Below are 144,179 nucleotides of genomic sequence, written 5' to 3'. Positions count from 1 at the left end.
TTTTGACTTCCTTTTCAGTGAGAGGAAGGAGGACCGGATTAACCCTTCTAAGTTTTTGTTTAAAAGGTTTTTTATTTTCTTTTAAAGGTATTGTGTGTTGGATGACCGAAGTATCATAGGACTTGAGGTCCTCATAGCTCCATGCAAAGACATCTTGAAACTCTCTAAACAGCTCAATATATTTCAATCTTTGATTTGGAGGCAAGGTTTTGGATAGTTTTATCATTTTAGGGTCTTCTGCGGTTTCAATATTACAGTCCTCAATTTCTGCGTTCAAGGGCTACATTTTTTGCTTTCTTGGAATATCATTTGAATCAAATATATCCTCCAAAGGAGTCAGGCCTGTGGGCAAAAAGTTATCTTTTAAATCAATTACTTCAGACTCTTCCTCAACAATTTCATCAAGATCCATTTGTTTCAGCTCTTGTAAATTTTTACTGGTAAAGATTGTTTGATGCAAAATGTGATTTTCTATTTCAGCTGATATATTTTTCTCAATTTTGTCTATCTGCTATTCATCACAAAAGGTGCTTCTGTCTATGTTTGTGCTTGAAAATTCCTCTTTCAAAGTCAAGAAATTATTAATTTGTGTGTCATTTTCAAACACTTTCCAATTTTTTACATTATCTGGAACAACAGGTCCGTGTTTAATTTCAATAGTGAAGTGGTGGTTAGGCTCAAATGGCATCTTACAAGTGTTGGCAAATGTTGCCAAAGTATGAGCATGTAGATTGTGGTTTCTCAGAATTTTGGTTAGCTGAGATTAGGTGTTGAGTATTTCAATTGCTTCCCCTCTATAAACCCTTAGCCTGAGATCATTTGTAACAAAGTTTCCCTTCATCTGTTGGATAATCAAGTCTGAGTCCCCTAGAATTGAAATCTTAGTTGCCCCTAGACTTTTAATCAGTTTGAGACCTAGCAAAAGGGCCTCATATTCAGCCATATTGTTTGTACATCTAAAATTCAGCCTATATGCATGTCCTTCAGCATGATCATTTTGCATATTGTGTATCCAAATCCCTGCCCCTGCTCCTAATTTATTCACTGACCCATCAAACTCTAAGTACCATAAGATTTCTTGATTACCACTAGGATGAGGAGTTTTAGAAACTGTCTTAGTGGGCAGATTTGGATTTTGTGACTCATATGATTTGGCTTGTTTGTTTGTTGCATCAATTACTTCAACAATTTTTAGATCTTGAGCAGTGGATTCTTCATTAATGCTTCTTCCTTCTTCTGGTTCTAGAAGCTTATAAGCAATTTTGGGACGTATTTCAACATTGTATAAGATGAATGAATCCATATCTGAATGCATGGAATAAATGGGAAAGTTTTGGGGTTTTTCTTCACTGCTGACCACATATTTCATCAATGTTTCCCTGTACAATCTCTTTGGTTGGCCAAAGACTGAAATGGTGGCATATGACATGTCTAGCTGCAAAGATCCTTGGAGTTTTTCACCCCAAGATCTGGACAAAAGTATTCCATACATTGGTGGGATATCGACTACCACTACATCCATTAAAATAGTCTTGGCAGGGTATTGTAGCAGAGATACACACAAATCTTTGATTAGGCCTAGACACCTGACCTCACTAGAATCGAATGAGAATAAGTCTTTGTATGGCCTTGTGATGTCTAGGTCCAATCTTTCCATCACAGACTTAGGCATCAAATTATGGGAAGCTCCCGAATCAAACATTGCATTATGCAGTACTTTGTCATGAATGTTTAATCTTACATAGAATGGAGGGACTCCTCCATCTACTGCTTTACCATTTACCTCAAGACCAAAGATTAGTTCTGGTTGGTCATCTAAGACATTCACTTCATCTCTATTCTCTGATATTTTAAGTGACCTGCTGATTTTTTCCCTATAAACCTCATGTTTAGCCAATTCGGATAGTCGAATGGCTACTTTCAGTTTACCTATTTCTATTTCTAGGTTGAAAGGTTTTCCCACTTGAATTCTTGTATTCCAAGCAGCAAGGTTCTCCTTTTCTACTATGCTTTAAGTGGTTTTTTCTTCATCATGAGTGCTGTTATGAACTAAATCTGCTTTGAAATTGTTTTTAGGAGAGCTACTTACATTCTTTTTTGGAGGAAAGGAGGTGGATGGATGATCACTTGATGGTTGCAAGTCTGATATGTCCTCAACCGTGGGTTCTTTTCGATTGAGGTCTGTTTTAGCTGGAATTTCTGTCAGGGAACTTTTATCCTTTGCTTTCTTAGACTGCTTGGTATCTTTCATCTTGCTAGGTTCAGGCATATCTACCATTCTGCTTCTCAATTTGTATTGTTTATGAACCTCATAGATAGCTACATCATACCCCTCTCTGAAATCAAATGATTCTTCATATTTGGTTTGGAATTAGTTGAAATTATGAGCTTCTTGGTCATCTTGTGTTAAAAAGATTTGTTGTTCAATGTTTAGACCCATTAGGGTGAATTTAGTATCCTCCGTTGGCTCACTAGAGGTTGAAGCCTCAGCATAGTTTTCTTGAAATGGAGGTCTGATATTCTGATCAGGGCCAGCCTTCTCAGTGTTAGGAATTTGATTTTTCTAAAGTTTTGATTTCTAGTGGTGTTACTTGGTTGACCTTCCCAAGAGGATTTTTTTCAATGGTTTCCACTCTATCACCCAGTCTATCCATTCCTTTGATAATTGCATCTAGTTTTTGCTCGAATGCAGAAGTCTCTTCTTTGAAGGGAGTCCTTCTTTCAGCTCTAGCTTGGGCCCTTTTAGAGATCAGATTGGCCTCTACACTAATAGCTATGCTCTGCATGTCTTCTAGGCTTGGAGGGGCTCTTTCCCTTAGTTGATATGCCATATCAGGATTAAATCCATCAGGGAATTTGATCAGGGCTAAGTCAGGTGGAGGTCTGAGGTTTTGAGGAATAGCATTGTACACATTATTGAATCTAGCACAATAGTCTTGGACAGTTTCTTGTGGGCCTCTTTTCAAACTCTCATACTCTGATAGGATATGCAATGGGTCTTTCTTCTTTTCCCATCTATTCAAAAAGGTTTGGTATAGGGCATCCAGATCAGCAATTGTGTTCGCAGCAAGTGCCCTAAACCAGGTCCTTACATCACCAATTAAACTTTGAACAAAAATTTTCATTCTGACATCATTATCATCAATTTCATAGTTCTTGAAATAATCTATCATTTTCTTAGTGTGTTGTTGAGCTGTGTAAGAGACAGTACCATCAAAATATGTAATTTTGCTCTGATAATCTTGAGGCATAGCCCCTGGATTTGCAGGCAACTGCAGAGGGGCATATCGGTTTGCCATATTTACAGGTGTAAATGGGACAACTGCAAGCACAGGGATAACATATAAGATAAAAAAAGTGGATGGGGGAGTGGAAAAGGTGTTTTGAAGTGATGATGGTGAACTAGAAGAAGCTGTAGCAATAGTACAAAGGACTGCTACTTTTCCAGGAAGAAATTGGGTAAGGTTTTGCTGAAGTATATCAAGATTTAAATCAGCAGATTTGTCTAGACTTTCTTGTCCTCTAAGGTTATTAGAGATCAAGTTAGGATTTTCAAAAAATAGCTGGAGGATTGGGATCTAGATTTGATCTAGTGTAATGAGTTTTCTTCTTTGGAGCCAGCTTCTAAAACTGTTTTTGGTATTTTCTGGAGATATTTGAAGAATGATGCTTGTGACAATATCTTTCTAGGAAAATATAAATTGTAAGAGCCTTGAATTTTCCTGAAGATCTTTTGAAAACAAGAGGAAACTGATAAAATATCTTTGGGACAGCTATTTGAAGCCTAAAGCTATACTGGAGATTGACTGAAGCAGCTTTTATTTACTCCTGTAATTGCACAACAAAGACAATTTCAAAGGCTGCCTCGCTAACTTCAGGCTGCATCTGTAGCTTTAGAAAGTAGACAGCAGTAACAAACATAGTCGTTCAGGTCACCAGAGGAGTCACCAATGATTTTATCACTCAGGTCGTTCCCCAAAAGATCTGAGAAAAGGGAATACGGCCGAGGTAACCACTAACCAATATTTTAGCTGCAGATTCTAGCCAATCTGTAAGTAGAGAGGGCTCTCTCTTTATAGTTTAGCTTTGCTTTGCTATATGTTAGGCTAGTTATGAAGTACGGATAGTTGTTTGATGTTTGGATGGTGACATTCAATAAAACAGGGCTGCAAAGTATGAGAAGTTCAGACCATTGGGTTAATGGAGTCAAATGAAAATAAACTTTTGGGTATGGTTTCTTTGGCAAAAGGAGTAACTACATAGCAAGATAATTAGCCATAGAACAATTTTCAAGCTGGAATAAGATGAAATGGAGTCAGGGAATGAAAGGCAGTTAAGAATCTTTCATTATGCTAACAGAGGGAAAGTGTGTAAATATTACCAAGGAGTAGTTAAGAATTCCTTAATTATATTCAGGGTGTAAGAACCAGGGAGACAGGAGAAGTCAAGAATTCCTGCCTATGCTAGTCCTGAAGAAAACATAAAAATTGACAGGAATTGAACACAAAGTACAACAAAGTAAATTCTGGGCTATTCTTTTTTCCTGCAATTTAGAACATGATATATAGATGATATATAAAACACAGGAATAGTAAAACAAGAGTTAAAAAGACTTATTGATCCCTGAGGTAATACAAGAATTCTGTAACATATTCTTCTTCCATTAATTCCACAACCAACAAGTTCATCAGCAAAGCATTCCAACAATCTTATTCAGAAGAGTTCTCAAATCTACAGCACAGGTCCAGAATGATATTCACCAACCAACAACAATACATCTCTAAGGAAGGTATTTATACAAAAGAGTTACAAAATATCTCATAGAGAAAACATCAAGCAATAACTTTATCCATCTACTTCTTCAAAGGCAGTAAATGACATTGAAAATAGAGCGCAATGAATGTAGGAGTAACTCTACTGTACTGGCTTCCTTAGGTGGTCTAATACATTTGACTTTTTAAACTGAACAAGTCGGCTGGTAGCTGTCTCTTTAATTTGCGTTCTTATGTTGTTGTCCTGACCTTTTCATCTGCGCCTGATTTCGCTTTAATGCATTTTGGAGTGACTTCCTTCCTCTGTTGTTTCCATTTTTGTGATATGTGGCACGTACATTGAATTTGATTAAATGTAGATGATCAAAACAAAGAGAACCAAAACTAACTTGGTAAAACCTCTAACATGCCCTGCCACCATTGGTCTGTTGGCAACTGGTGTCTTTGTAGTTTTATTAATGTTTCATCAGCTTTAGTATACCTGTACTAATTCGGATGGAATTCAAAAAGATGTGTTATTTCATGCTCAATGTAGAACATATTTTCCAACTTGTCATATTAGCTTTGTCCAGAGGGAGGTACTGTGTCTTCGAAAGTGCTTGATGATGCTGTGATCTGATTGGTAACATAGGTATTCACCCTGTGTGCATATTGTTCATGTGTCAACAGTCTTTGATTGTTGGTTAACAAACTGGGAAGACCCTTCTACTGCAACACTGTAAACTTTGTTGTAAAAGCATTTATCTCTATCTGCATTTCTTGACACTTTCTCTCCAAATTTTGTATAAAATTCCTCATATTCAACACCGTCTTAACTGTCAAAATGGTGCATGTTCTATACCTGATATCTAGAGCTGCCAGTTCTTCTTTGGTGTGAGTGTTCAAAAAATTGATTAATCTATTGGCCTACTCGGGCATGTTTCCCAATAATGTTCTGGCCTTTTGAATCTCTATTTGGGCCATTTCTATCAGTTCAATTTTCTCATGGATTGTTTGAATTGATCTCCATTGATCAATGATGGACTGGCCAATTTTAGTCCACAAAATTTTCTTGATTTCTGATAGAGTTTTATGAAGAGTAAGATCTTTCTCTAAGGATTTTACCTTATTTTCCAAGGTTTTTACCTCTCTTGTTTTTTCAGCCACAATTATTTTGGATTTATCATAGCTTACCTCTAACTTGGCCAGTTTTTCTTTGGCTTCCTTCAATTCTGCCATTTGGAGTTCGAACTCTTTAATTTCCTTCATCATCTTTTCCATGCTCATGCTAGTATCTGGTACTGTTGTTGTTGCTGTTGTTGTTGATGTAGTGCTTGGTGTTGTTGATGCCAGATCAGTAGGAGGGACTGCTGTTGTGACTGTAGAAGGAGTAGTTGTAACAATTGCAGTTGTTTGAGATGGCTGAGAGGCCAACTCTCCCTGTTCTCCTTGTAGTGCTTCCTCCAATGCTTTCTCTATTTCCGCCAATCTCTCATTCGTCCTCATCAGTAAACCCACCACGCCCTCGTCTTCTTTCTGCTGTGCAACTTCTGTGATTTGTGGGTGCATTGTAATCGACAAAGTCAATTGCTTTTTGAGGGCTACAATATCTTCTTCTTTCTTTTTTATTAATGCATGGATACCTTTGGGATCCTTGGGATCATGTCCTAGCTCAATAATAATTTCCTCCAAGGATTTGATCCTGTTACCCTTGGCTAATGAGGAGGCCTTTTCCAACTCTAATTGGGCAGCGGTGTTATGTAATGAATTTTTCAATTTTGCAGCTAATAATGCGTTGTCTGCCAAGGTGGAGTACACCATTTCTCCTATTTGTTTATGTAATTCAATCTGGTCCATTGGGTGGATGTATTTTGAGAGAACTTCCAGATTGGTCCTGATATAATCAACAGCTGACTGTGGCTGCTGCATTGTGGGCCTGAAGTGATTAAGGGTCATTTTCCCTTCTTGAATATCATAGGCTGCCATTAGCCTTTGTTGATTTGTGGGGGGCATTCCCAGCAATTGATTATAAAGTTGGATCCTTACTGGCTCATTTCTAGTCTTCATTTCAGTAAATGATTTCTTGATATCTGAGCCCTACTTGCTCTGTTGTTTGCTTTGTGGCCTGGTGGATGTAACCTCCACACCATGCTGCCTCTCTAGCTCTTGTTGATATGAGCTAGTTGATGTTTCCAAAATTGGAGGAGTTTGATGTTCAGTTCCTCCTTCACCGCTCAAGCTGCCTGTTGTCTCTCACAAGAGTTCCTCTTTAGAGTAATGATTTAACCTTTGCCTCTTTTCCCCTTGTTGTTCTGTTGATCCACTTATAGGTGTGTCTTCCTGCCTCTCTCTTTTCTTGGCTCTTTCCTCATTGAGAGGAGTTTGTAACACAGGGATTTCAGGTACCTTTGTTTCTGTTGAAGGGCCTTGCCCCTTTGATGCATTTGGCTGGTCTACTATTGTTTTCTGCTATGAATGCAACACTTCTTTGCCTTTGGATGTTCCTACAGGTGGAGTACTCTCTTGGGCAGGCTGTTGTGAAGTTGTAGCAGATGATGTGCCTGCTCCAATGTGTTGAGGAAATTTGAAAGGGACCTGTCCAAAAGAGTCTAGGTCAAGTGTTTTTTCAATCTCTTTCATTTCTTTTTCCAATCTTTCTTCTTGAGTGATCTCTTCAACTAATGTGCCTTCTATCCATTCTTGTCGGTTGGCATATTGTTGAATTTCGGGGATTTTGTGGTGAACATATCCTGTAAGCTTGTTTTTGACTTTTCTATAACTTATGAAATGTTCAGGGTCATATGGTGACCAATGAAAGTTTGTTTCATCATAAGTTGATCGTTTGAAATCTTATCGGCCTCTTCCCAAGCTTCCTTTTTATTGAGGATAAAACGGCCCAATTGATTTCTTATCTTGAGCTGTGCCTTTTTCCTAGCTCCATAGAAATGAGTCAAATATGAAATAATAAATTGCCTAAAGTAATCCAGGGAAAATAGTCTCATAGGGACATACTTCGACAGCTTGTAGGGGGATAGTTCACAGCCATAAATTCTGATCACTGTGTGATTTTCGTAAAAATACTAGTCACCAATGTTGTATTCCTTTGAGAGATGCAAAATTTTCTGCATTTCAGCAGAGAGCCTGGCAGGAGGAGTTATCATCAACAAAGAAGTGGCTAGATATATGAACAGGTCAATGAAATAAAAATATGTATAAGGGGAGTTATGGACTTCATGGAATACTGAGGTCCAGAATATGACAGACCTCCTTTCTCCTTTGAGATCCAACTTTCTAAGAGGAATTTGGAAACTATCAGGTTGATAGTACAGCAACAAATGATATATGTAGGAAGTTTATTTGAACACTCTTTCTCTGTCCAAGTTCATGAATTTATCATGGATCTTATTAGCTATGAAGGTGGCATAATCATATTGGACAGCAGGGGGTTGTCCTAGAGTGAATATGGACATCAATACTAAAATAGTTTCATCAATATGCTCACTAGTTTTGAATCCCAAGATATATGAAATCATATCAGTAATGAATATACCAGCTTCATTGAACCAGACCTGATTAAAAGGAGGTGGATGTGTGGGATGGCTTTCTGGTCTCATGAATAATTGAGCTATTCTGGTTATCTCTGAACTGGGCAGTTTGGCAGCTTGGTCAAGCAAGAATTTCATGGTGAGAAGAGCCAGAGGGTGAGTTGGCTTAAATTGCAGCATCTCATTTATGGATTGTGGAGTAATATGGAAGAGGACAGTGCCAGATGGAGCCATAACTTCTCTTTGTGTGGGGTCATAATTTGCACAACACAAATGAATGAGATCAGGCAGCACATTTACTGAAGGAAGGTAGTAGATGGGCATGTTGGACTCCGAAATTCCAAAGACATCAGTATTGCTTCTGTAGCTATTCCTAATTTCACAAAAGGCTTGCAGGTGAGGCTTGTCACCTATCATATCCTTGATTTGAAAATCCCTGTCAGCAAGGGGCATCCACTCCAACTCTTTATGTGGTGCATTCATGGGGGCAACATTCAGGGCCACTGGAGCCTCCATTTTCAACAAATTTGATGACTTTTCACTTGTAGTTAGGGTGTTTGGAGCAATAATATGGTAAAATTATAGTTTATGGGCTTTTTTGTTGAAATTGCAGGTGGAAATAAGTTTAATTTCAGCTTGGTGGGCGAACTTGCAGAGGAGAACAGAATTCAGAGGATTTATTTGGAAAAAATGTGTAAAACAATGACTTATAATGCAGAGGTTTGTAGGCAGCAGCGCATTTTAACTTGAATTTTAGTTCTTCCGGCGATTTTTACAGAAAAACTTGGAAAAACAGGGTTTATGAGTGGATTTCGGTAAATACATGTTCTATGAACGCTTGGTGCGAAATGCAGGTAGAAGACTGAGCTGAGGGGCCCAGCTGTGGAGTGATTTTCGCTGGGTGGCGGACTGTGCAGCGAGAATGGCGCTTTGAATGTAAATAACCATCTAGAGCTTGTGCAGAAAAACAAAGAGAAATGGACAAAAAATGACGTTTAACGGCTTTTTGACAATAATTTTGATTTTGGCGGGTTTTTGGCGTGCTTTGGTCGAGTGACGTTAGCATGACGCCATTTTTGTCTAGTAGCGGGTCTACGGAAGGTGAATTGGCGCTGACGTGGCAGACACCACAGACGAAACAGTCACGAGGTGGCAGCTGATGTGGGCGCTGACGTGGACAATGACATGGGTGCTGACGTCAGCGGCGGGAAGGGAGAGTGGTTTATGGCTTTATCACACTGCTTTATGTACGACGATAGTTTTTGGCAGAACGGGCGCGATACAATATGGTGGCGACACGTGGAATTTGTAAGACGGTAAAACCACTATCTTCCCAGAACCTATCTTTCGGTCATCGGGGTGCTTGCGATATCGACGTGGATTGTCCGATGGGAAAGCCCTGATCGGACGGCTGACGGAGGGGTGAGTTGGCGGAGGTTTATGACACGGGGACCCACATTAATATTAACATTTTATATGTTTTGCGGGGTATAAAACTTTGGTTATCGGGGTTATTATATGGTTTATGTTGGCGGCCTTGGTTATTTGTTTAACCAAATGTTAAACAAATCCCGATGGAGCACGTGGAGGGTTGTTATTGGCCCAGGGTGGATCAATAGCTCCCAAAAAAAATTACAATATGGCCATAACTTTAGTCGCAGGGGGGTGATATTTATAATATTTTTGGGATTTTTTATGTATTTTTGCATAGTATGGGAAGGGAAATATACATAGGAGTTATATAAATAGAGTTAGGATGTTAATATGAGAGGTAGGTTTACACAAAGCACTAAGTTTGCAAAGTGACTTAGGCTTTAGGGAAACAAGAAAGGAATCCAAGTCATGAATTTGTAGAGATTTAGCATAAAGGAAAAAAAAAAGATTTTTACACAAGAAATGTGGCTTGTTTTGGTTAAGTAAACACAGAGTTCCACCTAGTAATTTTCATGAAATAAAGTGAACTAAGAACAATGAACAAATCTCAATGTCCTTGTGGGGAGGTTAGTAAATGATTTTTGGGGAAATGAGAAGGGAAATTAGTCATGCTCGAACTGTTTTGCAGCCACTTTGCCATGGTACCTATGATATCCATGAGATGAATCATCTTTAAAAGACAATATTATTCATGAACCTGCTTCTGCAACACCAAAATTACCTACCCATTCTGCTACACCTAACATTTTTTCTTCATTTTGTTTGGGTGCATTTGAACTAGCAAACCCTGATTCTCTTCTTTTCTTTTAGCTACCACCCTATCTAAGTCTGCCCTTATATCTTCCAGGGGCTCAGATTTCACTGTTGAGCACCCTTGCTTCTCTACCTAACTATTGATCTGCCAAGCTCAAACTGCTTGGACATTATTTACTCCCTATCTCTAAAACAAGAAATTTAAACATGGACTAGCCAAGATTGAGCTGTTGGGCCATCCATGAAGTGTGACAGAAGTCACTGATTGCTCATTCTGGACTTGCTTGCAAAAAATAGGACAGTAGTGGCATTTTGACTAGCACACTTTCCTAGTCTTTTCTTTGGGGTTCATTTTCTTTCTTTCTTGACCAATTCATTCTTTTGCCCTTTCATTATTGTTTTAGGGCATACCCTCTTTACATTTTTTAAAATTTTTTATTTTTAAAATATGGAACCTTTGCAACATGGAAAGGGTGATCATATTTGGCATTTCGAGAGTCAATCATGAAATATGACACCTATTGGTATGGGAACCTAACAGAAGGATTACTCAACATTTACTTTGTCAATCTATGTTTGAAGACTTAGGGACACTACACATTTTGTTCAAATATGGGAACCACAAAGACCCGCAAAGTTAGTAATAAATCTATCTTTCTTAAGAAATTTTCACACATCACAACAACAAGAGTTATAAAAAATAAGTTGTTAATGTTGGTTCCTCTTATGATGGTTGAAATAATGTCTGACTCAATTCCCAATGGAAAAAGGTACTGAAGACCTCATTGTGGTTCTACAAACACATAAAAATAGAAAACATAGGCTTGACCAAAAATCTCCTATTTATCTATGCATTTCTCTTTTCAAGCACTTCTAAAGGCAATGTTGACTAGTCTTAAGTTTCCCCAAGGTGATATCCCTATATAGACCCTGATCAGTGATTCATTTACAAGATAAAAAAAGATAAAGGTGCAAAAATAAAAGAAAAATATACTTCAAATCATAAAACATAAGTCGGATCCATATATTTTCATTTATAAAACAATGCACATAGATTACTTTTTACAAGGATGGAAGATAACATTAATCTTGTTTCAAAATAATATCTAAGACTTTTCCAATCCTAACACATATCAATGTTACACAAGATGCTTTAATTGAGGGTAAGCGTACAACTAATGTATGTGTGTGTGTGTCTATATATATAATGATAGACACTACACAAGGTGCTTTAATAGAGCGAAGTCCTCTATGTTAAAATACATAAGGCATAACTAAATGAAACATTATATAGTTGCATATGTAGTCCTCGCATGCATAAGATGGGTTGAACATGCATCAATCAATGATAAACTATCTTAGTATATATCTATGATCTATAACCATTCACAATGATTGCATGTTATTTTAAACCACTGAAAAATATATTTAAATCAAGAACAAATTCCCATATAAATATCCAAAGTGAGTTTTGAAGAAAAAATTTAGGTATACTTCGAACTCTCAACGTAACTGACGTTGAGAGCATAAAAAAAATCATATTAATTCTTATATACAATAAAAAAAATTAATCTATATGTATGTAACTGAGATGTTTACCAATAAACCACACAACTTGTCCTTTCATTGAGATAGAGCATGAGTCAAAATATTCAAGAGACACACAATAATATAACATGAAATTGCTCAAGAAAACAAGGGGGAACATGCTGAGTTGGTGGGCCCAAGCCAACCAACTATATTTCCTCCTTAAAGAAAACTAAATCACTACAAGGTCAACACAAGAAGATAAAATAATGGAGCATCAATAGTGATTTTATTAAGAAAAAAAACCCATAGTTTATATAATAAAAGGGCTTAATCATAGTTGTCACCACATGGGGTCATCTTGCAGCCATGATATAATGAAAAAAAATCTCCTTAAGAAACCCCCAATCTTGGTTTTTCCTCATGATTTTGTAGAAAACAAATCAGGGGTGAGTTGGAACTAATGGCCCCAAAATTGGTATGCCAAACCATGACTAATCTACACAAATTTGGCCTTGATACGATCTTAGATGAAGATCCAAACATATGGGGTTTATTTGGCATGAGATATTCTATCAATAACTTACTTTAGTGTGTTTTTGTAATTGATTTCTTGTTGAAAATGCAACAACAAAATCTAGTTTTGACTTTCCCTTCATCGAACTATATCAAAATTCGAATTTCAATTTCAACATAAAACTTTGAGGTATTTAATTGAGGTGACATGGATATTTTCACTCAGTTAACTAAGTAAATTTGAGTTCGACACACTTGAGTTCAGTACTACATGATTGATTGCTAATTTGTAGCAATCTATTTCAGTTAATTTGACTTATTGCTAATTTACCTAGTTCTCATTGTCAAAATAACTAGTAGAGGTCATGTTGTGGGTGTGTAACTTTTTCGACACTATGTGATCATCTATTCAACTAATCAATTAGCCCAAAAACAACTGTTACATGCAGACAATTTGAATCACCCAGTTGATATTGGAGTTGGAGGGCAGTGTACTGTCAGTTCTAAGCTAGTTCAAGTTGTACAAGTGGTGCATGGAGTTAAAGAATTTAACTATGGTAATTGCGCAATTCCTTGGTGAGAAATTCCTAAATAAAAGTGGAAATTTCCAAAGGGAACAACACAAGGTAGTAGGAGCTTGGAGGCTTGAAATTTTTTCTAAGTATTGGCCATGGTCAGTCAGTTAGGCAGAGGATAGAAGATACAAGTGTAGGTTGAGCTCAAGCTTGAGTAGAGAATATCATATTCATCCAAATTCTTTGATTAAATCAATATAGATAATAAGGGGTTTTGAGTAGTTTCTTTCCCCCAGATAAATCTGTGTATATGTGTTGAATCTTGTTGTGTGTTATTGATTTGTGTTCTTGATCATGAACTTACATCCATAAATCAGTATAGTGGATTCTAGTCTTGTGATTTAGAAAATTTCATGAGAAGTTTAGAATCTACACATTAATTTCTACATGGTATCAAATCTATATTCATAGTAGAGAAGAGAATTCAAATTTCTCAATGCAGGAGGTTTGAATTTGAAGATCAGTGTTAAATGTTTTCTCTAGGACTAGGAAGATGGATTTCAATGGACTCAGGGTTGAGTATGCTTTTTAACGAACCAAAAATTTTATAGCATGGAAGATCCACATCGAGGCACTATTGGATGATAATGGGCTACTAGAATTCATGAAGACATATGTAGCAAAACCCCCAGCATCAGATGCCCACGATCTTGCTTAGTGGAAGAAGGATGTGGTTAAAGCAAGGAGGATCATATTGGAGGGAGTTTGAGATCATGTTTCTCAAATATCAACGGGAAAGAGATGCTTTTTGTGATGTTGAAAACACTGATAGAGTTGTTTGAGAGCAATAGTGACAACAGGAAGCTGGCACTAAAGAACGAGCTTCGAAGTACTAAAATGAAATAGAATGAAACAATTCTGTACTACCTGAACAATTTTACATAACATTATCATGAACTTGGCAGGGTCAGTGTTATTTTCCCTCAAGAAGACATAATAGCTCTAGCCCTCTTGGGCCTTCCCAATAACTGGCATACTTATCAAGATTTAGTAAATGGTAGAGACAAACTACGAAGATGGGAGAGGTTATGTTTGATTTAATGCATGCAGAAATAAGGCAGAGCAATAGATACATGAATTCATCCAAGGGCGAGGATGAAGAGAATTGTGCCTTGGATGGAAAGGCAAAGGGAAAGGGGAGAAATCCCAATCAAAAGCATAACCTGGGCAAGGGGCAAAGAAGAAGTACTTGTCCAAAATCAAGTGCTTTAATTGTCATGAACTAGGGCACTATGCCACGAAATGTCCACATAAGAAGGAAAGCAAGAAGACTATAGGAGGAGCAGTGGGTGAAGCCTTGCATTCATAGTTCAAAATTATTTTTACACTCATTGCATGCATGAAAAGCATAGTGATGGGTAGTGTGTTGTATCTTGACAATGGTGCCTAATTCCATATGATGGGCAACAAGGAAATGTTCAGTTACTTGGAGGAGAAGGATCTCTAGATGCACATCGATATGGGAGATGATGGAAGGTATAGTGTGACCAACATTGGTACAATTAATTTTTAGAGGGAGTTTGACTCCCCTCTTAGGCTCAAGGATGTGATGTATGTATTGGGTCTAAAGAAGAATCTAGTTTCCATCGTGGTGTTGGAAGACCATGGCTATGATGTGATATTCAGCAAAAGGAAGGATTTCTTAAGACACATTTCCATGGGGCAAGTGAAGCAGCTTGGGGTTCGAGTGAAGAACCTCTAAAAATTAGATGTGGAGGACATTGCAACATTGAGCACCAAAACATAAAAGGTGTAGATCCAAGATGTCAATGAATTATGGCATAGAAGACTTTGCCATTTGCATCATGGCACTTTGAAGATCTTGTGGTAGATTTTTACAGGTGTACCCATAGGAGCACTAGAGCAGCGAAATACATGCAAAGGGTGTACGTTGGGTAGGTACACAAAAGCCACCTTCAATGATCAGGACTATTGACACCTAGTCAGAGGGATTGGGTGTACAACTGTAATTAATGCAAATAAATAATAGAGATGATAGAGAATCATTGGGAGATGAACTGAACAGTCACTCCCACTGGTATATAATAATGAATAACCTGAATGAATAACATGAGTTTTGATTTGAGGGGTTACCTCCTAGTCTGATACGGTATCAGAGCAGGCACCATTTTTTGGCTTCCTTTTTAATTTGTAACTCCTATTCTATTTTTCCTTTGTTTTGCATCTTTTGCATGCTAACATCTCTGTCAAAACCCTGTGAAATCTTATTCATTTTTGTTGCGTCGAATGGTGGATTGAAGCCGAAGGAGAGATTTCGTTCGTTTATCGTTTAATACATTCGTTGAAGGTGCTGTAATGACTTAGATTTCCTCTTACTCTGCGTATGATATATATACCCTTTCACATTGAAAAATCACACATCCTTTTTCATATCCACATATATCCTTTTCCACGGTCCCTTGAGCCTGATCTCAAGTATTATAAACCCATATATATAAATATTGTCGGGTCTGAATTTTAATTGCATATCACAAATCTGTTGCCCCGATAAAGACTGTTGCATGTCTGTGATGTGATCATGCCCTTCATTAAGACCACTCGGACACAGTTCTCGAGGTTTCATTTTAACTAGCTTGATCTCCACCGTTGATCTCAACCTCCAGAACTGACGGCTGAAATTGATTTCAGAGGGGACCACTTGCACGACAGTTACCTGCCTGAAAAGTGCCTTTTAATCCGATGATTTATAGCGATTTCAAGTGCATTAGATGCATGAGAGTTACCCACCTGAAATGAGCAGTTTTTCTCTCTCCTATAGTTGCTACATGTCCATCACTTAGTGGAATTGGGTGCTCCCCTCTTAATACCACTTACCATTTTTTATCCACCCAAAATCTCGCTTGTAACCTGAAATCCACCTTTAGTGGTGGTTATCACCCTAACTTGTTTTGCTTGCGATAACCATTGTTCGCTTACCATCGACCCTCCTCCCTTCATCTCCTTCACTCATCTCCTCCATTCATCTCCCCCGCTCATCTTCGCCACCTATCTTCGCCATTCATTTCTTAACACCATTCATCTCTTAAACATCAAACTCTAGTATATAGGTGAAAGAAGGTGATACCAGGTTGAACGTTGTTGGTATAACGCTATTGGTATAATGATATGCATTCAATCATATCTATTGTGGGAATAGTTCTCACTGGCAAGGAGAATTATCCTGAATGGTCACGGAAAATCCAACACACTCTCATTTTTAATGAGCTATGGAAAGGAGTGTGTATTGGAGAAGGAGACAAAGCACCAGTCTAGCCTACGTCAGACAAGGAGCTCGCCATTTAGGAAAATAAGAATAGAAAAGCCTATGCATTGATTGCCACATCTATAAGTGAAGAGGTGAGTCGACACATTTTTCCATTTTCAAATGCATTTGAAGCCTTACAAAAGTTGAAGGAACTCTATGACTCACACTCTACACTTGAATTTGTTCAACTCATGATTAAACTCTTCACCCTTGAATTACAAAATAATGATCCTCTTGCTCTTGCATATGAAGTAAAATCTATAATGAGTGATATCAACGTCACTAAGGTTGAATTGTATATTCCTCTGATTTCTTTTCTCAGCGCACTTAACCCTACTTACTCCAACTATCTTGAGCCATTGCAAGAAAATGGACATCTCAAAGATATTACCTTTGACTCTCTTGTAAAAAACATTGCTGAAAGAGAGAAAGCTTTTGGAAAGAAGACAACCCCTAAATCTTCTGAAGAGGTTGTGTGCCTTGCTCATAAAGAAAAGAATCTACCCAAGATTCTTCTAGATGAAGAGGTGGTCGAATAGGAAGAAGAAGATATTTCAAAGGCAGGGGGGCAAACACTCTTAGGGAGAAAAGATAGATTTTCACTGCATACACTGCAAAAGAAATGGATCACATGATGCCTCCACATGCAAGTTACCTTGGAACAAAATTGAGTAGCAAAGAAACCAACCCAAAGGTAAAAATAATGACACAAACAAAGGTAAAGCACCTAAATCCACTCATTATGTTGTGGCACAATGTAATATTGGAGTAAATGAAGACTTATTTAATGCTTCACTTGCTTCTTTGAAAAATGATTGGTTGCTCGATTCAGGAGCAAATTGCCACATGACTCATAGAAAATATTTTTTTGAAGAATTTACTAAAAATTTTTATGGAGTAGTATACTTTGCAGACCAATCAAAACTCAAGCCATCAGGGTTTGGTACAATCAGGCTTAAATTTCCTAGTCTTCCAAACTTTCCTTTGCATCATGTTCTATATCTCCCATAGCTAAGGAGAAACTTGATGTCCTTGTTCCACATCCACCAACAAGGTCACTCCATTCATATGTTTGATGGCAATCTTGAGGTGAGAAAAGCATCTGACCACTCGCTTGTCATGACGAGGATAGAAGAAGAAAGGCTTCTCAAGTTGCATGGTACCTCTGCTTGTGCACAACATTTCTCATATAATTGTCATTATGAAGAAGGTACACTTCCATCAAGTTTATTATGGCATCCTAGATCTGGACATTTGAACTATGGTAGCCTCCGCTTGTTGAGGAAAAATGGTGTTACTGGTTTGCCTACAATTCCTCAGAAGCTTGAGCAATGTGATGCTTGCATTCCAGGCATAGCAGGCAACCCTTTCATGATTCACACTCCATAGCACATAGAAAATTTGAACTCATTCATTAACATTTATGTGGTCCAATGCCTTTCTCTTCCACAAATGGAAATAAATATATGATGACATTTATTGATGACTACACCAGAATGTGTTGGGTTTATTTATTGAAGAACAAATCTGATGCTTTTCAAACATTCAAGAACTTTCATGCATGGATTGAAAATGGTGCACAATCTCATATTGGCTCTATTTGCACTGATAATGGAAAATAATACATTTCACATGAATTTGAAAACTATCTTCACCAACATGGGATCAAACATCTAACAATTGTACCTTATAATCCCCAACAGAATGGTGTAGTTGAAAGAATGAATAGGACAATCTTAAATATGGTACGCTCCATGCTATTCTTCAAAAATGTAAAAATTATGTTTTGGGATGATGCAGTTCTATGTGTTGTATATATAAAGAATAGATGTCCATCTAATGATATCAGAAACAAGACTCCCAATGAAATGTGGTATGGGCACATTCCTTCGGTAAAGCATCTCAGGGTCTTTGGTTCCACCTGTTATGCCTTAATACCAAAGGTACATAGAAACAAACTTGGTGCAAGAAGTCATAAGTGTATCTTCCTGGGGTATTCAAACACCTCCAAAGCATACCGTTTCTATGATGAAGTCAACAAAAAATTTGTTGTATCTAGAGATGTAATTTTTTCTTGAATCATCCAAAACTGACAATGTTGTTGAAAGGCAATTTGATTGCTTGGATAGATTCACAAATGAAAAATCATTTCAAGAATTTGATAATCATATTCCACATCTTGAAGGGGGGAATTCCTATACTAGATAAATTTGTGGAATCTTCTTCTGAAGCACATGAAACTCCAACAACAGATGATACTTTGAGTGATGTGATTGACAAAATTGGGAGACTCAATCTTGATTCAGTGCCAACTCAATCAACAGAGCAGCTTGGATCATCTGAGAAAGGTCCCCCGAAGTGGCTGACAAAACACTTGAAAGTGTTCATCTTGATGAGGTTGGAAAGCTAGGAACTAGAAATTCAAACCAGAAAAATGAAGGTAATGTAAATGACTTTCATTCACCTGTTGATATGGATGTTCCTTATGATTGTGAATTCAATTTGTTTACAGATTTTGAACCAACTTCCTTTAAATAAGCTGCTTCTCATGATGAATGGAGATAAGCAATACAAAAGGATTATGATTCCCTGATAAAGAATGGCACTTGGAAGCTGGTTGATCCTCCATTAGGAACTAAACCAATTGGTTGCATGTGGGTCTACAAGAACAAGTGTAAAGCTGATGGTTCACTTGACAAGCAAAAAGTCAAGCTTGTGGAAAAAGGTTTTGTACAGAAGGAAGGGGTTGATTATGAGGAAACTTTTGCCCCCACAACAAAATGGGATACCATCTAGACACTCTTTGCCCTAGTAGCTCAGAATGGTTGGAAAGTCCATCAAATGGATGTAAAAACTGCTTTCTTGAATGGAGATCTAAAATAAAATGTTTATATGTCCAGCCTGAAGGATTTGTTGTGAAAGGACATGAACATCAAGTATGCAAACTTGTGAAATCCTTGTATGCCCTCAAATAAGCACGATGAGCCTGGTATCAAAAACTGACTGAGCATCTTCTGAAACTCAATTTCAAACATTATGATCTTAATGATGTAATTTTTTTGGTCAAGAAATTTGGCCAAATAGTTGTATATCTTTTGGTATATGTAGGTGATCTTTTGATGACAGGGAAAAATGAAAGCTACATTGCATCCATGAAGAAGGAATTGAAGAAATGTTTTGAAATGACTATTTTGGGCTATGTTCATTACTATCTTGGTATTGAAGTAACTCAACATCCAAAGTCCATATTCCTTTCTCAAAAGAAGTACATTGAAGATCTATTGAATAGGTTTGGCATGACTGAATGCAATCCTCTGACTAATCCAATGGAACAAAACTTAAAGCTCACATCCATTGAAGGAAAAGAATTTGAGGATGCAAGAAAGCATAGACAACTTGTAGGAAGTGTCAACTACCTAACTACTACCAGACCAGACATTTCATTTGCTATTCGAATCCTCTCTAGATTTATGCAAAAGCCTTGTGAGGGACATTGGTCCTCTCCAAAAAGAGTTCTAATGTACTTGAACGGAACTCAATACTTAGGAATCGAAACTCAATACTTAGGAATCAAGTATATATAGGTGGGCGACTTCAACCTGATTGGATACTCTGATTCAGACTTCGATGGAGCCAAAGAAACTGGGGTATCTACTTCAGGTTATGCTATTAGTCTTGGATCAGGAGCTGTCTCCTAGAGATCATGCAAACAATTAGTTCCAACAAATTCCACAACAGAGGCAGAATATGTCGCAGCAGCTGACGCAACAAAAGAAATTGTGTGTCTCAGGAAAATTCTTGAAGATTTGCAGGTAAAATAAGTACAATCGACTCCACTCATGATTGATAATACCTCTGCAATAAAGTTGGCCAAGAACCCAAATTTCCATGATCGAACAAAGCACATCAATACTAAATATCATCTAATTCAACATCATGTTGAGGCCAAAACAATCCATCTTTGCCATTGTTCCACTAATGAGAAAATTGTAGACATCTTCACCAAAGCACTTGGAAGAGACAATCTTGAAAGATTCAGAACGATGTTGGGACTCACCAACATCCCTTTAGATTACGGGGGGCATGTTGGCACCTAATCAGAGGTATTGGGTTTACAACTGTAATTAATGTAAATAAATAATAGAGAAGATATAGAGTCATCGGGAGATGAACTGAACAATCACTCCCTCTTGTATATAATAATTATCAACTTGAATGAATAACATGAGTTTTGATTTGAGGAGTTACCTCCTGGTCTGACAAGGACAATAGGGTGCATGGAATCCTTCAAAGGATCCATTCTGATGTATGTGGACCTTTCTCGACATCCTCCACTACCAAGCACATATATTATGTTAATTTTATAGATGATTTCTCATGGAAGTGTTGGATCTACTTCATGCAGAAGAAAGACCAACATTCTCCAAATTTGTTAAGGTTAAAGCACTTTTTGAGAAAGAGACTGTTAGGAAAGTGAAGGCTCTCAATATCGATAATGGTAATGATATTATGTCAAATGAGTTTAAATTTTTTTGTGTAAAGGAAGGAATTTGACGGGAGTTGACAACACCTCATAACCCAAAACAAAATTAGGTGGTTGTAGGGAAGAACAAATGTATTTTTGGAGTAGTACAAGTGATGTTGCATGACCAAATCATACCTCTACACTTGTGGGCTGAAGCATGCAACACTGTGGTCTATTTCCAGAAAGATATTCCTCATAGGATTTTTGGCATGAGTAAACCGAAGGAAGCTTTTTCGAGGAAAAAACTAGTTGTGTCACAGTTCGGGATCTTTGGATCATCGATTTACTGTCATGCTCCCAAGGAAGAAAGGAAAAATCTAGAGCCTACAGTAGAGTTGGGAACATTTGTGGGGTACACTAATCTATCGAGTGCACTTGCCATCCCTTTGGATGATAGTGGTCAGACAAGATGTGAAGTTTGGTGAGAGGGAAATGAGGTCTTCCCTTGAGAGGTATATTCAGTTACATCCTAGTTACGAGCTTTTAGCTCCGAAGGAAGAACATCAAGAAGTTGGGTAGAAACCACAAGTAGAGGAGTAGAGAGTGGAGACATCCACTCAAGCATAAATATCGAGAGAATGAAGTGAACCAAGGATGCTGCCAAATTATTGGAGGATTATAGAGATAATGTGGGAAAACCCACATCACAATGTAGGGAGAGGGGGTCACCAAATTGGTACAGTGGCTACATGGCTTTGATGAGTGAGATGGTAGAGACAGAGCCATCCTCATTCGAGGAATCTGTAGGGAAACTAGTATAAGTTGATGCTATGTCAGAGGAATATGACTCCATTGCCAAAAATAATGTTTGCGAAGTGGTGGAAATATATATAAAAAAATCAGTGGTTGGTTCTAGATGGCTTTACAAGGTAAAGCATGCAGTATACGGGAGCATAGAGAAATAAAAGGCCATATTTGTGGCCAAAGGTTTCTCTCAAGTGGATGGAATTGACTATGAGGAGAAAGGAACTCATCCATCAGGTCAATTCTACCATTTTCATCACAAATGGGGTGGAAACTACACTAGATGGATGTGTAGAAAACATTCCTTAATGGGTTTATTGAGGAGTAGGTGTATACTGAGCAACCAAAGGGGTTTGAGACCTTTGACAGAGAGTCGCATGTGTAGAAACTCAATTGAACGTTGTATGGACTCAAGCAAGCACCCTGTGTTCGATATCTTAGGATCGATAGTTATATCACTAGTTTTGGATTCAAAAAAGTGAAGTTGATTAATCCTTTATCAGATTGTGGTGGAAGGTAAATGATTGATTATTATTTTATATGTCGATGACTTGTTCCTTACTAATGATGAGAATTTGATTAGATCTTGCAAGGAGGACCTTGCAAGAGAGTTCGAGATGAAGGACATGGGACTCATGCATTATTTCCTTGGTTTGGAAGTATGGAAAGTATATGGGGAACTGTTTGTATCTTAGGGAAAGTATTCCATTGAGCTACTGAAAAGGTTTTGCATGGTTAGTAGTAAACCCATTGAAACTCCTCTAGCAAGTAACTGGAGGAAAGAGGATGCCACTTCAGGTGAAGAAGTGAAGGCTTCCATTTACAGAGAGATTGTGGGTTCACTTATGTACATGGTGTGACCAAACATGTGTTATCCAGTTAACCAACTTAGTCAAGCCGTGGTTAAGCCAACTAAATTGTATTGGAAGGCAACAAAGCATGTGTTGAGATACCTTAGACACACTACTTAGTTTGATCTCTGGTACAAATGGATAGAGGGAGTGAAGATGAAAGGGTTCACAGATTCATATTGGGTGAGTTGTCCATTATACAAGAATATCACATCAAGAGGAATTTCTAGTGTTGGGTCAACAATGGTTTCTCGGTACTACAAGAAGCAGAGATTCATGGCCCTTAGTTCAACAAAAGAAAAGTACATGGCTCCAGGTCAAGCAACATGTGAGGCTATCTATATGAGAAAGATTATTGTTGGGTTATTTGGTTATAATATGGATCCTATAGTGATTTACTGACACAATAAGAGTTGTATCTAACTCTCCAAGAATCTATTATTTCATGATCAATCCACGCATATTGACATTTGGTATCACTATCTATGATATTGTGCTAATAGGTGGATCATGCGGTTATAGTACATTTCAATAGAGGAACAAGCTGTAGATATCTTGGAAAAGGCTTTTTCAAGAGGAAAATTTGATTTCCATAGAAGCATGGTTGAGGTATCTGATAATCCCTTTCTTTCTGAGATGGAGCGTTGAAAATGCAACAAGAAATATAGTTTTGACTTTTCCTTGGTCAAACTAGATTAAAATTTCAATTTCAATTTCAACAGAATACTTAGAGGAAGTTAACTGAGGTGACATGGTTCTTTTCACTCAGTTAACTTAGTAAATGTCAGTTGGAGACAATTTAGTTCAATCATAAATGATTGATTGCTAATTTGTATCAGTTTATTTCAATTAATTTGAGTTAGTGTAAGTTACCGAGTTCTCACTATAAGAAGAACTAGTGGAGGTCAAGTTGTGGGTTTGTAACTTTTTCCACGCTGAGTGATCATTAAGTTAACTGGTTCATCACCCAAATATAATTGTTGCATGCAAATGATTTTGAGTTACCTAGTTGAGATTGGAGTTCAAGGGTAGTGTACTATGAGTTTTAAAATCGTTCAAGTTGTATAGATGGTGCATATAGTCAAAGAATCGACCTATGGTAATTGCACAATTATTTGGTGAGAAATTCCTAAATAATAGGGGAAATTTCCCAAGGGAACAACGTAAGGAAATAAGAGTTTGGAGGATCGAAATTTTGGCTAAGTATTGGCCAGGGTCATTCACTCAGCTAGAAGATAGAAGCGATAGGTGTAGGTTCAGCTCACGCTTGAGCAACGCATATTGTATTCATCAAGATTCTTTAATTAACACAATATAAATAGTAAGGGGTTTTGATCAGTTCCTTTCCCCTTGATAAATATCTATGCGTTTGTGTTGAATCTTGAATCATATTAATGATTTATGCTCTCAATCCGGAATTTACTTCCATAGATCAGTAGAGTAGCTTCTACTCTTGTGATTTAGAAAATTTCATGACCAGTGTAGAATCTAAACATTAATTTCTACATTTCTGAACTTCGGGCATAGGTGGTCAATGGTGAAACTAAAAACATGTCCTTGAAATAACTGAGGATAACTCTGAAAATACACACTTTTTGGAATTAATTCCCATCAACAACACAATTGTGGATGCCCTAAACAAAACCCATGTTTTGGTTTTTCCAAATTCTTCTCCATTTGCCCAAAAATCACACCCAAAGTTGATGAATCAAATATGCATGGCACAAGCTATCCTAATTATTAATGATCTATTTGAGGCATATAGAATCAACTTGGAGTTGAAGTAAACATGGAAGGTTTTCATCCATTCTAGGAGAAAAAACCATGTACATAAATTTTCCATAGAGTTGTGTAGATATGCCAACCTTGGAGGTTAGTTACTCAACCTGCATATAAGTTATACAAACTAATTGGGAATAAAAATCATTAGTAAAGTTAAGAATATCCTTTTTAATATGTTAAAAATAACGGAATATGAGAATACTTTACTAATTAGGATTATTATTATCAATATTACACATTCCTGGGAAAAATAGGTAAGAAAGATAGTGAATGGATGATAACACAGAGAAAAATGACCAAGAATAAGTTCTTTAAGTGGCGAAAATAATGGATAATTCACAACCCAACTAGTATTATGAGTCCTGAAATGGGGAAGAATGAAGCGTTCAACCATCCAAATTTAATGTCACATTTTTCAACCAAGAACACACTACATTTCCATCACGAAACATAAACAAATCCCACCACATCCTTTCACAAGAAAATCCAAGTCATTAATTCATGAAGATGTTAAAAGATAAAAGTACATCTAAATCAACAGAGGACAATGGGAAAGTTCATCCCAGGAAAATTGAAATATCTATGCAGAATCATTAAAGTTTCTCATTTCACTGATGTCATCGAGTTTTAGTTATTCATGCAACTGTAATCATCCTTTTTGTTCTCATTTGATGTTCTCCATAGCATCTCCATATTTCAAATATAAAAAATACCATAATAAACATTATTAAGACATAATAAGAGAGAATATACAAATCTTGGAAGGGCAAGCTAAATGGTATAGGTGACGGTAAAGTTTGGGAGAACTGGGAAACAATTAACCATAATATCTTGATGATGGAAATTTTAGGAGACAATGAATAATTCCACCTATATTTTCCAAAATGAGACCAAAAATAAGATTCCTTCTACTTCCATTGGGATGCAAGGAGATACTTAATTCTTGAATCATTACACATTGAAGAAGGGAATCAACCCAAATGTGTTTTTAATGGTATTGAAAGAAACATTAATGGATAAATATTTTAGGACAAATGGTAACACTTCCTCATTGTTCCTTGAGACATCTCACTATGCAACATAAATCATAGAAATGAGTGTTCATTTACTGGAACAAGCAACATGTTTTGATATTCATATAAATTTAATTACATACACTTATATACTTGTACAAGTTGCTAAATCATGCAAAGTCTATTTAATAATTTAAATATTAAGTATTATGTATTAAGACTGCTCTAAGGTTATGTACATGCTAAACTTGAGCTCTCAATTGATAAATTCCAATTCATTTGTCTTTCGAAGGATCTCTATCAAGCATTAGGGATATTATTTTGAATGAGGAGAATTCACATTGGAACTAGTTTTTCAACCTAGCTTCAAGAATTCCTATATATGAAATTCATGGATTGGAATTTATGAAGATTTTGAAACTGAAAGGTGATTCTTAAGGGATTAAAATGAAGGTAAAGCACCTCACTATCTTCTCTCTACCATTCATTTCCCTCATGCTTCCTCGTTTCTTTTCCTTGATGAATAAGGAGTTCCTCATTCACCATAGTTACAAAGAAATATCAAGAAGGAAATGGACTAACCATAATGAGCCTTGCACCCCACTTATATATAATCATTCTTATCTTGGTGTATTACGCATTTATAGTTTTCCATTAAACTAATATTTTTCCCGCCATTTCTTTTAGTTGATGAAATTATTATAATTTTATTGTTATATAATTACATGCATTTTTATTTCTTGCTAATATGTTTCCTTGATAGTCATGTTCTTATAGAAAAATAATCACTATTTATTTTCAGCTTGCACCATAGTTATATTTTGTTTTATTCGCCATTAAACAAAATCCATGTTATAGAATGGTAACGTCACGATCGATTGGGTTGAAAGGATCCAGGATGGCGAGTGTTAGGGTTTGTCTGTGCAGAGAGCTGTCTGCGGCCGCAACCAGTCCAAAGGCTGTTGCAAGGGTCAACCCAGGGCTCGGAGCTACGGTGAGAGCCGCCCCATACGATGCTGAAAAGGTTTTACCTGTGAAATGGCGCAGTCAAACGCCCCAATACTTTCCAGATCTCCACGGCAATGGATCGATGGGTTTTTCTGCCTCAAGGGATCATGCGTTCCGCCATCATGACTTACAGCACTCAGAGGCCAGGACGCGCCAGACACAGATCGCAAGGAGCAATGGCAGGGGAGGTTTGCTTGCTGCAGATCTGCGCCCTCTATCAATACACTGGCCAAAATTTTGCAGATCTGGCCTAGATCTACTTGATCTAGCCAACTTTAGAGATCCCAGGTAGTAGATCTACGGTCCCAAGCATAGATCGAACAGAGGTTTCGCAGATCCAGTCACGCACAAAGAAAGGCGACTCAAATCGAGGTCGAATCTGAAAGATTGCTCGCAGTCAGAGCAGGTAAGAACAAATCGTTTTCAGATTTTCATTAAATCCCCTAAAGGGAAAACCCGATTAGTGTGGGTTCATGCAGGAGGCACCATCTTGTAGCTGAAACAGCAGATTTGGACAGAGCTAGGCTACCCAGTTCAGATCCAACATTTGGTCAGCGGTAGATGGTCCCTTCAGGACTCTAGAATGTTGGGAAGCTATGAGATCAGCCCAGGAACACACATTGTTTTAAATCTGAGGCTGAAAGGAGGGGCTCAGCCACAGGGACAGGCAAGCTCTTGAGGGGGAGACAAGGGGAAAGGAACAGCACCCCAACATCAACCTAAGGGAGGCACATCCTACAAAAACATATTAGAAGGCAACAGGAACTCAGGGCCCTCTCCAAATCACGGCGGATACAAACCCAGGCCATACATAGTAGACCAACCGGGGCATTCCCTAGCCCTGAACCTTGATTCCATAGGACTTGACGATTTCGTTAAGTCCTATGAAATGCAGGCCCTTATATGCCGTTTTAACAGTTTTTGGCCTAAGCCAATGGATCTATTCCATTGGATCTTTACCAACTGGACCATGGAATGTGATATACATCTATGCTCCAAGGGGTTTTTTATAGTCAGATTTACATCCAAGGAATTCAGAGATACAGTCATCAGCGCTGGGCCTTGGTTTTGGGGAACAGCGGGGCTGTTTATGACCCCATGGTTTTTCAGATTTCGATCCAAACAAAATGACTGTATCCACAGTGCCGGTGTGGGTTCGTCTTTACAACCTTCCTCTACACTTCTGGAGTGAAAAAGTACTGGAAGGTATTGGGAACAGCATAGGGAAATATATCAAAACATATCTGGAAAGGATTGACGAAAGGATCTACACTTTTGCACGCATATGTGTGGAAGTAGATCTAAGCAAAGGGCTGCCGGACAATATCAGGCTGATCTACAAACAACAAAACTGGTTGCAAGCACTAGACTATGAAAGCACGGCTTTCAGATGCAGGCTCTGTAGGCAGACAGGACACCTGCAAAGCACATGTCCAGAAGCCAAGAAAAAAAATAGTAAGAAGAAGCAGTAAGAGGATAGAAATTCTCCGCCCCAGACTCAGAGGACGAAGAATCAGAAGCAGAGGAGGAAGAGCCTCCTGTAGAGAAAGCAGAGCTTTATCAAGAAAAAGAGACTCAGAAGGGAACCACACCAGTCACAAAGGACTCACAGCATCACTCAAATCAGGCAGAGATGATGAGAGTGGATCAAAGTATGGGAGGCATCAAGCGGCATCACCTCTCAGATACCTCAGACTCAGACAAAGAAACAGGCCCACAGAATGCAGAAACACAGATAGTCATTGCTTCAATCGAGCCCCCTCAAGGAGAGTGGCGCAAGGTCGAAAAGAAAAAGGGAAGAAAAGCTTGAAGGAACTCAATTTTTTCTGCCCTTTTCTTTCTCTCTCCTCTCTTTCTCTATTCTTATTCTTTGTGCACGTTAGTCTTCTAACGTTGCGTGGGGTGTGAAAGCACTCGAGCCCATGTGGCAGCTTACGGAATGCTTCAATGCATCTGCTAGTGTAACTTTTCATTAATTTTTTAATAAAAGGTTACCGTTTTTTTTCCTTGGAAAAAAGAATGGTAATGTCACTTTAAGTTTTAGATCATTTAACCTTACTTATGAGTTTTCTTTTAGTTTTTTCCTAACCTTCTGTGAAAAGGAGCATCACTGACTAACCCATTGTTGGAAATAATACTGAGAGGGCGGGTGAATCAGTATTATCAAATCAATAATTTATTTTTCAAGATTGATTTGTATATGCTACTTTAGCTTAGTGAACTAGCATGTATACCTAAATATACTTCATGCAACCTGCGTATATGCAAAGATCTTTTGATTTACCCAAATTAACATGCATTGAACATTAACCAGTATATCAACAATTCATTAGACAGTGCAGTAAAAGCAGAATAAAGAATCATGCATAAGAAACACACATGAACACCAAGATATAAGGTGGAAATCCAATGTGGATGAAAACCACCTGTTGTTATTGTCTCCGTCTTCTCTTAATGATAAGAAAATTATGTTTACAATTTTTGTACTAGTGCAATCTTATATCACTACGCAGAATTCTACCTACAGAAAGCTACAATCTTCTCTCATTCTCCATCTTCTACCGGAAGAGAGCTACAAACCCCTAACTCTTATACTAGCTGATATGTTTACTAATACATAGGTGTTGGCCTATAGAAGGCTACAACCTTCTTTCTTCTTCCAAGGACCATGTTTCATAAATTTTCAGACTGGATCCATCAACGACATCTTTCAATCATCAAATATATCTGCATCAACCAATCTCCTTTTTAACTAACCACAACTCAATCAATTAATCACTTTGACAACCCATCAATCTGATCATCCAGAATGTTGTCACCAGAATACAGTAACCAGAACCCAAGCCAAAATCCAGAACACTGCAACAACAAACAAAAGCAACTAAAACATATTTTATAAGGTATACGCTACATCCTTGTGTTGAACCTGCGTGCATACGCACTTTCCTCAAAGAGAACCAACGTACAGATCTGCAAATCAAATTATTGATGTATACGCTGCTTTGATATGTAGAACTAGCGTGTATACGGTTCTTTTCTAAGGTGAACCTGTGTACAGATCTGTAAATGATTATTTAAACATTATAACTATTCCAGACTTCAGTCATACCCAGATCATCATTTTTACAAACTACAACATGTGCCAATTATTTAGATACATGATGAAACCAACTATAGATTATTCACATCAAGCATTAAGATCCTGATATATCATTAGATCTTACCCTTCATCAAATGCTAGGGTTCATCCTTGGTTCAGATCAAGCACAACACAATAACCTAGTAACTTGCATATTAGATCTTACACCTCATCAAATATTCAATACTTTCACACCTTGGCCTAATGATCATCTCCTCCTTTTGTAGTTTGTAGGCCTTTCTCAATACCATGGACCAAAACCACTTAGGACCAACACCCTGGACCAAATTCCTAGGGTTAATACCTTGGACCTGATACCTTGGATCAATACCATGGACCAAATACTTCAGACCAAAAACTTAGTTTTCCAAGGTATACACGGTTTTCCTTTTGTGAAAGTGCGTGTGTACATATATGCGACTTGTATATAGTGAACCTGCATGTATACGTGGCTTGGCCAATGGTGAACCTACGTATACCTCTCTTTCTTCATTCTGTGAATTCTGATCTATAACTTTGTGTTGTTAACCTACTGTACTATGATCTGTCATCTGAGAGAGTTGCCTTCTGAACTGATTTCTTGAAGCTGCCCTGCATTTAATCACATCTATAAATATTACTGTGATGCATTCTGTCACATCTGATATCTCTTCTGTAGATTCATCTAGCTACCATCTACAAGTGAGTTGTTCTACTACAAGTGGGTTGCCATCAAGTAAAACACATGCATCATAATGCCAACAATCTCCCCCTTTGGACTTGATGGCAACAACAACACCAAGTCACTCTCCCCCTTTGACATCAAGGGTAATGGGTGATGGTCCCCTTGAGTACATGCTAAATTCTCTAATGAGCTCCCATGATCGAGTCCATGCTCCCCTTGAGCACAAGCAAGGTCTAGAAAAGGAAAAAATTCTCTATACATACATCACCAATGACCTTCCTATCACCAAAAACTCATACATACATCCGTCTCCCAACCAAATGGGGATATACCAAATTTGACTCATCCACCCAACCAAGTGGGGATATACCAATTGTTTGCACATGATAAAAACAAGAAAATTACATGATCCATCCCATGCATAGTGGGGTTATAACTTAGGTATTTTCATGACCTTGACATTAAATGATATACATCACATATATAACAGAGACCAAATATCTGAAACAAAAACCATGATAGTCATCAACAACTATCACACAACATCCATAAGCATCTGTCAATAGCATCCAGGCCAGCAACCTGTATATGTCCATCAAAAGAATCACCTGAATCAATGCATTATTAGAAGCATATCTTCCCCACAAACCTGTGCCAGATGTTCACTATCAAATCTGATCATTGCATGTTCAGAAGAGTTATCAAGGCATCATCATCAATCAGATATACATCAAGTTATCATCAAATTATGAGAGCCAACATATTTCCACATGTCATCAACACATTGTAACCATCATTAAGTAGAGCAAATAATTCATTGAACCATATTAGACCCATTTCTCCTGAATCTAGCCCACCGCTTTTCCTCAAACCAACATATACATGACTGTACCCATAGAAACCAGTGTATGTACATGACTACACTTCATGAAACTCGCGTATACCAACCTTTCTCTGAAAAAATAGGATTTAACAGTAGGATGATGCAGTAACTACTCCCAGATTTTGTTTGAGATATTCAAATGTCTCTATGGGCAGTGGTTTAGTGAATATATCAACAACCTTTTCTTTGGAGGGAATATACTCCAATTTGACCTTTTGTTCAAGCCCTTGTTCACATAGAAAGTGATATTTGATGGGTATGTGCTTGGTCTTGGAGTGCATGACTAGATTCCTTGGAATACTGATGGAACTTGTATTATCACATAGAATGGAGATGGGTGGAGTACATGTGATCTCAATGTCTTCAAAGGTTTGCATCATCCAAGGTAGTTGTGTGCAGCAAGATGCAGCAGCCACGTATTCTTCTTGAGCTGTAGATAATGCAATTGAACTTTGTTTCTTGCTGAACCAAGACAATAACCTGGAACCCATATAGAATGCACCACCACTAGTGCTTTTTCTATCATCAACACTTCCTGCCCAATCTGCATCTGTATATGCCTGAAGTGTAAGATTTGGATCTCTAGGATACCATAAACCAAAGTTCTGTGTTCCTTGAAGATATTTGAAGATCGTTTTGAGTGCCTGAAGATGTGGTTTCTTTGGACTTGCTTGGAATCTTCCAACTATTCCCACAACATGCATGATGTCCGGTCGACTACCTATTAGATAAAGCAGACTGCCAATCATGGATCTGTAAGTTGGTTTATGTATTACTGTTGATTCATCATTTGATCTAAGACTACATCCTATTACCATTGGGGTACATACTGGTTTAGAATCTTCCATGTCATACTTTTTCAGGATCTGTTTGAGATACTTCGTTTGTGAGAGAAAAATACCATTCTTATTTTGTTGAACTTGTAGACCAAGAAAGTAGGTAAGCTAACCAAGCAAGGATATTTCAAATTCTTGCTGCATTACTAAAGCAAAATTCTGATTCATGGATTCTTCATTGTTACCAAAAATGATATCATCAACATAAACAACAATTATTAGTAATTTACCAGTGTCAATTTTTGTATATATATTGCTATCCGCTGACCCCTTTGAAAATCCCTGTTGGTGGAAATATTTGTCAACACGGTAATACTAGGCCCTTAGAGCCCGTTTTAGACCATAGAGAGCCTTCTGAGTTTGCATACAAGTTTTGCATCATTTCTAAGAATGAATCCTTCCGGTTGTTCAATATAGACTTCTTCTTCTATGTCCCCATTAAGAAAGGCAAATTTTACATCCATTCGATATACTTTGAATTTCTGAAAACTAGAAAGAGCTAGAAACATTCTTGTGGCTTCAAGTCTAGCAAAAGGTACAAAATTTTCTTCAAAACCTATACCTTCTTGTTGATCATATCCTTTGCAAACAAGTCTGGCCTTGTTTCTAATAACTTCTCCACTTCCGTTCAACTTGTTTTTGAATATCCATTTAGTTCCTATGATATTATTATCATGAGGTCTAGGAACTAATTCCCAAGTATTATTCTTTTCAATTTGCTCAAGTTCTTCATTCATAGCCTTGACCCAACATTCATCTCTGCATGCTTCATTTACATTTTCAGGTTCAGTGGAAGATAGTAATGCTAGATAGCTTGAGGCTTCGGCAATAGTTCTTCTTGTCTGCACACCTGCCCATTTTTCCCCTAAAATTTGAGTTTCTGGATGATTTTTGTGAACAATACGTGGACAGAGTCTTTTCTTCTATCGTTATCTCTTCCTCTAGGGCTTCATTGGTTTCTTCTTCAAATTCAGTGTGATTTGATGTGGGAAAATGATCCTCATCTTCTTCATTGCCATAATCTTTGGTTTTTATCTATTTTGGATTTCTGCATGCTTCATCTACTACAACATCAATACTTTCAATAATTTTCCCAAGTCTTTTATTATAAAATTTATATCCTTTACTTCGGGAATAGTAACCAAGAAGAATACCTTCATCTGCTCTGGGTTTAAACTTACCAAGTTTTTCATCAGTCCTTTTGATGTAACATTTGCTTCAAAAAAATTTGAAGTATTTTAAAGTAGGAGTCTTACCATACCAAATTTCATGTGGAGTTTGAGTGATTTTTACCCAAACATTTACTTGGTTGAGAATAGTGATGGTGGTGAATGCAACTTCACACTAGAAGGTTGCAGGAGTTCGAGATTCATCTAGCATAGCACGAGCCATTTTTTGAATAGTTCTGTTAATTATTTCTACCACTCCATTTTGCAGAGGAGTCCTTGCGGTGGAGAATTGCCTTTTTATTCCATGTTGTTCACAAAAGTCAAAGAAGTCATCTGAGGTAAATTCCCCTCCTCAGTTAGATCTGAGGCATTTGATTTTGTGATCTGATTCATTTTCAACCAAAGCTTTGAAGGCTTTCAACTTTTCAAATGCTTCATCTTTATGTTTTAGAAGACCTATCCAACACATTCTAGAAAAATCATCAATGAACAATATCAAGTATTCTTCTCCATGAGGTGACGTTTTCCTTGATGGTCCACATAAATCAGTATAAAAAGGTTCAAGAGGCTTACTAGCTAACCCTTCCTTTTCGATGAATTGAGATCTGGTTTGCTTACCAAATTAACATGATTTTCATATAGTATTTTCAGGAATGTTGATATCTGGAAGATCATGAACAACCTGGAATCTACATTCCTTTCTTATCTGAGAAAAGCCTAGATGTCCCAACCTTTTGTGCCATAGCTAGTTTTCATCATTTTTTCTTAGATAGAATTGTTGTTTTCCTCCCTTGAGTATGTATAAGTTGTTTGGAGTTCTTGTACCTTTAATCACGGTTTCTCCTATATCAAGCTCACGAACAACACATCCATTTGATCGAAATACCACTTAATTTCCTTGATCACACATTTGACTCAAACTCAATAGGTTATTCTTTAAGCCATCAACATACATAACATTACCAGCTTTAACTTTTTCTTTCAAGAAAACAGAGCCTTTACCTTTTATGGCAGCAGGAGTGTCATTTCCAAATGAGACACTCTTTTCCTTTTGTAAGGCATTATATCAGTGTAGTTTTTCTTTGTCACCTATCACGTGTTTTGAGCATCCACTGTTGATGTACCACTAGTTTTCTTGTCCTTATGTATACAATGTTATACCACATCTTTCTATTTTCAGTTCTTTCTTTCCTCATATTTTGGGATTTAATGTATTTTTTTTCGTTTTGTGATATTTTTTAAAATTTACTCCTGCATTCAAATTCTTCATGGCCAAAGTTGTTACAGATTAGGCATTCTATTTCATTTTCAATAAGAGAAAAGTTGTTATAGGAAGGTTTCTTGATCCCTGTCACATTCCTTTGATTTCGTGCTTCTCTAGTCATTATGGCTTTGTAAGCAACACATTGAGTAGCTTTGGGTCCAAAATTATGACATGAAAAGCATTGACCATCAAAGAAGTTCCTGCGATTATTAAATCTACTCACCTGGTGATTGTTGTTTCTATTGATATTCATCTTTGAAGCAAATTGAGTTCAATTTACTTGATGTTGGTTGTGACTTCTATTTATCCTTGAAGTAAATTGAGCTTCATTTACCTAGTGCTCTGCTTTATGCCTTTGTTGACGATTGTCAAACTGTTCACTGCTCTTTGCTACATCAAGATAGCTTGTAGTGGAGGTTGAAAACTTTTGTGCTTGAGATGCTTCTTTAGTATATCGAAGACTTGTCTTTATCAGAGGAGAACACTGCACTTTGATAATTTCATTTAAGGTTTCTGATCCTTCAGCAAATCTAAGATTGAGAGCTTTTGTTTTCTCAAGATTCATTCTTAGACCCACATTTTCAGATTCTAGTTTTTCATTGTGTTTTTCTTTTTCAGGAAGTTGGTATGTCAAGGTATCAATAATCATTTTCTTTTCTTAAAAACAAATTTTGATTTTAGAGATTTCTTCATAAAGGTCGTCTTCATCTAAAGCATCCAAAAAACATTATCTTCAAAAGCCATCAGAAGTCTATAGTCATTACTATTTTCATCTTCATCACTATTTAATAAACCATCACTATCTTCATGAGTATAGTAGCTCTTTTTACTTACACTTTGTTTTCTATTCCATTTTGAATATTTCTTCCCTTATCATATTTATCTTTATGAGGACATTTGGCAGCATAATGACCGACTCTACCACAGGCAAAACATTTGAAAGGTAGTCTACCTATGAATCTTACGGAACCCTGTTGAAGCTTATTGACAAAGTTTACTTCCTCTTCTTCTTTTGAAAGATGTCTTGATTCATTGAGTTCTTATTTTCCTTTTGCTAAAGCTTTAAATGCAGCTTCTCTCATATCTGATGGCCCTCCTTTTCTCATCTTAAAGGCAGGTAAGATTCTATGTAGCTGTGTCATAGTAATAGTCTGTAGATCCTGCTTTTCTTCTATGGCAGATACTTTTGATTCAAACTTAGAAAATAAGGATCTTAAAACTTTTTCAACTAAGCTAACTTCCTTTATTTGTTCACCTAGATTATTCATGCAAATAACGAACTCATCTATACGTAAGAAGGAACTAGCAATACTTTCATCATTGTGCATCTTGAGAGTTTCATATTGAATTATGAGAGTTTACAGTTTAGCACGTTTTACCTGAGACTCTCCTTCGTAGTTGAGAATGATTTTGTCCCATACTTCTTTGGAAGATTTGAGATGCATAAGTTTGATAAACTCTGATTGTGATAGACTTCCCAACAATGTATTGATAGCCTTTCCATTGGTTTCATATTGCTTTTTACCTGCCGTATCTGTAGGAATTGTTGATGGAAATGTATACCCTCCTTCCATGATTTCCGATACATCTTTTCCAAAATATCTAAGATAGGTTGTGGTTCCTACCTTACAATAAACAAAGTTTCTCCCATCAATGATTGGCGGTCTGATGGATCACCCGCTTTCTTGATTACTCATGATGATGGATCTTCCTTCAAACGTTCAATCTTCTTCTAAATGATGTGATCTGATACCAATTGTTGGAAATAATGATGAGAGGGGGGTGAATCAGTATTATTAGATCAATAATTTAATTTTCAAGACTAATTTGTATATGCTACTTCAACTTACTAAAGTAGTGTGTATACGCAAATGTACTTAATGCAACCCATGTATATGTAGAGATGTTTTGATTTACCTAAATTAACATGCATTGAACATTAACCAGTATATCAGGAATTCATTAGATAGTGCAGTAAAAGAAAGACAAAGCATCACACATAAGAAACACACATGAACACCAAGATATAAGGGGCAAACCCAATGTGGGTGAAAGCCACCTGCTATTGTCGTCTCTATCTTCTTTTAATAATAAGAAAATTATGTTTACAATTTTTGTATTGGTGCAGTCTTATACAAGTACACAAGCTTCTACCTATAGAAGGCTAGAACCTTCTATCGTTCTCCAACTTCCACTGGAATGGAGCTACAACCCCCTAGCTCTTATACTATATAATATGTTTACTAGTACGTAGGTGTCAGCCTATAGAAGGCTACAACATTATATTTTCTTCGAGGGACCAGGTTTCATAAATTTTCAGACTATGTCCATCAACAACATCTTTCGATCATAAAATATATCTGCATCAACCAATCTCCTTTTGAACTAACCACAACTGAATCAGTTAATCACTTTGACAACCCATCAATCTGATCATTCAAAATGCTATCACCAGAATACAGTAACTAGAACACAAGCCAGAACCCACAACACTGCAACAGTAAATGGAAGTAACTAAAATATATTTTATAAGGTATACGCTACTTCCTTGTGTTGAACCTACATGCATACATGCTTTCCTCAAAGAGAACCAATGTACAGCTCTCCAAATAAAATTTATGATGTATACACTACTTTGATATGTAGAACCAACGTGTATACACTTCTTTTCTAAGGTGAACCTGCGTATAGATCTGTAAGTGATGATTTAAACATTACAACTATTCCAGACTTCATTCATACCGAGATCATCATATTTGCAGACTACAGCATGCGCTAATTATTCAAATACATGATCAAACCAAGTAAAGATAATTCACTTCAAGCATTAAGATCTTGATATATCATTAGATCTTATCCTTCATAAAATGCTAAGGTTCATCCTTGGTTTAGATCAAGCACAGCACCGTAACCCAATAGCCTGCATATTAGATCTCACACTTCATCAGATATTCGATACATGCACACCTTGGCCTAATGATCTTCTCCTCCTTTTATAGTTTGTAGGCCTTTCTCAATACCATGGACCAAAACCACTTAGGACCAATACCTTGGACCAAATACTTCAGACCCAAAACTTAGTTTTCTAAGGTATACGTGCTTTTCCTTTTGTGAAAGTGTGTGTGTACATATATGTGACTTGTATACAATGAACCTACGTGTATATGCAGCTTGGCCAATGGTGAACCTGCATATACCTGTCTTTCTTCATTCTGTGAAGTCTAATTTGTAACTCTATGTTGTTAACCTGTTGTACTGTGATCTGTCATCTGAGAGAGTTTCCTTATAAACTGATTCCTTGAAGCTGTCCTGCATTTCATCACATCTATAAATACTACTACCATGCATTTTGTCACATCTGATATCTCTTCTGTAGATTCATCTAGTTACCATGTACAAGTGAGTTGTTCTGCTACAAGTGGGTTGCCATCAAGTACAACACATGCATCATAATGCCAACATCAATATCTTCCATTGAAAATGACCTTCAACCACTAGATTTCAATAAATTTACTTTTCCATTGTCCAACAACTTGTGCAACTATTCTCTTCTATTTTATGAAATTTCCATGGTAGAGTCTTCAAATCCCATGATATTTTCACTACTTTAATACTATAACAAGTGGAAAAATTCCTTTTATAATTGGTAAAGTTGTCATCATGTAAAACTTGTGTTAATATATCTCATTTAGCCCTTGCCAGTTGGCCTTGATTTAGTGTTTGGGTCTTGTGCTATGACTCATAGGGATTTAAATAGTAGACAATAATTTATATAAAATAATATTTTATTCTTTTAGTTTTTTTCTTAGTAATTAAATCACATAGTAGCGAGGAACATGAATCAATGTTTCCAAATATTTTCCATGTGTATCGCTTAGTTATTTATCATTGTATGTGATGCTTAACCTATAAAGTTTTCCATTTTACTATTTTCATCATTCACACAAATAAGTTGCTAAAATAATGCCTAAGTTTTAGTATGTTCTTTGGTTTTTTTTTCAAAGCAATCTTTTAAAATGAAGAAAAGGTAAGAGGGTGAAATACATTTAAACATTTTGTATGTGGTGTGATTTATCATTAACAAAAGCTTACACATTTTAGGAAATAATTAGATGGGGTACGATTGTAATATCCCTAGGGAGGATAATATGTGGTACTTATAGGTATACTTACGGGTATAAAGAATATAATGTGGCCATAATAAAAAAATAGACCTTTTATATAATTGTAACGAAATATTATAACAATGAATGGTATTTGGCATATACTATATAAGTACTCATGAGAAGAGTATTATTATGTTGGAGGTGGGTTAGATTGTGCTAAACTATTTAAAGCATGGTTTGTATAATAAATCCTTCCATTACGAGTAATTAATGGTGTCACCTTAACTAAAGGGTTATTCTTTATATATTCTTGGTATTGATCAAGGTGATTTTTTTTAATTGTTGCCGAAGGGTTTACCTCTAATGTTTTATAATTCATTACCTTTTTTATCTATCAATGCTTATTACAAATGGAATAAAATATATTTTGTGGTCATAAAGTGGGATAATTGTTTGAAATTTACTCAAAGAATTATTTTTTTTTGTAGATTTTCGATAGAAAATGATGTTGGTATCATTTAGAGGAACTTCTAAAACTTTCTATGAGTGATTTGAATAAACGGGTCTTTTATTTGAATTCCTCTTAAAAATACCCAATTTAAAAAATAAGCACTTCAAAAGTGATTTCACAAATTGGATATATCATTGATATAAAATCTATTTTTTTGTGATTTTCTATGATGAGCATCAATTTAAGGGATTTGGATATCATTAAACAGAGTTTCTAAGTTTCATTTAAGCCAATGCCTATTGCCGTAAAGAATTTGTAATATTTTGTAATTAGGGTCATAGTAGTGAACTTGTGAAAGATTAATTCCTACTTTTGATGTTTAATGAATAAAATAAGAAGGTTTGTATTTATATACAACAAATATATATGTCAATGTAACAATCGAAGTGAGAATAAAAGGGAGGCATCAAGATGAGTGTTTTTTTAGAGATTCACAAAAAGAGGTAATGAGATACCTATAGAGACCAATGAACTATCTGAATAATTAAGACATTGTTGTTATGCTCACCCATGCATTAAAAATACAAATACTATGACCTAATTAAAATAAGGGGTCTCTTAAGTTTAATTTCTTAGTATCGGTGGTTGTGATTGATGGAGGTTTTTATTAGGTATATAGGAAAATTAGTTATCAGTATCTATAGTAGGCCCAAGAACAATATAGGTTAAAAAGAGATGTGTTGAACACCCAAATTAAGCTAGATATCAAATAAAAAGATATTTAGTTGACAGGATGTGATATCCAAAAGTACGATGCAGGTCACAAATGTTAGTTTGTGCTACAATTGTTACTTAGGAAGCAAAGATAACATTCGAGTATAGTATTCCATAATATATTATGGTAGAAGACTATTTTATTGAAATGTATTCTATTATCAAGGTTGCTTTAATTTCCAATAAGGAGGTTGATTCTAACAGCTAGTAGTAGCATGGAAGTTTGAAAGAAAATGTTATTGGAGTTGAGGGTTTGCAATTTTGATATTCCTAGTTTAAATTTGTGATGGTATCCAAATAAATCATGGGATAGGGTATTAGTTATTGAAAAGTAGAGGGCGGTGCGTCTCTAGAAAAATCCCATGTAAGAAGAAATAATAGAGCCATAGTAAGGGATTTACGAAAATAATATTATGAAAATAATATGCCGAGTGCCAAGTGATTGGATTTCAATGGAATTAATGCCATCAGGAAAATATAGTTATTTTGAGAAGTAATACCAAAGAAGGAATATCCCATTCCTTATTTATCAATTTTATGTGAGCATTCATCTCTATTCAATTCCTCAGATTTGATCCTTCAATTCTTTCAGATGTTGACAATGGTTTGAGTGAAAATCATAGTTTGATGTCTTTATTGTATTCCTCTTATTAAGGAAAATTATGAAATATATCGTATGATAGGAAAATAGATAATTCCGTGTGAAGCTTATGAAAGTCATTGAAAAAAGACTCTTTAGATAGTGGTGGAATGACCTAGTGTATCACTTTTGGAAGTATAGATTCACATATAGGATATACATGAATATTCTCAATACAAACATGTGACACACTATCATTATAAATAAGTTCAATTGTGGGAAGAGGAATATCCTTCCAAACTAATTAAAATTCCATAACATTTCAAGGTAGATTTGATGGCATTGAAGTCAAATGTACAAGCCCAAAACTAGATAAATATGTCAATAAAAGAGGAAATCCTTATATGAAGATAAAAAGATTAGGTCATCCTATCTTTTGAAAGGAGAATAGTCATTTATGTTCTACAATGATTATAAGGTAATGTAAGAAATAAAATTTTTCTAGCTATTAGTTTCTTTTCCTCTTCAAAGAGGAGGCCTCTATGTAGAAGGAAATGCACTAGAGACATAGAATATTTTATATAAAAATATGGGAGGTATGCAGTGTTCCAAATTCTAACTCGTCATTTTTTCATAAAGAAATGAGCATGAAATTAGCAATATCTATTAATAGGCATATGGTAATGATGTTCGTTAAAATAAATATCATATTTTGGGGTGGGGTGAATTAGTGTAACAACCAATGATACCAAATTAAACAATTTTAGATCATAATCAAGAACATAACAGAGAATTAATATACAACATCACAACATCAACACATGTAAACAAAAGATGTATGGTTAAATCCTTGCAGGAGAAAACCATAAATATTTTTATTTTCTTCAATATTGGTTACATCAATTTTCAAGAACCAACCTATTGGAGGAACCGACCCCCAAAATATAATTGTAGGAAACAACCTAATCCTGAACCATCCTCCAAAAATAATTTTGTTTTCACCAATCCGAAAATAGATTTATAGGCACCAATCTATTGTAAGCAACAACCTAATTGAGTCATCAACCTCAAATATATATGCAGGCACTGATTTGTATTAGCCTCTAACCTAATCGATTCACCAACCTTGATGAACATGCCAACCTCCTTCTTCATACTATTGTGGACCACTTTTCACAATATTTCAAACTAGATCTTCTAGGCGTACAAAACAATTCCAAATATGATCATATCAATACAACTTCAATCATTTCCTCAAACATCAACAATAACTATTCCTCCATTTTTTGTAACACTCAACTTTCTCATATGACCCGAAACATTTTAAAGTAATGAAATAAATACAATATATTATCCTTCAAAACCTATTCTTATTACTTTTCATGTCCTTTATATAGATCACAAAATAATAGAATTCATTTCATCCTATTCAAAAATCAAATTTCGTCCAATCAACCCACAGAAACATTATAAAAAAATGTTCTACAAACTACCCATTTTTGGTTCGCTACCTACAAATTGCAGTTTCTTTTGTGATTTTTCTAAAAAATGCACTTCTTTGGCTACCTAAATGTTAAAAAATATTCACTTTAGAGGATACAAGTAAGTTTCAGCAAACTCAATCAAATTCAGACATGTAACATCTCTTGAATCAAACTAAGTCAACACCAATTCGGTTATTGTGTTACTAGTCCATGTGAAGCATCACAAATATATTTATTATTTAATGATAAGGAAATACCACATGGGAACAACTAAAAGGATAATACTTTAGGATTAATGATACATACCTCATATATCATAGATCATTCGAACACACGAGAAACATTCCTCCATATAACATAGATCGGGTCACCTTCAAGCCTCACCATATGATATAGAGCCGACATCTGAAAATATGACGTATAGAAAATGCCTCACCATATGCGTATAGAAATAAAATGTCTTGGAGTCTCACTACATATCATTGAGCCACTCCTTTGGGCTTTGACGTATATCAAAAAGCCAATTCTTTCAGGTCCTAATGCATAATGCTGATCCAATTCATTTAGGCTTCAATTTATAACACAGATAATTTTTCCTTTTGGCATAGATCCAATTCCTTCGAGTTTCATGACATAAGATTGAGTCAAAAACTTGGGCCTCAACATAACATAGAGATAATCACCTTTGGACCTTACTATATAGCATAGATGTAGTCATCTTCACTCCTCACTATATAGCACAAATTTAATCGTCTCTAGGTCTCAATATATATCACAGAGCTGATTGTCTTTAGGTTTCAACATAAAACATAGATTTGATCACCTTTGAGCCTCAACATGACATGGAGTCGAAAGCATTTCAGCCTCAAAGTAAAATGCAGAGATAATCACCTTTGGCCTTTGGGCCTCACCAGATCGAATCACCTTTAGGTACCAAAATAGTACAGAGCTAATTGTCTTCGATATTCACTATTATAAAAGACCTTTGGGCCTCAACAAACCCAACTTCCTCTAAGTATCACAGCATAAAACAAAGTCAATTAACTTCAGGCTTAAATTCACCACATAACCTTTGGCCTTCAATGTAAAATACAAAGCTAATAACCTATAACCTTGGAGCCTCATTGCACCAACTCGCCTTTGGATCTCACTGATAAAGACAAAACTCAATGTTGCACTACCAACAAGCACAAACATAACAATGAACGAACAACTTATAAAAAACCATTATCAAACCAATTGCATATATATTTATATGTGTGGTTCTCCTAGGATTGCTTAAAGGCAATGTGAATTTAGAACATGGCCCAATGCTCTTTTTTTTTATTTTCACATGTGTAGAAAATTCCATTTGACCTAGTCATAGGGAATCATGGTCAAATCTCTACTGATGTGAACATAACTTGACCAATGACATGTAGAACTCTAAGTGGTGCCATGTGTCACCCAAATTTCCTCTTAATCGCCAACAAGTATCACCTAATTAGTGTGCCACATGGCACCTTCTTTTTATACCATGTCATCATCATATTGCTACATCATGTACATCTATGTCATCGACGTGCTACCAATTTCTCAGTGCAGCATGTCACCCATTTCCACTCAGCCAATATTTCCCTTCGACATGTGCATCCACATCAAACTTCCACATCATGGGTCACTGATGTTGAGGGTGTCCACCTGTCATCTGTCTACACCTACCACATGTCATAAGTTGATTGGTCCATTGTGGTATAGGTCGAGTGACGTGGGGGGTCGTGAATTCCATTAATTCTTGCACAAGTTATCACTTTATCCATCGTTCATTAAATCTTCAATAGTCATACCTTGCCTAGGATTCATGAACATTAACCCTCTTAAATAGTGTAAAATTCCATGTGCCATATAGTATATATCATCCACAAAGTCTTATCTACAATTTGAAGATGCTCGACATTTAACAATTTTGGCACTTTTAATAATAAATTTGGTGTTTCTTCCCTTTTGTGTTTGTCACCTTCAAGCTCTCTTATCTTCTTATCTAATAGGATTTTCACCAAGTGTGGTATACCATTACAAATTTCTAAGAGAGGAGTATCCAAGCATGCCATTCATATCTTCATTTGGACATTGTAACTTTAAAAAAGAAAAATTCTTTAAGTCACTTTATGATCTTTCAAGGAATCGAACTAACATTATACCTAGAAATCTCCTTTGTCTTGTCTCCCCTTCAACATCAATGACATTAGTTGTCACCAATGAAAATAATACTTTCAACAAAGTGTAACATACAAGTTAGGAAGGACACATTTATTGTCCATGAAATGTACGAAAAATCTTAATTAGCATACAAACATCACTGGTTGATGAATGCATGACTGGTCCATAATGATATTAATTTATTTTAGTGCTCAAATTGAAGTTGTAAAGTGTCTTTTATTTATTTGTATGACTAATGACACAATTGGTATTGAAATCATCATATGAATTCAAAATATGTCATTGATTTAAAATTAATTACATTTCATTTACAAGAAGGTAAAATGTGTGCATGATCATGATGGGCATGCGTTATGTATTCATAACATGAATATTAGTGTTTGGACCCTAGCCTTTAACATGGGGTATTTATCCCACATATAAAGGTCTATTGGAAGGTGTTGTGTGTAACAACCCCGAAATAACAATGCATAATTAATTAGATTAACCAAGCGATTTATAGTCAACAGACACTTTATCAACTGGTTAACATTAAATTAAAAAAATATGAGTGAAGAGAGACAACTTACCTGTGGAATGATAGTTGAACACTAGTTGAATTCTGATACCTACAACAAAGTCTTGGGGATGACTCTCCACCCAACCGTAGGCTCAGTTGCACAAAATATTGCTACAATTGGTCACCCCCGTGCCCTCAATCAACGTACTACTGTCAGGGATCCTTTGTCTCGTAACACTATTCTCCCAAGAGAATGGATGATGGAATCATGGAATGATGGAATGCTAGAATGCCTCTCATCCTCCTCATCATCTATTAAATAGAGCAAACATTGGAAGGGGAACCACATGCACACACTCCATCTGTCCACATGCAACTTTATTGCTTTCTTGTTTTATTTCTTTTATTTTTACTTTTTGATAGCTTTACTAATTTTTACTACTTTCTTGTTTTATTTCTATTTATATTTATTTAGAGCTTTAGTATTGTTATTTATTTTATTATTATTATTTAATATTACTATTTCTTATTTATTGTCTATTATTTATTTTCTTGTATTTTTAATATTATATTTATTTTTTCCCCTGGAAAAATCGTAATCTTTCATTAACTCAGAAAAATTACATATTGTAGATGCATTTTGCATATGCTGTATGTTCTTCTGCCACATGTGGGTAGCTATTTATCTATTCTGTCTGTTCAAAAGCAAAAATTATCACGCAGGATGTTCTTTGTTATCAGTTATATATATATACATATTGCCACGCAGGGCTTCAGTTTTGTAATTTTTATCATCTATGTACAAAAAAGTTCCAAAAAAGTATCATTTTTAGATCTGTATCTCATGGGCTGCCTGCCCTGTGATAGTGTGCATCTATGTATGGGCGGTGGTAGTATTGGTATGCATTTGTTCCTCGCTGCTCCTATATCATCCACTCTCCTCTGGGAAGTGCCGTGGCCTCCTTGGATAGTTGGTCGACACTGTTGTTGTGTTTCCTGTAGATATGTTGACAAGTGATGTCAATAAATTGTGCCTTCAGTAAATTAATATCATCCAAAATGTTGCTAAGAGTGTGTGTGTGGCAAACAGTAATATTGTTGAACCAATCAATGAAAATCTTCGAATCTCTTTTAATATTATATTTATTATTATTATTATTGTTTTTGTTGTTGTTGTTGTTGTTGTTGTTGTTGTTATTATTATTATTTATTAATTTTATTTTTATTTTTTATTATTTATTATTAAGGGACATTACATTGTGGTGCAATGGGGCGGACTTTTATAGAGCCTAACAAGTAGGGGATTTTGGGGGATGCACCCCTGAAGTTAAACTTTTGGAAAATTTTCCCTCTAATATATTTTGTTTTCATAGTAAATCCAGATCATTCATTGGTAGGTCACAAATCTGATTGTGGAATATATCTTAGGTGTTTTCCCTAGAAGCTAACCCTATTTTAAAGAGGGAATTATATAGTGGCTACGTAATCGTTGAGAGATATAGAAAAATTAGTATAATTTTCCTAATTTTTCATTTATAGGGTAAAATATTTGTGCCAATTATATGTTATTTCTATTGATTTTTTTCTATTTTATATAGAAATAAGTTTATAGGAATTATATATCTAGGGTTAAAACCTAAAGTTGATACCATAGTAGTTTTGGCTTGAAAACATGCCTTTGTGCCTAATGGTTTTTGCTTAAGCCTATGGTAGACCTTGTTACAGTCAGGGATACAAGGAATCATTTTTTGTGGTGAAAGGAAATGTTAAGTGATGAAAAGATACAAATTGATAAATTTAATGGGAATAATGTTGAGCTATGGAAGATGAATACTAAGGATATGTTAGTAGACATATATCAGTGGATTACAGTGGATCGATGTACTAAACCAATGACATTGTTGATAGGATATTAGACCAAGATAGATCATAAGGAAAAAAACATGGTACAATTATGTATCCCATCTTTAGCATTATTGAATGTGTTATATATAAGACTTTTGGGATCCATAATGTAGAGAATAGTCTTTCAGATTAATCACATTATAAGGATTGGGTGGACGATTCGAACTAACTAATGTGGTTAATTCTTAGGACATATCTAACATTATCACCCTTCATGGAAAGGGAATGTCTAACAAGGCTCGTCAATTTGAATGGGCTCGACTACAAATTGCTAACATGTCCTAAGGATGAACCAAATTAGTTAGTTCGAAGAATCGACCCAATCCTTACAATGTGATTAATCTGAAATACTATTCTCTATATTGCTGAATTTTTTAGGAGATGTTGCAGTGAAGGAATCATGGGACAAGATGAGGACTTTGTCTCAGCCTATGTCCCTAGTGAAAAAAATGTTCCTATCGAGGTTGTTGTATAACCTGGGGATTAAGGATGGAGAAAAAATGCTATATCATTAGAATTCTTTCAATCCAGTGGTAAGTCAACTACAATTTGTTCATATTAAGATTTTAGTTGAAGATAAGTGCATCATTTTTTTGTGTTCTCTACCATATTCATGGGATAGTCTACTTGTTTCCATGGATAGTAATGCAACTAACTTGATTTTTGATGATATTGTCTCATCCTTCTTATTAGAGGAGATGAGAAGGAAACATATGGAAGGTAAAAATGGAGATGCCTTTTCTGTAAGGGGGAACGCCCAATAAAAGTAAGTCCTTAGGTGGGACACCTAAATCTACAAGGATATCTAAATCTTCAGGAAAATGTGTCAATGTATGTTGGAAATGTGGAAAAACGTTACATTACAAAAGAAATGTATATCTAAAAATACTAAAAAATGAAATGGATCTAATAATTCTCATTTTGCATAAGAAATGACCTCATTTTATGAAGGAGGGATATGTAATTAGATTCTTCAAGTACAATTGAAGATCATGAGGAATGGTTATCTGAATCAACTACATCCTTTCAACAAAACTCCCACAAGGAGTGCATTTATGAGTATGAAAGATATGATGGGGGCACTATTTTCTTAGGATATTAGCCAAAAACTAGAACCATAGAGGAACAAAGAATCAAATTTATGTTGATTGGTGGAAAGAGTAGAATACTCCTTATTGTTCTGCACATCACAAAAATGACAATAAATTTTATTTCTCTATGTAAGATGAGTCATGCAATTGTAGAAACAATGTTTGAAAAGGAAGCATGTAGCATGGTTCAAGGAAAAATTTGTATGGTTGATAGGAATCCAAAATGAAACTTTGTATATATTGTTTTAGAACAATGGTAGTGATGGGTGAAATAATTTTGTTGTTATTATGAGAGGAGAAAAAATAAGGAAAAACTCCTATATTATTTGGGGAAACTAATGTGTTGTGGAATCAAATATTGGGACATATCGAGAAGAAGATAATTTGAGTATTATATGGTAATGGTGTGGTAGAAGATATGTTAAAAAAATTTTCTGTATTTTGATTTATGTCACATTTTTTATATGGGAGGCATAATTGGGTGAGATTGCCCTCTTCTTCTAAAAGAACAGAGGAATACTACAACTAGTTCAGAGTGACGTTTTTGGATGTATGTTAGTTCCATCACTATATTATTTTGTGTAGTATTTCTCATTTATATATGACTTCCTAAGGAATTCATGGATATATGTATTTACAAAGAAATTTGAAACCTTTAACCAATTTAAAGAGTTTAAGGATCTAGTGGAAAATCATATAGAGAAGAAAATAAAGGTGTTGTGGAAAGGTAATGGTGGAGAATTCTATGGGAATGAATTTGAAGAGTTTTATAAGAACTGTGGAAAAGAAGAATACAATACTACTCCATACACACCACAACAGAATAAATTTATAGAAAAGATGAATGAGACATTGATGGAGAAATGGAGGAGCATGCTAAGTGGTGCCAGGATAGGACATGGATTTTGGACAGAGGCAGTGAATATTTGATGTTACCTAATACATAAATCACCCTCATTTGTTTTAAATGATAAGGTTTCACACAAGTCACGGATTGGTGATAAATCTTCTCTAACACATCCCAAGGCATTTGGTTGTGATGCATATGTACACGTTCCAAAGGAAGAAACAACTGATTTGGATAGTAAATTTTAAAGGTTCATACTTACCGATGTTTGAAAGGTTATTATTTCGGAACCCATAAACTAACAAAAGTGTTTATGGTCAATATGTGGTATTTAGAGAAGTCAAATATGTTTTCAAATAATAAGTCCTACCAAGGGAGAATGAACCGAGGAAGATATAGTCAAAATTAAATTTTCTTTGCAACGAAACCTAATTATAATTCGAAGACAAAGCATATTGATGTTTAGTATACATTTGTGAGAGATATTGATGAAGATAAGAAGGCATGAATGGTAAAGGTGGACACTTTGAAGAATATTATAAATTCATTGATGAAAAATGTGAGAACTAAGAATTTTTGTTCATATAAATAAAAACTGGGTATTATTTTCTTGGATTATGTATCATGTACTCTTCTAACCCCTTATATGCAAATAAAACAACAGGTTACAAAATATTTAGTATGTGTTATATTCTTTGCATCGTTTATTGTGTTTGGCCCTTAATTCCTAATGGACGTGATTTCCTCTTCATATAATTGTTGTCATTGGGGGTATGGGGGAAGGTGGGATGTGGGAAGTGACTCTTTTATGGAGGCCACATCCCCGGGGTCGGGAAATTTTTGGGGAAACACCCTCGAAGAAGTTTTTTTGGAAACATTTCCTTTTAAAATATTGTAATTCCATACTCATTTTGTATTTTTCATCATTAGTTCATAGGGATAATAGTAGAACTTATGTTAGATATTTTTTAGAGGAAACCCTTGTTTTAAGAGGGAGTTGTATATAAATTATATAATCATTGAGATATATAGGAAATTTTGTCATATTTTCCTGATTTTGGTTTGTCAGGTGAAATCTCTATGCAAATCATGTACATATGCTACTAAGTCATTTCTATTACATATTGAGGGTATGTTTGCAGAAATTATATGTGTAGGGTTAAAACCTACAAATTGTTAACACCTAACACTTTGAGCAGAGAGTTATGGTCAAGTCACTATATAACATTTTGAATTTAACTTAGAAAAATTATTTTTCTTTTGAAGATCGTGTCTAGTTTAAGTGCAGAGCATGTGTCGATGTAAGGGGTCAAATTTAAGATGAAATATGCCAAATTAAATTCACGGTCAGGTCTAGTTATAGTTTAAATGATCTTGGTTATATAATGGTTCCTTTGTAAGGTCATAGTTAAGAGTCTAAGAAAAAAAATGTCCAAGTGATGAAAAAACCATTCAAATTGTCAAGTTTAAAAGAAAATTCAAAAATATAATCCATACCAAAGCATGACATTGGTGTGCTAATTATATTTTGTAATCAATACCCATAGGTCATATTGTTGTACATTATACATAATCTAGGTTGAAAAATAATTTTTTTATTTATGTTATTTTAGGTGTATGACATATATTTTAGGCGTAGAGAATGAATTATTACAAGAAAAGCTGAAGAAAAAAGAATATGTAGACTACACGAAATGAAGAAGAAGATATAATAAAGTAAGGGAGAAGAATGAATCAAGAAAAAGTTAAAGAGGAAGAGAGAATAATAGAAAAGGTTAATGTAGTGAAAGAAATGGAAAAATAAAATGGGAGTAAAGAATGAAGAAATTAAATAAAAGCTATTAAAGGAAGAGAGTTTGAAGCAAAAAAAACAATAAGAACGAAGAAGAAATAAGATCGTAAGAATAAATAGTACCATAGGTTGATGCAGAAGTAATGAATCCATGAAAGATGACACCCCTAAGAATTGGTATTCATTAAATAGTGCTTTAATGGAAAGAAAATGGCTTCATTCATATGTTTGTATAATGGATATATTAGCCTAAACTAAAACTTTGAAGTCATAAATAACTATTTAAAATCTTGTTATGAGACTTGATGAGGCGAGTATGCCACCATGATCAAAATTTTGAATAGTTTCTCATAAACCAAAAACAACTTATTATGACAAAGAAACATTTCTAGTAAGTTGAAACTATTTATGTAATGTATGTTTCATGGTCAACCAAAAGTTGTTGATGGTCCTTAGTAAGCCATATCCACTTGTGAGCATAATAGTTGAAGGTAAGGTAAAGAAAATCTATATTATGGTTACAAGTAATACAAACAAACCACAAAGTGTGGATGAAATTAAGCCAAGAAAGAAGTTAAATGAAACATTATGATACAAGGAGAGTGAAAAAATTTGTGATTGAAGAAGTCTTGCTAATACATGAGTCAAATAATTTTGTGATTGATGTCAAAGTAATGGCAGACCCAAAGGAAAGAGCAAAATATAAAGAGGATCTTGATTTGGCTTTGGAATGGAGAAAGTGGGAGGAATCCTGAAATTTTGAATATAATGAGGAAATCTAAGGCATGAGCATCAAAATGAATAAATATCAAATTTGAAGAAAACTCAAATTTCAAAGAAACTTTAAATTTCGAGGAAGAAATCTCAAATTTTGTATAATTGGAATCCCCTCAAATGTAATGTTTTTTAAACTTATGCATTAGGTAATGAAAATAATTATCACTATCAATTGTTGTTTTGTCTATCAGACCCTTAGTGTATTAGATATTTTACAAATTCATGAGTTCATGGTTTCGTCAATATCCTGATATACATGTATCCCATAGCCATATATTTAGTTGCATGATAGAAGGGTGTAGTGCCTAAGGGCATAAATCCATTGAAATATCACCATATCAATGTATTAGCCAAAAGGGTAGAGGTTCAAAAAATTATTGATTTCTAATACCAATATATCCCCTAGTCAAAGTTCCCATCACATGGCTACTAGGGCATAGAACATGAGGGCTAAGAGCCCTTGACATATTGACATATATTCGTTATAGTAAAAGGTTACGGTTTGAGGATTTTCCTAATATTCTAATATATTTTTTATCGATCACGCTACTAGTCATGTAAGAGACTAACTTGAACTCCAGGGGCTTAGAGTCCTTGACATATTAGCACACAAAGGTTTTAGTACCATTCATACATAGAAATAAGTGGATACCTTATGAATGTTATATAATATTTTATTACCTAAGAATATTATATAATATGCCAATATTTGGTAACGTTCTTAATATGCACCAAAAGGAAAAGAAACAACACAATAAATAATCAAACAATATGATTAGCAGAGAGTATGAAAACGAAGAAGAAGAATAATAAGAATAGAAATAAAAAAATAAGAGAAGGATAAAGAATTTCCATATCCAAATACTCTATCAAGTTATGTTTAAAAGTGTTATCAATAAATCAAAATATTTGAAAATAATATTCAAGTTTTCATATCAAAAGGAAATTGAAAAGAAAACTAAAGGATGCATACTTTTCCTTGTTATCTAAAATAAAGGAAAAAATATTGCGCAAGGCACTCAAGATGAGAAATTACTCAAATTTATGGAGGAAGATCTAAGTCAAATTGAGAAAAATGAGGCATGGAAACTTGTACCTACAAAAAATATAAGAATGTAATTGGCACAAACTGCATGTTTAGGAACAAATTGAATGACAATGGCCAGGTAGTGAGGGTTAACGCCATATTGGTTTGCAAAGGGTATGATCAAGTCGAAGGGTTTAAAAATCATGAATTGTTTTCTTTATTTTCCATACATGAAACAATCACAATGTCCTTGGAATTTTCATGCTTTAGAAATATCAAAGTCTAGCAAATGGATGTCAGGTTAATAAACATCAATGGAGACATAGAAGAAGACGGTGTATGTTGAGAAACTATAATGAATTAAGTGAATACTATGAATGAAAACTGAAAAAATCTCTTTATGGACTAGACAAAGGTCACAAGGATTAATATGCAAGACTTGAAATTTTTTTAAAACAACAAGGATTCAAAAGAGTAGTGGAAAATGAAAAATATTACATTAAAATATATGATGAGAACTTGTTGACCATTGTTATCTATGTGGATGATATCATATTTGGAAGTGATTTTGATATGATGAGTCAAAGGTTTTGTAATGGAAATAAAGGAAGATTTTTAAATATCCATGCTCTGATAATTTTCATTCTTTTTAGGATTGAAGGTTGTTCGATTAGGTAAAGTTATATTCATCTCTTAAGCCCAATAGTTGAAAGAAATGTTGAAGAGGATTAAATAGAAAATTGTAAATCCATTAGGTCTCCCATGGTCATAGGATGCAAATTAAAGAACGATGAAAAATCTCTAAATGTAAATTAAAATTTGTGTAGGTCAATGAATGAAACTTATTATATTTGACAACATCAAGGATTGATATCATCCAAGTTGTGGGATTATTTGCAAGGATTTAGTTTTGACCAAGGAAGAGTCCTGTCAAGTTATACAATGTATTTTTAGGTATTTGAAGGGGACTATGGACATAGGATTATTCCACTCAAGAAGGAAATATTTCACCTTATCAACATAAAATGTTGAAGATTTGGTAGGAATTATTCATGACAATAAAAGAACTAGTGCAAGAGAATTCTTCTTGGGAAATGTTTTGGTATCATGGTTGAACATGAAATGGACTTGAATATTTATATCAAAAACTAAGGAAGGATATATTACGATAGCCACATGTTGCACTTAAGTTCTCTGTATGAAACAAACTTTAAAGGATGTTGATGGGTGCTAAAATTGAGATCCTTTCAACACACATCCAATAAAGTTTTGCACATCATTTTCTTATTCCCATATCATTCTAATATATTTTTCATGTATAATGATGCATTTTTTATAAATTTATGATTATCCCCTTGAAATATATTTTTAATAATTATTGTTATACATTTTCCGGATATTATTACACTTTTTTCCTAATAATGATATGAGAGAATAAGTCAGCGCATGTACATTCCAACCGTAGATGTGGAAAATCTTGTAACATCTACTACAACTCTCCATGGGACATAGGTTTTTCAAATCCTAAGCTACAAATCTCTATTTTTTTGTAGTTTGTGTTACTCATGTTGAAACGAGGTCATTCTAATCATTGTTGCAATTCCTTGCTACAATGACTCTCAAATCCTTGTTGTCGCAACTCTTAATTCCTTGTTATTCTAAATCTCGCCTCTTCAATGCTACAACTATTGGATTCCTTGAATCTCATCATTGTTGTGACTCACACCACATGGTTTTTGTTACAACGCACTTAAGACCATTGTTGCAACTGTGAGGAAGTGTGTTGTATTTTCGCACTAGATATAATAGTGGATCAATAAACCAAAAAATTGTCATCCCTGGATCATCTTGTCCATGAAAAAATGAATATTATCATGCATGAAAATTACAAAGGTGAATAGGAACTTTGAAAGGAAAGAATGAATTAGCTGCCATTTGTGATACGATTGATAACGTCAACATGTGCTTGATTTTGTCTCTCATTTGGAAAGTTCATGTAACAATATGGAAAAAACTAATACTAATGGATATCCGCCAAATGATTTGATTAATTTAGATATAGAACATCATGTATAAAAACACATTCTCTCCTTGAGGTGGGTACATAGAAAGATAGATAGTTCATTGATCAAAATCAAAACCAACTTCTTTATTGTAACTTTAGTTTCCTAAAATATAAAATTTCTTTTCATTCAAGTTAAATGAATGTTGTGCTAAGTATGTTGGAAACATGACTATGTAGAGACGGGGGGTGAATTAGTATAGTGCGTTGATGATGACCAATCTACAAATTTTACTTTACTTTTCAATCATTATCTGAAATATTAAAGGAGAAGTAGTATATCACATGAATACCAGATTTAATGTGTAACTAACATTAAATAACAACATAAGAAACAAACATAAGAGAAGCACATGTAAAAAATATATATAAGTGGAAACCTATAAAGGGAAAAACCTTGAACTTTGTTGTTGTTATGTAAAGCAATCACCCACTCCCTTTGAACATTAGCTTTTACAGGAACCCATCAATCGAAGGCTACAACCTCTATTCTACTTTGTAAGCTACGACTTGCTAGAAGCACACACTCTCACTCACATCAATTTTATGCAGCCTTCTACCTACAGGAGGTTTCTAGCTCGATTTGTTTCTATAAGATACAACTTGTGGGGAAGCTACTACTTCCTCTTCTATAGGTTCCAACATGCTCTTTTTTAGGTTACTAAGTAGAACGGGACAACAATCTCCTGATACGTAAGAGATTTAATATGTTGTCTTACATGGTACTTAATTTTGAATACTTCCATTTCTTTATCTATTGGAACCAATAATGCTTGGTTTGAATTGATGTCAACCTTGTAGCATTTGTTTGGTTAGTTGTAGGTGTTGGATAATGTTGCAGGGGGTTTGAATGCTGTTATTTAATGTGATGATGCAATGTTGGCAGTGAAAATAAAACCATGTGAAATTAACAAAGGTTTTTCCCATGGTATTTAGTGTGAGAGCTTAAATGATTAATTAATTTTTATTTTATTTTCTATGGTCATCATGGGGTATGGAATGTAATTAATGTGTCATTTTATTCTAATTGGTGTGAAAAAAATTATAGCATGAATATGATATATCTGTGATACAGTTTAGCTTCACTACTATATATGATGAAGTCAAAATATATGCGTTTGAGAGATCAATTCACAGGATAATGTAGCTGTGGAGTATATAGTTGATGGTTGCATAAGGGTTTTATACTATCAATGGTTATGATGGATAATTATTGAGTTGGTCGTGTGAGCTTTTGTACTATTGATTGTGTTGATTATGAAAGACCCAATATGAAAATGTATGAAAGGGTGAAGTTTTGAGAAGGTTTAGCAAGTGGTGGCTTGTTAGATAGGGAGTTAGGGCTTCCTTGTTGGTTGTGGCTAGCAACAATATTTATCGATGTTGGGGCAATCGTCAAGGTGGGGACTACTATATATGGATTTCGAGCTTCCTAGATGGTTGTGGCCAACAAATATATGTAAAACAAATTACTTGAAGATTAATTAAAGAAAAGAAACATATTAGAAGTATGTTGGCTTTCGACTTCTTGAGAGTTTCCACCTAAAATCATGGTGTTCTTGTGTATTTTTCTTAATGTTGTGTTTTTGAAGTTGCATGCATGATTAAATTTGTTATTCTTTCATTATGCTACTAGTTGTTTAAGTGCTAATTGATTCACAAAAAAATGGGTATATTGTTTAAATAATTATTATACGGATTCAACCGATATTAGTATAACTAGGTTTCCAACATGTGGTATCAAATGAGGCACCCTCGTTGCAACATAATCACTGGAAGGTGGATTTTGGAACATGTTATCAAAGTGATACACTGCTTAAACCCACAAATTTTCAAGAATTGAGAGATAAGGTAAAATCAGAAATATACGCTCGTCGATCTGAGGTTTTGAAAATGCTGATAAATGATTATGGTAATAAACCCTTCTTCAAATCAAGACTAGTAATAGGATGCATAGGCCAGGTGTGAAATGTATGATAATCTTCACAATCTAGATACTGGGAAATTCATGGATTTGAAGACTCCAAAGGAGATATGGGATAGGCTACATTCACCGCATGGAGAAGAAACCAATAAAAATGGTGGAGAAAACGAGAGTTTAGATGAAGATCAAGCTAAACTTACCTCATCTTTGGCCTAAATAGAAAAACTTAGTTTATAAAACAGATATATGAAAAATATTCTTCAAATACTTAAAGGTAGAGAGGATAATTTCAAGACAAGAGTTTCTATTATAAAAAACAATATTGGACACTGAAACGAGAGTTGAAGAAGCAACGGGGGAGAAATATAAAGAGAAGGAAAAATAATGCGAAGAATTAGAGGCCCGAGAAATTAATGCAAGAAGCAATATATAAAATAACAGATCTAGTTTGTAGGTACCTACAATCCAATTAAAAAACCATGGTCAACAACGAAAGAAAATAACTCCAAAGGGTTCATCAAGGCACTTCCCTCCTAAATATTGAAAATATCAAAGGAAAAATGTGTTCAGGTACAAAATTTCTTTACATGGTTTTTGTTATCCTTCCAAGGCCTTTTCCCATAAAGCCATTGATCGTATCCTTTTCGTAAAAGGAAGTTCGAGTACATTGTTTGGGAATAATATGTATTTCCCTCTATTTATAGGTCATATAAAATGTTATAAATGTGACAACTATGGACATAAATCATGATCTTGTAGGTATAGATCTCATCATATGTTTAATTAACAAAGAAAAAAACCCAATTTTTGAAGGATAAGGCGAAAAAGAAGAAATATCATTACATGGACACTTTAACTACAGTGTCAAAACAACCAGCCAAGGAAATGTAAAATAATTTGGAGAAGAAAAGATGATATGGATAAAGGTGAAAATATCAAATATCAAACCATTAAACTTTTGGGAGAGAAGCCACAACAAGTGGCCTTAGAGAAAAAGTCACACCAGCATGATGTTAGGGGGAGCATGTAGCAAAAAGTGTGAAATCTCATGGGGAGCTCCTTAAGGAAAAGAAAGGTTTCCTCATCTACTTCGCTATAAATAATTGTATTGTTTATGATATATTTTCTGATCATCTTCTTGGGAGGTGTTCTGATTTATTTACGAATGAAAGTAGTTTGTTCTTAGGTGATTCAATTTTACACTTTAAGTGAGCCCTTGATCTCTATTTGAAATTTATTTTCTAACTATGCCCATAAGTATATAAAGCCTGATATGTTCCAATTCAGAGCGCAAATTTGTTTTAAGATTATTTTAAACATAAAAATATATTTTCCCTAATCGATTTCAAAGAAATCATAATTTGGAAGTCTGATTCATAAGTTTTTATGCAAGCATGTGACTTGGAATCCATTTGAATTCCTCATTAATGACCTCCTAGATGAGATAAATTGCATATAAAGTAATAATAATAATAATAAATAAAAATAATTTAGACATTACATGCACTCCCTCTTAAAGTGTTGATTCTCGTTGTTATGCAAAATTTACGATTGCAGACAAAGGTGGACTCCCTAGACCTAGTGGATTGGTCTAGAACAACAAGAGAAAAGAATATAATTTTTTCCATAGAGAATTTAGAGAATGGGAAATATGCCTACGTAGAATATGTAGTAAGAATTTCCTTCCTCCTGACTTGTAAGCTCCAATTGTAGCTCCAAGTGCTATAATTAGAACTTGACACATGGCTAAAACAAGCAAAGGATCTAGAACAACCAACTAGCATAGTCTAGCATCTCTATTCAATGAATCCATAAGTAATTCAGATATATGAATGTAAACATAAGACAACACATACAAGAAAACAATATATTCTTTGTATTAATAGAAATAGGAGAAAATTTACAACCATAAATAATAGTGGATCGTGTAGATGTCTATCGAAGTTGACATGTCCTTCCTTGTCACAAAGAACATCTCAATATAAACCCTAATGCATGAAGATGATGACTCCTTTAGGTTAAAAAAAGAAAAATGTGGATACAATCAATTTCCAAAAGCCAACCCTGATGCTACGAGTTAATGTAAATTTATAGGAGATGGATGGTAGTTTAGGATTTACCATAATGAGCTTGATATCCACTTATGATGGTAAGGTGACCCTAAGCAGTAAGAGGTGATGTCTCCAAGGTAGGATCAGATATTATTCGAGCTTCATATCCATGTTAAATTGTTAGAAAAACCCTTAGAAGCTATTAGCAGAAGAAGCTTTAAAAGTACTTTTAATTTTCTTGAATTTCTAAAATCAGTGCACATGCATAAGGGAAAAACTAGCATTGACTAGTGTTGGTGTAGAAGGGAGGAACTAGCACTGAATATGGGTAGATGAAGAGGTAGGACTCACTAGGGCTAAAAACATTGATTTCAAGCTATTAATCCTAGAAACACAAACTTTTTGAAAAAATCATGCTTAGGGATTTGTGAAGGGATGATGACAACATGTTCATGGATGTTGATTGATTTGTTTGCAGGCCTATTGACCAGATGTGACAAAATGGCATATAACATATTTCCCCCTAAAGTACAAAGTCTGTAATGGAACTTGATGACTAAAGAACTTTACCTTGTAACAAGCCTAGATCAAGAACAATTGGTGGAGACCATTATCTGTTATAATACATTTTCATCATGATATTTTTGCAGAGGGAGACATATCCATGCTTAACCCATAAGGTAACATTACAGGTAAATTGATCAAGAAGTCTCATCCATTGATGATATAGAGTGGACCCACGATTAGATGACTATATGTATGATAATGTCCATCATACTATATAATCTTGTATTGATCATGATATTGTAGTCTGAATGGATGAAACTAGATCTAGCTTCTTTTATCTCATCCACTCGATCATCTGATGTATGAGTCTAACCATGTTAATCAATGAGATGAAGTCGAAAATGGTAGAAAATTCTAATTATAAAAAATGATGTAAACCATTAATAGACATGAGAGAAATTGCCAATGATGTTAATGGATCTTAAGGAACCATGGTACAATATGTATGGTTTGAATGAATGAGTTGAAAGTCGAACACCACACAGAATATTTCAGTTGAAGGACATTAATGAAAACATGTCGGTGACAGTGAGCAAGCTTGTCATTGATCTATGCAAGCCCTAGGGTAATGAAGGGAGTTCCTAAGTCAAATTACTGGATAATGAGCTCATGCACACAGAAAGAGAACTATCGAAGGAGGGCCTTGATGTCACCCCTATCAATGACACGAAATAGGTATCAAGGTTTGAGATAGAATGATGTTGATACTGAACGTGTTTAGGAATGGAAGACATGAATGAACGCCTAGGATAATTGTAACAAAGATCAACTAAATGACTTATCTTGAAAATATCGATGACACTAGATGGAGCTGGAAGCATTGACCTAAGATCAAATATAGAGGCTTTGATATGGTATGATGAATGAAAAAGATGAGAAAGTTTCCCAATCCAAAAACTACAAAGATGAAGTGGAAGAGTTTCATGTTCGAGAGTGACTCGCTACTATTAATAGGTAGAGTACCATGTTTTCCTAGTTTCCACAACCATTTTTTAACAAGCTTGAGGAGGATAACATATGCTTGATATGTAAGTTCATCATTTATAGGAATCTGTCTAAATATTTTTAATGAACACTAAGGAGTGATTCATCCTTGTCATGTTTGATGAATCCATAATTGTTTGATGTTCTTACGAATCTAGAGAAGCTAAACTCAACATATTTTTCGTATTTAGAGAGTTTGAAAAAGAGGCAAAAAAGAAAACTCCAAAGGTTCCTTTTCATAAAGTTATCTCTTGAGTTTGAAAAGTCAGAAAAAAAAATTGCAAGAGAACCTCTTATCCATCTTCGACTAAGGTATTCCTTTTTCATAAATAGTCCATCTCATTATGGAAAAGGGTTAAACTTATATTGAGTAGACGTATTTTCATTTACCTTAATGAGTTTGAAAAGACATGTGCTCGACAACCTTGTCATGTTTAGGGAGTCTGAAAAGAGCTAAAAGAAGACTCTAGGGAGTTCCCTTTTCGTGAGTTTACAGAGCCCTAAAAAGTGATAAAAATATGTTTTATAGTCAAAATGATATGTTTCATCTCAAAAACATCATAATTTCCTTCAAACAACTATTAACCTGCTCAAAACATCATGAAAATATTAAAAACATCTGATACATGGTAAAATTAGGTAAAATTTAGGTCAAAATAATAAAATATAATAAAATAATCGTTAAAAACAACCATAAATAGGAGAAATGTAGTTTCATTGTTACCATTTCATATCTTACCTCTTGTTAAGTAAGCTCTAAGTGCATTTTTCCCCTAATCTTTGTTAGCTAATTGCAGCCAATATGATGGATCGTTTTCAGTGCTATCATTTCTAGGTAGGAGATCTTTCCCTCCTCTTTCTTTTCAAGGTTCTAGTTTTTCATTTCATGTAATTTTTTTTAGGCTTTGAGTGACTTGGGGCTTTAGTTTTTTTTCCTAGCCCTAGTGGACCCCAACAATTTTAAAAAGTATCTAAGGCCAGTAAAAATTTGACTGTGGAGGGCATTGCAATGCACTAGCTCCCTTTAGTAGGGTGCGTTGGGTGCATTTGAAAATTTTTCTTTACTCCCTTCACTCAAATTATGCTCATATTTTTCCATGGGATTTATTATAATTATTTTTCTTGTCATATTTCAGGTATCCATCGAAACGAAATCGATTTGATTTTGGCAGGAAAGAGAACATGAAATCCAAGACATGGATGTTTCCAATGATCCAAAAACCATCTAGGAATTGAGAAACTATGGGCTTCTCAAATTCTTTTGGTGTCATGGGATGAGAAAATAGATGGAACTATTGTAGTATCTTGTTCAGGCATGAGATGTGTAGGAAAAATCCTTCAAGCTTGGAGTACACGTGCTCAACATACAAGTAGAATACATTAATTTATTGACAATTTTATCAATAAGAGGTGCTCATATATCATTATTTGGTTTGAGAAGGGGTGGGGAGACTGTCAAGTAGTATATAGTAGGACACTACAAATCTCAATCTCACCTAACCAAATATGGTAAAATAGAGGTAAGGATTTGGTTTTTTTGCCTCTCAATACAATCCTATTCATTACTTCTAGATTGACCAGCAATGCTACATTTCATTTGGCTAACTAGTCCCAAATACACTATGCATTAGAGTGCATAGAGATGAAAATATTCAATTGGAGCGAAGGGATTTTAGAAAACATGAAAGAACTACTCACCATAGGAAAAGAGGGGAAATTGAAAAACTTTGGACATCACACCATTTTGATCACATTTTCTTTGGAGAGTATAACATTACTCCACCCACAACATATCTGACTTGAGATTTTGGATTCTGGATATCCACAGATGAGGTAGTGGGTAGACCTCATGCCTAGACATGTAGGTCCGTCTTCCATCAGTTTCACACCTCCCTTCCCTCGCTGGTTGTGTATGAAAATCGTTATGGTTGAAGACTATCCATATGTACAGATGGAATACCACAAAGACCCAGAGCTCATGTTACCCAAAGGCAAGCAATGGAGTGCCATAAGTAAAGCAAAATCCTTTTGAGTTTTATTTTTATTTTTCAGTTTTACAAACCTTTCATACTTTTCATGTATCCAAGACTAAATATTGATTTTAACATGCAGATATTGGACTAATTCATCAAGTGGATCCATCCTATATTCAACACGTTGGAGACCCGCAATAGGCACAGGTTGGACTATAAGATAGTACAGGGCCACAAGAGGTATTGCAGGATCTCAATGTTTTTGAGACTCTCACACAGGTCGATTGACATATTGACACATTGGCCTAGGGAATACCAAAGACTAGGGTCAATCAGATCCTTATGCAACTACATCACCATACTATTTGAGTGCTTAACTATGTTAGTCAACTGTTGTACAAAGTAGCTCGAGGAGTTGTTTGTTATCATGAGCACCATCACAGTTTATTCTACTAGGAGTCTTTTAAATCCATGTTTTGAATATATGTATTTTTGATATGATAGGTCATGTGGCCATATGTGTTTCGGGTACATATTTTTGTAAAACCAAACATTTATATATATAAAACTATCTACCAATTGGTGTTTATTTATGTGTTTTATTATCTTGTTTATTATATGTGATGTGAATTCAATTCAATTTACATATGTTGCAAATATTTGTCTCAAACATGATTTACCAATGCATCTATTAATGTGTTTAGACTTATAGGAATGTGTTCATATTGGATATAATCAAAATGTATTTCCACAAGGTGAATCCTTAATAACATACGAAGCATTGTTGGACTTGTAACTTAATAGAAATTACTCAACTATAGTACTACAATTTGTGAGTCAAGTTTGATAACTATATGACAAATATCATGAGAAATAACATTGGACAACAACTTGATTACTGCACTATACTTAGTGATGATATTGGTAGAGTGACTGATAGAAATCGCTTGTAAACTCACTAAGTTTCCATTCAGAGCATATACAACCCATGTTGTAGAGGAAAGGATTCAAGTACTATGACTAGCACCATCATCATAACAAAAATATGGTTGAATGGATACCAAGATATGAAAACCAAATGTAAAGCAAGATTAATAGAAACAATAAGAAAATCTAAAGGGAATACAATGCAAACACACTCAACACACCTATAGGTAATATTCACATAGTGAATTATCAAAACCTACCTAAGCATAGTATTTCTTAAGGTGCAACCCATTTCTGAGTTTCAGCAATGGAACTCCATCAAAATAAACAAGCTCATAGGCCCCTTTAGAAAGAACATCTTAAACAATGTACAGGCCTAGCCATATTTGATGGAACTTTCCAAACCCTACCTTATTGGACTCATAATCATATAATAAGACAAGGTCTCCTCCTGAAAGGACATAAGGGGTAACATTCTTATCATATTGTGCTTTAATGAATTTCTTGTGGTACTCATTGGCTATCGTGACATCATACCGAGTTTCATCTAAAAATTTTAGATGCCAGAAATGATCTTCTTCTTTTGAAGTGGTAGGGAGGAGCTCGAAAACAAGATTCGTAAATGGGATTTCACACTCAATAGGAATGATTACTTTTATACCATACACTAGTTGAAAATATGTGAAACTGGTAGTAGTCTGAATAGGGATTCAGTATGCCCACAAGCCTTCATAAAGGATAATATTCCAATCCAATTTGTCAATCCCTATCATACATTGAAGCATAATTTTAAAGACTTTTTGATTACTTTGACTTGCCCATTCATGTGTGGGTAGTAGGGAGTTGAAATTTCATGCTGAAGGCCCAACTTGGCAGTGAGCTCAGATATCATGTGATTAAGGAAATGCTTCCCATGGTATGTATCTATAGCATATGGTACACCGAACCTTGCAATGACGTGATAAAATAGAAAGAGAGCAATTGTCTTGTTTGTGTTATTATATGTAGGTATTGCCTCAACCCACTTGGTAAAATAGTCAGCCACCACAATGATGTATCCATACCCCTCGACCGAGTTAGGGTTACATGTCATAAAGTTAATGCAAAATTTTGTGAGAGTTCAAATGGTGATAACAGGGTGTAAAGGAGCTAGTGGAACATGGGCTTTACTATCATATATCTAGAAAGAATGACACTTTGGACCATGAGGATACAATTGAAAAACACAGTAAGCCAAAATTCACTAGCACATAAAATCTTGTGTGGTGGCATAGTCAGACATATGTCCACCACATGCCCTAGCATGGCATTCATTTATATCTTTCTCTTCCTCCTCATGAATGAGGCACCAATGAAAAGTCGTATTGATACCACAACAATAAAGAATGTCATGAATTATGATATAGTTTTTAGCCTAATATTAGATATGTCATTGGTTAGAGTGATAGCTATCGGGCTGAAAATTTTGGTTTTGTAGATATATGCTGATTTCTCTATACCATAGGTCATATAAATCTATAAGGAATAATGAATCATCTGAAATAGAATCACCAGATGTCATTTCAATTTTGATAGTGGGAAGGTCGCATATAAGTTCGAAAAAGACTAAAGATTTCTTGGATTTGGGTTTGATGAACTCCAAATCAAATTCCTAGAGGATGATAATCCATTTGGAATACTTACCCCACATCAATTGTTGTGACAAGATGTACATCATGGGGTTGCAATCGGAAATAGCCATAGTTTTGCGAAGGAGGATGTAGTGATGAAACGTTTGGACAACTTGAACAACTACCAAAGCTAACATTTCAACGTGAGTATATTTATCTCGGTGTCATTTAAGTTCTGACTCAAATAACTTATGGGATGTTCATCCCCAACATCATCCTCCTGGAGCAATACCATAGCTATGGTAATAATTGTAACAACAAGGTATAGGAAGTAATCATGTTGATAATATGAGGGATACAACAAGGATGCCTAAACGAGAAGAAATTTCAAAGAATTGAATACCTTTTTGAAAGTGTCATCCCAGTGAAAGGGAATACCTTTATTCAACAATAAATTAAATTCTTTGGTCAATTCGGCATAATTGGGAACAAATCTTTGTAGAAAGTTAGCTTTCCCTTGGAGCCATTCTAGATGAACAAGAGAGGATGGTGCATGTAGATCTAGGATTGCCTGAAAGTTCAATGGATCTATATTCATTACTTGATTTAATACAACAAAGCCAAAAATTTGCCTAGATTGCACACAAAACACACACTTTTGCGGATTGATCCTAATGCTATAATGTTGACAATGTAAAAAGATAGCTCTAAGATGCATGGGATGATCTACACGATGTTTCGAGTGGGAAGGTAGGTCATCCAAAATCTACTAGGCAGACCTCGTTTACCGGCTAGTGTAACATTCTGAATGATCGCTCAAGTATATAGAATGGTTATGGTCGGTACCATCATAGATGAGGGGGCTTCTATGAGTATCCTTTCCTCAACTGCTTGGAAAGCACTTGGTTCGCCATCGCTTTTTCCTGAGATGAAAAATCTAACAGGCTTTGACAAAGGAACCAATCGACCGTTAGGGATCCTTCCCGATGTGCTGATAACATTGAGAAGGAAAATTGTTCACATGAATGTAATGGTAGTCCAAGGACCCCTAGATTATAATCTACTCCTTGGATGAGACTATATTTATTGCATGGGAGCCATTGTCTCCTCACTCTTTAGAGTAATGTGTTTTCTGCACGAAGGAAGAGTGGTCAAGCTCGTAGACCAACTTTCATTCCCCGGTTCACACATAGCAAATAGTCAGATACCAACCCTGAATGGTCTTTTCACGCAAGGAATGTCTCATCAATCCCCAATCCGTCCTCCTGATGAGTGCGAGTGATTCGGAGGGCATGACTAAAACCCAGGGGGCATGCACCTTGGCCTGTTTCGATAGGAAAACTTCAGGTATAGGGTAGGTTTCCGCGAAGGATATCTGACTAGTCTCACACACCCATCCGTTTAGGAAAAGGGGATTATACTAGAATAAGATTCCCTCGTCAAAGTTATGTGAGTGGAGGCGTCTGCGCCACTCACCTTTGTCTATTTCGGTAGACATCGCCAAAGAAGTATTTTGTTTGTGGCACAAATAGAACAATCTTTGGTAACCTGAAAAAGGTAGGCCTTTCCCGATAAAACAAATGTTTTGTTTGCAAATTGAGGGGTAACCTGAAAAGGTAGGCCTTTCCCGATAAAACAAAAGTTTTTTCTGCAAATTGAGGGGTAACCTTGAAACTCTATTTCACTATACCTGGGGGCATGAAAACCTTTTGGCATGCAAGCGAAGAGAGACCATTTATTTTTTAAATTTATAGGCCCTCTAACCCTTTAAACTTGTAGGATTGGTCGTTTCCTAACTTGCATAAAGGAAGGATGTGGGGCAAAGCTTTGAAATAATGCCTTTTATATATGAGACATCCTTATTATGTGACTGGATTAATCGAGCAGTTTTAACGCAGAATTCAAGCTCATTAAAAAATAAACATAAGCAATGAGCAAGTGTTTCCCCCAGCGTTTAAGCTCATTAAAAAATGAACCAATTTCCGATAAATAACCATCGTGAATGTATTACTTCAGCCTTTGAAGCCTTGGTCATGTTCTCATCATCACCTCCACTCTGTATTGGCCGATCATTCACCTCCACTTGATTGTTTACCCCTTTTGAGGAACAGCTGCGAAGAGTGATCTTGTTAGCCATCCTTGTGACACTGCCGTGATTGGAAAATTCCAAACCTTACCTGGAATCAGCTGCTACCCGAATCTATCACTCGTTCCTCAAAAAACGAGTCTCCTTTAAGCTCTTTTCAACTGACTTGTAAAATATGAAAAGATTGCCAAGCCATTGGCCTCTCCAGCTCGTTAAAGTGACCGGAAGTGCTATCCCTCCTTTAGATTTTAATCTTTTTGGACCTGAGGGATTATTACACAAAAAGATCAAGCGCTTGTCTTGTTCGGATCGTTAAAATTACTGAAAATTTATCCCTTTCGTATTATTTTATACTTTTTCGGACTTAAGGGATTAGATGACGAAAAAGGATTTTTGGAGTTTCCTTTACGTTCCTTTTTAGACTCTCTAAAATTGAAAAGGACCGAGTTATCTTTGTCGTTACACTCGTTAAAACCTAATAGCGACAAACTTGTCCATAACAGACAAGAACAAGTTTCACTATCGCTAGGCTCGTTAAAACATAGCGATGGGTTTGCCCGAAGGGCAAATTATAGAACAGGCATATGTTATCCTCCTCAAGCTTGACAAAAATAAAGAGGTACTAGTCAGCAATGACTGGGGAAAAATTGGGAAGAAAACTTGAAGAAACTTTGTTGGTAGCAAGTCGCTATTGAACATGACACTTTCACTCCGCATCCGAGTCGGGTTGGGTTGTTCCATTCACTGGTCACATCACCATGTTCCATCAAACCATCCACATTTTAGGTTAATGCTACCAATCCATCATGTCAGTGTCACCGATATGTTCAAGAGAAGTCGCTCAGAGAATTCACCTGTGTCTCACCCACTATAATACATTTTCGCTCCATTCTTTCATGACCACCACCCTGAACTGTATATCACCAGATTGTTTTCACCTCCATTAAAATCATTTGCTCCGTTCCATGTCATTGATGTGGGATTCACTGAGGCCCTCCTATGACAGATCGCTTCTTGTCGACATCAGCTCATTATCCAAGAAGTCGATCTAGGAACAACCCTTTCAGTACTTTGAAGCTTGCATGCCTCAATGTCAAGTTTCTCACTTCCGACGACAGGTTTACATCAATGGCCTTCGACTGAAAGATTTTGCGTGGTGTTAGACGCCAAGTCACTTATTCACACCACGTGAATTGTACTGCAGTAGCTTGAGGATCATCATCATTATCGATGATTCCTCTCATGCATGTTAACAACTTACATCATTGGCTAGTAATCATGCGATGTCTCTCCATGTTCAACTCTAGAACATGTCTCACATGGATCGACTTGTACTTTGAGTAAAGATCGAACGAGATTGAAGACCCCGGATCTAGTTTCATCCATCTGGGCTGCGATATATATTTAGGAAAATAAAGACATCAAATATACATCATTGCTTCACAGACAATCATCCAATCTAAGGGATGATGGCTCTACCAGAATCATCAGTTTACACTCAGACGATTGTCTGTCCTATGTACATGAAAATGAATTAATAAAGCTGAGCATGGGAATTCCCACCTCAGCTAGATCATGAAAATAAAATGAAGATAATGTATTGTATTGTGTCTTATTACAGGTCCCCTCCCAGCTCGAAAAAACTTTGGATCCTCATGATAAAGAATTTCACCCAACATCAAAAGATTAACGACGTCATGCTTTAGGGGGCAACTGTTATAGACATTTTTGGGCACTGCAACCCCAAGCATAAATTTCCATAAACAAAGGGCTCCTAAGTCCCTAAAGGTGTTGTTCCAACCTATAGAAGAACAAGGTCAACTAATTACAGCATCTCCTAGAAGTTCTCCATGAAAAACTACTCAGAACTGGTCAAAACTGTACCATTTCACCTGCTCCATAGGCAAAGTGCGTTGCATCCCACCTAAATACACACACTAGGTGCGATGCATGTGAGAAATCCCTTCTATAGGGTGCGATGGCCGAGAAGGGACAAATGGCAGGGTCAATCCGCAAGGTGGAGAAGCATGGAATCTTCTAGAAACTTCTCTTGTGACACTTGCCTCTCTGAATTCAACCAGGAATGAGTAAGAGATCATCAATCTCCAAGTGGAATCAAGAACTATTAGAGGGAAGACACTAATAAAATCCCAAAAGCTGACTCACCTCCCTTGCAGACATCTATATATGGATCCCTCATCCCAGAGATCCAGAGGCTGGAATTTTCTATCTTGTAAGGAAGTGTTGTTGGTTTTTGGGTGCAATATCATAGTGTTGGGTGATCTAAGCTTTTCATGAGGTGAAGAAGGGCTTACTTGTTGAGAGGATGATGCTGGGTCAGAGCAATTGGTTGTAATCATCTTTGCTCTTTCTTGATTATCAATAAATCTATTCAAGTTTTCCTCCACATTCTTGTATGATTGATGATATATGCATTTGTGTGGTGAATATACATCTGGTCCTATATTGTTTATGATAATAGATATATGTTCTTGGATAGTGTTATGCTGCTTTGATTCTACAGGTACTCTTTGAAGCTGGGTAGGCAAGGAAGTGAGTGGCAAAGACCTACCAGAAGAGAGAGGAATCGAGCAAGGAACCAAGCGCAAGACAGAAGTTGGTCTCCTTATTCTTCTCTTATCTATTTCTCATAAAGGAAAATGAAAGTAGTTTTTAGTGTGTTTGTTTCTATGGTAGCTACCAGCCTTAGTGGGATTAGCAGCTCTGCATAGACACTATTCCCGATAACAGAAGGCGCAACCTTCCACTCCTCCAGAAGTTAGATAACAACGCATTAGCACTATTAAAAAAGGATTGGAATAAATTGGATGGGTAGTGCAGGACTGTACCAATATTTTGGACCAAGCCTTTGGCATCCTCACATCCTTGCAGGAGGACACCAACATACAACGCCTGGAAATAGAGGTGCATGAGCTTTAGGAGCAGTACGATAGTGTAAGTAGAACTGTGCAGATAGTCGTCCTCAATCAATAGCTCGCAAAAGATGCAGAAAGCACGGGCACTGAAGGAGCAGGTGGATGCTGCAAGATAGAAAGAGGTACTTCTCAAAGCGTGCATCTAGCCATGGATTGATGAGGCCTTCACCATTACAGCAGATATCAAGGGTAAGCTCGCACAGATGAAGGGACTCTACACGCTAAGGAAGGCAGTTGATCCTCACAAAGAAGGATTGGAAGAGTGCATGCAGCTGGTCTAGCAAACGACAGAACGGTGCGCCACGGACCTCCGAGAAGTACGGGACCAATTGGAGGGGCTCTGTGCCAAGATCACCACACCAACAAAGTGACTCGGGATGAGTCACGATGATTGTGTTGGGGGCCTGTTGGGCATGGAATGCCCCCACAACATGTTTTGGGGCTCAAAGCCCAAATTTTGGTCAAATGTATTGTACGACTCCGCGAATTGCAGGCATGGAGCATGGAGTATAGGCTAAGTCATAAGGTTTTCCTCCCTAAGTATTGTAAAGTAATGTAATGTCATGTCGGCCTACCCATGGTCCGCAGACCATGGGATTGTATAAATAGAGCGAGGCTCTAAGTTGTAAAGATAGCGAATCAGAGAGATAGATGAATACGAATGGTTTAAGCATAGAGTAAGAGTCTAAGTGTATTGGGTCATGGTAATAGGAACAGGCTCTACAACTAAGTGTGCAGAGGCCTAGTAGAGGTGGTGTCGAGTCTGTATTCTTAAACAAAGAATAATAAAGAGAAGTTGATTCCAATTTCTGTGCACTTGCTTGTGTATTTCCTTCTTTACATTTATATTGTTTTGTTTATCGCACACACTTATATGATTTCTCGATATACTATTAATTATCACTAGTATTACACAAATAAGTTGAATAATCGGGTAATAACATATTAAATAGAAAGGAACTTGGGTATAATACAGGTCGCACCCCCAGTAGGGATACACAGAAGCAGCATCACAGATTGCGAGGGACTAACAGGTGCACGTAGCGACGTGTGCAAGGCCAAACTGCGGACCACCAAAAGCTCATCAGACATCCCCAAGGTGCGAAAACTTGGTTCTGGCACACTCCCATACTACTTCAGGGGAGATCTCATTCTGTGCTCCACAGACTATTGCCGAGAGGTCCAGTAGTATTGGTATTTGCTTGGCTAAATCACCTCTAAAGCTAGGTTAGGCCCATACAAGCCAACAACTGTGCTTGTACATACTTCTGTAGCAAGTGACAATTATATGTGGCATGTTTTCCAGCTACCTAACAGATAGCACACCATAATTCAAGCCTCACACTAGGTCCTACTTGAGCTTCTGGCCTTAAAGGCATCAATCCTCCTCCTGCAATGTAAATTGCAAATACCAGGCAATGGTCTTTTTCATGACCCTGACTCTTGCATTTCAAGCACCATACCTCCTTGGGTAATTCTGGCCGAGTTGTACTGTCCTGCTTATGACTTTGCATCTCAAGGCACAAATTCTTTAGCTACACATGAATCTATTGAACTCCTAGATTAGGATGTTGCATCGGAGTCTCATGGAAATCTCCAAGGCCTTTGCCTGATTTGTTATCTTCTGCAGTGACAACGTACTCCTTAAGTGTGGTAGTAGCGATGCCACAAACCACTCGCGATGCTGTCCATCTGTCAAATTCTTGTTGGCTTCACGGATTGTACATTTCAGCCTCTAATCTAGTTCCGAAGGGGTCTCGCCTGGTTGCTTCACGATATCTTTGAATCCCACAATCAACTGCACCTTAGATTTGGGCCTACTAAATTCCCTATTTAGTGCTGCCTGGATGTCCGCTACTCCAATATTCAGGTCATTGTTAGAGTACTTCATATACTAGGTTAGCGCACTATCTTGCAGAGCACTAACCAATGTCGCCTTCTTTATATGATCATATGTAACACCCTTAGCTTCCCATACAGCCCTCACAATGAGCCAGAATTGGTCTGGGTCGTCACTTCCCAAGCCTTTGAACAAAGGAAACTTCACTGTGTTTGCCATACTGAACCGCGGTGGAGGTGGAGGTGGAGGTGGTATGGACGAAGTTAGAGGCGATGGTTGTGAAGTAGGAGGTGTTGTTGGTGGAGGTGGTATTTGTGGGAATCCTTGTCTTATTAACTGGATAGCACTTCACGGAGAAACCTTCACTATCTCTTCTTCGTCTCTTCGTAGAGGTGAAATCAAGGGGCTTTAATCCAGACCCTTATTTCCTTCATTCCTGTAAGTTTTTCTACTTTGCATAGTCCCAAACATCAAGGTAGTTGCATAACCCTTTTTCAATACAACAACATCTTAATCCAAGTATTCAAAGATTTTCTGTACTTACCTCATGGTCATTTGGAAAAGAATGGCTCCACCTCGCTATAGCTGACTAAGTTTTCGACCGTGAATTCATTCACAAATCCTCCTATGACGCGATCAAGCCAATGAACAACAGTGTGGGTGATCTTATCCTCTGATGCTTGTAACCTTTACACTAGTTCTGGGGTCCACACAATAGGACCGTCAAGTTTCCAGCTTCCTTGGCTATCTGCTAGCTTCGCAATCCACTCATATAGCTTAATAGGGAAAGAACAGAAAAATATTTTGTGGATATCTAGATACAGGTATCAGTCCAACCACTGTTCTTTTCATATTCGCAATTTTTTGTTCTCCTGTGCCGCGAATTTGTGGATATTTCTATCCAACCATTCTCCAATCTCCTTCTTAGCTGGATTCTAGTGATATGACATCACACATCTCTTATGCAGATTCCTGTCCTAGCAACAGAACCACTTGTTGGCTTGAGGGTACCTGACCCAGGTTCAATGTTAATTAGCCAAACAAATCCCTACACTACTGGCCCTTTAGGCATCGTCCCGTAGAGTGCGGACTGAAGTTTCACCCGAAGCAGTATGGGGGGATGTTGGAACCAAGTTTCCGCACCGTTGAGATGGTTGTGATGTCATTTGATCACTTCTATCTCTGCCTTTGTGCAGGTGATCTCACTCTAGGGCTTCTAAGACAAACCCTCTATTACAGCTTTCAATACCTTCATCAAAGTACATGATCGACCTTTGCGTAGCTCTAACCTATAGCTCAGGTACTTTCACATTGCTATAGTAGTGTGTCGTGCAAATTCCTTAATTATCCTAAGTGATTTTCTTATCTTGTCAAATACTTAAATTATCACCGCATAAGCAGATATTCATGATTGCGTTTAATTATTCAATGTAATTGTATTCATTCGCGCATCATATAAGCATAATAAAGGAAATTCACAACATATCCAAACCCATTAAGAGAACAAATACACATAAATTATAGAATAACTCGTTATGTTAATATCTTCCAAGTATTATAGACTTTATTCAGCCTGCGGACATAGCTGCAGGGGTCTGCACACTTAGCTGCCGACTTCTACCCTTGGCCTCTGCGCACTTAGCTGTAGTGCCTCTACCTATGCTACAACCCAAGACTTAGACTTCTTGCTCTAAAGTTATGACTCTTTTCCTTGTTTGATGCCTCTAACTACTTAGAGCTTAGCTCTTGTTATATAATCCCATGGTCCACGGACCATGGGTAGATCTCTTACAACCGACTTTATTTCACAAAACTAAGGGCAGACAACCCTTTGTGACACATAATACTTTCACACTCCGTAACCACAAAATGCAGAGTCTTTACAACAATATTATAAAAGCTTGACTAAAACATGGGCTTTTAGCCCCAAAACGGCCCTCGGGGGATCCCGCTCCCAACAAATATGTTGATGCAGATATGGCGGGTGATAGGGATAACATAAGGAGCACCACATGGTGTGTGTTTATTGTAGGTGGAACAACTATCAGTTGGGTTTGAAAACTGCAAAGTGTTTTTGCACTCTCATTTTTGGAAACAAAGTATGTTGCTACTCCAAAGGCTAGTAAAGAAATGATTTCATTACAAAGGTTTTTGGATGAACTGGATAAGAAGCAGGAGTTGGGCAGGTTATACAGTGACAACTAGATTGACATACGTCTTTCAAAGAAATCTGCATTTCATTCCAAGACTAAACATATACAGTTGAAGTACCATTTCATACGGTTAGTGTTGGAAGATGGATAGTTGAAGCTGAAAAAGATACACACTAGCCATAATCCTGCAGATATGTTAATAAAAGTTGTAACCATGGAGAAACTGAGATTCTGCTCGATTTCAATTGGTCTTCAATTATAATGATGAAGATGAGAAATAGCCAGGTCAAATTTGGAGTCATTGTCCAACAAATGAGGTAACGTTGGAATTGCTATAGTCAATCTCCAAGTGGGAGATTGTTTGGTGTGAAGCCTGATTATCTTCTTTATTCAAATGTATCACCTCATTGGGCCCCAGCTCGTAATGGGGTGGAAACACCGCCAATTTTTGCGCGCCGCCAGGGGGTTCAAGGGGGGGGCAATGACCATTCTTTAGAGCCTGCCCCTAGCAAGGGATTAGGGGCAGCACCCTCGATGCTTAAAATAGATGTAAAATTTCCTTGTAAAATGTTGTAATTTCGTAGCCAATATGAGCCATTCATTAGGTGGAAATCTGACGGTAGAAGTTATGCTTAATTCAGGGTTTTTTCTGCGCTAGAAAGAAACCCCTTGCTAAATATGAGGGAATTGTATTGCGAGTATGTAGAGGTCTATTCTGAGTGAGAAAGAGATAAGATATTGTGTGAGAGGGAAGATGGAATTACAATGGATCTGATGTAGGTTGTATCTCTTCATTTTGCTGGATAATATAAAAGGAGTCACTAGCTATTTCTCCATGGACGTAACCCAAATTGGGTGAACCACGTATATCTATGGTTGCCTTTTTATATGCATTTTCTGTGTTTATATTTCTGTAATATTTTATGTGTTCCATTGCTTTGTAATATATAATTTTCTAACAACTTATATGAGAGGCGAAGGTCTATTTGGCTGATAAACTCATAGGAGAGAAGGGTTCCTAGTTCGAGTGGGAGCAATGGCAGAAGATGGTAGGTTTAGGGTCGAAAAATTTAACAGCCAAAATTACCAACTGTGGAAGATGCAGATGGAAGATTATCTGTATCAGAAAGATCTGTATCCACCATTGAGGGGAAAGACAAAGAAGCCCACGAATATGACATACAGAATGGGATATTTTCAACAGAAAGGCACTTGGAACAATACGGCTATGCCTAGCAGTGTCGGTAGCCTTTAATATTTTGAAGGAAATGACAATAGAGGGTTTAATCTCAACATTGGCCAAACTATATGAAAAAACCTCAGCCTTAAATAAGGTATTTCTTATGAAGATTTTATTCAATATGAAGTTGTCAGAAGATGGATCTATTGATGATCATTTAAAGGAATTTAATACAGTTACCAGTGAGTTAACTTCTGTAGGGGTAAATTTTGATGATGAAGTTAGGGATCTATTATTTCTACACTCATTGCGAGAAAGTTGGAATGGTTTATTTACGGCCATTAGTAACTGTGTCTCTGGATCTAGTACTTTAAAGTTTGATGATGTTATCGGTGCAATCCTTAGTGAGGAAATGCGACATAGAATATCTGGTGAGACTTTAGGTAATGCTTTAGCAGCAGAGACTAGGGGAATAAAAATGGAAAGAGGAAAGAGCCTAAGATATCGCAGTAAGTCAAGGAAAGGCAGATCTAAGTCCAGATCGGGGATAGTGTGTTGGAAATGCGGAAAGAAAGGACACATGAGAAAAGACTACAAGTCTAGGAAGGGAAAAGAAGGATACTTGCAACAAGAAAACAATCATGAAGCGAACATGAGAGGTGATGTGTTGCAAGAAGATTTGATTATTTCATTAGAAAACATTATTGATGCCTGGGTGGTAGATTCAGGGGCCTCATTCCATGCCACACCTGATAGGAAACATTTTCATGATTATGTTTAAGGAGATTTTGGACAAGTTCAATTGGTGATGATAAACCCTGTAAAATCATTGGAATGACTAAATTTTTTATAAAATAGAAGAATGGAAATCCATGGTTGTTGAAGGAAGTAAGGCATGTTCCAGATTTGAAGAAAAATCTAATGTCAATAGGGTCATGGGGAGGTGAACGTTGTGTAACTTCCTTTACAGATAAAACCTGGAAGGTTACTAAATGAGCCCTATTCATAGAAAAAGGAGAAAATTTTGGTACATTGTATTTATGCAATGGTATTTCTAATTATTTTAATGCGTTAGCATCTACAGGAGAAGATGCGACATTGTGGTGTCATAGGCTTGGGCACATGAGTGAGAAGGGGATGCAGATTTTTGACTCTAGAAATTTGTTGCCAAGTTTGAAGTATGTTGATTTGGAATTCTGTGAGACTTGTGTTTGTGGAAAACAAAAGAGAGTTAGATTCCTCAAATTTGGGAAATAAATGAAGAGCGAAAAGTTAGACCTTGTGCATACAAATGTATGGGAACCTGCTCAGGTATCATCTCTCGTTATTATGTTACTTTTATTGATGATGCAACCAAAAAAACTGGATTTATTGTATTCAGAATAAATCTGATGTATTTGATACTTTCAAGAAACAGAAAGGTTTGGTTGAAAATGAGACAGGAAAAAGGTTGAAGTCTCTCAGATCAGAAAATGGAGGTGAATATTGCAGCAAAGAGTTTGATAGGTATTGTTCAGAGAATGGAATTCACAAAGAGAAGACAGTTCGAGGAACACCACAAGAAAATGGTGTGTCAGAAAGGATGAACATGACAATCATGGAGTGTGCAAGGTACATGAGATTGCATGCAGGATTGCCTTTACAATTTTGGCTAGATTTTGTAGATATTGTTGTTTATCTAATAAATAGAGGGCCTTGAAGTTCCTTGTATTGTTGTATTCGAGAGGAGGCATGAAAATGTAAAAATATAAACTACTCTTTTTTTATTCGTTGTGAATCCTTTGTCCACATTAATAATGAAAATAAAACAAACTTGAGGCAAAATCAATATCCTTTGAGGTCTAAGCCTTTCTCAAGTGTGGTCAGAAAGATCAACTCCTTCAGATGCAAACATTATAATAATTATAATAGCAACTTCATAATAGTTATATAAGATGTTATGTTATACTTGCTTTAAATTTAAAATATTTTATAATAACAATTAAATTTATAATAATAATCTTTATAATTAAGATAAACTCTATAAGCACCCATTGTTAATCATTTTGTTATTAATTACCTTATCCATAAGAGGTAGGTACTAAGCAACAAAACTACATATTACCTTTGTTTTTATCATATTTTATATAATTGATAAATAAATAAATTAGAATATTAGATAATTAGAAGAGATATACCTATATTTTTAAAACCCACTTGCAAGTAACATCATTATCCAACAAGTGTTATATACAAGGATGTACACGATTTATTTTCGGTCGTAAAACTAAGAAAAATCCAAGCATTGTTTAAGTGAGATGGAACCATTGAACATGTATAAAAGTTTAATCATTTGGATAAGACTACAATAAGAACATCGAATATCTCATGAGGGCCTTCTAAAGTATAACCATCTGATACATTGGTAGGGAACACAACATTACTGCAGATAAAATGTCTAAATTTGGTATTACTACACAGTAGGATGGGATGCACATTGAGTTGGTGATGGGCGATTTACATTGGATGATGGTCTTCTTCCACTACCCTGAAGTTGTTATTATCATGGTTATCCTATGTTTTGTTATTATTGTTTGATGTATTGTTTTGGGATTATATTTGTATCTTTCTTTAATATATTTCAAGATATATCTCAGAAAGATGCTACTGGGAATGATTTGGTTTTTAATTTTGTTGACACTGAAACATAAAAATACTTGTTTATTTGTACATGTTGGATGGGGCATGGTTATGGATAAATTATACGCTAGTCATTTTGGTGGATGCACAAGAAATATGCTCCCAATGTAGTTTATGCACTCATGAGTTTTTTAATACAAATTCCAATGTCTATTTCACACTGAAAAAAAAGACTACTAAAAATGGAGAATGTTCATTTTTAGACTAACATAAAATTTACTTGATTTTATTTGCACAATTAATAATACAAAATATCAATTATATTATTATTAGATATCATTTTTGGGATTCAACTACGTTAAGAAAGTCATTCATCTATGACCATTTCCATGAGAAGTAATCGTAACTAACAAATTCCTCATGATTTTTGAATAGTCCACTTCCACTTAGCACTCATTGCATCGGGTGATGCTCACAAGGGGGAAGAAGTGGGATTGAAACTAGTGAAATGAATCACATAGCGTCAATCATCACTTCTGGGGGCTTGCATCCGGTAAACAGGACTTCCTCGGAGGTCACCCATCCCACATCGCCTCTGGCTCAAGCGCGCTTAACTGTGAAGTTTTCCTCACAATCAAGCCCACTTAGCTTGCTACCCCATTTGCAAATGATGTATTAGTGAGTTATGATTACCTCTCATGGAAATTGTCATAGATGAAGGTAGCAAGCCCCGGAAGTGATGATTGACACTATCTGATTCATTTCACTAGTTTCAATCCTACTTTTCACCCATCACGCACATCACCGGATGCAATGAGTGCTAAGTGGACTATTCAAAAATCATGAAGAATTAATGAGTTACAAGTTAATCACATGAAAATGGTGGTAAATAAATGACTTTCTTAACGCACTTAAATCCCAAAAGTAATATTTAATATAATACACTCAAAAAAAGTTTCAACATTTAAATATATTATTATTATTTTAATATATTGAAATAATAAATATAATAATATTTTTTAATAATAATAATAACATAATTTAGACTTAATGCAAATAATGTCGTCAGTTAGGTTTCTGTTAAAATTTACTATGCTGAAGTTTTCGTCCCAGCGTGAAATAACAACGCCAACTCTCTCTTCCACCCAAATGAATGTAAAATCAACAGTTAAATATTCTTTCATTCTGCGATGGGTTTTTGATATTTTAATAGAAATTGACTGTTTGATTAATGTTAATTCTACTAATTGTAGATAATGCCTTGGATGAACACTATAACACACGTGATGTAGCAATCGGAAATATTAGGTACAAAGTTAATAATTGAATATCACTATTACAAATATTGACTTACTATTTTACTTTTTAATATCACTTTGGTCTCATTCAAAAGACGATAAGGTAGAAAAAACAATTAACTTAAAACTTAATATTAGATAAATAAGATTACTAATCCATTTGTTGCCCATTGTGATTAAGTGGTTGGAAAAATAAGTTAGTATTAAATAATTGAAAAAATAGATCTTTGAACGACTAGATCCATTCGTTTCCCTTAAAGTAAAACAAACGAACGGACGCAATCAACTTTGTACAAGTAAAAATATACAACGAGTGTGAGCGTGTCATGATTAGCACTATAGATTCGCCGGCGCCGCCACTACCCTTCCACGACATAAAGTGGTGGTGGTAGTTGCAGTACGTATCTCAACAATGATGACAAAAGATTTTCCCGCGCGGCCACTACTTTTTGACGCAATAAGTTGGTGGTCGTCGTTGCAGTACGTATCTCAGCAATGATGACCATAGATTCGCCGGCGCCGCCACTACTTTTTGACGCCATAACGTAGTGCTCCGTGGTAGGTTTGGAATTTGACGGGCATTTTGCCCGTCAGAGGCCATTTTACTCTTAAAATACGTTGACTTTTTTTAAACGGCTGTCTGACCTGACGTGTTTGGAAGGATGCCGGACGTATATTTGACAGTTAAGGTTTTTTAAAACGTTATTAATATCATATCCAAAGACTGACACGTTTCCACTTCAACTTGGAACACTATAATAAATCGATAATGATCTTATCAACAAATAAACTTTAGAAAAACCAGGGTGCTTTCGGATAGAATTAGAGGACGACCATGGCAGTTTCCTCGACTTTATTTACATAAATCATCCGCTGAGATTAAAATTAGTCTGCACCATAAGTTCCATGATTGTGTTTTCTACAATACTTGCTTAAAGATATTATTCATGACCATCTCCCTATTTAGAGGTCGGTTAAAGAGGTCGGTTACTATTAAGTATTTTAGTTTTTTTGGGTTTGGAATTAAGTATGGTATTTTTTAAGGAAATTGCAGATTTGTGTTGATTAAATATTTTATGTATTTAATGTATAAATTAATTTATTAGATTTAAAAATCTTTTCTATCTCAAATAATTGTAATTTGATAAATATAATTTTTTTTTGAATTTAGTGTATTTTTAGGATGTTTTAATAAAAAATATACTTCAAATATATTTAATGAATTTAGTGAATTGTTTTCTACAATATTTTAATATTTTTTGTCAATTTTTCTCTTTTTTTAACATATTGGGAAAAATGATTATAATTCAGTGGTGAAATTCACATTGGGGACAATTATCATTGGTAGCTATCCATATTGCAAGTTGACTCATCATGCTTGACTCATCATGGTTACCCTGTATTGGCCTATTAACCCATTTCCTTACATTCTATGAAATCAAACTCTTAGCCAAAAAATGAAATTTTAAGACATACTATAGAACTAAAAAGAAAATTGTTAACAATTCCAATTTATAAACAAATTATTTTAAAAATTTGTAAGAAGTGTGTGTATATTTAATTATTATAGTGGTTTATATTTTACTCTATCCATCACCAACAAGGTGTGTTACTTAAACACATACTTGTAATACCTTAAGTGGGTTCAAGTAAACCAAAACCTAACTTATTAATTGCACAATACTATCATAAGGAAACGAATCTAAAACATCACTCAAAACGATTTATTAATTTATTAGAATTAATAAATGTAGAAATGGTGTTGAAGAATTCAATTGTAAACATGATAATGTAGATATCTTACCTTGGAAACCTTTTTCGACAAAACCTTTTAGAAATGACTTTTGTTTGGCTCTTTTATGCTTTAGGAATTATTACAAATAGAAACTATAAACTTATAGATAACAATTTTGCATATTTTTATTCCTAGGCTTCACATTCTTAGTCTTTCTCTATTTTCTTTTGTGCCATTAATATTGCAAGGTTTCAATTTTCCATGGGTAAATCTATGTAGGCCCCTTTTCACCTTTCTTTGATTTGGTTTCTTGTTGATGCAGCTTGAGGTGCACGTGAGTGAACCATGCCAATTGAATAGAGCTCTAGAGTGAGTTCAAATATGCACATACATAGAAAGTGAAACATATTTTTATTAAAGTAGGAATTAAGATACTTACAACTTGCACAAAATCACCTAAAACCTAAGGACACACAACCACGGAAAATGGGTTTAAAACCATTCAACTAAGGTTATTACCTAGTCTCCTTAAATATATGTCTACAAAACTAAGTGATCAATGAGAATCTAGTCTAATAGAGACTTTAAATCAAATAATGTCATTCATATATATATATATATATATATATATATATATATATATATATATATATATATATATATGCCCACAACACAACAAATTTGGCTTGGTTTGAAATGTTTTGTTCATGATGAGATCTCTTGAGATGCTCAATTTTAATATGGTTGAATTCCCATAAATGTGGGAAGAAAACATATATATTTCATACTCCTTAGAAGGAATGTCGTTCAATAACTCACAATTCATTCATTTGATTAGGGTAAGTTGGATTAAAATCCAAGTCCAAATAGTTTCCTTGAAATCCAATGAATATGTATCTATCTCTTATGAAAACATCATTAAAATTCCCACTTGAATGAATCAAGCAATCAATCCATGAGCGTGTTAGTGCATCACTAAACCTACATAGCTAAAAGATTAAAACCTTTTCCTTGTCAAAATAATTTTGGACCACAATCTTGCTTGTTCCCACTTGCTCTCCTTGACTGTATTGGCCACCCACCTTTATTGGATTGTTTGGGCAAGATGCTTGTCACAGTGTCACCAACTCACCACTCACTTATGAAAGTTATCCTATGTCACAATATCACCTATGGAATAGTGGAAGTGTCGCTTCGACTATAACCTTCACCAGTGTCTGAGCATATCGCTTAAAAGATTTGAAAGATGTGGCTCATGAAGCTTACGAAATACTAAAACCCTTTTTATACATTGTACTTACTTAACTACAAACCCTCCGTGGTGGACCCTCACATTGATTCCATGTGATTATGATCATGGAGAGGATGGAGAAGATAGTCCATCGCATAGTTTTACTTTGTTGGTCATCTTATACGTCCCATAATATCTCCTTAGTAATATCATGTTATGGCATGTCTAAGTCAAGCACATTTGATTTCAGAGTTATGGAGATTTTATTGTGAGTGTTCCATATAATTTCAAACCAAATTTGAGAATTCAATAAGTCATTTATGTGGTCATTTTGTTTTTTCTCTTCTTATGATAGATATGTGTTTTTAATGAAACTTTTGCAAAATATTAAATATAACATTTCTTGAAGCGAATCATAAAACCTTAAAAAGTAAAAAAATATATATATACCATGAGTAAAAAGGAATCCAAATTCCAACCTTGTTCAATAATACTTATATGGAAAAAAACCATGAACCTGGAAAACAAAATATTGAGCATGGAAAACAAAATATTGAAAGAAAATATTGAAGGAATCTAAACATGTCATGTTCCGAACGTTCATTCGATTCCGTTGTGTATTTTTTAATTACGAGCACCATAAATTCGGTGGCTCATCTGCACTTACAGCATAACAACGTCATTCTAGGCGTCCCCTTTCGATAGTAAAATACTACCATTTTATAGCCATTTTTTGTTTTATTGAAAATGATTCACGGCTTGACACTTTCATTTAAAAGTAACTATGTCTAGTAGATTACTTCATTGACTTTAGCAATGGAAAATCACAGTGTTCATGATCGAATTATACATCTTTATATATTTTAATGCTTTACATGGATGTGTGGAGTTTCATTCTCAATGGACAGATTTTTGTATTGCAATTGTAGTGATTAAAAAGAGAATTCCACATCAAGTGGTTGATTTGATTCGAAAAGGGCTTAATCAATAGATTGAGTTTTCATTTTATATCATAAACGCTTTTAATACTTCTTAAGGATCGTTGAAGAGTGAGAATTAAAATTTGAAGTATAATAGTAAAGCTGAAAGTTATGAAGATAATGCTCTTGTTAGAGGATGTAGTTGAAATTTTGAAGAACCTCATCTTAGTTCCGCTGAATACCATTTATCTATAAAATGTCTCATGGACAAGAAAAGTAAAAAAGTTGAAATTAAATGAAAAAATTACAAATAAAAATTATTCTTGAACTTAGTGATTCATAGCTGGAATTTTTTTTGGTTTTGTTATAATAATTTCTATGTCCATGATATACGCACCCAACTTATAAACTTTTCGTTAAACAATATATATGACAAACATTCAGAGTGGATACATAGAAAGTAAAGGCATAATGTTGGAATGTGTAGAGAGGAGTAGAAAAAATGCTACTAATGAGTAACATGGCAAAGAAGATATAAAAGCTAGGTTCAATCAATCAAAGTAGAGTATTGTGACATTGATAGAGATGGTAGCTCATTGTGAATAATAAAGGATAAGGAAGGGTACACTAAGAGAAAATAAGAGAAGGCTATTCTAGAGGCTTCTAAAGGTGACAAAGATTAGGCTTTGATAAAAACATCTATCTTCCTTGGCATTATAATATTTTATTTTATGCTGAAGAAAAACTTGAAATACTAACATAGGAGGTTCATTTTAATGTTGAAAACTTAAAAGATCTAGTTAAATCTATTAGAAGTTTATTCATTAGGGATTCACCATGTTGACCAATATTATACCACATTCATTTGAAAATGGAATTTTTAAATTATGAAAAATTATGTTAATATATTGTAGGTACTAGGGAGGCTTGTGTGATATCTAGGGGTATGATATCTAGGGGTATGAAAACATGTATCTACAAAAAATAGGGGTATTTTATTAGAGAAATGAATTGTAAGGGGGAGGGGTTAACATAATAATTTTGGGAAGTATTTATCTGTATCTAGTGAAATTAGAGATACTCTTTAGTATTCCATGAAAATAGGTATTATGCCATAATTTCAGTGAGTGAAGTCCCCATGGGTTTATTTTTTCATTTATCAAATCACAAAAACATAACATGATTTTTTTCTCCCATTTGAATATGGTTATACATATCTGTTATGGAAAGATATATTTCTAGATGCACTAAGGTTACGAAAAAGTAACATTATTGCAAATGGGAGGATTTGATTGCATTATTGGAATCACAATTTTACCCCATTAGCTATGAAAGAAGGAAAATATTAATGATCCACATTTATATTCAATTGTAAAAATTCTCACAAATTTTAGTAATTTTGAAAATGGCAATTGATAATGCTTAGTGGTATTTTTCTAAACATAATCAAATTTTTAATGATTTTATTTAGTTTCGAGAAAAAGTTGACAATTTTTAGAGTAAAATGCTTTACCTTTTAGTATTTGGAAGAAATATTTAAAGAAAAAATTGAAAATATGGAGAAAAACATTGAAAATTATTGCATAGGTGACTTTTAGCAATTAATTTTTTCCATAATACAAAAATGAACAACTTATAAATGCCAATAAATCTAGAAATAATAGGGACAAGGTGTTCAATAATAGATGTGTTAATATAATAAGCTATAGTGTTATGCATTAATCCATATTCAGATGTAATTATAATGTTTTATGTCAAAAGAACACATAAAGTGAGAAAATAATCTATATACACCATGTTATGAATTAAATAGGGTAAATTTCTCATTCGTCACAACTAATCTAATACAATATATTGAAATCTCATATCTATACTATGACAATTGATTTTCCTTAGATTACTAGATTTATTAAATTATTATTTGTGCATGTAATACATGAAATATGGAAAATAAAAAACAATGAAAAAAGTGAAGAGTAGCAAACTACAATGATACAATATATGTTATATGAAGCTAGTTGGAAGGTAAGGTTTCTATACTTTCTCTTTATTTGAAAGGAAATGGACACAAATACAAAGGAGTGACATGTCCTATCTATAAATTGAGGTTGCACTACTTTATATTTCTTTAAATGGAAATGGATGAAAATATAAAGGAGTGATACCTCTGACCCATGCGTTGCTATAGAACAAAAACTATTTTTTTTCCCTCTTTATCCACACATACCTACTATGATCATCAATGGAACAAAATTCACTCCCATAGCATGGAACCCCTTTTTCTCCTAGTGGCCCAATTGTAACACAACCCAATAGCCTAGTAGTGGTTGATTTTGACTCCATCAACTCTTAACTAGAGTTTCACTATCTATCCTTCTAACGTCTTCTTCATGATGTTCACATGGACAACCCCTTGATGGGGTTGAAGTGACATGCTATTGAATAGTTGTGATCAAAATATGAAGGAAAAATTCTAGGTGGCTTAACTTTAGCATATGGAGTATGTTTGAGGTATTTCTTATTCTTGATAATGATCTGTTATTGAATGTTAGTTTTGTTGTGCTAATCTCAATTACAGAATTATAAACAAATGCTTGTCCATTGCTTCCTGTGCATGGTTTTCTTATGGTGTTTGTGACTGGAAACAGGGAAATTTTATCAAGTTTTAAGTGAAAGACATGAACAAAATTGCATCAAAAACAAGTTTTGAACAACAACAATTTCAAAGTACACTAAACCATCAATTTGAACACTCAACACAGTGTTTTGATGAAGGATTTCACCCCTCCTTGACTACATCTCCTTGATCCAGCTTCCATGGCTTGGGCATCTGTATTAGCTCAATATGGAAAAAATGCTATTTACAAAGCTCTACCATTCCTGATAATTGTTCCATTGTGTTCATCGTGTCAAAATTAGCTAGGAACACCTTTTCCTGACCTCAATTTGGTCGAAAAGTGCTCCAGTTATGACTCAAACTGTCTTTCCATAGAAAAACTCCTCTAAAACTAGAGGAACTCTAGTTAAGTTAACTAAATATGGAGAAAAGATTGAATTTGGTGGGTTCTGCCAAAACACCACCGAAACTAATTCAACTTTAATTAAATACTAAATCGTGATTAGCGCTAATTGCATTGATTAATGGCTTACGGTTAGCGCTAACTCTGGTGGTTTAGGTGGAGGTATCACATGCCTTACATTTAATGTTAACTGTCAATCGGTTTTGTTATATCGCGTTGTCCATCGGTTTCAAATGACCACCACCTTAACCTTAACAGTCGAATTTTAATGCGTTCACATGGTGCGTTTGTGGTTTCATAACTATCGGATGGTATGGGTTGTCTTCCGGTTGGTGTTAATCCTAACATTCTCCATCGGAACGTTCACATGGTGGGCTGGCCCTCCTAACCGCCAATTCTCACACCATTAAACTTTAAATGTATGTGGTGAACTATAAGGTTAGGTTATGATGTGTAGCAGAGATGGTAAAGAGCCTTGGTTGCAGAGGGGAGGTCACAGGGTCGAAACCCGACACTTCCATAAAACTTTTGATGCACGCACCAATATACCAATGGTCCTTTAGGGAGGGACATGTGGCGTCCTCTGGGCTTGCCACTTGTCCCCTCCTCATTGGACCACCTTTAACCTATGAAAACACGCCACGTACCAAACCTGATAATTAATCACAATGTGACACTTGTCACAATCTTATTGGATGTTGATTGTCCATTGATACTGCCGAGTCACTTGCCATGTCCGTAGTATGGACTACTAACTGTGCAATGACTGAGCATTTTTTTTGCAGAATTTCTTTTATTTGGCAAAGTGGACAGAACTCAGACGAACTTGGTTTTCAGTGAAATGAGTTGCACTAGGATCATTTTTCTGAGACAGACGCTGACATTTAGGTTTTGAGCTATTTTGAGAACTTTGATTTTTGAGCTAAATAATGTGCACTTGATCATTACTCCCCACTAGAAGCCTTTTGGACCCCGAAAGATACTATTATTTGTTCAGTGTGTGAGTGTACAACTCCTTCACCTTCTCGATTTGCAACCATTTGGCTTTAGAAGGCTTTTGTCCCTTGAGTCCCACTCTAAGGTATTCGACATTCCCTCTCTTTGAAGTTTTGGTTCTTCTATCAAGCATGAGATCTTGATGAAGTTCATCAAGATATTCTAATGGGAAATAATCTATTGATGGTAGTTGAAAATGCTCTCCTTGATCATCAATAAAAGGAGGCTCAAACAATCTCAAATTCTCAACATTAACAGCAGAGTATATTTGCATATAAGGAGGCAAATCAAGCTTAAATGCATTGTTACCAATCATTTCCATAATTTTTAAACGACCATAATGGATTGGCTTAAAACTTTTACCTTCTCCTTGAACTCTCTCTTTGCTAATATATAACCAAAATTCGTCTCCAACTTGAAATTTGTGATCAATATGGTGTTTTTCATGCCTTGCCTTATAACTTCTTTGACTCTTTTCAAGCTGTTCCTGCACTGTGTGATGTATCAACTGAATTTTCCCTATGAAGTTGCTTGCCTTATTGATGTCACTGTGACCATCGATGGAAACATATTTCTCAAAGATGAAGTCCAATGGCGATCTTGGAAAGTACCCAAAAGATGTCTCAAATGGCGATGTGTTTGTGGAAGAATGCTTTGCCCTGTTGTATGCATGTTGTATGTAATGCAACCGTTCAACCCACAACTTGGGATGTTTGCTGCAATATCCTCTAAGAAGATGAATGATTGTCATGTTGACCACCTCGGTTTTTCCATATGTTTGCGGATGAAATGTTGTACTCTTCTTCAACTTTGTGTCCATCATGTCCCATAAATTTGACCAAAAATTCCCAACAAATCGAGAATCTTGATCACTTAAAATGGAACTAGGAAGACCAAAATGAAACCAAATGTTTAGGAAGAAAATATGAGTTGTTTGTTCAGCTGTAATTTTCTTTTTACATGGTGTTAGTATACACATTTTGTTGACCCTGTCTACAAATACATACAAGTAATCATGACATTTCCTTGACAATGGAAGACCTCCTACAAAATCCATTGAGATGCTCTCCCATGGACGTGAAGGTACTGGAAGTGGAGTGTACAATCCTAGTTTCCTATTGCTGGGATTACTTGTTTCACACAAAGAACATCCTCTAATGAAATGAGATACATTATCAAACATGCATGGCCTATAACAATACCTTTGGATATTCGCTACTGTCTTGCATGCACCAAAATATCAAGCAATCAATGAAGTGTGCGCCTCCCTTATGATATTGTTTCTTTCTCCCTATGGAATACATAACTTGTCCAAGTGATACAAAAAACTCTTATGTACATGATAATCCAACTCTTCAATTTGGTTTCCTTGACTCAAGCTTCCATAAACATCTCCAAAGTCATTATCATATGCATATTTCTCAATGTAACTTTAATGAAAAATAGAATTATGCTTGAGTATATCAGATGAATTTACAATAGGTCTTGAAAGCATATCATCTACCTTATTGTAGATTCCCTTTTTGTACTTTATAACCAAATGAAATTGTTGTAGAAAACCCATCCATCTAAAATGTCATGACTATTGCAACATTGATTGTGACTGTAATATTGTAATGGTTGATGGTCCGTATGGATAATGGTCTCCTTCCCCATCATGTAGTGTTTCCATTTTTTGACACTTTGTACCAATGCGTAAAGTTCTTTGTCATAAGTGGGATGGTTAGTTACAACTCCATTAAAAATTTCAGAATGAAATGAAATGGGCTTACCATGCTGCATAAGAACTGCTCCCATGGCGTAATCACTAGCATTTGTTTAAATCTTGAATGGTTGTCTAAGATTCGGAAGAGCCAATACCGGTGCTGAAATGATCCTTTGCTTCAAAGAATCAAATTATTTTTGTTTTACGTCTCCCCAGTGGAAGACTTTCTTGACACTTATCAATGCATGTAATGGAGCTACAATGGAAGAAAAATTAGCAATAAATTTCCTCCAATATTGTGCTACCCCTAAAAATATTCTTACCTTTGTAACTGTATTGGGCTTGGGCATATTTAGAATGACCTCAAATTTAGAGGGGTCTATCTTAAACTCACCTCCTCCAAAAAAGTGTCCCAAATAAACTAAAGAAGTCTTGCCAAATTCACACTTCGACATCTTTAAAAACAACTGTTCTTTTCTCAAAGCATCAAGTACTTTGTTTACATGCATGGCATGTCCATCTCTAGATTTGTTGAATATGAGTATATCATCTAAGTACACAATGAAAAGGTCATCTATAAATGGTCTCAATACATCAGCCATAACTCTAATGAAAGTAGCTGGAGCATTTGTAAGACTGAAAGGCATAACAAGCCACTCAAAAAATCCTTGTTTAGTTTTAAAATGTGATTTTCCAAATGTCTTCTTCATCTATTCTAACTTGATGATAACCACTTCATAATTTTAACTTAATAAAATACTTTGCATGCCTCAACTGATCAAGAAAATCATCAATTCTTGGGAGTGGATAATGATTATTTACCATGATTTTCTTCAGTGCACAGAAATCCACACACGTGTCCCAAGTCCTATCCTTCTTTGGCACCAAGACAATGGGCGAACCACATGTCAAAGTAAATGGGCATATGATACATTTGTTCAACAATTCTTTAATTTGCTTCTTAATTTCCATGCTCTCCATAATTGACATGTGATACATGCCAATGTTTGGAAGTGGAACATCTTGCTGTAGTTGTATCTCATGTTGAATTCCCCTCTTGGGAGGTAACCCCTTTGGTTCATGAAACATCTCGCCATGCTTGCTTACCACATCAAACAAATCAAATTTCAATTTATCATTGCAACCTTCAAAATATTCATAATCAATATAATTTCTTTTCTTGATCATGGGAAGCGCATAATTTTTCTTGCTTTTACTAGTCTCTTCATCTGCCTTGCATTAACCAAAGAAATGTTCAGTTTTTGGCCATGGGCTCTCACAATGTACTCCGCCACATTCTTGAGCAATAAGTATTTGTTCTCATGGTGATAAAATACTACATTCCTATCATACGAATAGGGACTACCCAAAATGATTCCTGACATGTCAAGTGGAACTACATCTAACTCAACTTCATCAATGAACTTTTCAGTAATGGCGAACTTGAATAAGCATTTCCTTGTAGCATGTAAATTTTCCTTATTGACTATCCAACCCAATGGATATGGCTTATGATGAGGTGCAGTTTCAAGGTTGAGCTTTTTGATGAAGTCTTCTGAAATTAAGTTTGATTGTGACCCACTATCAAATAATGCATTAATATTTGTATAATTTGAAATTACCCTTACATGAAACAACTATATTCTTGATTCTTCATTTGGAGCATTGTTTTGACTGTGTGTGGAACTAGTTCTTGCAACAACTTCTTTTCCTTTTGTAACCATGGATGAAATCTTGGTCTCATCGCAAGAATCTGATCCAAGGTCATGTTGTGCGGTAGCGGTCATCTTTTGTTTTCCCTTATTGTTTTGTTTCTTAGGCCTTAGTTTGGGATGTAATTTCCAACAATGGGTTTGATCATGCCCAACTTTGAACAATGTTCCCATATGCTTTTCTCCCCTTCTTTCTTGACACTTGCATTCTAATTTCCCTTCCATTTTCCTCCCTTATATTTCTCCTTACCCTTGAAAAGCTTCTTCTTACTACCCTCTTCTAGAATGTTCTTTCCCCTTGCTTCAAGGTGTGTGGCTTGCACACATACCTCATCTAAATTGCTTGGATTGAACATAAGGTTAGTATGTTTCAAATAGGAATGTAAACACCCAATATATTTCAACAATGTATCTAGGGAATTCAAATTTACTCCTAACGACAAAGCCCTCTTTCTAAACTCTTGGGTATAGTCTTGGATTGTATGGCCTTTGAGATGGCTAAAATTATGCCAATTCATAATGGCTTTTTTCATATAGGCTAAAGGGTAAAACTGTATTTTAATTGCAGAAACAAATTCAACCCAAGAAATGGATATCTTACCATGAATTTGCATATCCTCTTTAGTCTTTTCTTCCCACCAGACTAATGCTACTCCTTCTAGCCTCAATGAAGCCAACTAGATCTTTATGTCATCTTCTTGAAGGTTTCGAATTCTACAATATACCTCCAATTGTCGAATCCAATTGTCTAACATTTATGAATTCACCTCACCATTGTACATGGGATATTCAAACTTAATGTCCAATTTGAGCAAGGGAGTTTTTCGTTTTAGGGTTTGGGAATGACTATGGATAGGTTTGGTGGTGGAAGTGGAAGATGTTTCTATTTGAGATGTAGAGGATGATGAAGATGATGAATATGGTGGAGATGGAGGGGGATTTCCTCCATTACCCTTTGAATCCTTCTTATCATCCTTCTTATCTCCTGAGCTTCCTTCTCCATGTGGAGGCTTAGAACTCTCTCCAGCCATTATAGTGTTCCTCTCTTCATATAGGACTCTAACCATGTTAGCCAAGTCATAGACAGATTTCTTGAATGCTTCCTCTTTTGAATACCTTCAGTCTCTCTTGCTCCTAACATGATGGCTATGGATTCAGGCTTAGTTTCTGGTACTGCTTGTACCTCTTCAATTTCAACTGAAGGAAAAACTTGAGATGTTTCAAGGGTAGTTGGAATTGGAAATCTGGGTGGATATTGTGGCATTATGGCTCTCCTTCATCTAGGCATTACCCGAAACCATAATCTCCCTTCTCCTCTCTGCAACTTTAACCTTGTAAGCATCACAATTTTGCAACCATTAAAACCCTACTTGCGCAAAACTCATGCAATCAAGAAAATAAGCCTTTTCTCTGATACCAACTTGATCTGTTCTTTAATGTTAGTTTTTCTGTGTTAATCTCAATTATAGATCTATAAACAAATGCTTTTCCATTAGTTCTCGTGCATGGTTTCTTATAGTGTTTGTGATTAGAAACAAGTATATTTTATCAATTTTTTAGCGAGAGACATGAACAAAATTGCATCAAAAACAAGTGTTTAACAAAAGAAAATTCAAAGTAGAACAAACCATCACTTAACACAGTGTTTTGATGAAGGAGTTCAACGCTCCTAGGCTACATCTCCTTCATCTAGCTTCCATGGCTTAGGCCTCTATATTAGCTCAATATGGAAAAAATGTTGTTTAAGAGCTCCACTACTCCTGATACCTGTTCCAATGTGTTCAACATGTCAAAATTAGCTAGGAACACCTTTTATTGAGCTCAATTTGGTAAAAAAAAATGCTCTAGTTATGACTGAAACTGTATTTCCCCATAAAAACTCCTTTAAAATTGGAGAAACTCCAGTTAAGTTCACTAAATGTGGAGAAAAGGTTGAATTTGGTGGGTTCCACCAAAACACCACTAATATTAAATCAAGTTTAATTAAATACTAAACTGTGATTAGCACTAATCACCCGGATTAATGGATATCCGTTATGTTAGGTCCCTATAATACTAGTGATTACCCCATTACTGTTGTAGTGTATCCCTTATTAATATTGTTGTGCCCCTATTGTCCCGATATTTTTATTACTGTGCTCCATAAAATCCCCCTATTGTTATTTTTATGGCTTTATATTATTATTGTTAGGTCGGCTGGGTTATATTGTGACTCCTTAGACTCCTATATATAGAAAGGAGGTTTTGTCATTTAAATCATCAATTAATTGTTCATTTGTTTAATGTAAAGGAGGTTTCCCCCTCGAAGAGGCTGAATTCTAAGGCATTCAACTATAATTTCTATCATTTTGTGAGCTAGTTTCATAACATTTGGTATCAGAGCTTTGGATTCTAGAGTTTCGCTGCTCCAAATAGGTCATCTAGAATTTTCTCTATAACTTGTTTTTTGTGACGTTTCAGAAGAGAAAAAAAAAACCCATTTGAGAATAGATCGCACTAAACCTCGGGTCCAAATTTCAGAGCTTTTCGTGCTATATTTGCAGAGATATGATATAAGGAAGTTGGTCTTTTTGTAGACTCCTGAATTACATTCCAAATAGGTGACCTAGGGAAAATCGTCATAACTTTCTCTATGAGCATCGGATTGAAGTTTCATGAGAATCTACAGAAAGAGGATGGGCTATAGTTTCTTGTATATATTTTTCACAGCCAAAGGTTGAAACAGGGACATGTGGCATGTTGTACAACTTTGCTCTACTGAAGTAATCTATAATCAGGTCACTGTGGGAGATTTGGCATAACCCTTCATTGGAGAATCCAATTTGGATCAGACTAGTGGCATTGGAAAGAGGACATAGAGGGCTACTGTAGATCACAATTTTAGAACTGGATGATCTTAAATTACAGAGATACATTAGAGGCAATATCAAGCTCCTTCAATGTGAAAAAAGGTGTGTAGATTTTTTTAAATTTTTTCTTAAGCTTTGTTTGAAAAATTATTTGAAGAATTCAAAAGACATAGTAGAGCATTATTATCAGTAACTGATTCCCCGAGGTAAGAAAATGCAAACACCTATTAAGCAACCTGAAAGTGCTAGCATGACTCATGAAGAAGAGGAAGAAATGCTACATGATATATCAAAATTACAAGACCAAGTGCAGCAAATGTCACTCTCACAAAAGCTAACAGAAGCTAAGATAAATGGAATGGAATTTAAGATAACGGGTGTGGAAGCTAAGATGAATGGCATGGAAGCTAAGATGGACGATTTGAAGACAGACATCGAAGAATTGAAGATAAATATGAATAAGTTGCTACAAGAAATGGTCACTAATGGTGAAAAGGTAGTAAAGGAAACTCATGATGAGAACAAAAGAAATGTTAATCATGATTCCATAGACTCTAATGTTGGATCGAAGACTCACCATATTCCAAAAATCAATATGAGGAGGTTTGATGGCAAGGACCCCGCAACATGGATATTATAGATGGAGCAATTTGTCGATCTCAATAATGTTCAAAACACACAAAAGGTACGTATTGCAACTTTATATTTGGAACCAAATCAGTTTGTATGGTATCAATGGCTTTTCTCTCATAAACAAATTATCACTTGGGAAATTTTTACTTAAGAATTGACAACACATTATGAGGACACAAAAAGCAACACTTTTTTTAGCCAATTGATAGGTCTCAAACAAAAGGGTTCAATAATGGGGCACATTGAGGAGTTCCAAAAATTGAACATAAGAGTAAAAATATTCCAGAGGAGCATAGGATTGATGTGTTCATAGGGACTTTAAAGGATAATATCCAACATGATGTTCACCTTTGGGAACCTGATTCATTAGAGAAGGCATTCAGGTTAGCAAGAAAAATGGAAAACAAAATTATGGCAACCAGGAAGCATACCATTCACAACTATAAAGATGGAAGTGTTGTTACGACTAGCCTTCCACAACCTATAAGGTTGACACCACAAAGATTGGAAGAAAAAAGAGAAAAAGGGCTTTGTTACAGTTGTGATAGAAAATACACTATAGGTCATAAGTGTGCTGAGAAGAAATTATTCTACATAGATTGTGAAGAGGAAGAAGAAAAGGAGCAAGAAAGGTCAAAAGAAGAGGATATACTCCAGGAAAAAAGCCTAGATAAATAAGAAATGAATCTGACCATATCTTGTAATGCATTGGCTGGAATTACCACTCCTCAAACCATCAAGATAGAAGGACAAATAAAGAAGAAAAAGGTAATAGTGTTGATTGACTTAGGAAGTACCCACAATTTTATTCATTGTAAGGTAGCAAAAGAATTGAATTGCTTCCTATATCCAGCACGAAAGTGTCAAGTGATGGTTGCAAATGGAGGAACGATAGATTGCTATGGAAAGTGCCATAATATCAAGCTATCCATGGGAGAATATGTATTGATGAGCCCAATGCTTTCCATTCCAATGGGAGGTGCTGATGTTTTACTAGGAGTCCAATGGCTACAGTCCTTGGGTACAATAGCTTTTAATTTTCAAGAACTTTTCATGAATTTTTTTGTGAAAGGAAAGGAAGTTGAATTAAGGGGTATTGCAGGGAAACTGGGAATGATAATTAGCTCTAACAGTATGAAAAATCTTCTAAAAAAGGAACAAAGAGGTGTAATTGCATAATTATGTTCTCTAGATGTTTCCACATTGGAATCATCTATTTCTCCAGATCTCCGAAAAGTCTTGGACAATCATTCCAAGGTATTTGAGACTCCCAAAGGTCTCCCACCTATTCTAATCATGATCATGCTATTCATTTGATTCCACCAAGTGTTCCTCCAAACATCAGGCTGTACAGATACCCTACGCCCAAAAGAGTGAAATTGAATGTATGGCTGCAGAAATGCTAGAGGCTGGTATAATTCAACCTAGTCAAAGTTCTTTCTCTACTCCAGTAGTATTGGTACATAAGAAGGATGGATCATGGTGCATGTGTCCGGATTATAGGGAGCTCAAAAAGATCACTATTAAAGATAATTTCCCATTCCTGTCATTGATGAATTACTGGATGAATTGCATGGATCAATTTACTTCAACAAGTTGGATCTTCGTTCAGGATATCATCAAATCAGAATGAAGAATGAAGACATTCTGAAAATAGCATTTAGAACTTATGAGGGTCATTATGAGCTTTTGGTCATGCCTTTTGGCCTTACCAATGCACCTTCTACATTTCAAGGTTTGATGAATTCCATTTTCAAACCCTTCCTTAGAAAATTTGTGTTAGTATTTTTTGATGATATACTAATCTACAGCAAGTCTTGGAAGGATCATGTTGAACAAGTTGATAGGGTGCTACAACTATTGGAGCAGAAACAATTATATGCAAAAAGATCCAAATGTTTCTTTGGGGTACAAGAGGTGGAATATCTGGGTCATATTGTATCTCATGAAGGAGTTAAGGTAGACCCTAGCAAAATTAAATCCATTAAGGAATGGAAAATCCCCACATCCATAAAGCATCTGCGAGGATTTCTTAGATGGACAGGGTATTATCGCATGTTTGTTAAGAATTATGGGAGAATAGCAACACCTCTAACAACATTATTGAAGAAAGATGCATTTTCATGGACTCTAGAAGAAACAAAGGCCTTCAAACATCTTAAAGAGGCAATGTGCCAAGCACCAGTCTTAGCTACAACAGACTTCACAAAAACCTTTATTGTGGAATGTGATGCTTCAGGAAATGGAATTGGTGTTGTTTTAATGCAATATGAAAGACCCATGCTTTTGAAAGTCGTCCAATCAAGGGAAATTTTTTACACAAAGCTATTTGTGAGAAGGAAATGTTGGCAATACTACATGCACTTAAGAAATGGTGACCCTACCTAATGGTAAGACACTTCAAGGTAAAAATGGATCATGATAGCCTTAAATACTTTTTAGAACAAAGATTATCCTCTGAAGAGCAACAAAAGTGGGTCACAAAGATGTTGGGTTATGACTTTGAAATCATCTACAAAAATGGGAAGCAAAATGTGGTGGCAGATGCACTCTCAAGAAAGGATGAGGATGTGGAAGCATTGCTGTGTGCCATTTCTATTATCCAACCAGATTGGATAAATGAAGCAAGGGAGGAATGGATGAATGATGAAGAAGTGTGGGCACTTATTCGAAAGTTACAACAAGATTCTAGTACATCTGATACATTTAGTTGGCAAAATGATTCGTTATGGTACAAAGATCGCTTATACCTTTGTAAGAATTCACAACTCAAACAAAAGATTCTTATGGAATTGCACACTTCTCCCTTAGGAGGGCACTCAAGATTTTTAAAAACTTACCATAGGGTTAAGAAGGAATTTTTTTGGGATGGCCTTAAATCAGATATTCATAAGTTTGTGGTGGAATGTTTGGTTTGCCAACAAAATAAAGTTGAAACAATTAAGACCCTGGGTCTATTACAACCTTTATCCATTCCAAGCCAATGTTGGGAGGAGCTTTCAATGGATTTTATCACAGGTTTATCCAAGTCTGAGGGAAAGAGTGTCATCATAGTGGTAGTTGACAAACTTACCAAGTATGCACACTTTTGTGCATTATCACATCCATTTAAAGCCAATACAGCTTCTACTGCATTTATGGAAACAATTCAAAAGCTACATGGAAACCCAAAGATTATTGTAAGTGACAGAGATCCCATTTTCACTGGAAATTTTTGGACAAAATTATTTTCTTGTCTTGGTACTTAGTTAGCTCATAGCCCATCTTATCATCCTCAATCTGATGGGAAAACTGAGATAGTAAACAAATGTTTGGAAGGATATCTTCATTGCTTTGTATTTGATAAACATACATAATGGGTCAAATGGTTGCCTTTGGATGAATGGTGGTATAACACTTCCTTCCAGACAGCAACAACAATGACCCCATTTATGGAACTTTATGGATATCAGCCACCATCCTTCACATCATATTTAAGAGAAAATTCTAAGGTTCAAGTAGTGTAACATCACATCGAACATCAACAACAAGTCCTCCAACTCTTAAAGGATAACCTCGTGTTGGCACATAATAGAATGAAACAACAAGCATACCAGCATTGCAGTGAAAGAATTTTTTATTTAAGTGATTGGGTATTCATACAGCTACAAACATATAAACAAATGTCCCTCAACCAAGCTAAAAAGGATAATAAATTATCACCAAAGTATTATGGTCCGTACAAGGTGTTGCAAAAGATTGGTACTATGGCATACAAATTGGAGCTTTCTGCAGCGTCTCGAGTGCACCCAGTTTTCCATGTTTCATGTTCAAAGAAGGTTATAGGCGACAAGCTCCCAGTTCAAACAATATTTCCAGAACTTGACGAGGAAGGAAAAATTATATTCGAACTGGAAGTATTCACAGAAACAAGAACTCGATAGCTATGAAATCGATCAATTTCGGAGTATCTCATCAAGTGGAAGAACTTATCCGTTGAAGATTCCACATGGGAGGATGAGAATTTTATACAGAAGCATCCATAACTACTCAATCGTTGAGGTCAACACCTTTTTGAAGAAGAGGGGCATGTTAGGTCCCTATAATACTAGTGATTACCCTATTACTATTGTAGTTGTATCTGTTATTAATATTGTTGTGCCCCTATTGTCCCCATATTTTTATTACTATGCCCCATAGAATCCCTCTGTTGTTATTTTTGTGGCTTTATATTATTATTATTAGGTTAGCTGGGTTATATTGTGACTCCTTAAACTCCTATTTATAGAAAGGAGGTTTTGTCATTTGAATCATCCTAGAATTGTTCATTTGTGTAATGTAAAGGAGGTTGCCCCCTCGAAGAGGTTGAATTCTAAGGCATTCAACTATATTTTATATTTTTTGCGAGCTAGTTTCATAACATGTTAGCGCTAACTCTGGTGGTTTAGGTAGAGGTATCACATGCCTTACATTAAATGTTAACTGTCCATCGGTTTCAACTGAACACCACCTTAACCTTAACCGTCAGAGTTTAATGTGTTCACATGGTGGATTTATGGTTTCGTAACTATGGGATGGTATGGGATGTCTGCTGGTTGGTGTTATCCTTAACATTTCCATCAACAAGTTCACATGGAGGGCTGGCTTGCGGGCTAGCCTCCCTAACCACCAATTCTCACAACATTAAACTTGAAATGTATGTGGTGAAATATAAGGTCAAGTCACAGCGGGTAGCAAAGATGGTAAAGAGCCTTGGTCGCGATGTCGAACCCCGGCGCTTCCATAAAAATTTTGATGCGCGCGCTAATATTCCAATTGTCCTTTGGGGAGGGACATGTGGCGACTTCTGGGCTTACCACTTGTCCCCTCCTCATTGGACCACCTTCAACCTATGAAAACACACCACGTACCAAACCTGATAACCAACCACAACATGACACTTGTCACAACCTTACTGGATATTGACCATCCATTGACCCTACTTAGTCACATGCCACGTCAGTAGTACAGACTGCTCCCTGTGCAGTGATTGATTTTTTTTTTTGAAAAAACTTCTTCTGTTTGGCAAAGCGGACATAACTCAATAACTTCCTCATACAAACTTTTTTTTTAGTGAAACAAGTTTCATTAGTATCATTTTTCCAAGACGAACACATTCGTTCATGTTTCGAGCCATTTTGAGAACTTGTATTCTGAGCTAAATACAGAGCGCCATGTAAAATTTTAGGGGCTAATCTTTGCCCAGTGGGCTAATTTTCCATGATTTTCCACAAAAAAAGATTTGCCAATTTCCAATTTTTATAAAAGGTGATTCGCCCAAGTTTTAGAAGGTAAAATTATTTTACCTTAAAAATCGCGAACTTTATATATAGAAACTATATATAAAATCATTATAAATTTGAATAATTTTACAAATATATCAATAAACATTTTATAGTTTGCATATTAGGAATTAGTGAGATTTTCCAATGTTTTTAAACTTCAAGAAAATTTTCCATCCTTAAGATTTTCCTTCCCGCCTCATCAGATAAGGATTGGATAATTATATTACTTTTAATCCATGTCAATGATGTTAATGTGGGAATATTTAAGGAATAAAATTGCATTTCCATTTTTAGGCTGATCCTAGTTTGGGCACAAAAAGAATTAGGAACCATTTTGTGGCCTTACATGAACACATTTTGTGGTCTCAACCTTACTATGGACTTATCTTCCATAATATACAAACTGATACTTTTCTAACTATGCATGAATTTGTTGGATTCAAAATTATAATGAGAGGGGATGTGATTTAGTATAATAAAACTTTACTCAATTAAATCATTCAAACACAATAAAGCATCAATCACATCAGACAATTGAACATAGGATATACATGGAAACCCGTGAAGGAGAAACCATAAAACTTCTTTTAATTAATTTTTCCTATGCAGGAACCAAACTGCTATTAAAATATCTATAGGCACCTGCCTACATGAGATACCAATTCTCTCATATTTCTCATAAAATATGTTTTGTAGAAATTATTTTAAGTCATATTCTTTCTCTCCTAACCAGCACGCTTGTCCACACACTAAATTTCATGGATCCCTCTTTTCATCACATTTTAAAATTATATATTTACATGCACTCTTCTTAATTCTCCTCAATGAGACTCCACAATCTTCGAACTTCTTCCTTTACTCATTGCTTCAACAATTATTTATTGATTCTTGGTTAACTAGTAGACCTCTCATACAATACACAATGATGCTTGTTTTCCTTTTGATAGCCACATTTCTCACACAATGCACACACCCATGTTATTTAACAACATAATTTATATATATAATAGTGGCACATTTAATTTTTTTTTTTCTTAATGTTTTTCATTCTTGACCCTTAATTTCACCTATATAGTTCTCTTTTCACATTTAGCACCCTTCCATCCATCCTCTTTGAAGCATAGATGCTTGATCCCTTTATGTCTGTGCAATCATATTTTGTGATCATGTCCTCTATGTAGCACTGTGACAACTAGAACCTTTACCATCCATACTAGATACAAGAGACCTTATATTTTCCAGTGTCAAGCGTTAGCCTATAGCACCCAAGAGTTGAACCATGAGAGCATCCAACCATGTGTTATGACCATGGTCTTAACTCACTCCAATGAAACCATAGTCTATGTCTTTCATTGAGATCACCCATTACAAACACTGGATGCAGAGATATGTATATTTTTATCTAATTGCCAATGTTGGGTGGGTGTTGTATTCTTTCCATGAGTAGACCTCTTTTGCTTCCCACACTGCTCTTACCACAAACTAGAACTGATCCGAGTACTCATTTCCTACTCCTCTTAATACGGGTACCTTAATTGTGCTTGCCATCCTGAATTGCTAGTTTTGTGGAGCTGGTGTAGACGAAGATGGAGGTGAAGCGAGTGGTGGTGTAAGTGTAGAGGGTAACTATGGAATACGTTTCCTAATCAAACTAACCCCACTCCTAAGAGACACCCGAGTGCACTCTTCCTCGCTCGCTCGCAGAGGTGAAATTAAAGGAATGCTTCCTAGCCCTTCGATACCTTTATAGACCTTTCTGCTTCACGTCGTTCCAATCATTAATGTAATCACCCTTCAATTTTCTTCTTTGTAGGGTTCTAGTATTTCGACATTAGATATCCTTAGGTAGATCATAGTCCTGGCAATGGAACCATTTGTTGGCTTAATATGGCCTGAACAAGGTTCGGAAGTGTTTTAGCCAAACAAATCCTGAAACTACCAGCCCTTTCAACAACTGTCCACGCAACGTCAACTGAGGTCTCACCTAAGGTAGTATGGGAGGATGCTGGAACCAGGTTTTTGCACCCTAGGGATGTCTTGATGAGGTCTGGAGTGTTCGCGGAATGATCTTTCGCACTTGTATTCGTTCACGCAGCAATTCAACCTTCGCATAGCCCTAGTACCGAGCTCGAAGAGGCATTGTCTAGATCCCTTATCCTTAGTATGTTTTTATTATAGATCTGACTTAATACAGTAGATTTTATCAATCATTCAATATTTGTAACTAGTGCACGCAAGCATAAACCTTAAAGAGATGCATAAAACCATAACAGAAGAATAACCACATAGATCTATGAGCAGATGCAAAATATTTCAAAAACACCCATCTTTTATTAATCTTTTGTTCTAGTACAATCCAATTCCACCCTACGCACTCAGCTATAGGGGTCCATGCACACAACTACAGACTCTAATGGGCCTCTTTGCACACAATTGCAGAGCCTATTCTACTACTATGACCCTCGACTCGCACTTACAAAAATAGAGTGAATATCTCATTCAGAAACCCTTACCTTTCAACATCAGAAAAATATACCTTATACTCTTAGAGCCTCACTCTATTTATACATTCCCATGGTTCGCAGACCATGGGTAGGCCGACACATTCTAGATTAAATTAAAATATTTTACGGCGGACTACCCCTTGACTTCACTCATTACAATTCGTGCTCTGTGCACTTCACGGAGCCTTTATAATAGCAATACCCAAAATTATGGGCTTTAAGCCCCAAAACCATTATGTGGGGGATCCGCTACCCAACACTAGGCGCAAAGCCGGGGGGATAGGGGGTGGTGACTAGTAATCCCTTCATTTCACTGGGTGCAGTGGGGGGATAATAGCAGGGTGGAAGCTGACTGGGGTTTATCTATGCTTCGGCATGTATATATATTTATTGTAACATCTAAGGGAATGGAGTGAAAATTCAATCTGGTAGTCCCAATTTTGGGATCTAGAGGAAAACCCACCATAACAAAATTTCATTATCCTTGGCTAAAACCTGGGCCAATATGACCAAGTTAGCCTTCACCACTCACCTCATTGGCCTTAGAAGGAATTTTTCCCGCCTTTTATATGATACATTACATGCAATACCATGGGCAGCAATACAATGGGTACATTATACAATGTGCCCAAAACCACTACTATTTAACTAGGTCAACCTTGAATCAAACCCCGAGCCAATTTTACCTAGCAATTCCCCCCTTAAACTTGGGTTGGGTTTCCTTACCTAACTCCAGCCAAACTTGCTAAGTGAGATAACCCTGCTCACTCTAGCCCTTATCCCTGTCAAATTTTTTATTCGGGATATTTTTAACCTGACATCCCCCCTATCACCTATGTCTAACCCTGAATTTACAGGTCATTAGCGAGTGGTACGTATGCCTTACAAGGTCTTAAAAAATTTATGCCCATTTACATGTAAACGATAATATTAACTCCACTGTAATATCCAACCAACATGCAAAGCATCTGACTCCATAGGAAATCAATCAATTTTCCAAATACAGGGGAATAAGGCTATCTCGTTTACCTCTAGACTCACTAAAGCTTCCACGCGAAAGCACAACTCAAGAAAAGGTTATAGTTATTCCTTCTACATAGGTTACTGGCATCCCTAAATGAAAAGAGATGAGGGCTTCTTCTTCCACTCAGACTGAAGGTCATTTTCCAAGATCAAAGCTTGAATTGGTATGGGAACAATGTAGCTAGGTTTTGAAAGGAAATAAACCTAAGGTTTTGAAGACTCCCTCACAAGAGAAGGTATTAGGTACTTCTAAAACATTAGAGAAAAATATAATTACAATAAAGGCCTCTGATAATCCTATGGAGACTGAAGACATGGAAATTATACTAGGATTCCTAACCTCTGAAGTCCTATTAAGGGTCGAAGAGAATTCCCCTTGATATATTTTACATTCCTCAACATAAGGTCATTGTTAAAAGGAAAGGAAAGAAAATGAAGATTTACAAGTCTGAGGCCTCACTCCCAAGAAATTCCTCTTTTCAAGTAGTATGGAAGGGTACATAATCCGCTCCTGCATAGAAACTAGGAAGGCTCACTCATTTCATAGGAGAATATGCTTATGTGACTATGGAGAAAGTGAGTGAGATACAACAACTTTTGAAGGAAACAGAGGACATAATCATGTAGTTGGAACAGAGCCTTGAGAGTGAGAAGAAAAAGATTTCCAATCAATGGCAAGGTCAACTTGTTGAGATCTAGAACAATTTCAATGGCCTTAAAGTTTAACATGACTCCAATTTTTAGATTCGAGATGCTCAAATTCAGAAATTACAAAACAATATTGAATAGTTGAAACTTAATCCTAAATTAGCAGACCTCAAAAAGGAAGCAAGAGAATTAAATAATCTCCTTGCTCAACAGCAGGTCATATTCTCTCAAATTTTAGCTATCATTCATGATTTTTGTCTCACAGTCAATTCCTTAGTGGACCAATTGTCTCACTTCATAACATACTTTGATGATATTGAAGAAAAGATTGCAGGTTTCATAATGTGGCAAGATAGTGCTAAGCGCATATTAGCTAATCTCCCTAGAATAGAGGAATCACACAAAGAAATAGTATTCAGGGATTGCGAGATTCTCCTTAAGCATATGGAGACACAAGTTTTCCATCCAATGGATATATCCAACAACATCATTGAAACTATCACCGATAATTTGTTTTAGGTGAATCTTGTTTCATACTTCCCTGAGGGAACTCTGTCAGATATCATACTGCTAACCAAAATGTGGCATGGATTGTCCAATACAAGGGTCAATGCAACTGAGATGTTGTTTAATATTAACTTAGAATTCCATTGGCAATTCTTAGCCAAGCCTCATAGGTAATGGATAATGCTCATACAATTATCCAACACTACCACTCACATGGTACTAACATTAATGAATGTCGTATTTACCAGTCAAATGTGGATTCAACATATGTGTCCACTGGAATTGAATCCCATGGAATATATTTCGAAACTGCATTAATGTATAGGATGGCGTCCTCTTCACAGGCTTAGTCAAGTTGTTCCAACCAAGGTTGCCAGTAGTCCAGAGGTAGAGAATAGAGTCTTACCGAGACCAGGACTGAAGTGAACGTTTCTCGTTCTGGGACAAAGTTCATCTTCCATGGACTCATATAGAGAGCTGCTATAGCATAGAAGTAGGGCACTCTTTCGAACACTCTGTCCTTATCCTCAAGGCTAGTGAACACCATAGTAAAGAAACCCTTTGACCCAAGGTGTAGCTCAATGCTTCCTTTAGGTTTCCAGTGGTTTTTGATCCAAGTTTGTAAAGCTTTTTCTGTGGGCCACAGTCCCATGAATTTGCAGATGATTGCGTAGGTTTGCATGTGCTCCCTGTGGGCTTGCAGAGTTGGATTATTTAATATAACTCTGGGAGTTATGTCAACTTTGGGTTTACAAGGTCCCTTATGCTTTTTCTCTTTTTTCCCCTGTTGTTTGTCATCTTCCTCCTTGTCTTTAGTGCTGTTGTTCTGATTTATTTTTGCAGCTTCTTCCTCCTTTTCCCAGTTTCTCGTTCCTTCTCCCGAGACCTTTCTGACATTCTCTAGGGGCTTCTTGCCCTTTTTGCCCTTGTTGGCCACCACCTCCTTGTAGGAGGGAGGAGATCTCCCTCCTGGGCTTCCCTCCATGGATGAAAACTTCCTCAACAGTTTGAAACCCTGGTCTATTGTTTCAGTTAAGGTTTAGGATTTAGGGTTTATAACCGTTAAATTGTTGAAGTTATTTTGAAGGATAAAAAGCATTATTTCATCCATGTAACATATTTCTAAGGTCATAATAATCATTGGACTACATCGATTCATCTTATTCCCAAATCTAAATTCTTGGAAGTCCCTTATGGCAAATAATAGTATTTTATGCTCTTTTTTAGAACATGCTAATGAGATGCAATTGAGTTGATTCCACTTGCATTAGATCATAAAAACATTCATGTTAATAAAAAACACTACCCCATTGTATTTTCACTTGATTAGATTATGAATTTGATATATTAACTATCTCATTAGCTCTTGAATTTATAGATTTTAGACTAGTATGTTTCTGCTATTTTTAAGCATGTGTTAAGGGGGTTTTTTTGAGTGATGCAACTAGGAATGCAGACCTAAGAAACCATATTCAATAAATAAATTTGTTCCATCCAATTTTAATTTGATTTTCTTGGTCATTCGGTGAATTATATCTTCTTGCAAAAAATCTCGTAACTTCTTGTAGTAGCGTGTAACTTCCTGTAGCAACACTCGTAACTTCCCACAAAACTCTTCTAGAACATATATACTTGACCAGATTTTCTCAAAAAACTTGGTTTTCGACCCTCAAGGTTGAATCATAACCCCTAGTCTCTAAATTCATGAATGATGAAGAATAAAAAAGAAATGAGAACACATCTTTCTACAATGTAGATTGGGCCTATTTTTTTGAATTCATGCTCTTAGGATGTCAATTACAAATTTTTGTTCTTGCCTACGATTGACTTATTTTCAAAGTAAAATTTCTGTTTATGAAATTAGTTTCTAATTTTATTTCATTACATTCAATCCATCTCATCATGGTTGATAATTAAAGTTGGTAGTCTTGTGAGTTGCAACATTCTTGTTGCAATACCGATGCTTATCACTAGGATCACAAATAGCTGGTGGTGATTACAATAAAATGAGAAATAATTACTCAGAGTGGTGACAATGGTCCAAAATAGGGCACCCCGTGTGACTGCCATGTCACCACAATGCTCCAAGCCTAAACAAAAATGACATATTATGTACCGGGGCTTGGGTTCTTTTGCATAATCACTCATTTCAAAAATAGTTATGGAGGGTACAACTCGGGGTGCCATCAAGGAGTTTCAAACCCGATTCTAGAATTGATACACGAAAGAGCTACATGCAAGCCTGCAACTATTATAGGAGGGCCAAGAGACTCCTATAGGAAGGTTGAGAAGTTTGAGGAAAGCCATTAAGATTCGAATTGATCTCCAAATTACCACCTTCATCCCATAATACTTGACAAAAAGTAAGTTCCACCATCTCTTTCATCCATCCATCAAATTTCATGCAAATTTCACTTCAAATTCTAAAGTCAGTGATAGCGTAATTGTTAAATTAAAAGGTCTAATCAAGTAAGTAGAGTAATGGGAATGTAGGAAATTGTCATTAACAAGGAATTTTTAACTGACTATTGCCACTGAATTACACAGTGAATCTATGTAAGAAGTATCTCTCCCTCACTTAATTAAAAACATAGAGAAGAGACAGGGAAGGATTTAACAGAAGGGAGCCCTCAGATACCAAGAGAATCCACCTACACCCTCCCGTGGTAGACATTTTTAGAAGACGCCAGTGGCTAGGATTCTTTGAGTTGTTGAAAGGGTATGACGAAGACCTTGCCTTTGAATTTTCCATGGCTCTAAATTCACAAGAAAAGAACAGTGCCACCACTAGGGTGAGGGGGTTGGGTATCTCTCTCATCCCTAAAATAATTAATAGAGCAACAACCCTTCCTCTAGGAATCAAGTGGAGCAGAGAAGAAAAAGCCACCAATATCACTGCTAAAAATATTTTCTTCACCACCAATGAAAGTCTTGTTGAGGACAAGAATGGAGCTATGGGGGAAAACCTACCTTACCCTTGGGATGAGATGGCCTACCATATTCTGAAATAAATATCTTGTGAGGGAAGAATGAGTATGGTATATGCTTACCACTTTAAATTACTTCATGAACTAAGGTTAAAAGAAAAATTTCCTCTTGCACAAAGACTTAGTGTTCCATACTTCCTCCTAGAGTCCACTAGGGACATGAGTCAAAAAGTGAAAGAAGGAAAATACCAACACTTATGCCACCATGCCATCAATTAATTAATAGTTGTGGATGCCTTGAGAAATTTGAGAATCCTTGTCCTTTAGTCCAAATTCATGTACATGGATAGTGAAACCTTCATTGAGACATAGATCCTCACAACAGGCGAGAACCCAACCTCCTCTGTTGGGGGAAGAGAGGGAAAAATAGAGGAAGAAGAAGGGAAAAAGACAGAAGAGGAAGAAGTAATAGGGTCAGAAGAAAAGGAAAGAGAAATAGAAGAAAAAAAGAGAGTAGAAGGAGCAGAGATGAAAATTGAGGAGGAAGAAGAACCAAAATCAAAGATAGCAGGAGAACAAGTTGAAAAACAAGAGGGGAAGAAACACAAAAAATCAAGTCCTAAGAAGACTACTCAACCCAGACAAATAGAGATACCCCAAAAGAAAACAAGTTTCTCTCCAAGAACCACTAAACAAGAAGTAGTTGCAACTTTAGCTACCTTAAGCACCCCGGTCAAACCTAAAATGAAGAGACAAAGGCAAGCCCCCCTATATTTTAAGACCGAGAAAAGCAGCAGGATCAACCAAGGGAGGCCACAAACTGCCACAAAGGTCCCTATTAAAATAAAGGAGTCCTGAAGAAAGAAAGAGGAGGTAGGGCCAACTGAAGGAAAAATCAAAGAGGTCCCCTCTCTAAAACCCACAACAAAGACTCCTATAACATACGTAAGGAGGCCCACCACCAGATACACCTCCTTCAAACAAACCAAGACACCAACAACCCTCCAACAAGAAGAAAAATGGAAGCTACAGGAGGTACAAAGAATGTTATAAGAGGAACCGAGTATGCTACAAGAGGGACAAAGGATGCTACAAGAGAGGCAGAATGTGCTGCTAGAGGGGAAGAATGTGAAACAACAGCTATAGGAGGTAGAAACCTCCCCGAAATCATTTGAGAAGGACTTCCCAAAACTCTAGGATCCTAGTCCACAACCTAGACTAAGCTCCTATTACAAATTTGTTGAAGGAGGGAGAATTATTCCCCAGAAATTTTCAGTTTGACTTTTCTATGAGCCAGAAACAGAAAGAGGAAGAACCCACAGGTGGATCCAAATTGCTAAGTCTAGGAGGGTAGAGGATGTGGGCCTCATGGAAAAATTTTTCCTTGAAATGAGAAAATAATTAAGTAAGATGTGAATGAAGGAGTCCATAATGTAGGAGCAGCTACACGAAGAACATATTTGGTTAAGAGATAAGTTGCAGGAGAAAGAAACCCAACTTTCCACCATGGCAAGCCTCTCCATCTAGGCATTATAGTGCAAGTAACTATCCAAGTCTTATGAAATCTTTCTCAAATAGAAGTGGCTTGAATTCTTTATCAAAACCTTAGCACAAAATGGATCTACACCCTTTCAGGATTAGAAACAATTCATTGAATTTTGCAACCAAGCTAGCATGGGGGAAAAAGAAAATTTGGTTGAGTTTTACATACACAACCTCATCCTGACTGACATGAATTTTTGGGATACCAATTCAAGATTGGCGGAAAGAAAATTGATTTCCTTAGCATCCTGGATGATGCATGAGGAGGCAAGAGCTAAAGAAATGAAGAGAGTCATGGAAAAGGAGGAAAATGAACCATTTTATATTAGGTCAGAGCTAGTGCACCCAATGGTTGTCATTAGCAATCAGAACATCATCTCCAATGATGCTCACATAGAACCTAAATACATTTACAGCCAGGAACAAGCCATCTTACATTTTGAAGACACATTCATGTTGTTGGGAATAAAAATCCTACAATCCTACCAGAGGAGATGACATGCCTTACCCCACGACCTCCAAATCGAGGAATATCATTGTCCTGAAAGGCCAAGGTATGCCTCGGAGAGGACACCAATATATAAGAGGATCATGCAAACATTAAAAGTTAATTGGACTGGAATCAATCTCAGTCCACCCTTGCTGCTAGGCCTAGAGGAAGGAAGAGAAGAATCAAAAGAGTAGGAGTGGGTAGAAATAGAAAATAATGCAGGTGTATATCAACAAGAAGGGAAACCACCTAAGGACCCCTGCGGTATCAAGAGGCCACTAGGGCTATGAAATATATTCAAATAGATGACTAAGTTTCTTAAAGGATGAACAACAATTTTGGTATTGGGGTGATGATGAGGCTCATCAATAAGTATATTATAAGCGTCATGATGTGATCCTCCATCTTTAGAACTATCTCTTTCTCACATTTATTTACAATTTTTGTTATATTATGCTCAATGAGAATGCGTAAAAGATGTTTCCATTTCATATGGCCTAATGTGGTTTAATTCCAGGAAATGGAGCATTCTATATATTATTTCTATGTAGGGGATGGGAGTAGAAAATAGGGAGGGATTCTAGGATTTTTTCCACCTCTTTAACTCCTTTAATCAACCCAAGATCACAATGCACTCTCTCATCAACTCAAGGTCATTGAAAGTCAAGCAAGATGATGTCATTGGCAACCAAGAAAGTTCAGTTAATGAGGAATGAGATCCACCATTTTCAAGTTGTGGGATACAAATATTCCTATTTTCTAGGGAGATGCTAGTAACTACCGCCTTATAGAAATAAACATGTAAAAAAGTGCATTAGGGTTTGATTTTTTTTTATTTATTATTATTATTATTATTTTTAGCTAGGTATCTATTGTGCTGAAGCATGTGGCACTGTTACTTTTGAATTTTATGTGATGTATTATACATTGATGTAATGATAATGAGAAACTTCTTATTGGTTCATCACTACGTTAGTTCCAAAGGGATGAGGCTCTTGGATTTGTGCCCAACCCTAGTAGCTTAGGTCCCTCTTGTGTATTTGTATCTATTTTTAGTTCATTCTAATCATTAGTTTCTTCCATTTCATTAGAAAATAATCCATCAAAAATCTGTGATTGCAACCTCTACTTTATCTCTCTCATGGGAGCATGAATAGAAGGATTTACAACCAAAGTCGAAAAATATTATGTTTATGATTTTTTGGAAGAAGATTGATGTTGGCTACCTTGTCTTCATGTGCTTGTTGTAGCCTAGGCATTTATTTACTGATTACATCATAGTTTTGGCATAGATTATATTTAAATTCAACTCATCTTTTCAACTATTCGTTGTTTCACTTGGTCAATGATAAATGGGTATATGCATGTGATGATTTCAGGGATGTTTGGATTTTCACGAAAGGGCACATTCACCACCTCCATCTTGGACTTCATCACTTTCTGTTATGAATCCAAAATATTTTCCTAAAAGTTTTATTCATGAGATCATTTTCCTAGACCACCGCAAGCATCTTTCCTAGTGAAAAACATACCTTCAAAAGGCTCTAATCTTAGCTAGGGGATTTGGCCACCTTTCATTCATTTACCTCAACCACCATCCACCTTTCCATACCCTGAACCCATCAATTCCACCTCCTAAACCTTCTTAGTAGCCTTCCTATAGCATTACAGGCCTTCCTATAGCAATACAACCCACCTATAGCAGCCTCCTATAGCACACTTATAGTAGCCTATTTCTTCCCCAGTTTTGACCTTTGCTACAATTTAGACTCAGTTTGGAACAATGTTGACCCTGAAATATGACTTCATGATTAAACGAAATTCCTAGGCCACTCCAAACCCTCCTTTCTCTTCACTATAAAACAAAATAGCATTAGTCCCCTTATCAAAGATTTGGCATAGTTAGAACATTGATTGATATACAAGTTTGAGATAAATAGATGACACATAGCACCTAAATACATTTACAACTAGGAACAAGCCATCTTACATTTTGAATACACATTCATGTTGTTGGGAATAAAAAGCCTACAATCCTACCAGAAAAGATGACATGCCTTACCCCACGACCTCAAAATCAAGTAATATCATTGTCCTGAAAGGCCAAGGTATGCCTTGGAGAGGACACTAATATATAAGAGGATCATGCAAACATTAAAAGTTAATTGGATAGGAATCAATCTCAGTCCACCCTTGCTTCTAGGCCTAGAGGAAGGAAGAGAAGAATCAGAAGAGTAGGAGTGGGTAGAAATAGAAAATAATGCAGGTGTATATCCAAAAGAAGGGAAACCATCTAAGGACCCCTGGGGTATCAAGAGGCCACTAGGGCTATGAAATATATTCACATAGATGACTAAGTTTCTCAAAGGATGAACAACTATTTTGGTATGGGGGTGATGATGAGGCTCATCAATAAGTACATTATAAGGGTCATGATGCGATCCTCCATCTTTATAACTATCTCTTTCTCACATTTATATACAATTTTTGTTATATTATGCTTAGTGAGAATGCGTAAAAGATGTTTCCATTTCATATGGCCTAATGTGGTTTAATTCTAGGAAATGGAGCATTTTATATATTATTTCTATGCAGGGGATGGGAGTAGAAAATAGGGAGGGATTCTAGGAGATTTTCCACCTCTTTAACTCCTTCAATCAACCCAAGATCACAATGCACTCTCTCATCAACTCGAGGTCATTGACAATCAAGCAAGATGACATCATTGGCAACCAAGAAAGCGCAATTAATGAGGAATGAGATCCACCATTCTCAAGTTGTGGGATACAAATATTCCTATTTTCTAGGGATATACTAGTAACTACCCCCTTATATAAATAAACATGTAAAAAAGTGCATTAGGATTTGAGTTTTTTTTTTTTTTAGGTAGGTATCTATTGCGCTGAAGCATGTGGCACTGTTACTTTTGAATTTTATGTGATGTATTATACATTGATGCAATGGTAATGAGCAACTTCTTATTGGTTCATCACTACGTTAGTTCCAGAGGGATGAGGCTCTTGGATTTGTGCCCAACCCTAGTAGCTTAGGTCCCTCTTGTGTATTTGTATCTCTTTTTAGTTCAGTCTACTCATTAGTTTCTTCCATTTCATTAGAAAATAATCCATCAAAAATCTGTGATTGCAACCTCTAATTCATCTCTCTCATGGGAGCATGAATAGAAGGATTTACAACCAAAGTCGAAAAATATTATTTTTATGATTTTTTGGAAGAAGATTGATGTTGGCTACCTTGTCTTCAGGTGCTTGTTTTAGCCTAGGCATTTATTTATTGATTGCATCATAGTTTTGGCATAGATTATATTTAAATTCAACTCATCTTTTCAACTATTCATTGTTTCACTTGGTCAATGATAAATGGGTATATGCATGTGATGATTTCAGGGATGTTTGGATTTGCATGAAAGGGCACATTCACCACCTCCATCTTGGACTTCATCACATTCTCTTATGAATCCAAAAATTTTTCCTAAAAGTTTTATTCATGAGATCATTATCCTAGACCACCGCGAGCATCTTTCATAGTGAAAAACATACCTTCAAAAGGCTCTAAGTTTAGCTAGGGGATTTGGCCACCTTTCATTCATTTACCTCAACCACCATCCACCTTTTCATACCCTGAACCCATCAATTCCACCTCCTAAACCTTCTCAGTAGCCTTCCTATAGCATTACATGCCTTCCTATAGAAATACAAGGCACCTATAGCGGCCTCCTATAGCACACTTATAGTAGCCTATTTCTTCCCCAGTTTTGACCTTTGCTACAATTTAGACTCAGTTTGGAACAATGTTGACCCCGAAATATGACTTCATGACCAAATGAAATTCCTAGGCCACTCCAAACCCTCCTTTCTCTTCACTATAAAACAAAATAGCATTAGTCCCCTTATCAAAAATTTGGCATAAATAGAACATTGATAAATATACAAGTTTGAGCTAAATAGATGATACATATAATCTTGAGTTATGAGTTAATAGGTTAGCTTCTTGTATGTAAGTAGATTTGATATCTAGATGGTTGATTGCAAGATAATGTAGCTTCCTTCTAGAAGTAGTGTAGCTCTTGTCTCTTCATGAATTCAGTCAATAGAATTTGCAAATTGATGTTAGAAGCATTTCCCTTTTCATAATTAGAGGAATATTCTAAATTCACCTTCAATATCTTGTTTTCATTCTAATTCAATATGAGGAATGGTATTGGAGCAATATTGATCAAATGCGCTAGTTGAGGGTGGAACAAGTGGAATCCCATCTACTATGCATATAGCACTATCTCCTCGAAGTTTGTACTAACCCTTCGTTGATAAATAAAGTTGAGGAGCCCTTGGGAGTTGTAACACTCTTGGTGCAATACTAGGGCTCACCAGTAATATCCATGGAATCCAGTACCGATGTTATGAAACCAGCTCACAAAAAGATAGAAAAGAGAGATCCACGCCTTAGAATTCAGCCTCTTCGACGGGGCAACCTCCTTTACATTACATAAATGAACAATTCTTCGATGATACAAATGACAAAACCTCCTTTCTATATATAGGAGTCTAAGGAGTCACAATATAATCCAGCCGACCTAACAATAATAATATAAAGCCACAAAAATAACAATAGAGGGATTCTATGGGGCACAGAAATAACAATATGGGGGTAATAGGGGCACAACAATATAAATAAGGGGTATAACTACAATAGTAATGGGGTAATCACTAGTATTATAGGGACCCAACATGCCCCTCTCCTTCAAAAAAGTGTTGTCCTCAACGCTTGAGTAGTTCTGGATACTTCTGCATAAAATTCTCATCCTCCCATGTGGAATCTTCAGCGGATAAGTTCTTCCACTTGATAAGATACTCTGAAATTGATCGATTTCGTAGCTGTCGAGTTCTTGTTTCTGTGACTGCTTCCGGTTCCAATATAATTTTTCCTTCCTCGTCAAGTTCTGGCAATATTGTTTGAATTGGGAGCTTGTCACCTATAACCTTCTTTAAACATGAAACATGGAAAACTGGGTGCAATCGAGAAGCTGCAGGAAGCTCCAATTTGTATGCCATAGTACCAATCTTTTGCAACACCTTGTACGGACCATAATACTTTGGTGATAATTTATTATCCTTCTTAGCTTGCTTTAGGGACATTTGCTTATATGGTTGTAGCCGTAGGAATACCCAATCACCTACATCAAAACTTCTTTCACTGCGATGTTGATCTGCCTGTTGTTTCATTCTATTTTGTGCCAACACGAGGTTATCCTTTAAGAGTTGGAGGACTTGTTGTTGATGTTCGATGTGATGTTCCACTGCCTGAACCTTAGAATTTTCTCTTAAATATGATGTGATGGATGGTGGTTGATACCCATAAAGTGCCATAAATGGGGTCATTTTTGTTGCTGTATGGAAGGAAGTGTTATACCACCATTCAGCCAGAGGCAACCATTTGACCCATTGTGTCTGTTTATCAGATACAAAGCAACGAAGATATCCTTCCAAACATTTGTTTACTATCTCAGTTTGCCCATCAGATTGAGGATGATAAGATGAGCTATGAGCTAACTGAGTACCAAGACAAGAAAATAATTCTGTCCAAAAATTTCCAGTGAAAATGGGATCTCTGTCACTTACAATAATCTTTGGGTTTCCATGTAGCTTTTGAACTGTTTCCATAAATGCAGTAGAAACTGTACTGGCTTTAAATGGATGTGATAATGCACAAAAGTGTGCATACTTGGTAAGTCTGTCAACTACCACCATGATGACACTCTTTCCCTCAGACTTGGGTAAACCTGTGATAAAATCCATTGAAACCTCCTCCCAACGTTGGCTTGGAATGGATAAAGGTTGTAATAGACCCGGTGTCTTAATTGTTTCAACTTTATTTTGTTGGCAAACCAAACATTCCACCACAAACTTTTGAATATATGAAGTGTGCAATTCCATAAGAATCTTTTGTTTTAGCTGGGAATTCTTACAGAGGTATAAGCGATCTTTGTACCATAACGAATCATTTTGCCAGCTAAATGTATCAGAAGTACTGGAATCTTGTTGTAGCTTTCGAATAAGTGCCCACACTTCTTCGTCATTCTTCCATTCCTCCCTTGCTTCGTTTATCCAATCTGGTTGGATAATAGAAATGGCACACAACAATGCTTCCACATCCTCATCCTTTCTTGAGAGTGCATCTGCCACCACATTTTGCTTCCCTTTTTTGTAGATGATTTCAAAGTCATAACCCAACATCTTTGTGACCCACTTTTGTTGCTCTTCAGAGGATAATCTTTGTTCTAAAAAGTATTTAAGGCTATCATGATCCGTTTTTACCTTGAAGTGTCTTCCCATTAGGTAGGGTCGCCATTTCTTAAGTGCATGGAGTATTGCCAACATTTCCTTCTCATAAATAGCTTTGCTTAAAAACTTTCCCTTGATTGGACGACTTTCAAAAGCAATGGGTCTTTCATCTTGCATTAGAACAGCACCAATTCCATTTCCTGAAGCATCACATTCCACAATAAAGGTTTTTGTGAAGTCCGGTGTAGCTAAGACCGGTGCTTGGCACATTGCCTCTTTAAGATGTTCAAAGGCCTTTGTTGCTTCCGGAGTCCATGAAAATGAATCTTTCTTCAATAATGTTGTTAGAGGTGCTGCTATTCTCCCATAATTCTTAACAAACTTGCGATAATACCCTGTCAACCCAAGAAATCCTCGCAGATGCTTTATGGATGTGGGGATTTTCCATTCCTTAATGGCTTTAATTTTGCTAGGGTCTACCTTAACTCCTTCATGAGATACAATATGACCCAAATATTCCACCTCCTGGACTCCAAAGAAACATTTGGATCTTTTTGCATATAATTGTTTCTCCTCCAATAGTTGTAGCACCCTGTCAACATGTTCAACATGATCCTTCCAAGACTTGCTGTAGATTAGTATATCATCAAAAAATACTAACACAAATTTTCTAAGGAATGGTTTGAAAATTGAATTCATCAAACCTTGAAATGTTGAAGGTGCATTGGTAAGGCCAAAAGGCATGACCAAAAATTCATAATGACCCTCATGAGTTCTAAATGCCGTTTTCGGAATGTCTTCAATCTTCATTCTGATTTGATGATATCCCGAACGAAGATCCAACTTGGTGAAGTAAATTGATCCATGCAATTCATCCAGTAATTCATCAATGACAGGAATGGGGAACTTATCTTTAATAGTGAGCTTGTTGAGCTCCCTATAATCCGGACACATGCGCCATGATCCATCCTTCTTGTGCACCAATACTACTGGAGCTGAGAAAGAACTTTGACTCGGTTGAATTATACCAGCCTCTAGCATTTCTGCAACCATACGTTCAATTTCACTTTTTTGGACATAGGGATATCTGTACGGCCTGATGTTTGGAGGAACACTTCCTGGAATCAGATGAATAGCATGATCATGATCACGCATAGGTGGGAGACCTTTGGGAGTCTCAAATACCTTGGAATGATTGTCCAGGACTTTTTGGAGATCTGGAGAAATAGATGATTCCAATGTGGAAACATCTAGCGAACATAATTGTGCAATTACACCTCTTTGCTCCTTTTTTAGAAGCTTTGTCATGCCATTAGAGCTGATTATCTTTCCTGGTTTCCCTGCAATACCCCTTAATTCAACTTCCTTTCCTTCCACAGAAAATTTCATGAAAAGTTCTTGAAAATTAAAAGCTATTGTACCCAAGGATTGTAGCCATTGGACTCCTAGTACAACATCAGCACCTCCCATTGGAATGGAAAGCATTGGGCTAGTCAATACATATTCTCCCATGGATAGCTTGATATTATGGCACTTTCCAGAGCAATTTATTGTTCCTCCATTTGCAATCATCACTTGACACTCTGGTGCTGGATATAGGAAGCAATTCAATTCTTTTGCTACCCTACAATGAATAAAATTGTGGGTGCTTCCTGAATCAATCAACACTATTACCTTTTTCTTCTTGATTTGTCCTTCTATCTTGATGGTTTGAGGAGTGGTAATTCCCGCCAATGCATTACAAGATATGGTCGGATTTATTTGTTCTTCATCTAGGCTTTGTTCCTGGAATATATCCTCTTCTTTTGACCTTTCTTGCTCCTTTTCTTCTTCCTCTTCACAATCTATGTAGAATAATTTCTTCTCAGCACACTTATGACCTTTTGTGTATTTGCTATCACAATTGTAACAAAGCCCTTTTGCTCTTTTTTCTTCCAATTGTTGTGGTGTCAACCTTGTAGGTTGTGGAAGACTATGGGCAACAACACTTCCGTCTTTATAGTTGTGAGTGGTATGCTTCCTAGTTGCCATAATTTTGCTTTCCATTTTTCTTGCTAACCTGAATGCCTTCTCTAATGAATCAGGTTCCCAAAGGCGAACATCATGTTGGATATTATCCTTTAAAGACCCTATGAACACATCAATCCTATGCTCCTCTGGAATATCTTTTACCCTTATGTTCAATTTTTGGAACTCCTCAATGTGCTCCATTATTGAACCCTTTTGTTTGAGACTTATCAATTGGCTAAAAAAAGTGTTGCTTTTTGTATCCTCATAATGTGCTATCAATTCTTCCGTAAAAATTGCCCAAGTGATAAATTGTTTACGAGAACAAAGCCATTGATACCATACAAACTGATTTGGTTCCAAATATAAAGTTGCCATACGTACCTTTTGTGTGTTTTGCACATTATTGAGATCGAAGAATTGCTCCATCTGTAATATCCATGTGGCGGGATCCTTGCCATCAAACTTCCTCATATCGATTTTTGGAACATGGTGAGTCTTCGATCCAACATTAGAGTCTATGGAATCATGATTAACATTTCTTTTGTTCTCATCATGAGTTTCCTTTACTACCTTTTCACCATTAGTGACCCTTTCTTGTAGCAACTTCTTCAATTCATCCATCTTATCATCCATGCCATCAAATTTAGCTTCAATATTAGCTTCCATGCCATCCATCTTAGCTTCCATTCCCTTTATCTTAGATTCCACGCCATTTATCTTAGATTCCACGCCACTTATCTTAGCTTCTGTTAGCTTTTGTGAGCGTGACATTTGTTGCACTTGTTCTTGTAATTTTGATATATCATGTAGCATTTCTTCCTCTTCTTCATGAGTCATGCTAGAGCTTTCAGGTTCCTTACTAGGTGTTTGCATTTTCTTTCCTCGGGGCATCAGTTACCGATAATAATGCTTTACTATGCCCTTTGAATTCCGTTAAACCAAGCTTACACAAAAATTTAAAAAAAAAACTACACACCTTTTTTCACTTTATAGAAGCCTGATATTGAATCTGATGTATCTCTGTAATTTCGGATCATCCAGTTCTGAAATTGCTACCTGTAGTAGCCTTCTACGTCCTCTTTCCAATGCCACAAGTCTGAGCCAAATTGGATTCTCCAAGGAAGAGTTATGTGAAATCTCCCACAGTGACTTGCTTTTAGACTGGTTCAGTAGAGCGAACTTGTACGACGTGCCACGAGTCACTGTTTCAACCTTTGAATCTGAAACACACACAAAAGAAACTACAGTCCGTCCTCTTTCTGTACCTTTTACGAAATTTCAATCCGATCCTCAGAGAGAAAGTTATGACGATTTTCCCCAGGTCACCTGTTTTGAATGTAATTCAGGAGTCTGCAAAAAGACCAACTTCCTCAGATCATATCTCCGAAAATATCGCGCGAAAAGCTCTGAAATTCGGACCCAAGGTTCAGCGCCAATTCTTCTCAAATGGGTTTTTTTTGCGACTTCTGAAACGTCACAGAAAAAAAGTTATAGCGAAAATGCCACGATGACCTGTTTGGAGCAGCGAAACCCTAGAATCCAAAGCTCTGATACCAAATGTTATGAAACCAGCTCACAAAAAGATAGAAAAGAGAGATCCACGCCTTAGAATTCAGCCTCTTCGAGGGGGCAACCTCCTTTACATTACATAAATGAACAATTCTTGGATGATACAAATGACAAAACCTCCTTTCTATATATAGGAGTCTAAGGAGTCACAATATAATCCAGCCGACCTAACAATAATAATATAAAGCCACAAAAATAACAATAGAGGGATTCTATGGGGCACAGAAATAACAATATGGGGGTAATAGGGGCACAACAATATAAATAAGGGGTATAACTACAATAGTAATGGGGTAATCACTAGTATTATAGGGACCCAACAACCGATTTGTCGAGGACTTCCAAATAGCACGATTACATCATGGTTGTGATTTATAGGTTATGTAAGTTATCTCATTTCCTTGCGGTTAAGTTTACTAACTGAGATAGTTACATAGCTTATATTTTCATCAAAGATATAGTGACGTTGCATGGTGTTGCTAAGAATATTGTATCAGATAGAGACACCAATTTCACGTCCAGGTTTTGGATGGATACATTTGTAGTTTTTGGGACTATGTTGGCTTTCATTACAGCTTATCATCCACAGACATATGGATAAATAGAGGGGGTTAACATGATCCTTGAGGACATGTTGAGGATGTATTTTATGCATTAACAGAGGAAGTGGGAAGGGTTTATATCACTATTGAGTTTGCTAATAATAACAAGAATCAAGAGTTCTTGAATACGAGTCCCTTTGAAGAACTTTATGAGAAACGTTGTAATACTCCTATCAGTTGGAGTGAACTAGTGAAAAGGGTATTGAATGGAATGGGTATGTTGGCAAAAATGGAATAGGAAATGGAGGTTATCAAGAGGAATCTAAAGGAAAAACAAGATGGGCATAAGAGTTATGTGGATCAACATAGGGCATTTAAGGAGATTCAGGTTGGAGAACATTTGTACTTGCACATCAAGCCCAATAGGAGCTCCTAGAGAATTGCTTCATGTGCTAATATGGCACCCCCATATTGTGGGCTTTTCAAGATCCTTAAGAGGACTGGACTAGTGGCCCAAAAAATTACACTGCCTCTGATAATGAAAGTCCATGATGTCTTCATGTTTCATTACTTAAGGAGTATGTCGAGGATGTTGATCATGTGTTTGATTGGTCTGTATTGCAGGTGGAACTAGAGGTAGAATTACAAACATAACCACAATGCATATTGCATAAAAAAGAAATCATGTTCCAGAACCAAGCAATCGATCAAGTTAAAGTGCATTGGAAGCACTGGGCTAGATCAAGTGACATGGGAGATGGTTAATTAGATGTAGGATTTATATGCTTCATTATTTTTTGGTTCAGCCAAATCACTTTTTTGTACATTTATATGTATATGTTTATGGATTTTGTTGTAGATACCGCAATGAGTTGTGTTATAAAGCTCCAATAAGTGGTATGATTTTCATGTTTGTCATGCTGGTCATGGTTGGCAGCTGTTGTTCATTGTAAATACTGCATCAAGTTATGTTATAAATCTTCATAGGTAGTGTGTGTTGTTTTTAGTGGCTTATTTGTTATAAGTGTCTTTGAACACTAACGAGGGTGCTCCCCCAAAGGGGAGGGGTTTGTAACAACCCTTGGTTGATATCGTATGTAAATAAATAAAAATAATACCAAGGTCATGGGACATGTATTCCAAGTTGAATGTTGGGCAAAACATAATGATGGGGATCACTGGTGATTAATAAATGACTATGGAAATTGACAAAGGAATTAGAAAAGGAAAATAGGCATTAATTGACATTTAATTTATGAAAATAATAGAAAACATGAGAAAATGGAGATGAAAGGTCGCAAATTTGCATGAGAGTGAAATTGAAGGAAAATTAAGGAAGAATGAAGAAAATAAAGGCCTCAATGCTAAAAAGGCTTATGAGGATCAGTCCACTACCTTTTTGTCAGTTTTGTCTTGGAGCTCTTTTCTATTCTCTCACTCTCTCATACTCTTGCACACTTAGAGCATTCTTGGAGCATGCTTGCAGAACTCTAGTATTCACCTGGATTTGGAGAAGAAGGCACAGGAAAGTAGGAAAGCACCAGTGTATAGTTGGATCAACTGCTACAACTAGATTTCTTTGAAGGTAATAGGTTGGATGTGTGTTTTCCTTGCTGATTTATGGATGAAGGGTGTATGCAAGTAATTCTTTGGTTATGTGTTATCATTGGCATGGAGGATTACCTATATTGACAATGGTTTTATCCTTTCCTTTCCATTTCCTAGATAATGTTCATGTTGTGGGTTTTCCCATTTGATTTTTTTCTGGTTGGTGCTCATAATTCGTTATGGGTTTGGGTTGGAAAAAATTCTTTAGAAGCCCCTGAACAACACGAGTTGAGTTACTAGTCTTGGAGCCTAGGTTGGGACAAACACTCTAGAGACCATGTTTAGTTTAGTTACTAGTTCGTGGAGTAAGGATAGACAAACACTCCAAAGTCTTGGAAGGTTGTGGGTTGAGTTACTAGTTCCTAGAGTCTTGAGCATCTTGGGTAGAGAACGATCTGGTTGGTGTTAGTGATGTCCGATCGTCGGGTAGAATTATTGGCATTATGATTCAGGTTTGGCGCTATGACACAGGTGTTGCACTTGATGGCAACTGACTCAAGTGGCAAATGTTTGTTCAGGCTCTCAAAATCATAGAAAAAGAGATACCCGCAGGTGAGCTTAAGAAAACCTGCGGACCCGCAGGTGCCTCGAACAACAAGTGCAGGCATACCCGCAGGTTCTCCTAACAAAAGGTGCGGACGTCAAATTCACTCACTTCAATGCAAAGAAGCATGCATACATGGGAATTTTTATGATTGGTCCATGGTATTTAGTCCAACATACATGATCCTATGGTTTTGGTCCGTGGTATAGCATCTAAATTATTGAACCCCGGTTTTGGATCCCTTGTATTAGTTTTTGATGGTTTTGTCCCATGGTTTGAGTAAGGGCTTGCCTATAAAAAGGAAAGGAGATCACTTGGCTAGTCACTTGTGAAATTTGAATATCTTAAGATCTGAAATTTTGGGTGATCGGTTTGAAAAGCTAGTTGAAATCTCTAAATTGCAAGGCGAATCTATTGATAGGTCGTGATCTCTCTTGTGCATGATCAAATCTGTGGATTTGACTATCTGTGGCACATTGGAGGATTGTTAATTTGGCTCTATTCAGAGGTCCGCAGGTGATCCACAGCGCAGGTGCGGGGGTACACAGTGCAGCAGAAGGCGCAAGTGAGGGGGTATGCAATGCAAAAGAAGGCATAGGTGCGGGGGTCCGCAGCGCAACAAAAGGCGCAGGTGCGGGGATCCGCAGCATAGCAGAAGGCGTAGGTGCAAGGGTGCACAGCGCAACAGAAGGCGTAGGTGAGGAGGTACGCAGAGCAGCAGAAGGCGCAGGTGCGGAGGTATGATGTCGGGTAGACAGTGCAGGTGCGAAGTTGCACAGTCGAGACACAGAAAAACTATGGGTATTCGTAGGTTCCTATTGGTGAAGTTGCAGACTTTTCTTAAAATATTTGTTGCTTGGCTTTTATCTATTACTGCAGAGTTCTAGGTTTAGATTACTGGTATTGCTTTTCTGGTTACTGCATTATGAGAAGTTATTGGTTGACTCATTGGGTGATTATAAAATGAGATTGGTTGGTTCACATGTACTTGATGATTATTTGATGTTCATGGATCCAGTTTGGAAATTTATGAAACGTGGTCCTTGGAAGAAAAGAAGTAGGTCAGCACCTACGTACTAGTAGATCAACTAGTACAAGAGGTAAAGGGGGTTGTAGCTCCCTTCCAGGATAGACTGGAAAACGAGAGAGGGTAGCTCTCAGCAGGTTGCAGCCTGCATACTGGTAAAGGACTGCACTAGTACAAAATCATTATAAAAGAAGTTTCTAATTGAAAGAAGATAAAGACATATTGCAGCAGGTGGTTTTCACCCACATTGGGTTTCCACCTTATATCTAGTGTTCTTTGGTGTGACTATTTGTTTTTCTTGTTCTTGATCATTATTATATGGTACTGACATACAAATTAATGATCAATATCTAAAGAATAAATTAAAGTATAAATCTGGAAGATATATTGAAAAGAATTTGATAATACTGATTCACCCCCCCTCTTAGTATTATTTTCAACAATTGGTATCAGAGCCAGGTCCTTCTGAAGAAGTCTGATCGCTTGAAGGAAGATCCATCATCATGAGCAACTACGAGAGAGGAGCATCTATCAGGCCACCAATTTTTGATGGGACAAACTTCGTATACTGGAAGGTAAGAGTTACTGCCTATCTTCAATCTCTTGGTACAGAAGTCTGGGACACCATAGATACAGGGTACACTTTTCCATCAGCAACTCCTATAGATCCGGCTGAGAGGAAGATATATGAAAAAAATGAAAAGGCTTTCAATACTCTATTAGGATGTCTATCTCAATCAGAATTTGTGAAGGTTATGCAGTATAAATCTGCAAAAGAAATATGGGACAAGATTGTTATGAGCTATGAAGGATATGAACTGGTAAAACAAGCATAAATTCAAACCCTCAGAATTCAGTATGAAAATCTTAGAATGCACAATGATGAAAGTGTGGCTAACTATTTCCTTCGTCTAGATGAGATTGTTAATTGTATGAAAAATTTGGGTGAAGAAATAAAAGAGGCTGTTGTGGTTGAAAAGGTTCTAAGATCTTTGTCCCCTAGGTTTGAATCTAAAGTTTCTGCAATAGAAGAGAAAGAGAATCTATGAAACCTTACCATGTCACTGCTGCATGGAATTCTGACTTCTTATGAAATGAGGAAAGGAGGACCATCAGATAGGAGAGAAGCTGCCTTCAAGGCTTCAGGCAAAGGAGATTACTATGAGTCAGGATACGTGTCAGAAGAAGAAGAAGAATCAAATTTTGTCAAAAACCTTCAACAGGGTGCTAGACGATTCCGAGGTAAGTTACCTTTCAAATGCTTTTCTTGTGGAAGAGTTGGTCACTATGTTGCCAAATGTCCTCATAAGGATAAGATTGACAAGGGGAAGGAACCTGTTAGATGGAACAAGAAACAAAATGCAAATAAGAAAAGCTATTACGCTCATGAAGATAGTGATGGAATTTCAAATAGTGACGAAGATGAATGAGGTAATAATTATAAACATTTAATGGCTTTTGAAGATGATGATTACATGGATGCTATAGATGAAGAAGGTCTTTATGAAGAGATTTCTAAACTCAAAATTTGTTTAGAAGAGAAAAATGTGATTATTGATTGTCTGCAATGTCAACTGGCTGAAAGGGAAAAACATCATGAAAAATTGGAATGTGAAATTGTTGGTCTTAGAAAAGATATTGAGAAAACAAAAGCTCTTAATCTTAAATTTGTTAAAGGATCTGAAACTCTGGATGAGATTATCAATGTGCAGCGTTCTCCACTAATCAAGACATGTTTGGGATATAATGGAGAAGCATCTCAAGCATCCACCTCGAAAAGCTATCTTGATGTAGCAAGAAGGAGCGAGCAAAGGCCTAATAGAAGTCATCGGGGACAGTTTACCTCAAGAATGAACAAAGACTATCATGAAAATCAGGGGGGACAAACAAAAGCCACAACCAGCCACAGGTAAAAGCTTCCCAATTTGCTTCAAGAATGGGTGTCAGTAGAAACTACAATCAGTTGGTTGATATCTTTGATAATCGCAGGAGTTTCTTCAATGGCCAATGTTTCTCTTGCCATAACTTTGGTCACAAAGTAGCTCAATGTGTTTCCTATAAGACAATCATGACTAGAGAAGCTCGAAAACAAAGAAGTATGACTAGAATCACGAAAAGGACCTATAACAACTTTTCCGCCCTTGAAAGTGAAATTGAATGTTCTATTTGTAATAACTTCGGTCATGAAGATTTTGAATGCAGGAGCAGGTTTCGGAAGACAACTCAGAAGGAACAAACCTTAATTACCAGAACATGGAGAATGAAGGAATCACAACCAGAAAGATGTGGGATAGCTTTATATGCAGAAGGACCGGAAAATCAATGGTACATCGACAGTGGATGTTCAAAGCATATGACAGGTGATAAATAAAAACTTCAATCATATAGTTCTTTAGAAAAGGGAGAGAAAGTTTCTTTTGGAAATGATACCCCTGCAGTCATAAAAGCAAAAGGCACTGTTCAGTTGAAAGAAAAAGTGAAAGCTGGAAATGTTTTGTATGTTGATGGCTTGAAGCATAATCTACTGAGTGTCAGTCGGATGTGCGATCAAGGAACTGAGGTAATATTTCGATCAAATGGATCTAGTGTTTGTGATCTTGATACAAGAAAAATAGTGGTCAAAGGCATAAGAACTCAAAATAATTTATACATATTTGAAGAAGGACAACAATAATGCTATTTGAGCAAAAATGATGAACACTGGTTATGGCACCGGAGGTTGGGGCATCTAAGCTTTTCACAGATAAGGAAAGCATGCAAGTACTAGGCAGTTCGTGGTCTTCCAGACATCGGAATTCTAGACAACACAATATGCAAATCATGTCAGTTTGGTAAGCAAACCAAAACTAACTTCCCGGAGAAGGAAGGATCAGCTAGCAGGCCACTTGAACTTGTCCATACTGATGTATGTGGCCCATCTAGGAAAAGGTCACCTCGAGGAGAAGAATATTTCATATTATTCATTGATGACTTTTCCAGGATGTGTTGGATAGGACTTATAAAGCACAAAGATGAAGCCTTTGAAAAGTTCAAATCATTCAAAGCCTTGGTGGAGAAAAAATCAAATCACAAAATCAAATGCCTTAGGTCTGATAGAGGTGGGGAATTTACCTCGAATGAATTTTTCGACTTCTGTGAAGAACATGGAATAAGAAGGGAATTCTCTACAGCTAGGACTCCTCAGCAAAATGGAGTAGTGGAAAGGATGAACAAAACGGTTCAACAAATGGCTCGTGCTATGCTTGATGAGTTTGGAACTCCCGCAACCTTCTGGGGTGAAGCTGCATTTGCTGCGGTTTTTATTCTCAACAAAACAAATGTCCGAGTGAACAGCACTCAAACTCCTCATGAGCTCTGGTATGGTGAGACTCCTTCAGTAAAACATTTCAAAATTTTTGAAAGCAAATGCTATATTAAGAATAATGATGAACATCTTGGCAAATTCGAACCTAGAGCAGATGAAGGCATTCTCCTTGGTTATTCTCCCCACAACAAAGCATTCAAGTGTTACAATAAAAGACTTGGAAGAATTGTTGACAACAATGATGTAGTGGTTGATGAAGAAGGAAACATTCCTAGGCAAGTAAATTATGAAAATATCGAAGAGGATGAAGACCATCCTTCAAATTAGACTGATGATGAAGAAGAACCTCAAGAGGCACCAGAGGAACAGATAAGGATAGAAGAGAAGACTCCATCAAGGTACGTTCAGAAGAATCATCCAGAATCTCAAATTTTGGGGCAGAAAGAGGCATGTATACAAACAAGAAGAAAAATTGTAGAAGCCTCAAGCTATTTGGCATTGCTCTCCTCCACTGAACCACAAAATGTAAAAGAGGCATGCAGAGATGAAAGCTGGGTCAAGGCAATGGATGAAGAACTTGAGGAGATCGAAAAGAATAACACTTGGGAGTTGGTTCCCAGACCAAAAGATAATAATGTTATAGGGACAAAATGGATCTTTAAAAACAAGTTGAATGAAAATGGGGAAGTGATTAGAAACAAAGCCAGACTTGTTTGTAAAGGGTATGCTCAACAAGAAGGAATAGACTTTGAAGAAACTTTTGCTCCCATTGCTAGACTTGAGGCCATCCAAATGTTCCTTGCTCTCTCAAGCTTTCAGAAGTTCAAAGTATTTCAAATGGACGTGAAATCAGCCTTTCTGAATGGAGACTTAGAAGAAGAAGTGTACATTGAGCAACCAGATGGTTTCATTCTTGGGAATGATCCAAATCTTGTATGCAGACTAAAAAAGGCTCTCTATGGTCTTAAACAAGGTCCAAGGGCTTGGTACTACCGTTTGGACAAATAACTTCATCAACAAGGTTTTTCAAAAGGATCAACAGATAGCAATCTTTATATAAAAATTGAAAATGACAAATTGCTAATACTTGTTGTGTATGTAGATGATATTATCTTTGGCAGCAATGAAGAAGCTATGAGTCAAGGCTTTGCCTTGGTGATGCAGAAAGAATTCGAAATGTCTTTTCTTGGAGAACTGACATATTTTCTTGGATTGCAAATCCAACAAAATGAAGGCGATATCTTTTTGTCTCAAACCAAGTACCTCAAGCAGATTTTGAAGAAGTATGGCATGGAAGATTCAAAACGAGTATGTGCACCTATGGTTACAGGATGCAGCCTCAGTGCAAATGATGGATCAGCAGCAGTACATCAACCAACCTATAGATCCATGATTGAGAGTCTACTTTATTTGACAGGTACCCAACCAGACATCATGCATGGAGTGGGAATAGTTGGAAGATTTCAAGAAAATCCTAAGGAAACTCATCTTCAGGCGGTTAAGAGAATCTTCAAGTACCTTCAAGGAACTCAAAACTATGGCTTATGGTATCCTAGAGATACATATCTCACACTTCATGCTTATACAGATGCAGATTGGGCCAGAAGCGTGGATGACAGGAATAGCACAAGTGGTGGTGCATTCTTTATGGGTTCCAGATTAGTATCTTGGCTCAGCAAGAAATAGAGTTCGATTGCTTTATCTACAGCTGAAGCGGAATATGTGGATGTTGCATCTTGCTACACTCAACTCTTTTGGATGATGCAGATCATGCAGGATTTTCAAATCACTTGTACACCACCTATCTCCATCTTATGTGATAATACAAGTGCAATCAGCATTTCAAAGAACTGAGTCATGCATTCAAAGACCAATCACATACCTATCAAGTATCACTTTCTTTGGGAACAAGTGCTGGAAAAAAAGGTCAAATTGGAATATGTTCCTTCTAAGGAACCAGTTGCTGATATACTCACCAAACCACTACCCAGGGAGACCTTTGAATACCTCAGGCAAAAGCTGGGAGTAGTTGATGCATCATCTTGTTGTTGAATCTTATCTGTTATATGCGAGTTTCATATGGGGTATACGCGTACATTCGCAGGTTTATGGATTGGTCAAAGACCATCTGGCACAGGTTCAGGGGGAGCATATATTCTTCTAATCATACATTGTTGGCATTATTGTAGAAGATCTTGGAGGAGAAAGTTCAGAAGGAGAACATGGATGTTGATCTGAATATTGCTGCTAATGTTTTGTCTCTATGTCTTATATCTCTTTTGACAAGGTCATTTATGGTGTATGGTGGATTATGGTTCTTCTTGAAGAAAATTTCTTTTACAGATCTGGCCTACAGTCAGGGGGAGCATGATCAGCATAGCAGAGTAGAATTTTCAGCATGTTCTCAGGGGGAGCATAACCCTTTTCCCTTGATGACAAAGGGGGAGAATCACTTTGAGGATCTTGGGGTTGCCATCAAGTACAAAGGGGGAGATTGTTGGCATTATGATTCAGGTTTGGTGCTATGACATAGGTGTTGTACTTGATGGAAACTCACTCAAGTGGAAAATCTCTGTTCAAGCTCTCAAAATCATAGAAAAAGAGATACCCGCAGGTGCCCCGAACAAGAAGTGCGGGCATACCCACAGGTTCTCCGAACAAAAGGTGCGGGCGTCAAATTCACTCACTTCAATGCAGAGAAGCGCGCACACGTGGGAATTTTTATGATTGGTCCATGGTATTTAGTCCGACATACATGATCCTATGGTTTTGGTCCGTGGTATAGCATCTAAATTATTGAACCTCGGTTTTGGATCCCTTGTATTGGTTTTTGATGGTTTTGTCCCATGGTTTGAGTAAGGGCTTGCCTATAAAAAGGAAAGGAGATCACTTGGCTAGTCACTTGTGAAATTTTAATATCTTAAGATCTGAAATTTTGGGTGATCGGTTCGAAAAGCTAGGTGAAATCTCTAAATTGCAAGGTGGATCTATTGATAGGTCGTGATCTCTTTGGCGCATGATCAGGTCTGTGGATCTGATTGTCTGTGGCACATTGGAGGACTGTTAATTTGGCTCTATTCAGAGGTACGTAGGCGATCCACAGCGCGGGTGCGGGGGTACGCAGTGCAGCAGAAGGCGCAGGTGCGCAGGTATGCAGCGCAGCAGAATGCGCAGGTGCGCAGGTATGCAGCGCAGCAGAATGCGCAGGTGCGGGTGTCCATAGAGCAACAAAAGGGGCAGGTGCAGGGGTCCGCAGTGCAGCAGAAGGCGCAGGTGCAGTGGTACGCAGTGCAGCAGAAGGCGCAGGTGCGGGGGTCCGCAGCGTAGCAGAAGGTGCAGGTGCGGAGGTACACAGAGCAGCAGAAGGCGTAGGTGCGGAGGTACATTGTCGGGTAGACAGTGCAGGTGTGGAGCTGCGCACTCCAGACACAGAATAACTGCGTATATTCGCAGGTTTCTATTGGTGAAGTTGCGGACTTTTCTTAAAATATTTGTTGGCTGGCTTTTATCTGTTGTTGCAGAGTTCTGGGTTTAGATTACTGGTATTGCTTTTCTAGTTACTACATTCTGAGAAGTTATTGGTTGACTCATTGGGTGATTGTAAAAGGAGATTGGTTGATTCACATGTATTTGATGATTATTTGATGTTCATGGTTCCAGTTTGAAAATTTATGAAACGTGATCCTCGGAAGAAAAGAAGTAAGTCAGCACCTACGTACTAGTAGATTAGCTAGTACAAGAGCTAAGGGGGGTTGTAGCTCCCTTCCAGGAGAGACTGGAAAACAAGAGAGGGTTGTAGCTCTGAGCAGGTTGTAGCTTGCGTACTCGTAAAGGACTGCACCAGTACAAAATCATTGTAAAAGAAGTTTCTAATTGAAATAATATAGAGACATATTGCAATAGGTGGTTTTCACCCACATTGGGTTTCCACCTTATATCTGGTGTTCTTTGGTGTGACTATCTATTTTTCTTGTTCTTGCTCATTATTATATGGTACTGACATACAAATTAATGATCAATATCTAAAGAATAAATTAAAGTATAAATCTGGAAGATATATTGAAAAGAATTTGATAATACTGATTCACCCCCCCCTCTCAGTATTATTTCTAACAAGAATCACTAGTTGAGAGTTGAGGTGGTTTTGCCTCTGGCATCCCTTTTTTGGTTTATTAGATGAGATAAAACATTCATTTTTGGAATATGTTGTGGGGGTGATTAGAGTAAAGTGAGATTTGGTTCAACTCAATCTATGGTCGGATGGTATATGGAAGTCCTTGGCTTGGTTGGTATTTTCGACAGGGGATTCAATCAGTGAATTCCTGACATATCACGGGCATTTGTGGAATATTAAGCAATACCCTTAATTTGACTACATATTGGAAAATTCCTCTAAAAATCACATTATTTAACCCTCTATGAATATGAACCCACTATAGCTTCCAAGTTTTAAAAACCTCTACTTTCACTAGATATTGTAGGTATCCATTCTTTTATTAACATTTTTATACCCCTTTATATTTTTTCATTAAGTTTAAGCTCCATTTTTTCTATTTACCAATATAAAAATCCTTTACCCCCTATATATACCTCAATATATTACGTCATTTTTTCCTCAATATATATCCCCCAATAATAACCCACGTGGTATAATAATGCTCCCCCACTGAAGCCCCTATGGTATTTTCATATATTAATAAGAGTTATTCCTCTATTGTGATTCATGCATATTTGTAGCGATTATGATGGTGATATTATGGTTGAGTTTCCATGGTTCCTGTGCTAGTTATTTATTGGTTATTTGTTGGTTACATGATGTATGCTATTTATGGCTCTTGTCATGAATGGTGTATCTATCGATTGGTTGATGAATGTATGAAATAATAAGTGTTGTTGTAGCTATGTGTAGAGGGCATAATTCCTTTTCGGTGATTCTCAGATGAATACTAGACTTTTATGATCAAATATGAATTGATGACGTGTATCTTACATGTATGCCATGTGTTTGATGAAATGCCTAGTATGTTATAGTTAGTCTAGGTCAAGTTTTGACTTGAGATTAAATGTTTAACTTTGTCATTTTTTCAATTATGGTTCTCTACTGAGCTTATTGTTGGGCCTCAAAATAGTCCTTATTCTCATTCCATTATTCACCAATACCTTCACATTACTTCCATATTACCTTCATGTCACCTCCATTCCACCTCCACATCATTACATTTACCTCATCATTGGGTTATAACTATGATTTTCCAAAGTTTATTAATTCTTAACATTTTAAAGTGGATTTATGGTTAAACTTTAGAAAATAATATGCTTATACTTATACCTAACAATTAGAATGAGTTTGTTGACATGTGTAGGTACAGAGGAAGCTTCCAAGGCATCCTTGTGTGGAACTATATGTTCAAATTCGAATTTGAGAAGATCATGAACCTCATGGAGAAGATCATGGACCTCATGGAGGAGATCATGGAGGATAGGGTTGTGTGGCACCATTGGTTGAGAAATATGTGTGTCAAAGGAGGGAATAGTGGGTCTACATTTATGAGGTTGTTATCTTAGTTTTTGTATAAATAGGAGTACCTACTCCATTCCAAAGGGAGGACTCATGGAGCATGTATCGAACTTATGATGGAATAGAATAAAGCTTCATTTTACATAAATTTCCATACTATAGTTTTAGATATAAATTGTCATGATGTAGTTTATGAATTTATGGAATAGTTTGTCACTTTGTTCTTAAGAGAATTGATCTCACTCTAAAAGGATCAAAGAAACATTTTATTTCATAATAGATCTTATTTCATTGCTTAGATATTTGAGGATTTGTTTGTGATTGGTGAATGAGTTTTAAATTAAAATCTTATCAGCATATGAGGGAACAACCAAGGGTCTAAGTTAGGCTCTCCCTCTATTTGATTTGCATGATTATTGAAATTCATTATTTTTCTTTTAAGTTTCAAGTTATTTCATTTCTTATGCTTATGAATGAATCTTAGTTTAGGTTGAATCAGTATATGAGGGGAAAATCAAGGGACTAAGTTAGTCTCTCTCTCTATTTGAATCTAAACAACAATTAAATTCATTCTCTCATCTTTATTTCAAGTTTCTAGTTTTATGTAATCAATGATTTCTTTTCAATCTATAGTACTGTAGAGAAGGACAACCAGGACCTCCTCAATTAGGAGCCTCTTCCCTTGCATATTATATTGAATCATAAATCATTTAGTTAGACATAGAGTTAGTTTCCTACTCCTGCATATATTTTGCTGGCATCATCACAAGCTTACGAGTTTCCCTGGTTGATAATTTAATGAAAGCAATTTAAGCAATTAAATTGCCCAACACTTATTGAATTAATGAACATATATTTATTTATAACTTACGGGTAATATTTACACAAAGTGTTTGTATAAATGATTAATTTAGACGTCCAACTTCCCGAGATCATAACTTTTGCAAATGATTTATGTTTGAATATCATAATACCTCTTCTCGAATATTTCCATGATGTGGCTGAAAACAAACTCGTAAAATTGGCTTGCACTTTCATGGTATCTCCTTTTTCACTAAAAATGTCATTTAGGCCCTCATGTTAGGATGATAATAGTGTGAGCATGTGTCACTAGGTGCTTAAAATCAATTCTCAACATGTGGATTGCATTTTCTATAAGTGCTTCTTGGAAATTGGGTCTCACATAGTAACTCTCATCTCATGTTTAGCCTGACAAGCTTGTGAATTTGGATAAATGTGGGAGGAGGCATCACAAATGGCTTTGAATCAAATTGGAAAGTCATTTATATGTTGACTCTTCACCTCCAATGCCTCCATCAGTAAAGTCTTGGATATGGAATGCACATTATTCTAGAGACATGAAAGTTTGATATGGGCTTTGACTGGTGTGATGAAGTAGCATAGAATAATGTCTTTGGTAACCTCTAAGCCTTCCTGTTGTATTTTCTATTTGATTTTCTCCATATATATCTCGATCTCCTAGAATATGACTTCTCTACCTCTAGTTGTTTCTAATGTTCCTATTGTGGGAATCCCATGCTTCTATGTAAGAGACTCGAGACCATTATCTAGTTGATTGTAGGAAACATTAGTATTAACCCATTGTTCTCCAGGATGTGAGTAGTTATGAAGATGGATTTTCAACTGAACTATGTCAATCTCCACGAAAATCATGTGTTTTTTTTGTAAATGTTGTGGAGCATCTGCATACGTGGTAGTCCACTCCTGAATTTGGTCCACTGCTTTGTTGGTTATTTTTAGGAGATTTACCACTTCTTGTGCTTTCTCCTGGATGCTAACAAGAGAATCCACCACCTGTTGTATAAGTATCCTGTCATCATATAGTCATTCCATTATGTCCTCCATTGACCCTAGTTCTTCTGGCACATATGGATGCCATTTTGCGGTTTTCACACTCTATGATGACAACAATCGGTTCTCTACCTCGATATGTTTCGCATGTTGCTTCATCGCAACAAGTTCTCTTCTTAGCCCGACATTCTCATTTAGCAAGTACTCACAATTATCCCATGTCATTATAGATAATGCACCATTTGCTGCCATGACTACCGTAGTGTTGGGTTGTGTTATATTCTTTCCACAACTAGCTCCCCTATTTAACCGGGGGGTTAGAGGGTGGGGGGGGGGGGGGGGGGGGGCTGCGACAGAGCCCACCCTTCATTGCGCTGATTGCATAGTGGGGGTGTTACAGGGGGTCTGAGGGGGGCAGGTAGTCCCCCACGAAGGGGTCGGCGACTACGCCCCGTGGAATTTTTTTTGGACCCAATATTAGGTGGGGCGAACCTAATATTAGGTGTGCATGAGTTTCGCACATGGTTTTGGATGCGATGGTTTTCGTTCCATGGTATTGGATGCTTCAACATATATATATATATATATATATATATATATATATATATATATATATTATAACATTGAAAGGAACATAATTCAAAATCAAGCTGGTAGTCCCGGTTTCATGATCCAGGGGAAAAACTCTATGTATATTTGTTTTATGTGTTATTCTCTTGCATTATTTATTTTTTGTTCTTAAAATTCGTATGCAGGTAATTTTTGTATGGGGTTAAAACCTACATTTGGTATCAGAGTTGTTTTGGCCACAAGGGGATTCCTTTATTGCTGAGGGGTTTCACTTGGACCTGTGGTAGACCCTATTCAATAAGAGATCTGCGGGATCAATTCTGGTGCTGAAAGAAGATGGTGAGTAGTTGAAAGATAGAGATCGAGAAATTTAATGGTAAGACTTTTGAGTTATGGAACCTCATGATGGAGGATTTGTTGGTAGATAAAGATCAGTAGATCATGGTAGATCTCGATACAAAACCAACGGTAGTCTCCAATAAAGAATGGAAGAAGTTGGATCAAACAGAAAAGAGCACAATACGATTGTGTGTCTCAGAATCAGTATTACTATATGTATCAGGGGAAGCTATGACGAAGGATTTACAGGACAAGTTAGGAACTTTGTATGAATCTAACTCTATGGTCAATAAACTATTCCTATGGAAAACATTGTATAACCTGAGGATAAAAGATGGATACTTGGTCACAGAGCATCTGAATGCATTTAATACTGTGGTAAGTCAATTATTACTGTTGATATTAAAATTTCAGATGAAGATAAGTGCATCAGTTTGTTGTGTTCTCTACCAGATTCGTGGGATAGTCTAATTATTGCAATAGGTAGCAATGCAACTGCCTTGCCGTTTTATGAAATAGTCTCATCCTTGCTAACGTAGGAGATGAGACGGAAAAATATGGAGATCCATAATGGTGATGCCTTATTTATACAAGGACGGTCCCAAAACATAAACAAAAATAAGTCATCGAGTGGGAGATCTAAATCTAGAGAGAGATCTAAATCACGAGGAAAACCTGTAAAGGTGGTGTGTTGTAAATGAAAAAAGGAAGGGCACCAAAAAAGGGAATGTAAATCTAAATCTCTTGACAAAGGAAAGGGATCTGATGATGCTCCTTCTATAGAGGTGAAAACTAGCTCAGATGAAGGTGGGGATGTGTACTTGGCTTCTTCAAGTACACATGTAGATCATGAGGCATGGTTGATTTACTCAGGTGCATCCTTTCACTTCACTCCCCATAGAGAGTTGTTTTTCAAATATGAGAAATACGATGGTTGTGATGTCTTCTTGGGGGATGACAGGTAGGTTAGAATCGTTGGTCACAGAAAAGTAAAGTTAGAACACTTTCGGGTGTTTTGCATATTCCTACATTGGCCAGGAATTTGATTTCTGTAACCAAGTTGGACGATGCAAGTGTAAAAACAATATTCGAGAAAGATACCTACAAGATGGCTTGGGGAGCACTGGTATTGATGTGGGGAGTTTGGATTGGAACTCAAGAAAAGACCATGCTATGGCATCAAAGGCTTGGACATACTACAGAGGAGGGCCTTTGAATACTTCATGGTAAAGGTGTGGTAGAAGGTATGACTAATATCTCTTTGGATTTTGATTTCCATAAAAATTGTGTATATGGGAAGCAAAATCAAGTGAGTTTCCCCTCTCGTGGTAAGAGGGCGAAACATATATTAGAGCTTGTACACAATGATGTCTTTAGACCTGTGAAGGTCCTATCACTGCGCAAGTATGTGTATTATGTATCATTTATAGATGACTTCTCAAGGAATACATGGATATATTTCCTCAAGAAGAAATTTGAAGTCTTTGATAGGTTTAAAGAATTTAAGGCTCTAGTGGACAACTAGATAGAGAAGAAGATAAAGGTGTTGAGGATAGATAACAATGGAGAGTTTTGCAGCAAGGAATTTGAAGAATTTTGTAAGAATTTTCATATAACATGAGAGAAGACTACTCCATACACACCTGAGCGAAATGGAGTTGTAGAAAGAATGAACAAGACATTGATGGAAATGGCAAGAAGCATGCTCAGTGGTGCCGGGTTAGGACAGGAATTCTGGGCATAGGCATTAGAGACAACATGTTACCTGGTCAACAAATCACCTTCATCACCATTGGAGGATAAGAATCTCTTTCACATCTGAAGGTATTTTGGATGTGATGCATATGTACATGTTCCAAAGGTGAAAAGAACAAAGTTAGATAGTAAATTTGAAAAGTGCATCTTTATTTGGTATAAGGATGGCTTAAAGGGTTATAAGCTTTGGAACCTAGTAACAAGGAAGGTTGTGTACAACCGAGATGTGGTGTTTAGAGAGGTGAAAGATGTTATTAAAAATGAAGTTACATCAATGTAACTTGAGAAGATAGAGTTTGAGCTAAAGGAGGAAGAATGAAACTCTACAACACAAGAGGAATGAGAAGATGAAGAGCCACAAGCTCCAGTTGTGAGAAGATCAGTTTGAGAAAGAAGGCAGCCAAAAAGGTATAGTCCATCTTCTTTCTATTCAAATTTTGATTTATCTATTACTGATGATGATCCTAGAACTGTGAAGGAAGTAGTAGATTCAGAGGATGGAAAACTCTGGAAAGAGGCCATGGTTGATGAAAAGGCATCTTTGCAAAAAAATGAGGCATGGGATCTGGTGGAGTTGCCAGCTAGAAGGAAACCCATTGGTAGAAAATGGGTGTTCAAGAGGAAGACAAATGTAGAAGGAAAGGTGGAGAAATACAAAGCTTAGTTGGTAGAAAAAGGTTATTCCCACGTGGCAGCTGGAAATTGATTTTGGTGATATTTTTTCTTTTGTTGCCAAGGAAACTTAGATTACTTTTATCTGTTGTTGCTGCTTTTGATTTTGAGGTAGAACAAATGGATGTCAAGAGAACATTTCTTCACAAGGATCTGGAAGAAGAGATCTACATGAAGCAACCTGAAGGCTTTGGGGTGAAGGGTAAGAAAGATCTGGTATGTAAGTTAAAGAAGTCTCTATATGGGCTAAAACAGTTACGAAGGATGTGGTATTAGGAATTTGATACATTTATACAGGGACTTGGCTTCACCAGAAGCAAAGTAGATCACAGTGTATATTTTAAATTAATTGGTGACTTTGATATTTATATGGTCCTGTATGTGGACGATATGTTGCTGGTTGGAAATGAGAAAGAAATTATCCAGGATTTGAAGACGCAATTGTCCTCCAAATTCGACATGAAAGATCTTGGTGCTGCAAACTATATTTTGGGAATGGAAACTAAGAGAGATTGGGAAAAGAGGAAGCTCTAGTTAAATCAGAGAAAGTATGTCGAGACAATACTACATAGGTTTAATATGATGGATAGTAAACTAGTGAAGGTTCCTATTCCTGTAGGTGTAAAGTTATCTGTTGAACAATGTCCCAAGACACAAGAAGAGGAAAACGACATGTCCCGTGTTCCATATGCAAGTGCAGTTGGTAACCTGATGTATGTGATGGTCTGTACTAGACCAGACATTTCACATGCAATGGGAGTATTGAGTAGGTTTATGTCAAAACCAGGGAAGGATAATTGGACAGTAGTGAAGCGGGTTTTCAAGCATTTGCCTGGTACTAGTGATTATGGTTTGTGCTACCAAGGAAGACTTGGATTTGACAAGGTTTTGGATATTTGTGGCTTTGTTGATGCATAGTCGGTTGGAGACTACAAGTGGGCATGTGTTTAGCCTATTTGGAGGTGAAGTCATTTGGATGAGTAAGAAACAATCTGTAGTGGCATTATCAACTACAAAGTTAGAATACATGGCAGCCACTCATGCAAGCAACGAAGCGGTTTGGTTGCAGATATTATGTTCAAGTATGGGGTTAGTATAGGGAGCTATAAGGATAGACTGTGATAGCCAAAGTGCAATTGTATTGGCAAAGAACCCTTCTTATCATTCAAAGACAAATCACATTGATGTTCAGTATGACTTTGCGAGGGATATGATAGAAGACAAAAAGGTGTTGCTGATAAAGGTGGACCCTTTGAAGAATACTGCAGATGCATTGACAAAATATGTGATCTCTGGGAAGTTCTCTTGGTCTAGATAAATAATGGGCATTGCACGGTGGTGGGCTCTAGTATTGTAGCAATAATGCTACAACTCCTGGAGCTTCCTTCTCTAATTTTATCAACCTGGTAGTTCGTAACAAACTTGGAAGCGACGGTGCTGTATGCACAAGTACTAGCTCTTGTCGCAGCTGTCACTTGGTCAGCTGGCACAAGTCCTCTAGGGCTCAAGCCAACTTCTATATGTTCTCAGAAGAAGCTTTTTAAGTGATGAACAAAAGCTATCTCAAAGGAAATTAACCTACTTTGCAAGAATGAACTGAAAGCCAACAAAACATGGAAACCCTAGTAAACCCTAATTCTACCAGCTTAATCCTTATGATGCAATGGTGGGAATGCAACTTCTAAAAGTGATGCCATTACTTCTATTGAGATGAGATTCATGTGTCTAAACTACTTCCATCTGAAGAGAACATGTTTTTGTATTTTTGCTCAAGTTGTTGGAGTTATTATGACTGTGCTTCTTATTGGGTCTTGACTGTGCAGGGGTAGATCAAGGGGAGGAAGGCTTGGAAAAGGTCAGGAGGACTCTGAGAGGGTCCAAGGGATCCATAACATCATTCCACAGAAGTTCACAAAGTTCAGATGCCTGGCAACCGTGTTTGCAAGCTTCTACAGGATGTCTACAGGGGGTTCTACAGGAAGTTCAGGATTTCTACAGGAAGTCTTGTAATTTCTATAGGATGTTCTGCAATCAGAGTTTTGGGTGATGGATGAGTGAATGAGCTGTATGGGTGGATAGGGAGGTAGGAGGGGAGCTTGTGATGTCTTATGGACAGAGAGATGAGATGGAGAGGGGGTGTGTAAAGCTGGTTGGTCTAGAGGAGGGTAAGAGGAAATGGAAGGCCGAAAAGATAAAACAACGTGGATGATAGAAGAGTTGGGAGGCAAATGATCTAACTGGGAGATAAGTAGATGGCCTAGGCATGGATTAGAAGGATATGGAAATGATGGAGTGGTGTTGTGCAGTGTAAATGAAACAAATCACCCCTGTCTTGCGTATAACTGAAATGTCATCAACCTACTCTAACTGTTTTATTAGAAACCAAAGAACAGCAATGTCGTTTTTAAGGGAAAATCGTGCATGGTGCTGAAACAAAGAGTTATTGCTCAAGATCTAAATGCATGGACACTTCTACAAACAGAAATATTATGTTAAAGCTTGCATGAACATGTAAAACTGTGTTTTTGGTAGTTGGCACGGTCTGCACTCCCAATCTCTAAACAGAGGTGGAAGTGAGTGTGCAATCAACACTTTTTTGGAGCTCTGATTAACTCTAATCTCCTTACTCTAATCTAAACCATTGAAAGAAACTTTATCCATAAAACTAACCTACTTAATCATATCAAGAAATTCAACTCAGCAAACTGTGTTTCCAAATGCATGTAAAGGGAAAGAAATACAATGCTGAAAGAAAAGTAACAATACAAAGAAAGGAGGTCTATTGCTCTCAGGTTGGGCCCAACCCTGAGAGCTATAGCTCCTCTAAGAACTTAGAATTGAACTCAAATCTGCCTGCCTTTTATTAAAAGATAATAGTCATCAGTCTCATAACATGACAAAAATGGCTTACAAAAAGCAAAACAGAGCTATCAGCTCGTAGTCCAGAATAAACAACAAAGTTTTCAAAAGTTCCCATCGAAGGCTACAGCCTCAATATTTATACATTATGAGGGCCAAGCTGGCCTCCTAAATTAGTGGGGCTTGGCTGACCAACTAAAAGTAAACTGCTGTTCCCTTAGAATCCATTGGCTGCCTTCTAGCTCGGTGGTGATAGCTGTTGGAGCTCAGAATTGTGGGTGGAGATCACGAGGAAGGCCATTCAATGGCGTGGACAACCTTCCTACAAAACCTCAATGCCACCTTGGCTGTCTCCTAGCCTTCATCTGCGTGGTTTTGCTCCATTTAATGTCAAAAAACCTGAAATAAACATGTATTAGCCACCTAGGAATAGTGACTGCCCTTCATTCGTACAAATAACATAAATATACTAAAAAATGATGCATAAGCCATGAAAAATGAAGGGTTGAGCAAGGGTAGTGAGGCCAAATGAGCCCAAAATGTTACCAAATTTGGGGCTCATCACACGGTGGGATAAATGACTAAGCTCTCTTGTGGCCCTGTGTGGAAAGAAAACAAAAAGTGGAAGAATGTTGGGTTGTGTTATATTATTTCCATGACTAGCCATCCTAGTTAACTAGGGGGTTAGAGGGGGGGAGGAGCTCCTCGTTTGTTACACCGATTGTGTAGCTGGGGCGGCGGGCCCCCCTATCCATGAGGTTTGAGGGGCGAGGGTAGCCGCCCTTTATGGGGTCCGAGGCAGTGCCTCGGGGAATTTTTTTTGGACCCTATATTAGGTGGGGTGAACCTACCTATGGCTTTGTGCATGGCTTTCACACATGGTTTTGGATGTGATGGTTTTTGGTCCATGGTATTGGTTGCCTCAACATGCATATATATATGTATTGTAACACTGAAAGGAACATAATGAAAAATCAAGCTGGTATTCTCGGTTTTGGGATCTAGGGGAAAAACTATGTGTATATGTTTTTTATGTGATATGTTCTCGCATTATTTATTTTATGTTCTTATAATTCGTATGCAGGTAATTTCTGTACGCGGTTAAAACCTACACCTAGGATTCCTTTTGGTGTTGGAATTTATCACCTTCTCGGTAGCAACTGAGATTGGAATTTTAGGATCATTGGGAAATTATCTATGCCTCTACTGCACAATCCTCTTCTTAATATGATCAAAATTTACACTGGATAAATACATGACTCTATCTGCTAGTGGATGTATGACCCCCAACTCTCAAAATGTAAGATGACCACTTGTGAGGGAAGGTTCTTATCGAGTATCTGGTTCTTCCTCCATTGGCTAGATGGTATCCTCTTCGTTGAACTATTCCTTTTCCAACTCTTGAGTCAACTCTTCCTCTTCCAATATTTGTGCTTCTTCTTCCTCCTCAAACTACTTCTATCATTCTTCTTCTATCCTTGTCATCTTTTCTTCTTCTGCTTGTTGCTTTTCCAGCAACTCATCATGCTAACTTTTCTCCTCTTCTTATCCAACTTCTCTCATCTCCCATTTTGCTTCAACAAATCTTATGTTCAAAGTATCAACTTTCCACTTCTTACTGCTCTCCCCTGTTGAATCATATCTAATCCTTTTCTTAGAATATACTTTCCTTACTTTAGGAGTTATTTATTCTTCCTCCTGTGACTGTAATTCTTGACTGGTTTCCATTCTTGGATGCACCTTCGTAGTTGAAAAGTATTAGTTCTTTATTTTCTCCTCTTCTATTGTAGTGTTGTGGTCACCAACAACCCCCCTCTTTGTTTGATATTAGTAATAACATCAAGCAAAGGGGGACCCTTAACCAAAAATCCAAAAAATATTTTTCTTTGAAAAATCTTTTGTATTAACTCCCTAAGAGCTATATCGCATCGCAAAGGAAAAAGAGGCGCTCTCCCAAAGCGCATAAATACACTGAAAGGGAGCGACGTGAGAACTCATCGCACCGCATGCATTAAAAGCGCTCAAAAAGGGAAAACCTAAAGAACCGCCGACGGCCGTCGCATAAGTAGCACAAAGTGACAAAGCGAAAACCTTGCGACCTTGCGATCTTGCGATATGCGATTTGTGACCATGCAAAGCTGCGACCTGCGATCTATGGTTTGCGACGAATGAGACCATCAATTGCTGCGATACCACTTATTTACATCGCAATCTTCGATTCTGAGATGCAAATCGCAGAAGCCATTCATCGCAGGCATTCCTCAGCATGATCTGTGAGCCCAAAATTAGGCGCGCACCTTACGGGAAATTAATGATTGTACGCCTGTGTATCCAAAGATGATTATGTTGCGTTTTTCGAAGAGTCAAGTCATAATGGGTGACATGATTATGCATTCATTAGAACTTAATTGCTTTCATGTCAATCTTTTCTCCTGTCTCTTTTCATTTACGTGAACTATAAGTCAGCAACTGATATAAATCTATATGCAGGAAACATCTAAGGAAAAGCGCCAGAGCTAGAAGAACAGAGAGGAGATGACTTCGCAGATGGATACCGCATACAGCAGGGCCGCGGATTCCAGAGTATCACTCAACAAATGTTGATGGAAATAGGCTATCTAGGACTCCGAGTCAAAGGCGCACAAAAGCAAAGTGTTTATGAAAGATCCTGAGTCCCAAATTGGGTAAAGCAAAAAGAAAAACGCTTAAGGGGAAAGACGTCTCAGAAAAGCCTGGAACAAAGAATGGAAACAAGTTTCAGTTGAGAAAATCGTTCAGGCAACAAAATCCCCAGCTCATTGAGTCATTCGGACGGCCGGAAACTGAAATAGCAACAGCACAATTAGTTTGAAAGAAATCTGAGTTGTACTAAGTATACACGCCGTGAAGACACTCCTCCAGAAGAACACTTTCAAAAATATCTTCTAGTTTGTCAGAAAGAGGTGCCAGCTCTTGTTATTTCTAAATTTCAAGCTTGAACAAAAGGAAAGGACAAGCAGCCGACTCTTTCACAGCGAACAGCGCATCGCTTACAACACTAAGGAGCAGATACAGAAATGGTTAGAAATTAGATTCAGTTTTTAGAAATAAATTTGTTTTAGTAAAAGGGCGGTCATTTGAAGCCGTTCCCTAAATTTGTGTAATTAAAATTAGCCGGTTAGTAGTATTTAACCCTTCTCGTTGCATTGGAGAAGGGTCCGGAAATTTGTCAAAAAACTTCTCCTCAGAACATGCACTTTTGCACCCTCGGAGGGGGTTTTTGATGAATGGACGGATCGAGATTTATTTATGTTTGCATTTTAATACCTGCTACTGATGTTGCACTTCTGTACTCTTAGTAGGCATTAGAAGTAAGTAGAAATAAATCGTTATTGCATAAGGTCTGTGAGTATAAAATCAGTCATAAATGGTACTTTTATCTCTTGACGAATTTATGCTTGCATTCTTAGAGTAATATGCAGCTAATGTTGTTTATATGTTAATGTATGAATGAGTGGACTACCATTTGGCACTTTTGTACGGTGGAGTCATTGATTTGTGCTTAATACATGAATAACTGATTATGCGATATGTTGTTCACAACCGTTTTGCTTAACTTTTTATGCAGGATGGTTCATCTTAATTGATTTATATTCTCATAATAGCTAAATAATCTTCATTACCAGTTATTGTGTGAAATCTTTCTAGATCGCATAATGGAAAAAGTTTTATCCCGGGTTAGCGTAGAATTAGATGTGTCGTTCTTGATAGATTAAAGTAGTATAAAATTCAATCTCAGAGTTTAGAATTAAATTAGCTTAGAAATAATTCCAGATTTTCATTATCATATTCTACACACACACACATCACCAAACTCTACACACACACACCCCTTAGATCGGGAAGTTGGTCTCGTTATCCCCAGTCGGACCCGCTACACCAAACGGGCACGGAGCCGCCAACCAGGTTCCCGACCGGGTGGGTATCCCCCTTGTTGTTGACCCAATTTCAGGGCCCTCAACATATTTGGCGCTAGAAGGAGGGCACGAACTATGAATGGCACCTAAAGCAATATCTAAATACCATTCTAAGAGTAATACACCCTCATCAACTCCCTCGACTTCTCCAACACGGTTAAAACCGGAATTTGAAGTCGCTCGAGTATCTACCACTGCTACATATTCGAATATATCAGACCAATCTATCATTGAACCCCCTGAAATTCAAACTTTGATTCGTAAACTTCAGGGATTCTCTATTTTTAACCAGAAGTCTGATAAATCTAAAAGCAGCGTGACTTCGCAGTACAATCCTGCTCATCCCCTTACCAGATTAAAGAGTGAAAATTTTGGCATACAACCAAGTGAACTCCCTCTTCCTACCAGGAAACGAGCAAGGAAAACACCACCAGAGTCTGACAGTAAGACTCCTTCATCCACTTCGTCCATATCAACTCCCTCACCGCGAAGTCAACCACCCACTCTTTCATTCCAACTCACTCACCCATCTTCTACAAACCTTCCTCTCCAAACATCAAAGATCTTAATATCTTCATCTTCTCAGCATCAGGGATCATCTTCTGCACTTCCATTAACTAGCAGCTCAACGATGGCCCAATCTCCATGGAACAATCCTGGGGCGGTTTTAATGCCTCCACCCCTGAGCCCTATACCGGCCCATCCTGAGAAATAGCTGCCTAAATTCAATCCGGAAGCAGGCATGCTAGCCGAGGAACATATCAATAATTTCATGCTTTCCGTTAATCTCAACGGAGTCACTAATGAAGACGCTGTTGTCCAGCTTCTCCCTTATACAATGCAAGGAACAACCGAGTCATGGTACTTTTCATTACCTTTCGGATCCATCACAAGCTGGGACATTTTTCAAAGTCAGTTCCTCACCAAGTTTGGTGATGACAGATCCACGGCGACATTGATCAATGACCTATCTAATCTTAAGGCTGAGGCTAGAGAACCCATTAAGGATTTTAACTTACGGTTCAATAAGATCCTCAACAAAATCCCCGCTGCTTCACAACCCAGCGAGGAAGTAAGATGTGAATGGTACATCATGGTTTTACCTCAAAACTTGGCTATCTTCGTAGATAGGGCAAACAAGACCACCTTAGTCGACAACTTGACAGAAGCGTTAGCAGTGGAAAAACGCGTGGTAGCCCTAGAAAAGAGATTTGCTATAGAAGAACGCAAATCTAAGAAGATCTCTTTCAAAGAAGACACCAAGAAGAAGCAAACGAAAGACCCTTTATATTTGGAAGGATTACAAAAAGTGTTGAAAGCCATGTCCAATGAGATGATTGATATTAAGAAACAAGTAGCAGAGACTTCTTCGAAAAAGCCCTTTAGGACTTTTAAAAGAAATCCTCCCATGGAGATAAAACCACCTAGTGTTGTCTCAAATGTTGAATCTGAAGAAGACGAAGAAGAAGAGAATACCACTGAAGGGCAGACTGACGAGGAAGAGGTCGTAGAACTACAAGGAATGTGGGACTTCATCCTCCCACAAGAAGAGGATCAAGAAGCATTTCCTATTAGCACGAGAAGCAAAAATCAACTTGATCCTCCCCTAACTACCCCAAAACAAAAGGGCGCAAACCCTGCAACAAAAGAAAAGGTCGCAACAAAAAAGACAACTGCTAAAGCGACCCAGCTTAGCCCAGTCCAATCTGATCAAACGCCTCCATCAATAACACTAATAGTGTCAGATGAAATGGAATATAACATCATTAATGACATGAAGAAGACTAGAGCTAATATCACTCTGTATGAATTGAGTAAATTGAAACACCAGCAGAAAATAATGATGAAAGAATTACATGTTCTGCCTACTACATCTTTACCTACAGTTGTAGCTTCCCACAATCTGGGAAGAATTCCAACCAACACGATCAATAAAATTGATCCAAATGACACCGCCTTGATTGGAGGAAGATCGAGATCTCATACTCCTCCTTTTCTTCTCACATATGAAATCTTCAATAAAAACGTGCACAATTGCTTGGTCGATTCTGGTTCTTCAACGAA

This window comes from Pinus tabuliformis, chromosome 1_2 (genome assembly GCF_031772625.1).
Source record: "Pinus tabuliformis cultivar Carrire ecotype Pingquan chromosome 1_2, CPIR1, whole genome shotgun sequence".
Classification (NCBI taxonomy): domain Eukaryota; kingdom Viridiplantae; phylum Streptophyta; class Pinopsida; order Pinales; family Pinaceae; genus Pinus; species Pinus tabuliformis.
The sequence above is the reverse complement of the archived record's forward strand: the minus strand, read 5'-3'. Positions refer to the sequence as shown.